Source organism: Rissa tridactyla, chromosome 17 (genome assembly GCF_028500815.1).
Source record: "Rissa tridactyla isolate bRisTri1 chromosome 17, bRisTri1.patW.cur.20221130, whole genome shotgun sequence".
Taxonomy (NCBI): domain Eukaryota; kingdom Metazoa; phylum Chordata; class Aves; order Charadriiformes; family Laridae; genus Rissa; species Rissa tridactyla.
In genome coordinates, this window is record NC_071482.1 from 1,402,283 (window position 1) to 1,536,387 (window position 134,105).

Here is a 134,105-nt window from a genome sequence, read left to right on the forward strand (position 1 = left end):
AGCCGCTGGCAGGACAGGGCACTGGCCCGAGGGGACACTGCCAGGCATGTGCCATGCTCAGTTAAGTCCCTGAGATGGGCCATCCTCGGTGCTAACGCTCAGCCCCTGTGCCGTGCTTTTCACATCTCATTTAATAATGAAACAGCGATGGCAGACACATGATGGACTCCTATTTTCCCTTTCTCAGCAGTGTACCGCTTTGTTCAGAAAAGCCCGCAGAGCTCTTCCTTTCAGGCTGCCTGTAGGAAATGCCCAGGCTGGGCTGAGAGATTAGCTGTGGGTGAGTGGGTGGGCAGTAAAGAAAAGTGGAAGTCACGACGCTGCTACTTTCCTCCTGCTGCGCTAACGCCTCCGAGACGTCACTGAGCCAGCCCCCAGGGGAAAAACAAGCGATCAGCAGCCTGCCAGAGCAGAGCTCGGCAGGCACCCTGCTCACCCAGCCCAGTGCTCGCAGAGGATGCTGAGCCGGCATGGCCCCCTCCGCCGCAGCCCTGGCACTGTGCGTGGCGCTGCTCCTCGCCCAGCGGACGGACGGTGAGTCTCTCCTGCCCCTCACTGTGTTGGCTTTCAGCTCCCCGCTCGCCGTGTCTGAGCCCCATGGCTCCCAGCAGGCTGCTCTGCTCCTCTCTGCACCCGAGATCCCATCACCGGGCTGGGGACGGAGACGGGAGAAGGCAGCGATCGGAGCTGCGGTGGTTTGGGGTTCAGCTCGGACACCTTTGCTGGCCGGTCAGGGCTCAGGCTGCTGGTACCCACTGGCTCCTGCCTGCTTGGAGCAGGACACGGCCAGGGCTCCCTGATCACCACTCAACCTTTCTCCGCTGGTTGGGAACCTAAAGGCTGTGTTAGCCCTCGGGCATCAGTCTTGCTTACCTCCACCAGCGTGGACCGTGGTGCCTCGTGTTGCGGTGAGATGGCCCGGTCAGCGCTCTGCTGACAGCCCTCCTCCCCACGGGTGGCTTTGCGTTTGCTGGCAGAGAGCGGCTGCCGAAGAAACCAGCACAGAATGGGTGGCAGATGTTATCTAGCGATGCTTTGCTGCACGTGACAGTACCGAAATTCAGGCAGGAGGTGTGAAAAAGTCTATTTCTTCCAGACAGCAGATAAGCAAAACAGGAAAGCTGAATCCAAACAGAGCTGCTAGCAAACAGCAGGGGCCATCAGGGATGCAAATACAGCAGGCTTCCAATCCTTTCGTGGGCCAGAAAAGCAGGGAGATCCGCTGGGCTAGGCTGAGCGGGGCTCTCCCCAGAAGCAAGAGGAAGGGAAAGAGGGGGACGAGCAAATGCTGAGACTCGGAAGAGGGACAGGGCTGGGCAAAGCCTTGAGCCAGGGCTGAGCCTACAGCTTTTCGGGTGAGCGGGCAAGCTCCAGGCGAGCCATCGGGGAGGCAATTGCTCCTGTGGGTGGCAGGGGGATGGCACAGGACAGGATGCCCTGCAGCCTCACCTAACGCTGGCCTTCGGCCCCGCAGGTGAGCAGCTGGCGAGCCCCACGCACGTGCGCTTTGCTGCGGAAATGGCACATCACCTGCTGCAGTGGGAGCCAGGACACAACACCTCCAATGATGTCCGCTACGAAGTGCAGCACAAAGTGTGAGTACAGCCATGGGGAGACAGGGGGTTTTGGTCCCTGCCCAAGGTCACCAACAGCGGTGATGAGAGAGTGCCTGGCACCAGTCAGCACCGCTCTCACCCCAGGCGCTTCTCCCTGCAGCTACGGCACAAATTTTTCCTGGACAGACATTCCGAGATGCATGAATATCTCAGAGTGCTCCTGCGACCTCACGTACTACACCCTGGATCCTGCCCGGCGCTACTACGCACGGGTCAGGGCCGTGTCCGGAAACCAGACGTCCCTGTGGCAAAGGACCAACTCTTTCTCCCCACAAGAAGGTAGGTCTGGCGTCTGCCTCCACCCCGCAGCCAGGGGCTTCGAGGATGGCAGAGGTCAGGGTGCCAAGCTGCTGGGGAAGAACTTGGGGACAGACGAGAGCAGGGATGTGTCTTTGTACCTTCCTGCAGGGCGGCCGAGATGGGATGGGACAAGCCTAGGACAGGTGGCACCGGCAGCAAGGGACAGTCACAGCTCAGTCCACTGCTGCAAACAGGAGAAAGTCCTAATGTGCTCTTCCAACCGTCTTGTTTCCAGCCAGCCTGCGCCTGTCAGGCCAGAGCCTCTCTGTGTCGGGCAACACCGTCCACGTGGAGCTGCAGCTGCTCCTCAGGGCGGGGAACCTCACTGTGCGATACGAGGACATTCAGAAGCACGCAAGGCTTTACCGGGTCTACGTCAGGAGGGCACAGGACAATCGAACGGTGAGATGAGTTGCTGGTCTCGTGCTGTCCCCATCTGTCACACGCAGCACTGCCCAAGTTGAAAAGCAAATTTTTTAAAGTACAGCCTCCTGTAAAAGTTGATGTTGAGCTTTCTCACAGCCACAACATCACAGAGAGATTTCTCTGAACTTTTTATTGCGGTAGGTTCCCCAGCTCTTGTCAGGACTTTGGGTCTCGCTGCTGTTAGCTGTATCGCTGAGCGCCCTGGGGACTTCCCCCAGGGGACAGTGGAGGAGGCGGGAGGAAAGCGCGGGGCTGGGGGCTCTCGGGTACCAGCTCATGCTCTGGTCATTGCAGTATGAAGTGGTGCGGACCGTCCCGGAGTTCAACATCAGCAACCTCTTCTGGGACACGGAGTACTGCATCAGCGTGGAGCCCGACGTGGCCAGCCGGTGCATCCATGCCACACGCACCGACGAGCAGTGCATCACCATCGGTGAGAGAGACAGTAAGTGATGGGAGAGCCAGGGAAGGGGGGGACCTTGCGGGACATGGATCCTCCTCAGCCTCCTGGCCCTGGGGGTCCGCACCAGGGCAGCTGCTCTGTGTCCCTGCTGCAGTGCCTTCATGCTATGTGCACTGAGGGCTCTGCCTTTCCTGCCTCACCTGGGCACGTCCTCTCTTGCAGGGAGTGCAGAGCTTGTCCTGGGCATCGTCAGCTCCTCCTTCATCACCATGTCATTCTTGGGCCTCCTGGGGGCTCTGCTGGTGTGCACCTACATAAAGAAACCCATGAGGCCTCCGTCCGTCCTGGTAAGACAGCACCCTTTGTGGTCGGCACGAGGTTGCAGGCTTGGGTAGCCCTTGGGGGAGGCAGGCAACAAGCAGGGACGAGGCACGGCTCACTCCCCTCTTTTCTCTCCTTCCCAGAAGTCATTCATAAAGCAGAGCTCGCTCTGGGTGGAGCAGGAGTCCTCGTCCTCGGGCAGCCAGGACGCAGACCCCGTCCAGCAGCTCTTCCTGTGCCAGAAGGAGCCCCAGCAGGAGAGTGGCCACAACGGCAGCACTGGCACAGCCCAGCTGTCCCCGGAGAAGGGCTGGAAGCTCCCAGCACGGCCCGAGGACCGGCTGTGCCTGCTGGGGCCGGGGAGCAGAGACAGCAGCTGCACCAGCACCGACAGCGGCATTTGCCTGCACAACTCCTCCTCCTTGGAACTGAGCTGCTCCTCGGGCCACGAGCCCCAGGGCTACAAGCAGCAGGTGCCCACCGGCGACGACAGCGGCGTGGGCCTGGAGAGCCCCTGCCCTCGCCCCACATGCTCCTCCGGCAGCGGGAACGTCAGCCCGGCCGAGACCAGGCAGCCCCAGGGAGGGGAGCGCGGGCTCCCCCCTGACACCAGCCAGGACAGCGAGCAAGACGTGGAGTTCCGTGGGTACCTGCAGCAGTCCAAGGGCACGGTGGAGCCGAGGCAGGACTCGGCCAAGGGGATGCTCTTCTCAGGCTGCGCAGGATCCTCACAGGGCCCAGGCAGCGCTGACATTGCGCTGGATGTAGAGTGCGCCGAGCTGGCTGTGGCCAAAGGGTACTTGAAGCAGTCCTCTCCCGAGCATCCCCGTCGCCACGCACAGGACCTTGCTGCATGGGGGGCCCCTCGGGAGCCCACTGCCTGGGACTTCTCCAGCCAGGTGGGGCCCGAAGCCCCCACTCTGCTGAGCTATGGGGCTCCAGGTGCTCCCTTGGCCCCCAAAGCCGTCCCCGAGCTCCTGAAAACTCCCTTCGACCTGAGCATCTTCAACACTGACCTCTGGGGGACGCTGCCCCTCGTCTCCAGCCTCAGCACCGACGAGTGGCTCACGCGTCAAATCAACCCCCTGAGCCTTCTCAACGGGGCCAGCAAGGACAGCCGCCTGTGAGACACCCCCGGGCTGGGGAGCGGGCGCGCGCCAGCCCCCCACGCTGACCCAACTACCTCTTCTAGCCACTGACCACAGGGAGCAGCTACTCCGATAAGCTACCGCCGACCCCCGAATGCATCAACCTGAGCGGTGCCCCGGCCGAGACTCGCCCGAGAAGCACCAGCTTGGCTACCTCTGGGGCTGCTTTGGCTCTGGTACCACCGTGGCCAGCCCCCGGCGTGCCCCGTCCCTTCCCTCCAGCCACCCTCTGGCATAAAGCTAACAGGCACGAGGACGGGCTGTGCTGGGGGGGGCTCATCCCCCCTTCTCTGGCCACCAAGCCCAAGGATACACACCAGGATGTTTCCCAAAGGGTGATCCTGCCTTCTCTACCTTCCCCAGCGGCCCAGCGTGGAGGATACAGCCCCGGGGCTCAGGACCCGTGGAGCCCTGCGCTTCCCCTGCCCACTTCCCCCTCCCACAGGCAGGCACAGGGCTCCTCCAGCTGACGTACGCGCTTCCAACGCCATCCAAACCTTTCACAACACACACCAAAAGCAAAAGGCAGCCTGACGTCAGCCATCCTGCTGCTGGGAGCGTGGAGCTCCTTCACTGGGAGGGAGCAAGGGACTTTCCTGACCCTACAGAGACCCTTCAGCCCCTACGGCAGAGACCCGGGACGCTGGCTACCTCCGACGGGGTGCAGGACGCGTGCCACACAAGCCTAGCACGAGCCAGGGCAGCCCTGCCCACACTATGGTCCATGTTCTGCCACTATTGCATACAGATGTTATTTATTCTATTTAATTTGTAAATACAGAAAGGATGTGGTGTTATTTATTTGGTCCATTCATCTGTACATCCCCTTCTGAGGTCAAGCTGCGCTTTCTGTTTTCAGATGTGGACTTTCCCCTGCAGCAAAGGGCAACTTTGCCTTTGCCTCACATGGGGAAGAGTCTTTCCACACCGCAGCTGGAACAAACAAAAGGAAAAGCAAGCAAGCCAAGTGGGAGCTTCACACTCAGCTGAGGCCCAGGGTGGCTGTCCCAGGCGAGGGTTGTGTTGTAGGAGCCCGCACCGGAGCAGCGGCAGGGAAAAGGGCCTGGGCAGCTTGCGGCGACTTCACAGGGGTGCACTGGGCGTGCTGCGCGTCCCCCCTCCTTCCTGGGGACCAGGCACCGGGGAGGGACAGGAGCGTCTCCCGGGCAGAGTGGAACAAGTCAAAACCAGGGGGCAGGGGAACAGTTTCTGTGCCAGATGGGAACAACTTACCATGCACTACACTTGGCTGCTGCCAGGTCACTGGAGAGTTTTTCCAAAAGTCACTTAGTTTCCAAGAAACTTCACAGGGGATAGTCCCATTAGAACTGTTGATGGAAACCCATCTCGGGCAGTACATTTTTTCGGGTGAAAACATGAATCACTGCAGGCAGGAGAAAGGATGTTGATGTATCGCCGCGTTTCCTCCTGTTACGTCTGACTCGCGCTGAAGCCGCGCTCGCTGCGTCAGGCGGAGGCCCCGGCCGCTGCAGCGATGCCAGCCCCGTGCATCCTCCTGCCTTTCCGTTTTCCACTTCCACCATCCCTTCTGCCGCTGGGTATTTTGGGGGTTGGGGCTTTTTGCTTTCTTTTTTTTTCAGCTTCTTCTGAAAAAAAACTGAGTCATCAAAACAAAGCATGACTTCTTTTTCTTTTTAAATGCTCCTGACGTCAAGCTCTGCGGCCGGATCCCGTGCAGTGCCGGGTGCTGCCAGTTCCGGCTCACTGTGAAAGGCTCCAGCCGGCAGCATCCAGGGGCTGACAGAAATGACGTTTCCCTCCCCTCCGCAAGCAGCCAGGGCTCTCCTTTCAACGAAACTCAGATGAGTTTGCCAGAAACCCATGCACCATGCACTTTGGCTTCGATAGCCGAGAGCACAGACGGTCCCTCCGATTCTCTGAAAATCCCGCATGCTCACATTTTCCTGAACTAAGTCACAGCCTAACGCACGGAGGACGTTCGGCTCCTCTCCTCCTCGCACCGCACCCCGGCTGCCCCAGCAAGGGGCTGCAAACACCTTTCCTGCCCCAGCACCGTCCCGTACAAGTATTTCCAACCCATTTCCAGCAAGGGGGGGCCGCAGAGCCCCCAGCACTGCTCGAACCCTGCAAGGAGCAGCACGGCAAAGGAGAAGGGAGGGGGCTCACTGCCAGCCGTCAGCTCGGGGTGCAGACTGGGGCTCTCCGCTCCGGCCTCACCAGTTTCCCTACACACAGCCGTGCGATCTCCCGAGTTTCTCTTCCTTTTCCAGCTGAGAAAACAGTCTGCAAAGAAACAGTCCCAAGCCCCCACCTGCCGGGGGGGGCCGCAGCAACTTTTCTGGGCTGCTCCTGTGCTCCAGGCACTTCCCTGGCCAGTCGCCGTGCTGAGGTTGGAGGCGGCTGCCACGAGAAAGCCCACGGGGAGTTTCTGAGTTGTTTGCTTGCACTACCAATGCAGAGGACAAATTTCCACATTGGTCCAGATATTTGACCGAGGAGGGAAGTCTGAAGCGGTCTCATTTCCTTATGGCATTTTCCCCTATTGCACAAAATCAGCCATCCAGTCCTGTGGCTCATTGCCATCCTTCTTAGCTGGCTCCCCGTGCTCTCACTGCCCTGTCCACCAACAGCCCGGCCCAAGGTCTCCTGGGCGCAGAGTCGGCCAGTGTCGCTGAGCCATGGGGATCCGTGGGGAAGGCAGCTTTTCTCTCCAGGATCATGTGCTGAGGAAGCCTGGGATAAGGCAGCGTGCTCTTCCTCCAGCTCAAGCAAGGGGAGGCTGAGCCAGAGCACGGGGATGGCAGCCGGCCCTGGGCACCTTCCAGCGCTGCCCGTGGCCAGGGAGGGCCAGCAAGAGAAACGCAGCTGTGGGGAGCAAATGGAGAAGCTCTTTTAAAAAACAGAAACTGCAGTGTTTCAATTTCAGTAGAAATCCAGTGTATTCAGGGGCTGCTTTTTAAAGAAGCAAGAAAAGAGGAATTCCCCCGTGGCCGGTTTTGGTTGCTGTTTCTGTTGCCGCAGGAGGGTGGGCGAGAGGTAGGGTGGGGAAGTGGCGCGGGGGGAGGCAAGGCCCCAGCCCCCAGCCGCTTTCCCCCCAGCCACACACCCAGCCCCAGGACAAGGACAGTGGGGAAGGAAACACAAAACCAGAGCCACGGGGGGAAATAAAACCCGAGCCCAGGGAAAGCCCCTGATGCCCCACAGGCATGGGGAGGACTTTTGCAGGAAAAACCTTGGGACTATCCCAGGGAAAGCTGCGATGAGCAGGGGCTATGAGGAAGCATGGAGCCTCCAGAGCACGGCACCCTTACCCTGCGGCTGTGGGCTCTGCTGGGGGACATCCATGGCCGGGGACCAGCCATCGCCAGGCAGGGAAGGGCAGGGGGATGTCCTACCTGCATGCCAGCCCTGGCGCCCGCCTCACGGCCCCCGGTCATGGAAAGGCACGTAGCCGCTCCCCGCCTCGCTCAGCAAGCCGCTGATGCTGAAAGGTGGCACCAGCTCCACCGCCACCGTCCCCAGCCCGCTGCAGGGACAGCAGAGATGTCAGCGAGCTGCCTGCCCCCCCTCTCCAGCCCCCGATAGCCCGTGGCATGGGGGCTGTCCCCAGACAGCTGGGGCTCCCCAGAGCATCTCTGTCCCGGGCAGGCAGCGCCTGCAAACAGCAGAGCTCAGTGGGTTTGGGACTGGCGAGGGTTTGCGACACCTCGGCCCCACGCAAAGGGAGCCCCCACCTCCCGCCTCGGTCCTCGCATGGTCTCACTCACCAGGTGTGGTAGAGGTTGAAGACGAAGTTGGGCCCTGGGGAGGTGGCAAGGAGAGGTGTCAGAGCCGTGCGGCGCCAGGAATGTGCCTTCAATTTGCTGTGACTGTGTGGCGGCATGGGGATGGGCAGGACGGCCAGCCACGCCAGGACATCACCATGCATCCCCCTCCTCCTGCGTGCCCCCAGCTTGCCCCACAGCCACCCTGCACGTGGGTTTCCCCAGCCCCCGGGGACCAGCAAATATCAGGTGTGCTCCCCACATCCCAGGCCCTGCAGCCCTTTTCCTTTGAGCTCTCCCTGCCCTCCCGCTGCCTGCCCCCCGGCTCTGCCCGTACTCACGGCACCAGCATTGGCCCCTCTGGTACCACCGGACGAAGGTGTAGCCAAAAAGCACCAGGATAAGCAAGGCCAGCCCAACACCCAAGACAATCCCGACCATGTTGATGTGCTCCTGCCCTGTAAAACAGAGGGAGAAAGGCCTCTGCAGACAAACGCCTCCAGGAGGCTGGGCATCCTGGTGGGGAGAGAACTGCTGTGGGGCTGGGACACTTCCCTCCACCCTGTGCTGTCTCTATGGCGTGGGGGGACTGAGCTCCGTGAGGCTGCTGAGTGTTGTGGCATGGACATTTTTGGCTACCCACAAAGGCCCACGCTGGACACTCGTGATCTTGGTCACCAGGTGAGCTGGGGAGTGGGATGTGACCTGGGAAGGGAACAGCTGTAAACAGGAGCCCACAGTCCCCATAAGCAGGATCCCCTGCTACTGCCGCTCCTGGGGCCGAGGAGACACTTGCTGGCTGTCACCTCCCTGCAGCTCTGGTGCATCTTCCCAGCCATGCCCCAGCAGCGCCCAGCCGAGCAGAGAAGGTGCAGGGGAGCAGCAAGGTGCCCTAGCTGTGGCACTGGTGCTGGCTGTCCCAGCGCTGCCTCCCGCAGTGCCGTACCCCCGGCTGTCCCGCTGCCGTCCCTGTGCAGCCGCACAGACCCATTTCTGGACAGGCAGTTCCCTCTAGAGGACGCATTTGTCAGGGCGAGCAGCCTGTCTGCAGGTTGCCTGTTACACAGCGCAAATCCTGCGCCACATACAGCACAGGGCTGCTCATCACACCTCTCTCCAGCTGCTGCCAGGTCCTGCTCTCCCAACCCCCTCCCCCCAAATGTCACCCCAGACCCTTCTTCACTGTCACAGCAGGCTCCAGCATGAGCCCATCGCACATGCAGCACAGCGTCTTGCACACCCCCCTGCACCCCAGCATCCCCACGGGGCCCCCCGACCACTAAGCCGCCCAGTCAGTGTGCCCACACAGGTGTGGTGGCGGTGGGCACAGCTCTAGGGACTGCTGTGCCCAGGAGGGGACAGCAGGGTTTGGCCACTGCCCTGGAGTGTGGCCAGCCCTGCAGCACATCCCTGCCATTGCAGAGGGCCTGGGGCAAGCGCCCGGCACAGGGATGGGGTGCTGTGCCTTGCAGCACCGGGAGCGAGGAGGCAGAGGAAAAGGATGACCTAACAGCAGCTAAATTTAGACAGATGCCGGTGGAATGAGAACATTTCCCCTGTGGTCACGGTGTTTACATAGTGAGCAACCTCCCGGGTCGTCCCGCAACCCGCAGCACTTGCTCTACCTGACAGGAGCCAGCAAACACCCGGGGAGCTGCAGAGCGTCGCGCTGCCAGCTCCCAAGCTGTGCCGCAGATGAGCGGGACCAGCCTGCCCTTCCCTTCTGCTGGGCCCTCACAGCAGGGCTCGGGAGACCAGGAGAAGTGGGAAGCCAAGTCACCCTGCTCCTGCTGGGCCGGGGTGAGGAGGAGCCCCGGGACCCCGTGCCCCGGCGCAGGACGGCGTGGGTGAGGTCAGGGAGTCTGCCGCAGGAGTGACTCACGCAGCAGGAGCTGCGGGACAGGAGCGTGGTGCAATAGCCTCCCTGAATCAGCCGGCTGCCGAAACTGCCCTCTCCCCACGCCTACCGCCGGTGGGAGGATGACGCCCTTATGCCCGTCCCCGTGCTGTGCGTGGGAGGTGCTCCCTGCCCCAACACTCTCAGGAGCCGATTCCTCCATCCCAGTGAGATGCCTCTGAGCATCGCTGCTCGAGGCAGCGCCACACCAAGCCCCGAGCCCCAGCTCCGCAGACAGCAGAGGGGAAGGGAAGGTTACCAAGCCACTACCCATGCTATACAACGTCCCCACCTCTGCCCCTACTCTACCAAAACTGCCACCTACTCACTTGCCCGGGGGTCCATCTCCTGGCGCCCAGTGTCGTGCCACAGGAGCTTCTCACGCTGGCCCAGGCTGGGATTTTCTGCAGCAGAGCCCAGTGCGTGCTGGAGCCCGGCACGTCCTGCCTGTCCCCTCCTCTCCCGGTGACACAGCCGCCTCACCGCCCATGCCACAGCGAGCCCAGGCACCGCTCCTCACCTGCCGGTTCGACTGGTTCCTAGGGGAGAAAGCAGAGGAGCTCCGGCAGACATCGCTCCTCATGCGATGGATGCACATGGCCCATGCCCCAGCCCGGAATGGCTGCTCCCAGCCTGCATGGGCTACATGCAACGCCTGCCCATGCAGGCAGCTCTGCCCTGCTGCTGCTGGCAGGGACAGGCAGCCTGGCACAGGCTGAACTGGTAACACTGGGAGCCTGAGGAGCAGGGAAACCCTGGACACATGGGTGTCCAGCCTGGCAAGGTGCCCCAGTGGCTGTGTCGTCTGACTGCCACCTCCCGGGAAAGAGCAGCAGCCAGGAGGGCGGCAAGGTCCCCCACAGAGCCCAGGCTTGGGCGCTTGAGGGTGCCCACAAAGGTTATGGCCCTGTGCAGGGAGAGGGCACACACAGGGAAGGCAGAACCTCAGGGTGACAGGGCACCCCCCACTTTCTGCCCCCAGTCACAGACACCTCCCAGTGGGATGCACTTACGGCTGTATTGGATCACCTTCTCAAAGCCCCAAGCCTCAGGGTTAGGTGGCAATCACCGCCTGCTTGCAGAAAGAGGGGGAAGCCATGTCTCGTGGCTGCAGGTAGAAGGTAGCAAACAGGGATAACCATTACCAGCTTGGAAACTGGGCAGCCAGGGGCAAAATCCCTCCCCTCCCGGAAGCCTCCTCTTTGTGCACACTTTGCCAGGCACAGCTGTCAACAATGCCTTGCCCCAGCACAAGCGGCCGGGGCAGGAGCCAAGCCCCCGAGCAGCCCTCCCCAGGAGCGAGCATCTCAGCACCAAGACCCAGGGGAGATGCCGGGGACACGCGGGGACGCCGGCTGGGGAAAGGCGGGGTGCAGAAGGGATGATGCACACTGCAGAGCCCGAGGGGCTGGGACCGCTCCTTGCTGGGCAGCGGAGAGAAGAGAGACACGGTGCGTGTCCACGTGGCTCAGGGAGGCTGGTGGCTGCGCAGAGCCCCAGGCCAGCCCTGCCTGGCCCCTGCCTGACCCTAGACGGAGCTGGGGTGCCTGGAAGCCTGCGTCATGGCCAGGGAAGGGTGATGTGCTGGAAACGCAGCCGCACTCCAGGAAGCAAAGCCCCGGAGGCGCACGGAGCTGTGACATAACATCTGCAAACCTCAGCTGCTTCCTCAAAGCCTTCGCTTAACCTCAGAGGAGGAAGAGCTGCTCCTCGCCGTGCCACCTCCCGCCCCGCAGATGCTGCCAGGCTGCTCTCCCTTCCACAGCAGCAGGGTTGGCCGCAGGATGCCCTGGGAAGGCAGCCCATGCCTCGAGGGGGTCTCTGTGGCACAGCACAGGGCTGCAGCTGCGCAGGTGGGGCTGGATCCATGGGACTGAGCTCGCTCCAGAGCCTCTGCTTGATCCCTGCTGGCCCGATAGCACCCAGCTCTTGAACTGCTTTTGCCTTTAAAGCCACGCTTTGTTCCCTGACAAGGGACAGGAACACTGGAGAGAAGATCTCGCTGCACCAGGTGCCCACACAGCCTTTGCTGCCCCAGCCAGGATCCACCGTGGCACACCAGGGACACAAGTTCTCTGCCCCACTCTCTGCTGCTGTGCACAGCCTCTTAAACCGGTTTGCAAGCTGAAAGCTCCCACAATAGCACTGGGCACCCTCCTGCACAATGCGTGCAGCTGGACCTGCCCACCCTCCATCCCACGGTCTCTGGGCATTGCATGGACGCTGTGGGCAGCAGCCAAGGCTGCAGCCTTCCAAGGTGCCCTCACCTCCGGAGGGGGCTGGATCCTCACCAGCAAGTGTGGGGAGGGTGTCCCTTACCTGCAGAGACACATGTGGATGCCAGGATCCCGGAGGGGCTGCGGCAGGGTCGAGCTGGCACAGCGATGGCACGGTTCCCTGGCCAAGGAGCTGCACATCCAGGATGCTCCGCTGTCTCCCCACTGGCACTGTGCACACACCTGGCAGCAGCAGCTCTCCCCAAGCACCGGGAAAACCTGATTACAAGAGGAGGAGAAGGTAATTAGCTGCTCAGCAAATCCCGCACACCCACCGCTTCCAGCGTGAGTCTGCACAAGGCCAGGCTTTCCAGCCCACAGGCTGCCTGACCCAGCCCGCTCCTTGCACCGGCCGCTGCCCAGCTGGAGCAAGTGGCTCCTGCACCCCTAAATGCCCATCCTGCCCAGCAGAGCACGCTGCTCTTAGCTGCGATTATTCCCAGACAGGTAGCCCAGCTCTGCGTCAGAGACATGCAGAGCTCCACAAGTAGCCTCAGCACCTGTCTACAGGCTCAGCACTTTCCCAAAACAGGGCTCAGGGGGCTGAGAGAGCCCCTCTCCCCACCCGCCCCTGCCAGCCCAATCTTGTGAACCCTCAATTAGCTCAATCAACACAGGGCAGCTGCTCTGCAAAGTGACGGGGGTGGGGTGCAGGAGAAGGGCATGGCCATCCCGTACTCACACCGTACTGCCCCACGTGCAGATCCAGCCTCAGCACGGAGCCCAGCGCATCCACATGGATAGTGGGACTCTGTGAATCTCCATAAGAGGCCCAGGAGCATCCCAGTGGGGCAGGAACCAGCAGTCAGCATTGCTGCTGTACCACAGCAGGGGCAAAAGCCGGGGAGAGAGAGGGAGCTTTGTCCCAGAGGGCAGGTAAGGGAGTCTGGAGCGGCCACGCTCAAACCTCTGTCCTGCCCAGCTTGCTGTGACACCTGCTGTTACAGTCACTGGGCAGGGGGTGGGCACCTTGCTCGTGCTGGGGAGCAAGGACTCCATACAGCCTGCCCAGGACATCAGCTACTCCCGCAGAGCCGCACACCAGCATGGCAACCCCAGAGGGAACCTGCCACGGGCACCCGCTCGCTTTCCTCTTAACTTCACTCTGGTGCTGCCAGCCGCGACCCGGGGCTACGCAGGGACACACAGACCGAGTGACCTGAGAGACAGGAGCATATAATGGCCCGGTAACCTCATGCGTAAACTCTTCTCCTTTCCTCCTCCACCTACTAAAATCTCTGTTTAAAAACAAGCCATCGCAACGCGGAAGAGACGGACAAAGAGCGGGACGGCTGTGGTTCCTCTTATCATCAGTAGAGGAGCAGAAAAAATCCTGCCCTGTCAGTCAGTTCACTCCTGATAAGCTATTTTGTGACAGCAGCCCCGCAGGTGAGTCACCCTCTGGTGGCAGATGCTCAAGAGATTATTGCGGGTGATGGTGCTGCTGATAGACTGGTGTTATATTACTATACAAATCATAAATCCTGTTTCACAACTCCCGTTGTGGGTTTTAAGGAGTGCTTGGGCGGTCCTGCCCCAGTGTTAATACAACGCAGGCAGAGCACCACGGGCACAGGGGCGACGGGAGCATCGCCGGCCCGGGCTCCCTGGGCATCGGGGCACCCACAGAGTCCCAGACGGGAGGATATTTGCCGGGTTTCTGCAGGCAGAGGACCACGCCGGAGCCGGATGAACATGGTGAGTTACCGACCGCTTCGCCCACCGCTCAGCCCCCACCCCAGCACCCCACGGCTGCCTGCGCTCACAGCCCAGGCGTGCCAGGATGGCAGACGAGGCAGCCCAGGCTCAAAGGAGCTGCTGCTGCCCGGCCCCAGCCCCCCGCAGCATCCAGGCAGGGAACGATTGCACCCATCTCTCTCAACACACTGCCGCGGCTGTCGGAGACAGCGCTTGGCTATCCCCATGAGCTCTCGCTCCCACATTTCTCTCCGGCTTGCCTTGGCCCTCTCCCAGACTGGGAAGCAGACAAGTACGGCAGTGTGTCTCTCAAGTCTGCTCGCCGAGGGGAATATGCCTTTCTGGAGTATCTTAATTCCCCCCCGAGAAGGAGAAGGGGCTGGCTCTTGGGCAATGCCTGGGCAAGAGCCCAGCCCCCCTGCCCCTCATGCCTTTTGCAAGCAAAGCCAGGGCCGCCAAACCCCAGCCTGGCATGCAGTCCCTCCCTGGGAGGAAAAGGCTTCCTTAACAGCAGGCAGCCTCGTACAGCCCAGCTCCCTGGGCACCGTAAAACCCCCCACCAGCGATACAGCAGGACATCATCTCCTCCGGGGTGGGGAACTCACCCCCCTGCATGGGGGCAACATGCACCCGTGGGTTAAATCCCCCGCAGCCGAGGAGTTAGCGCAGGGTCCAAGCACCCTGCACCCTCTGAAGCTGGGGTTTGCACAGAACATCCCACCTTGCCTCATCCAGGAGCAGCTGGCAGTTACTCAGGGCATCACAGCACCCTTCGGCCACACGCTGCAGAGGGCAGACGGCGGGAGTCCAGGGCACCCCTGGCTACCCCAGCCAGCTCGGATGGCACGGTGCAGAAGTTCGTTGGGAGTCCATGGCTCCCAGGCTGGCATTTGCACAGCTGGAGTGCGGACCGGCCATAGCGACATTAACCTGCTTCCAGAGAATACGGCAAGGCAGCTCAATTAGTTACGGTAGCCTTGAGTTCTCCAGGAAATCATGTGCCTCCACTCCACGCAGGAGCTGGCACGGCTCTTGCCTTGCTTTGAATTTAACCAGTGCAGCTCTTGCTTGTAGCGTGGATTTGAGAGCAAGCAGGCATGGACCAAAGAAAAAAAAAAAAAAAACAGACCGGACAATACCTTCTCTATGTGGGAAGATGGCCAGCACCACAGCAACATCCCTCCCACCTGTGTCCGCACCAGACCTGCACAGGGCTGTCGGAAAGGAGCCCGATACCAGGCAACGTGATGGCACAAGTACGGGCAGCTCTGCCACCGCGGTGCCCCTTGGCCGTGCCGGGGAGCCTGGAGGAGCCATGGCGCCGGGGCCCTGGGACCGTTCCCACAGGGAAACCGTTAGGATCCCATTATCCAGGTCGTGCTCAGCCCAGGCCCATGGTGACACAAGAGGTCAGCATGAGGAAGGACCAGCCCCACGTGCCCTCGGCTGGAGAACAGAGGTGACGTTCAGGAGCAAGCGTTACAAAACGCGCAGGGCTCCTGCAGGCACCACAGATAAGCTGTTCGGGAAGGGCAGCTGAGAGGGGAGGTCCAGGAGACATGCTCCCTTCCCTGTCCCCCTGCTCCTTGCCACCGGGAAGGATGATTTGGACCTGGGACCCCCCACAGGAGCCAGAAAGACCGCGGGGCTGTGCAGAGCCCATCCAGGGGCCGGGCGCTTGCCACGACTTGCCCACGCAAGAGGAGCCCGGCTGTTCGGAGGAAGACCCCTGGCATTTCCTCAAAAGAGCCAGACGGCAGCATGCTGGGGCGCAGCCACATGCCCACAGCCCCGCCAGCACCGGGCAGGACCCCGTTCTCTCCTGCGCAAGTCACTTCTTGTTCCCGAAACTGGCAGCCCAAGACACGCAGCGGGGCCACGATGGGGAGGCAACATGTCCCGGCTGGGCGAGGGGCAGCGACGGCTGAGCTAGCAGTACGTCAAATCCAAGCTATCTTTGCGTGTTAACCCACGAATAGTCGCTTGGCACTTGCCTGTAAAGTCCTGCTGGTAGAGCCTTTGTGCACGGATAAACATGCCCAAACGCAGCGGCCTGGAGAGGGAGGGCTCCGCCATTCCCTCCTGCCAGCCTTGGCCCCTTTACAGCCTTACCACATCCTGCACCCCACCTCACCGCTGCTCTTCAGAGCCCCGGCCGCTGCTCCCACTGGAGACAACGAATACAATCATCTCCAGATGCCCAGAGAAAGGTGTGCTGCTCTCGAAGCTCGGCAGCCAAAGGAACAAAGGCTTCTAAAGCCCAAACTCTCCTGAATCTGTGGGTTTATTACAGAGATTTTAATCTTCTTTACCTCTGTTCAGACCCTGCAAAAAAGCTCGTCTTACCTGTCGCGGTAGAGTCCAGAAGCAAACAGCCAAGGAAAAGAGCTCACTTGGGGCTGCAGGGGGATTCGAGGGAGAAGCAAGTGTGCTGCTTCCCGCAGCCTCGGCAGGGCAGGAGCACGCTTTCAAACCCCAGGCTGCCAGCAAGCAGCTCGGCAGCACGGCACAAGCGTGGCTGCAAGACAGGGCGAGCGAAACGCACGGTGTCCACCTGAAACCCCCCCAAAGGGGCTCTGATCTCTGCCCAGCACCAACCCGCCCACCGAGGACGGCGGCAACAGCTGGCTGCTGCAGCTCACCGGACCTTTCCTACTGTGGGCAGGCATCTCTCGTACCAGAAGCTACTACAGGGAAATAATTCTGAAGAGATCAAGCGGGCTCAGTGCCTTATTCATCCCTCGCCCCAGCGCTGCCTGCCAGCGCGGCTGTGTTTACCGCGTGTCCTAGCAGCGGCACAGCCCTCCCTCCCCGCCCCGAGAGCCCTGGTTCTCCCAGGCTGGGCTGGTTCCTCGGGTGGCTCCGGCAGGCTGTCGGGGAGGACCTGAGCTGTGCCACCCGGCTTCTGACCCCGTCCTGGGCCAGCTGAAGAATATAAACCCCTGTCGTGGCATGTCCGGGTGGCAGAGCCCTGCAGGCATGTGTATTTAGACTCAGGGTTTCTTGGTGCACCAGAACGTGCCTCTTTCATAATGCCTGTGACTTCTTAAGCCTCTGGTGCACAAAAGGCAGTAACTCTATAACATTAATAGCCAGTTACTGGAATTGCGCAGGTGGTGTCCACAGGAACAACAGAGCCGGTGATCCCAGGCTGCAGCAGAGACAAGTGTTGTTGCACCAGGACACGCCACCCCCTGCCGCTGCCGCCTCTGTCCCCAGCAGCTCTAGAGCATCCTCAGCTGTAGGTTGGGGCAATTTCCCCGCTAATCCTCCTGGGGGGCCTCGGGCAAGCCAAAGAGACAGCAGCCTCCCTGCCTGCCCAGGCTTAGCTCATCCTCTGCTTCCCCCGGGCTGCCCTCCCCGGGGTGGCTGATCATGGGAATCGCCATGGCACCGGCTGGCCACGCTGCTACGGACCCTTCCCACCCGCCAACTGCTTTCTGGCTGAATTTTCAGCTCGGTAACTGGTTTTCCCCTCTGGTCCACAGGATTTAGCCTCCGAGCGGCTGAATGGCAGAGGTAACACCCACACGGGAGACGGGGGCACGGGTGCTGCCGGGCTGGGCCTGGCGACACAAGGACACGCTCCTCCGTGTTGCAGGTCCCAGCACGAGACGCAAAGCCTCCACGCTGCTGGAGTCCTTCAAGCGGATCGGCATCCCCGTCCTGGCAGCGGTGCTCAGCCTCGCCTGCCTGGTCGCGGTCGGCTTCCTGGGTACGGCTCCTGCTCTCCTCTCCCCCCTCCTCCTGCCACAGCTCGGCAAACACAGCTCTGGACCCAGGGCTTAGCCGGCACCAGCTCTACCACCCTCTTGCGAGCCCCCAAGCCTGCCCAGCGGCACCAGCTCAGCGCTGAGCTCCCCCTTTCCCTCCAGTCAAGGTTTACCTGGACTACCACTACTTCTTCTGCAAACACCCCCTGAAGCTGGTGCCGCTGCAGCAAGTGTGCGACGGGCAGGTGGACTGTCTGCAGGGCGAGGACGAAGCCAACTGTCCCCAGTGGGTCCCTGAGGGGCCACCACCTGGGGGTGAGTGCGGGACAGCCTGCTCAGGCTGCAGAGGGGCTGGGCTGCTGCAGACAGCCTCCGACCTGCTGAAGTCACCTGCGACAAAGCTGACTTTGTGTGTGTCTCCAGCTCGTGTTTCCAAAGACAGATCCATCCTGCAGGTGCTTAACAGAAACACCGGAGCCTGGTCCTGCGTCTGCCATGACCACTTCAACCCGGTGCTGGCGAAAGCAGCCTGCGAGCAAATGGGCTACTGGAGGTACGTGGCTGCTTTCTCATGCCTCTCTCGCCTGCTTTATTTCTCCCTCTCCCGTAAAAGCTCTTTCCGAGTGGGGCTCTGTTTACTTACGAAGCACTCAGAGATCTGCACTAATGGTTCCAGTCCATCCCCATCACGCAGGGCCACTCTAGGAGCTGGCTGCTCTCTGTGCTGGAAGCCCTGGCAGCTCCCCATGTGAGCACAGAACCGTACCCAGCGTCCCCTGCTCCATCCCCAGCCCACGGACACCCTGCCCTGCGCCCACCCCTCACCTCACCCCCATTATTCACAGTCCCCCAAGCAGCAGGGCTGCCCTGCAGCTCCTAACAGCACTCACCTCACCAGAGCAGCCCCTCCTGGGGCAGGCCCAGAGCTCAGCCCAGCTCCTCACTGCAATGGAGCTCTTCTGAGGAAGGAACTATGGCTCCATGCTCCCCTTTTAAAGCCCCAGGAGAGCAGCAGTTGGCCGGAGGAGTGGATGCGGCACAGCTGTGGGCAGGGCTGGCTCCTTGCAGCTGGGCTGATGCTTCACGACACCCACCTGTGCCCACCTCCCGCTGCTGCCCTGAGCTCACTGCAAGTTTGTAGTGTCGCATGCAGCTAAAGCTGGGTAAAGCCGGGATGTGGGGAAATAGCTTGCTAGCCCTGTGTGTCTGGTATCAGCCCTGGATTAAGGGAGAAATCTTGAGTTAAGTTGAATTAAGTTAGGGGGGCACTAGGGAGAAGATGGGTCCCTGTCCCAGGGAACCCCCTTTTTTTTTTACGGGCTCTTTCTTTTGCTCACTGGCACAGGGTCCACATTCCCTTCTTAAGCTCCTGCTTCCTCCCTACCTGACCAGCTCTTGGCCATGGGCAAACATTTAGGACCCATTTGTAAAACACCAGTCCCTAAAGTTTTAGAACTGGGTTATACCATCTTTGGCTCAGTCTGGGCCAAACCCCCCAAGTTTTCAGGCTCCTGGAGGTGCTTAGACACCAGTGCCTGTCCCAGCACCTGTGCCCCACAGGTAGCATCCCCGGGGCTGTGCACCCCAGGCTGTGCTTCCTGACCCGTGCCCCCCCGTATCTTTCAGCATCCCCACTTTCCAGGAGGTGGAGGTGGGCGCAGGGCAACCCCTGCCTCCCCGCGAGGTCGTGCTGAGCAATGGCAGCCTCCAGATGCCCGAGCCAGGCAGGTGAGTGGTCCAGCGGTGGCCGCCGTGTCCCTCACCCTGCATGGGAGCCTGCCATGCCTGGCCCCCGAGCCAGAGCCTCTCCCCAGCCAAATCCAGCCTTTTTCCTCCTCCTTCCAGGAAATGCCTCTCTGGACTGGCTGTTTCGCTCTTTTGTTCCAGTGAGTATGGTGACACTGCTCGCACCTTGCAGGTGCGCAGGGCCCCGTGCCACCCCAGGTCCTCGCTCCCAGCACGGCCCCGGGTGCTGCGCTGTGGCCGCAAGAGCTGGGCTCTGGCCCAAGCCCTGGCCCTCCCCGGTTCCCACGCTGTTCGCATGAGAAAAATTACTGCTAACCTTCCTGTTAAGGCCGTATAAACCTCCCAGAAATGAAACACCTAAGAGAGGCTTAACCAGCTGCCTGAATGGGTTTACTTTTGCTGATGAATTACCCTGATTAAACTAATCCACCTGGTGGGCTGGAGAAGGCGAGGAATGGCTGAGCCCCAATGGGCAAGCCTGGGGACGATGTGCAAACAGAGGACAAAAGGGGGTGCGCCAGGTGGCCCGCAAGAGGGGTGACGCAGGCAGCGTCGTGGGGGTGAGGCACCTGGGCCACCCTCCCCTCCCTGGGAGGCGCGGGAGCCTCCGTCCCCGCTCACCCCCACGGACGGAGGAGGGCAGAGTGGGTGCTCTTCCTCTCCCCGCCACCACAGCTAACGTCTTGCTTTGCCGCCGGGCAGAGGACTGCGGAGACAGCATCAGGACTCCACGGGTGCTGGGCGGGAGCCCGGCCGCCATCGAGACTTGGCCCTGGCAGGTCAGCTTGCAGTACAGGAAGGAGCACATCTGCGGGGGGAGCATCATCGACCCCCGATGGGTCCTGACGGCAGCCCACTGCTTCAAGTGAGTGGGCGACATCCCCGCTGCGGCATGCCCGCCAGCCAGCACCGATGTGCCAGGCTCGGCTCCTCGAGTCCCCCTGGGTTTAAGCCACATGTTGCTGAAATGTCCCATAACTAACACGTTTGCCCGAGCCTTTGTGCCCCTTGGTCCAGCACGGCTGAGTGATGCCGAGCAGGGCAGGGCGTAGGCAGGGCTTTGCTGCCTGTCTCCGGGGAGAGCGGGGAGCAGTTACAGACACATCTGTGCACAGGAACAACCCCGTCGTTCAGAACTGGCGCGTGAAGGCCGGCTCCGACCTCCTCTCGGGCACCGCCACCCTCGCCGTGGAGAAGGTCTTCCTGGCCGAGGCGACGCCTGCCTCTCCCAAGGACAATGACATCGCCCTGGTGAAGCTGCGCTCCCCCCTGCAGGTCTCAGGTGAGACGTGGCGCACGCCTCCTCAGAGAAAGGGCTGGCCAAGGCAAAGCTTGCCAGGCAGCGAGCAGGGGTGCGGAGGGGGCCACGTGTCACCGAGAGCACAGCGGGCAGCTGGGTGCCCGGCCAGGGCCACCTTCCCCACCAGCCTCCCCAGGCACCTCCTGCGCCTCACCTCTCCCTTCCAGACCGACGCAAGCCCATCTGCCTGCCCTATTTCGATGAGGAGCTGGAGCCAGGCACGTCCCTCTGGGTGATAGGCTGGGGCTACACGCAGGAACACGGTGAGCAGGACAGGTCCCCCCCAGCATCGCTCGCAGGGGGAGACGGGGCCGCTGGGCTCCCTGCCGGCCCGGGGCTGCTGGGGGACCCCTCTGAGCAGCCACGTTTCACACAGGCAAACTGTCGGAGACCCTGCAGCAAGCGGAGGTGAAACTCATAGACAACGAGAGCTGCAACAAGGCCGGCTACCACGGGGAGGTCACCGAGAAGATGCTGTGTGCTGGCCTGCCCCAAGGCGGGGTGGACACCTGCCAGGTGAGGGGTCTGCACCCATCAATGGAATAGCCCCTCTCAGGGAAGAGCTCATCTCCTGGAAGATGCTGGGAGGGCTGGAGCCCCTCTGCTGTGAGGACAGGCTGAGAGAGCTGGGGGGGTTCAGCCCGCAGAAGAGAAGGCTCCGGGGAGACCTTCCAGCCCCTTCCAGGCCCTAAAGGGGCTCCGGGAAAGCTGGGGAGGGACTCTGGAGCAGGGAGGGGAGCTACAGGACGAGGGGGGAACAGTTTTAAACTGAAAGAGGGGAGATTGAGATGAGATCTGAGGCAGAAATTCTTTGCTGTGAGGGTGGTGAGCCCCTGGCCCAGGTCGCCCAGAGAAGCTGTGGCTGCCCCATCCCTGGAGGGGTTCAAGGCCAGGTTGGACGGGGCTTGGAGCAACCTGGGCTGGTGGGAGGTGTCCCTGCCCAGGGCAGGGGGGTGGTCTTTAAGGTCCCTTCCAACCCAAACCATTCTATGATTCTACAAATGGCCACAAGCTGGGGGGCGGGCGGGCGGCTGCTCAGCCCCGGCTCAGACGGCTTGTCCTCTGCAGGGGGACAGCGGCGGACCCCTGCAGTACGCGGGCAGGCACTGGCAGGTGGTGGGCATTGTCAGCTGGGGCCAGGGCTGCGGGACCCCCAGCACACCCGGCGTCTACACCAGCGTCCGTGCTTACCTCAACTGGATCTACGCCGTCCGGAGGGTCAGTGCCATGCTGCCAACAGCACGTCTCTGTCTCGCAGGTTTCGGGGGGCGGTGGGGAAGGGTCAGAGCCCCCTCGGTTGCTCTGCAGAGAGGGGAATCGCAGACCCGTGCAAGAGCTGGGCCAGCTCCTTAAGGACGCAACTGTTTGTCTCCTGATTTTGTCTGCCCTTCAAAGCTTGTCATTGCTTCTCTCCCTCTCTCTCCTTCCAGTCGGAGCTCTGAGACCTGCCGGGACAGTTCCCTCCCCTGTCCCCAAGCCTCCCTCTCCGTCCCTCCACGCTTGGCTCTCTCGGCTCTCGCAGCAGCTGGGAAACGCATCTCAAGCCGCGGAAGGTGAGCGGTGCCTCCCCAGCCCTCGCTGGCCAGCTGGGATTTAGCGTGCCGGAGGCCAGCCCAGGAGGCAAAGGGCAGCTCAGAGTGACGGCCACCAATACCATGAAGGAATCTGACCGGCTCAAGCTCCCTTCCGGAGAGAGATTAATTTATTGCGCTGCACCCACCCTGCTGTGGCAGGAGGGCTCCTGTGGGGCCAAGCTGCTGTTTGCTCGCTACTGTTATACAGAGAGAAATGATGTTTGTGCTGTAGTATATCCCCATTAAAAGAAAGTATTTGTTTTTTCACACAGCCTCTGAAGGCTTTGTCCCTCTTGTTTGGGGGGCTATTTTAGGCAATACCCTGCGCTATATGCCAGGCTGCTTTCCCAGCGCAAGGCAGGGTTTATTTGCGGGCTCTTGTGAACAAGCTGTTCCTGTGCACAAGGAAGAAAGTGGTACGTGGACCACAAGCATCCTGCAAACACTGTCCCTCTGAAGGCAGCACTACAGCCCCGGGCTCGAGATGCTGCTGCTGCTCTTTGCCTCAGCGCAGGGCTCACGACGCAGCGTGTGCGCAGCCGGGGGGCTCACGGTAAGCCTAAACAGACACTCACGGCAACCCACACTGCAGCGAGTTTCTCTAGTAAACATAAACTTTATTTCATTCAAGGCAAAGCTAACTAGACCTCTACAGTGCAAAAAAATGTGCTGTTAAGTCGTCGCACAGCATGTTGCACACATCCTGTGTTTATTTGCAGGTATCTCCTACGTGTATTTATATATGCTTATACACATACGTGTCTGTCGCAGCACGCAGCTCCGGCAGAGCCTTCTCCCCCCGCATGCCCCAGAAAGCCTCTGCAGACCCCCCAAAGCCTTTGTGACAGCAGGGACCTCGCAGGAGGTGGCACGAGCTCCCAAAGCCGGCCCGCTCCCCCAGAGCCCCCTGTGCCACGTACAGCACCCGTGCACATATGTGTATTGAGTTGCAAAAACTGGTTATGTTGACTTTTTCCACCAAGCCAGAGGAGTAATCCATGCATAGTACAGCATTGCATATCCTGTGGTAAGTGGAACCGTGTCCAGATACTGTCTAAAAAAGGCCAACAGGTTAGGACAGCTAAAAATAGTTCTTTAAAAAAATCCCTTCCTCCCCTCACTCTCCTCCAAGGATGGGCTGGGAGGGGTCTCTTGGGGCAACTGGGAGGTCTTACACCTTCCCGCCCAGACTCTCATGCGTGACACTGGTACGTTAACAATACTTTGCATTTACAGAGTGCCTTTCGCCCCGGGATCTCGGTGCACTTTGCAAAGCGATGCAGGGAGCCTCACACCTCCTGTGAGGTAGGTCAGATTTACTGTCCCCATTTTACAGACGGGGAAACTGAAGCACAGAGAAGTCAAGTGATTTGCCTGAGGGTCCCGCGGATCCTCAGAGACGGGACCCGGATCCCAGGGACCCGACTCCCACTTGCCCGTCTAACCAAGGAGACCTGCCTGGGGCCAGGTGGCTGTAGCCGTCTCCCATCCCAGACGCAGGGCCCCGCTCCGGGAGGTGCCCTGAGCCCAGCCGGGGCTCAGCCAGCCTGGGCAAAGGTGCGAGGTGCCCACCACTGTCCCCACAAGCGGGCTGGTGTGGTCTGACCTCTCCCACAACACTCTCCACAGAAGGTGGAGACTTTCCTCCTTTGCCCTGCCCACAAAATCCTCGCCTCCCTCCCGCTCCGGCACCTCTGTCGGGGTGCAAGCCCCCGCAGCCGGGGAAGTCACCGCTCAGCTTCAATTCCCAGTTTCGAGTGGGGATGGGGGAGCTGCCTGTCCTGCAGCTTCACTGACAGACACCCACAAATAAAGGAGAAATAGGGAACAAATCACACTGTAAAGGACATTATCAACTCCAGTTGTAGGATCAGCTCACTGGGACCCTTCGTGTCTCTCATCCTGCAGCCCTCGGGAAGGGGGCTGGGTTGCCCGAGTCCCCGCTTGCCGGTACCCTTCACAAAGGCCCTCTGGCTTTCTGTAGCACCCCTCATCCCAGGACCTCAAAGTGCTTTACAAATATTAGCCAAGGAAGCCTCACAACAACCCCTGTGAGGTAGAGCAGTATTATCATCCCCATTTTACAGATGGGGAAACTGAGGCATGGAGAGGCAGAGCGACTTGCCCGAGGTCGCCCAGAGGGCCAGTGGCAGGCCCGGGAGCGGGCTGGCGCAGCCCCAGCATGGCTCCCCTTGCCAGGGCTCGGCCGTGCTCCCTCCCTGCATCGCGGATGGAGTGCCACAGTTTTCCTTGGGTGAAAGGGAAACGCAATCCGCCTTTTTCCCCACTGGAGTCTCATATAAAAAACATCCGCGTAACGAGTTAAGCCTTGGCGAGTCAGCATCAAAAGCATCGCTGCTCTGAGTGCCGAGCTTTAAAAAGAGGGGAGGAGGAGCAAAAACAAACCCAGGGAGCCCCTCCTGAGAAGGCTGGCGGGGGAAGAAGCCCCCGCTGCCCCCGGGGGGTGGCCCTGCGCAGGGGCAAAGCGAGTGCAAAATGCGGAGCTTCACCCAGTGAAGCCAGCAGTGAGCAGGGACACGGCCAGCCCTGGCCGCTGGTCCCCCCAGCCCTGCCATGGGAGGAACCGAGGGACCTCGGGGCCAGCCTGCCCCACGGGCGCATGGCGCTGGGAAGAGGTGACAGCCCTGACAGCAACGGGCCCTTCACTGGTTTGGTTCTCAAGTGTGCTTCACAGCAGAGCTGAGGGAAAGCCCCGTCACGACAGCCCTGCTTCCTCCCCTCCTCCTGCGCCGGACCCAGGAGAAATGTGGCACGGGCAGGACCTCTATCTCCACGGCAAGTTCCCTGCATCCCTGCTCCGCTCCAGAAACCTCCTGCCGGAGGCTGGCAGCTCCTGCCTGGCCTGCCTCAGCATCGCCACAGCCAGACAAGACGCCCCAAGCTCCTGGCAGCCTTTGCCCCCCCAGGCACGCCGGGACCCCCGCCCGCCCACCACCCCGCATTCCCGGGAGCGCAGCACCCGCACGGCTGCAGAGCAGGGTACCCCCCAGCACCCAGCCCCTTCCCTGCCCGCCCGGCACCCTCTTGCCTTCACTCAGAGTGGAGCAGGCGGCTCCCTCCGTCCCGGCAGCATCCCAGTCCGAGTCCACAAGCAGCTCCCAGTCCCCGTGGCAGCCGAAGTCTTTTCTGAGAAGCAGTGCAGGTTGCAGGCACGTGTGTAATAGAAACATGTCTCAAGCGTTGGCAGTTTGGAAAGAAAAGAAAAGGGAAAGGCTTGTCCCCCTGCCCACCCTCCCCGCTGCCGGGCAGGCCAGGGCTCCGCTGCTTCATGCCTTTGGTGGTGCTTTTTGCTCTGCCTTGGAGCCGGCCAAGCCGTTCTCGGTGTTGTCGTTCCCTGACGAGCTGACGAGACACTCCTTCCTGGGGGAGAGCACACGGCCAGCTGACGGCCCCCAGCCCCCCCCGGCCCCTCTCCCCAAGACCCCGGCCCCGAGCAGCCCTGCCCCACGGCGGCACCCGCCAAAGGGTGCCAGGACCGGCACCCACACTCACTTCCCATCCTGGGTCTTCTTGATGATGAACAGGACAACCCTCTTGATGAGCATGAAGAGGATGAGGAGGCCGATAAGCCCCCCCACAACGCCCACGATGATGAGCGTCACAGTGTTGTCTGTCTCCACCACTGCAGGAGAGAAGGTGCTGAGGGGCCTCGGGAGGGGAGCGGGATGCTCCCGGCTGCATGGCCCCCCGAGAAAAGCAGCGATCCCCCTCCACCAGCCGCTGGCCCGCAGCACAGAGGTGCACGAGGCCAAGCCTTGCCCTTCGGGATGCCAACTACCTCCGAGAAACCAGGACACCCCGTGTATTGCCACAACCACAAGCCAAGGTGGGGTCAGCACGGGTTTCCACCCCCACTGCCCCAGTGCCACTTGTGGGGCACGGCAGCCCTGGCCAGCACTTACTCTTCTGGACCACCGTGAGGAAGATGGTGGCATTGTGCTGCGCGTTCTTCTCCTTGGGGTTCTTGACGTGGCAGGTGTATTTCCCAGCATCGCTGAACTCCACGTTCTTCAGGACAATGGAGATGTTGTTGTCCTTGCCGGTCGTCGAGCCGACGAACTCGACCCGTGGGTTGCGTCCCACGAGGAAGGGCTCCGAGGCTTTGCTCTTTATCTTGCCGTGGTAAATCTGCAGAGGCAGGGATGCGGGACGTGGGGGTCAGCTGGACTCCCGACAGCCCCAGGTGAAGGAAAAGCTCGAGTTCTCCTGCCGGTGCCCTGCCCCACCTCTGCACGCACAGGCACGCACGGCCGAGTGTCCCGGCACAACCCATTAAAGCAGGAATGGCCGTGGAGGGGGACCTGAGGCACGGCCCCCCGGGGAAGCAAGAGATCAATCTGAGTCACCCTGGAGCAAGGTTCCAGGCCACACAAAAGATGGGAGAACCCCAGGGCAGAGAGAGTCCCTTGGCTCAAGGGCCACGCAGGGCTGGCCAGCCTGCGAGGACAGACCTGCTCTAAACCAGCCCCCCTGCTAAGGAATTGAAGAGCAGAACATTCCCAGGAGGACACAAATCTATACACAAACTTTAGTATTTCAGAGCAAGCACAGGAGAATAAATTAACCATATTTTGCCCAAAGTACTTGCACCTGAACAGCCAATTTATGACCAACTTATAAAAAGAAACGAGGCTGTGGGCAGCAGAAAATCCAGAACAGCTTTGTGCCCAGACATGGGCACAGACATGGCAGGGCATTTAAGTCACCGTGTTTGCACAGCCCCATCCCTCCAGAGCTGGAGACAACTCAGAGGGACAGACGTCTTGCAAGAGGAGAGAGGGAACTCCATGAGAACTGCAGTGCTGGTCTGCACTGGGAAAGTACTAAAGGACCTGCCAAGAAAACAGAGGCAAAGCCCAGAGAGCCACCCACCAGCTCTGTTGAGTTGAAATACCACGTGAAGACCAGGTCCTGAAAGCCTATGCAGGTGGTGAAGGTGCAGGGCAGCAGGACGTCGGAGTTATTCAGAGCCATCACAGTGTTGGTCTTCCCCACCGACACCTCCAAGGCAAAGACGATGGCGACGATGTGCAAACCTGGCAGGGAGAGGGGAGGAGAGAGTGAGGACACGGTGCCCACACACAGCCCAGCCTGCTGCAGCCCCTGGTCCTTCCCGGGCATCAGCCACAGTGGGGATCCCCTCCCAGGGGGCACATGGGGGGCTGCAGGACTCAGCCATCGCCTCCCTCCAGGTCCTGCTCCCGGCTCTGCCAGGGACCCAGAGCATCCTCCTCCTCTCCGCAGCCTCAGCACGGGGGCACGAGCCCAGCTCGCCACCCCAGGGATGGGTTTGTTACCCCTCATCCCCTTTGGCACCCCAAGCTGCCATGGCAGGAGCCAACACGCCTGTCCCCAGCGCGGCAGAGACAGGGGACCTGCTCCTGGAGGAACTGCGGGGGCTGGCTGGCACCCACAGAGACAGCGCGGGTTCAAAGGGAACCATGATATCACCACGAACAAAGTATGCAAATGAAAGCCCTCATTTGAATGTTATCCACAAGGCCTTCAGCTAAACCTTAAAGGGGGGGAGGAAAAAAAAAAAAAGAAAAAGCCCAAAGCAAAGCAGAGCTCTCTGTTCTTCAAGCAGGGAGCTCGAGCACTAATTAGCATTGCTGTCCTGGACGCCTGCCACTGCGCCGGCCCCGGCCAAGGGCTCCCGCAGCCGGTGCAGCGGGCTCCGTGCAGCGCCAGCGCGGCCCTCTGGAGCGCCACCCCCTCACGCCTGCCTCGCAGAGAGCTTCACCTCTCGCAGTAGCTGGCAGATGACCTTCAAACTGCAGAACGCCGCTCTCCTGCTCCTCTCCTCCCCATTGGCAGGGAGAAAGGCATCAGGGAGCAGGTACGAGCCCAGCTGCGGGAGCCAAGGGCATGCCTGAAAGCTCCCGGGGTCCCACGCAGGGGACTGGCTCTGCACCGCTGTGCTGGGCCAGCAGCATCCACACCAGCGCTTTCTGGGGGGCACAGGGATGCTTTGGCTCCGGGCCAGGGGAGCAGCCCCACTCCTCATCCCCATCACGCCAGGGCCCCATCCCGCTTGTATGATGTGGTACGGACAAGACGCAATACAACCGGGCAAGGCATCATCCTCCCCTTTCCCAGACCCCAGCTACCAAAGGGACCCAGCCACCCCTACAAAGCTTCCCCTGGGCACTCTGACAACCAAAACACAGGGGGGACAGCTCTTCCCACAGCTACAAGCTGGTCCCCAGCTCCACCGACACCTTAACTTGGATTTACCGCCCTCAGCTTCAGATTCTCCTCTCTCTGCAGCCGCTTCCGATGCTGATTTATTCTTCCACACATGCCTGTGCTAACAACTCCCCAGGCACGTCGCAGCCCCAGCCAAGCCCGAGAGCCGTGCATCCTGGGCTTCGGGCCCTGCTGCAGTGCTGCATTGCAAGCACTGCAGGGAAGGAGTTATTTAACTTCACAAAGAAGCGCTTTTCATTTTGCCTGGGAGCCTTTAGCTAACGTCAGGGAGCGGTTCCCACCAGATGGAGGTCTCCTGCAGTTGTCAGGCTCAAAAACCAGCCCTGGGGATGCCACAGAGGGGACCTCACAGCCAGGAGTGTCCTGGGGGAATCACACTGCTACCTGGAGTAGGACTTAGCAGAGGATGCCTGGCTCTGCAGGTATGCCTGAGCAGGCAGGGTACCGCGAGGGGACAGTTACTTACAGGAAAGACGATTCCTTGCAGCTTGTAACACTTCTAATCCTGTCTGCCACCGTTACAACGTCATGAACATAATCTGAATTGAATGTGTGGGGTTAACGGAGGCTGATCTTGTTCCTGTCATGCTGTGGTCTCAGGAAGACAGAGTGCTATGTTACCACTAAAGCACGCGTTAGGAGGCTGGGAGATTACTGACTGAACCTGCCACACCAGCTGCCACCATTACTTTTCTGTATGCCCAAAGCTGCTGCCCTTCACGCCACCGGAGCCCCAACCTTCAGTGTGCAGGGCAAGGCCCCCTGGGGGCTCCAGGCTGCCTCCCACCCTGGCAGGCATAAGCTTTCCCCAAGGAGACAGGGAAGGGGAACCAGGGAGCAGCCACTCTTGCTGCTGCCAGAGCCTTGGCTGCCTGCTCCTTGCTCTGGCAGAGGGTGAGCGCCTGGGACAAGACCCCCGATGAGGGGTCCCAGAGCCCCTGAGCTAGTGCTGGGTGTGCAAACTGGGAGCCAGCCCCAGTGACAGCAGCGATATCCCTCCAAGCCAGGCCAGGGCCCAGAGCAAGTCTTTCCCCACCACGGGCAGCCCCACTCTTTTCCTGCAGCCCCATCTGGGAACCACTGCCCTAATGGAAAGGGCACACGAGATTCACCTGTAAAGCCACAGGATGCCTCCACCACCTGTGAGAAAGCTTCCCTACAAAAACTTTCATTGCCCATAAAACTCAATGTGACCTCCTGGCACAGACAGCAAGCCGTGCCTGGTGGGCTGGCCAGGCTCCTCTCCACCGAGGTTAGGAGAGAGGAGTGCCCAGGCCAGCCTGAGCCCAGGCACGATGTGGTCTGGGACAGGACACCCAGGCTTTGCCCTTCCTGCAAGCACTGATGGAGGAAGCTGTGCTGTGGCTCCATGGTGCAGGCAGGAGCCCACTGACACTCCCTAGAGAGCACAGCATTCCCGAAACGCACGGACCTGCCCAGAAACTCTCCCCTTCCCACCTGCCCCTCTAGGCTCCCAGCCCACGTGAGTGACCTGTGGGATAAGGTTCCCACTGCCATGCCCTGGACCCCAGACCCCCAGAAGCCTGGTCTCCAGTGCCTCTGAGTCTTTCCTACCACCCCACTGCCAGCCCCGTGCCGAAAGCAGCTTGCACTGCATTGCTCTGAGGAGGCACCTTCAACCAGGGACCAGCACCCAAGCCCTGCAGGGAGTCAGGTACTTACGTGTCTTCTGTGCCTCCAGCTCACTTAAAACAAACTTAAGAACTATGCCCTCCAAAACGCCCCTCGGGAGTTTCCCAACAGCAAGTGCTGCAAAGGCAGCCCTTGGTTTCAGGCTCTTTGTGCCCATGGACGCAAGGACGACCCACAGGAGCAGAAGTGTCGCCGGTGTGTGAGGGCTGACGCAGGTGGCTTGGGACCAGCCCCAAGGGGCTGCAGCGGGGAGGGGGTGGCTGCGAACTCCTTCCTCCACTCTGCAGCTGGGGGACCTTGAGCATCCCCGGACCCAGGTCTGGGCGTCATGCTCCAAGCGGCGGCCCTGCAGTATGGGTTCGTCCCCGTGCTGGGGAGAAGCGCATGCAAATGGTTGTTTTACCAAACGAACTGTAGAAAAGAATGACCTGTCGGCCGGGCGTGCTGGCGGCTGCGTTGAAGCAGTGCATTGCCTCCCTACGGCTATTTCCCCAGTTGGCGTTAGCAGGCAGGTAGCAGCGGTCCCTGCTCGCAGAGCAGCAGAGCAGGGCAAAGCGGGATGCAGCCGCAGTGCTCACGGAAGAAAGCTCTGGCGATGTTAGCCACTGGTGCAGGCAGGGCAGGGGGCTGGCCAGGACTTCGGAGCCCGCTCTCGGACTCGGCTGCGAAGTCACCTTGGACAAGTCACTTATCCTCAGTGCTTCGGGCTCCCCGTCTGCAGAGCAGAGACAATTGCATTAGCGCCCGCGGACGGGAAATCCATCCCGGCAGCAGCGGCCGATCCCTTGCGGTGCAGGCGGGCCAGGTGCAAAGCAGTTGAGCGCGAAGGGAAGGCGGCTTAAGGAGGGTCAGCCCGCCGTGCCACCCCCGCAGCGGGCTGCCGGAGGTGCCGCGGCTCCCCGGGGCGCAGCCCGGGGCAGGGTCCCCGCCGGAGCCCCGGGGGGCGGCCGGACGGCGGCGGTACCCGGGGAGGAGCGGGACCCCGCGGCCCCCCCGGCCCCCCCTTACCCAGCAGCGCTGCCAGCAGGCGCGGCGAGCCCGGGGCCATAGCTGCGGTGCGGAGCGGCGCGGCGCGGTCCGTGCTGGCCCGCAGCGGCCGGGCTCTGGCCGCCCCCGCGGAGGGCGGGCGGGGCCGCGCCGGGCGGGGCCGAGCTGCGCCCTCCTCCGCGCCCCCCCGCCTTCCTCCGCGGCGCGCATCCTCCCGCCGCGTCCTCTGTGCATCGCGGCATGTGCCCCCCGCACTCGGGCTGGTGCCCCCCGCACGCACACGCACACCCCGGCCAGCCCAGCCCGCCGGCCCCCGGGGGTTCCCCTTTTCCTGCCCCCGGGAGGGGTTTGGCCCCGGCATCGCTGCGGTGCCTCCGAGTGGGGTCCGGGGTGGGCTCAGGGCAAGCTCGCTGCGGGGGTGGCCCGGGAACGCGGGGCTGGTGCTGCCCCCGGGCCGGCTTTGGGAAGGCGCAAAGTGCCACTAAGGCTGGTGGCTTCCCCTGCCGCTGCCGGGAAGGCGACAAAACGGCCTGAGGCCGGGGCTCAGCTCTCGTTCGGTGCACCTCATCAGGGTGACACCGCCAGTCTCCTCGCCCTCCGTGTCCCTGTGGCTATCAGAACCGCTCTGGCCCCACGGCAGACACCAGACAGCTCTGCAGCCACAGACGGGGGGCACACAGAGCCAGGGGGAATCCGCCCGGCGCCAAAGAGAACGCTTTGGAAACTTATTTTTCTCACCATGAGCTTGTGCCGGGATAATTGGCTGCACATAATTTCACGTCTCCACAACCTTCTCCTCACCGTCACATCCATTAGACCTAACCTTCGGCAGACCACATCCAAAAAGGGGGTGGTAGGGCCTCTCCTAATGGAGGCCTCCGATGACGCGGTGTGCGAAGATAGAGCTTACCTTTGTTCCCAGGTCCATTAGACAACCAGACCCCTGTGCTGAGCAGCAATTTGCTGGAGGTGACGCACCCTGAGAAGAGGCTTGGCGGGAAGGGGGAGGAGGTGCCGCCGTGCTCGCAGTGCAGGAACAAGCACTTTTCTCCGGGTTGTAGCCCTTTGCTGGCACAAGGCACGTGTCCCGGCAAAGCTCCCCACGGGGGCCAGGCGAGTCTGGACCTCCCTTGCTGCGTACAGCGCTACAGCATGGCTTCCCTAAACGGGATCGCTCCTTTTTGTGTGTGAGAGCAGTTCGCCTGCAGGGATGCTGCCTATGGCCCTGCCTGCATGTCCGGGGTGCCATGGCCCGTCACCTCCAGAGCACTTTGAGAGACTCCTCAGCCCCACTCCAGCCCCCTTTGCAGCTGGCTCTCCTTCCCACCTGGCCGGGAGCATGAAACCGAAGGGAAGAGGGGAAGCAGGAGGCTTCGCAGGACGCAGGGGCATCCCAGGGGACCCTGAAAGGATGCCAGCAGCGCCTGTGGGTTGAGGAATTAGGGCTGCAGAGCTGGCAACCGAGATGGGAAAAGTACAGGCAGAGCGGGCTGGGCAGCACTGGCAGCCGGCGCTGCAGGAGCAGCGTGGAGAGAGTACTGCTGATGCAGCAGAAGGTGTCTTGGCGGGCAGCTGTGATGGATATAGCTGGGTGATGAACACGGCTAGGTGATGGATATAGCTAGGTGACGGATACGGCTTGGTGAGTGGAGCCGCAGGCACTGGCAACCGGGCAAGTGGTGTGCTGAGATAGGAGAAGAAGCGCTGCATCTGCTGGAGCCTTGCTAATTGAGGGGGGCACACCTCCCAGGAGGTACCTTGGTGCAGGGAAAGGCCATCACGTGTGGACTCCTTCCTGGGATGCTCAGGTGTCCGCCAAGTTTGCTGCTGCAAAGGTGGGTGAAGTTGAGAAGGGTTTGGCCAAACTGCCATTGTGAATCCCCCCAGCAGGGCCCTAAATCCTTGTGGAGGCAGGGAGCCTGGGAATAGCAGCGCCACCCAGCTGGGAGGGTCGGGCAGTAAATACAAACGGGCTCCCGTGGGCACTGGCACAGAGCAGGTGTGCTGGGCAGGCGGGTACCTGGCTTCTGCCGTGATGACATGCCCCTGCGGCCACTATCTCCCTGACGAGCATCTCTGCAGAGGCAGGGCTCCGCGTGTCCTGCCGGGGCGAGGCGGCGAGCCTGGCACTGTGCTGCCTGCTCCTGCTGCACCCCCGGGACGAGCCGTGCCCTCCTGGCCAGCGGCACCAGGGCTTTGAGCGGGACGCTGCCTGTCACGGGAGCCTGATGGAGCTGTCACACTTGGCAGCTCTGGCCATTCTCCTTGGCCGACTGATCTGGTGAGACATCTGCCGCTTCCGCCAGCCTGGGAAAGGCTCTGCGCCCCCACAGCCCGGCCTCGGTGAGCCATGTGTGCCATGGCAGGGAAGGGCACTCGCAGCAGCTGGCCGGGGGAGTTTGGCACGATGCTGAGATGTCCGGCATGGGACCCGGCGATACTGCGGCTCAGCGGAAACTTGTTCTGCTGAGTCCAGCAGAAGGCTGCTGTGTCTAGTTTCAGGAAAGGCGAGCACCCTCTGCTCGGACACCGTCACCTCCCCGGGGGGACAGGAAGAGGGCTCTGGGGTCCTGCCAGCTGGCTCGCAGCCTGCGGGGGGGGTCATGGTGGCTGCCAGGTCCCTGTGTACCCTTCATTCCCTCTCACCTTGTGCTGATGGAGCGGGGAGGGTTAAAAAGCCAGGCTGCTCTCCGAGGAGGGCTCCTACTTCCCTCCACGTGGGTACCTCGAAGGGTAGGGCTGAGCAGAGCAGTTGGGCTGCAGCCTCCCAGCTCAATGCAGCAGGCGCTGCACTGGCCCTGCTGCCCTGGAGCATCCTGCCGGGATACAGTCCCAGCCCCGCTCCCACCAGCAACACGCGGACAGCCCCGGCCCCCTCCCACATCTCCCAGAGCCAGGGGACGCTGGGCTCCCGGACCAGGAGCAGGCAGAGCCCTCCTGCTGATGGAGGAGGTGGCGACGCTGGAACACAGCTTCCCATCAGCACTTTATATTTACTGCAAGGTCCTCTGACTGTGACCTTTAAAAGACAAGGTGGCCCAGCTGCCCGGGAGCTGGCAGTGGGCAGGAGGCGCTGGCAGCGATCAGAGGCTCTGCAGGACAGTCCCAGGCTGGGAGCTGAGCGAGAGGTCCCGGGCACACAGACTGCGGGTGAGTGCTTGGCTGCCTTTGTCATTCTCAGCCCTCCCTTGCCTGCAGCTCTCCCTCAGAGCCAGGCTTTCCCCTCTCCCTGCCGCCTTCTCCCTGCGCAGAGCCCTCCTGCCCGCTGCCTCCTCACACCCTCCATCAGCGCCGGCTGCCCTCCGGGGCGGGCAGGTTCCTCGTCCCCTTTCCTTGTCCCTTTAATACAAGCAGGGAAAGAGGAGCAGTGTCCCCAGGCAGCCACTGCAGAGGCATCTGCAAGAAACACTGAGGACACTGTCCTGTGTCCCGGGAGAAAGTTTCTTCCTGACCCGGCACAGCCTGAGGCCACCTCCAGCAGACCCTCCCCAGCCCCAGCTCTCCAGTGCTGCCCTTCACACCCCGCACCTCACCGCCCCAGCCCGTGCCCCTTTCCAGGTCCCCCCTCATTACTTCCTGGGAGCAGGGTGGCCGGGCTGCAGGCAGCATGGCAGGGACAGTGACTCTGGGCTCCCACCGAGGCGCCCCAGCGTCCCCCATGGCTCCAGCTTGGCACCGAGCAGAGGTCTCCCCAGCAGAGGGAAGGCCCCCCGCCACCGCCCGAGCTGCTCTCTTGCTCTTCAACGCCTCTAATCCCACCTGGTCCGAGGAGATTTATGCGGTCTGTAAAAGTGACTGTCCCCAGTTCTGGGGGATCTGTGAAGCCCCAGCGCTAGGGGGGGTCGCAGTCACTGCCCTGGGTCCCTTGCGGTGATGAAAACATACCCTCGTTGTGTCCCGTGGGGCACTCTCCTCCACCATCCCACAGTGCCTGCCTTCCTCATGGGTCTCTTGCCAGCGGCACTCCCAGAGGCATCCCCAAACTGGCAACCCATGGGTCCCCCATGCCTTTTGCCTCAGGCTGTGTTCTCCCCTCCCTTGGGCTGGCTTCCCCCAAAGCTGGGTGGCCCGATGGCCGCATGTCCTCCTCCAAGGAGCCGCGATGGCAAAGCTGTTCCCTGGCAGGGGCCATTGCAGCCTGGTTGGGCTGTGCACCCCAGCACCAGCGGGGGGAGGCAGGCAGGGCGGGCAGGGCAGGCAGGCAGGCAGCGTTAGCCCGGGAAAGAGGTAGTCTGTAGGTGCGGTGTGCTGGCCAGACCTTGCTTGTGTGCGGACTTGGGATGCACAGGCATTCGGCAGCCCCGGTTGAAGGGCAGCTGGGAGAGGCACAGCCGAGGGCGGCTGTCAGAGCTCCCCTCGCCCCTCCGTCTCCACGGTGGGGAAATTGATGGATGTGCCTATTAACTGTGCCCCAGTTGTGCCGCATCGCTCTGGCACGTCTGTGCTGGATCGCTCAGTCAGACAGCAGCTCGGCTACGGGTGTCGATCACCCGGTACGTGCCCTGGGCTCCGCTGCTGAGCCTTCCCTGCCGTGCCCTGAGCAGCCACCACCCCTGGCTCTCGGCAGAGCAGAGGTGGGGAACTCAGCAGGGCGCAGCTCCCCATAGCAGAGCTGCAGCCCCTGCAGTGTGTGCGGAGCACCCCCGAAATCTCGGTGAGAGGAGACTTGGGCAGCGCTGGGCACCCCCCCGCCCCCAGCACCCTTGTCTCTGCCGCAGCTCCCGGGGTCGGAGCTGCGGAGGCGCAGGCCATCCCTCGGCACCCAAAGCAAACCTGCTGCCACAGCGGGACCGAGCCCCAGGCACACTGGAGCCCTCTCGTCCCCCCAGACAGGCGCACAGGCAGAGCAGAGCCGAGGGACCCTGTCCTGCCCCTCTGGCAGCCAGCAGCACAAAAGCATCCAGTGCAAAATTTGTGTTTTGTTGTTCTTTTGTTTGTTTGACCGTACAAAGAGCGATAAAAACATCCTACACTCAGCAGCGTTTGGCAAAACAAACCCATCGGAAGGCGCAAACCCAAAACTATAGTCATGACCGATAACAGCGCCTCCTGTGTGTGTATATATATATTTGTAGAGATTCTCTCTGCTGTGTACAGCTATGTACATACAGATGCATTGGCAAGTTGCAATCCAAGGATAGTGCATGAAAGAAACGAAAGGCAGAAGCAAGACTGGTCAACAGGCAACAGTCAGAGGCCTTTGGCCACGAAGTCGCCAGCTCAGTCCCGCGTGGAGCCGCTCACAGCCCAGCTTCGAGCAGCAGGCAGTCCCGGGGAACCAGCCCTGCAGCCGGCTCCCCGCTGGCACTGTACGGGGAAAGCCATGGGGCAAGGGGGTGCGCAGGGGGCAGGCAGCCTCAGCCCAGCCCTCCCCGGGCAGGAAAGCCCGCGGGAAGGGGGGAAGCCTGGGGGGGCGCAAGACACAGCGCATTCCTGCTTGGAGACGAGCGAGCTGGGGGGAGAGGGCAGGCGGGGCCGGGGCGGAAAGCGATGGGGCAGAGCAGGGAGCGCACGGCCATCCCTTCATCCACGGCACTGGCACAGGGACGCGGCAGTGCCGGGCAGCGGGTGGTGTGGCAAAGGTGTCCCTTCTCCCCTGGCTCGTGGGTGAGAGGGGACCTCCGTCATCACCAGGCCCTGGGCAGCGTCCCCCGGGGCTCTCTGCACTGCCCCTCTCCTGCCCCACGTCCCGCCTGACATGGGAGAAGAAAAGCCTGGGCATGGCGTGGCAGGGGACGCTCCCCTGGGTCATTTTCCCTGTATGACCTGCAAGAGGCCCCAGGGCGAGCTCCCTGCGCTCCAGCCAGCCCAGCTCAGCCGCCAGCTCTGGCGCAGGAGGCAAGGGGCTTGCCCGAGGCCAGGGCAATGAGCCCAAGGCAGGCAGGAGCGCCAGGTCCCAGCCATGGGGCTCGCCGCATCCCCCTGCACCGCGGCGGGCTGGGACCGGCCGGCGTCACCGCTCGCTCACGCCTGCCCTCGCACCCCCCGAGCTGCCTGGGCCGCTGCTCCTAACGCTCTGCAGAGCACGCAGGGCAGCTGCCGGGGCCCGCTGAGGGAGCTGCTGCCAGCAGGGCAGGCGCTGGAGCACGGACGGGGCTGAGGCAGGCGGCAGCCGGCACTGCGGGGCCCACGGCTGGGCTGGCAGTGCATCGCCGTGGCAGTTACGGATTGCGCAGGCTGGAGGAGGGAGTTTTGGCATCATGGGGTTGCTCGGGCATTCCAGAGCTGTCCTGCCTCTGGGCCCACAGTGGTGCCCAGTCCTTCCTAGCAACTGCCCAAAAACTCCCAGCAGCTCTTCATCCCTAGCAGCCGTACCCCGCCGCTCCTCGCCACCTCGGTTTGGCACATGAGCAGAACATTTTCCATTAGAATTACCCTCCCCAAGAAGGAAATGAGCGCAAAAAAGTCAGCCCAGCACTTTGGCTGAGATGCTCAGGCCCAAAAATAGCCCGAGAGGCAGAAGGGTACATCCGTTACACACCAGGAGCCATTAGCGGGTCCAAAAACCACCAGAGCTCAGAGACAGCGTGTGGGCTAATGGTCGTTACCCAGCCATCAGCTTCCGAGCAGGCTGGGACAGTCCCCGAGGAGCACGAGCTTCTTGTCGCAGCACCCTCAGCGCTGGCACACAGGACCGGCAAGGAGGAGATGGGCAGCTACCCGGGATCCCTCGGGGATGGGGACGCCAATGGCCATGCCCTAGGCGCAGCAGGAGTGCCTCGGGGGCGAGATGTGGCCCCGAGGGCAGACAACTGCTGGCCGCTGGCCCCTGCTCTCTTTCTCTAGAGGGACAAGGCGCAGACATCTGGGCGCGGGGCTGCCCGGCCCCCTCTGCCCCGCCTGGCACCCCCTGCTGGGGGACCGCGCTCTTCCCCCCGCCTCCCACACCACCCTGCCCCCAACGCCTCCCCACGCAGTGCTCGACGCCCAGAGCAGGGGACAAGCCGGTCCCAGCTCAGCCTCCAGGGCAGCCTTCATGCGCTTCAGCCCCCTCCCCAGCCCTGCCCGCCGCGGCCGGGCTCCGGGGACCTTCTGTCTGCGCCCTGCTCCAGGCTGGGGTGGGTGTTTAGATGGAAGGAGGGATGCTTTGGGGAGACAGAAATCCTTGCTCTGGGAAGCACATCAAGGGGGTCACACTGTACAGGGGTGAAGAGGGAGGGGCGGGCAGAGGGACGTTACTTGGTGCCCTCATCTGGGTTGCCTTCGCCATCTGTCTTCCCTTCCTCCTCCGTCTTCTGGTCGTCCGTGTTCAGCCTCTGCTGCTTTTTCCGGCGCACACATTTCACCACCATCAGCACCAGGATCACCACGGCCAAGAAGCCGCCTACAGAGGCGCCCACGATGACAGCCACCGTCGAGTCGTGCTTCGGGGGCTCTGGGGAGACAGGGCACAGGCTCAGGGCACGCGGCCCCCAGCTGGGGCAGCCAGCGGGAGCAACGGGGAACAGACAGGGCTCGCTGCCACCGCCGGGGAGCAAACCCCACACACGGAAAGCAGAGCGAATCATAGAACAGAATCATAGAAGGCAGAGCAGAGAGCCAGCCTAGCACCCATGGGTGCCTGACAGCAGAGGGGACCCGTCTACCACTTACCTTTTGTGAGCACCTTCAGGCTGATGCTGGCGTGGCCCCGCTGCCGGTCGGGGGGGTTCAGGACATAGCAATTGTAGGTGCCCTCGTCCTCCAGCTGCACGTTTTTGAGGGTGAAGGACACGTCGTACTTGGTGGGGTTCCCGGTGAACTCCACCCGGTTCCCAAAGCGGTCCAGCTGCTTGTTCATGATCTTCATGCGGAACTGCAGGAACTGGGCAGCCCACGTGGGAGAGGAGGTTAGACAGTGCTTGGCACCCCACATGCTTCCTAGGCAGCCCCCCTCCCTGCAGGTACTGCCCCAGCACCCCCCGCTCAGCTCCACGAGCGGCATGGTCCCCTCCCAGCTCTGGCCACCGCAGTGACAAGGACCAGGGTCTCCTCGCGGTGCCTCTCCCCACTCCGCCCTGCTTCTTTATGCAGTGGGTTGCTAATTTTCTCCGTGGCGGAGGAGGGCAGGATAGCAGGAGCACACACCAGGACAAGGCTCGGGGCCCTGAGGAACGCACATGACTACTTCAAGCTGGTCCCAACCCCGCTCAGCAGACCCCCAGCCCCGGCGAGACTCACCAGCTCCTCAGAGCAGTTGTCGCACTCCTGGTACGTCCAATTGAGGGAGAACTGCTTGTTCTCCACCTTGTAGCAGGAGTTGAAGGTGCAGGAGAGCTTCACGGAGGAGCCGTTCAAGGCATTGATGGTGGCGGGAGCCATGACCTCCATGCCCAACCCCGTGGGCGCTGCCACAAACACAGGGAGCAGAGACACGCATGGGTCAGAAAGGGCTGAGCCGGTCTGCCCATCCCACCCCGCACCCCAGCTGGCTGCGCAGAGCTCACCCCGGGGCCTGGGGCTGCCGCTCGGGCACATCCAACGCTGTGGCCAGCCAGGACCAGGGTTTCCCTGCGCAGAAGTGCCAGGGGGACATGGGGGGAGCAGCCCCAGCCCCGGCACCGTCCCTTGGCCCTGCTCTGCAAGGGCTGAGGGCCCCTCTTTGCTATGCCTTGGTGCTAAATTGTGCTGACTCCAGGCGAGCCCTGCTCCTCGCCTCTTAAACGAGGCTTTCCTGCTGCAGAATCGATACTGCTATGCAAAGGGCTGAACGCAGCATCAGCATGCAGGGCTCCGCGCCACATCCCTGGGGAAATTTATGGCTGCGCTCATCAGATTTCATTCCCAGCAGGACGCACCACAGCGGCCAGGGCTGGGATCTGCCAGGGCCAGCCCCTGAGGGCCGCAGGGGGAGTGCAGGTGCTCCCCCCTTCCCAGTAGTGTTCGCACAAGGATTCTCCAGCTGGGAAGACCGGGTCAAGATCTCAGCAACTCATGCAGCAACAAGGCCAGTCCCTGCCCCCTGGCCTTGCTGCGGCAGAGAAACGGGGGCATTCCTTGGTGCAGGCTCACCTGAGGCACGGGCAGTGACGGGGTGTCTCTGCCCTGCTCCCTCTTCCACTCCTTTCCTGCAGCTCCCCTAGTCCCTGCTGCTCCAGCAGCCCCCGAAACCCAGCACCTGCATCCAGCACCTTCTCCCCAGCCTGCAAAGGGGAGGGTGCACATGCCGAGCCAGGCTCCAGCACAGCCATTTAGCTGCAAACTCTAAGGCTAAGCCCCGAGAAGCAGAGGGACAGAGAGCCCTAGACGGGCTGCTGGGACAAGGCTGTAAAGGGGGGCTGTGGCACCCCGCAGGGCAGGGACAGTGACGCTGCCAGACAGTGCTTTTCCAATCACCTCACCTCTCCCCTCTGGCTGCTGCTCTTTGCTCTCAAATCCTCTTCCCGAGGTGCTCCTGACTCCAGCCCTGTGGCCAAGCTGGGTGCGTGTCAAGGCTGCTCCGCTGGCTAATCCGCTCCGTCTGCAGGCAGGGCAGGAAAGGGGCCAGGCTCTGCAGCCAGGGAAAAGAGCCTTTTCCAAATTGCAGATGCGGCTGCTTCAAGCCACGGGTCTTGCTGCGGGGTGCAAACTGGCAGCATCCCGAAGCCAGCTCTCTGGGGGCAGAGGAGTGCCCTCCAGGTACGGCAGCCGCGGGGAGAACCCTCCATCCAGCCCTGCCACACTGTGCCCTGCATGCCAGCGGTGGGGTGGCATGGCTTTGGGGCACCCCAGGGCTGCACAGAGGGCCGAGGTGCCACCAGGATCCCTCCCAGGCTCTGCAGCAACTGGGCTTTGCCCTGCCACCAGGTATGGCAGGACTGTACGGCGGGCAGAGGGTCCTCGCCGGCAGCCAGCACGCCATAGGCACGTACCACGGGAGCACCTATGTGCGCCAGTCCAAACTCTGTCACTGGCCGGGGGACTCAGCACTGGGGGACAACAGAGGTGGGGAAAGAAATGGCTAAAATCCCTGGGACCCGCTGTCCAGGCTGCGTCCTTTGGCACTGCGCGCACTCCCGACTGCTCTGTCACGCTACACCCTGCACCCCGCGCTCGGGAGGTAAAATTACACGCAGCCTCTAAAGCAAACCTCGCTGGGCTTGTTCTCCTCCATTTCCTAGGCTCTCCCCTAAAGCAAAGGCAGCCCACCAGGAGCTGCAGGAATGTGAACAGCACTTCAAAGAGGAGATGTGTTCCCCTTCCCAATCAATACAGACCCAAACCTGCTGACACACGCTGCTGGCTCCGGGGCAGGCCAGAAACGCAGAGACCACGGTTCCCCCCCACCCCAAGCAGCGCCGCCAGCCCAGAGCCCGCCGCCCCAGCAGCCAGCCACACGCCAGAGGACGGCCACAAGCCACCCGCAGCCCACCAGCCACCGCCTCCCCAGCAAAGCCCCCTCTCCCCACTGCAGCCCATGCCTGGCATGCAAACAGCCTCGCGCTTAGAGGGAACCTCCAGCAAGCGGGATGCACAGCTTTTTTTTTTTTTTTAAGAGAAGATGCAGTTGCAACGTACCCCCCCCCCCCCCGCCATCCTGCCTAAAAGCAGGTCACCCTGGCTGGCGGGTTTCGGCAGGGCGCATCTCGGACCACCTCCGTCCCCGACCCTGCGGCACAGCATCTCCGGCTGGCTCGCTGCATCCCCGGGGACAGGATGGGCTTCTCGGGGCCGGGACATGGGGAGGGGGCTTCTGGCCAGAGAGGGTGTTTCTCCCCAGCCTGGGTGCTCTCCCCTGGCAGCCGTGTGCATGCAAGGGGTCGGGTCGGCACTTACCCAGCGAGAGGAGCAAGCTGAGGCCAGTGAGGAACAAGGTGGGCTGCGGGAGCCAAGCTTCCGGGCTCATTTTGAAGGACTTTTTGTGTATGGAGAGGACCTGGTGTTGGTGTGGATTTTGGTGGTGGTGGTTTGCTTTTTTCGAACGCCCGGGTTATTTGCAGGTGACATATAACATTAGAGCTGCTTTATTCCCACAGCCCAATATGGCTGGCTGGAGCCGAGCTGGGTCGAGAAAACCCATAAATGCTATGGTTGGTGGATTTCTGCAGAGGAAGTGGGAGGGCAGAAAAATTTTCCCTTGAACAGGAGGCGAAGGCTGCTGGCGCTCCTGCTGCGAGGGCTGGTCGTGGGCCGTGTCACCCACCGTCTCCCACAGCGTGCTGAGCCCAGGGCAGCTGAGGAGCAGGTTTCTGCTGGGAGTCCCTTGTCCTTGGAGCCAGCAGCGCCCAGGGCTTCTCTTCCCCCCGGGATGCCCGGAGACGAGGGACTCGGCCAGTGCCCCACAGCTCAGTCCTGACCCTGAGGGCTCCCTAGGCCCCTGCAGCCCCCTGGTTCCAGTGGGGCCATGCAATGTGTCCCCTGTGCCCTGCTGGGGGCTGGCGACCAGCCCTGCTCGCACCATTCACAGCAGCGGTTCCCGTTCTCGAGAGCCCAGCTGGGCCCAGGAACATCCAAGATGCCCTCCTGAAGCCAGGCAGGGAGCAGAGGGGCTGATTTGGCCTGGGACAAGCAGAAGGTCCCATGGAGGCAGCCTGCACAGCGTGCCCCAGTGGAGGCATGGCCTGGGGCAGGCAGTCTGCAGCGGGTAGAAGCACTCCTGGAGCGCCTGCCTGCTCCCATGCTGATGTGAGGGCAGCCCCCTACGCTTCCCGGGGCGCTGGACTCTGCTGGAACCTTCTCCCTTCCCCAGCAGCACGCTATCCCAAGGTACCCTCTCATCTAGCCCTTGGGACAGGGATGCTCTGCCCAGCAGTAACAGGGCTCAAGAAGTTCTTTGGTCCCCTTTGCACCATCGGTCAAGCAAGGGAAATCCAAGCCTGGAATCAGGCTGCAGAGGTGGGTACAGGAAGGAGAAAACATATGACCTCAGAGACCAGAAAGACAGCGACAGCAGCTGCTCAGCCACCTAGTTCTCACGCCCCAGGACGCAGGATGGAGGGGGTTGCTGCAGCAGCATCAGTCGGGAGAAAGGCGAGGGGTGCCCTGGAGCCAGAGCACATCTCAGTTCCTGTGCACCAGAGCCCTGACGAGGAAGGGACAGGGCAATGGGGAGGCAGAAGGGACACAGAGGTGCTCTGCTACCTGCCCAGCTTCAGGCAGGAAAACAAGGCAGCCAGGAGAGAAGGCATCAGAGAAGAGACAGGGTGAACAGAAGAAACCCGCTGAGCCAACAGGCTCGCTACACGCAGAGCAGTTTCCCACCCACGCTGGGCAGGCAGAGCCCACTCTGTTCTGCTGGAACAGGTCCCACACACTGCAAAGGCAGCAGAGGTCACATGTAAACCCCCCTCCAACACCCCAAAACCGGCTCCGGGTGCCGGTTCCCCCTGCAATCCCAGTACTTGGCTTCATCCAGGAAAAGAGAGGAGGGTGTCAACGTGAAACCAAGGAGTGCAGGCGGGCGCAGGCAGCGCCGCAGTCTCCCATCCAGCCCAGCCGGGGGGGGGCGGCTGGTCCCCAGCGCTGCACCTGCGGGTGTCAAACATCTATAGATAGTGCCGGAGAAGGGCCAGAACGCCCCGGAACGCCGGCCCGGAGGCCCGCAGGGGGTTGCTGTATTACCCCCCCCCGGCCAGGGCAGCCAGTCCCAGGTGTAGGGTGGACGCGGAGGTGCCCATCCGCGGAGGGCGGCTGGTGCAGGGGAGACACGTGTGAGCACACGCTGGTGGGGGACCCCACTCCCCGCCACCCCCTGCAGAGCCAGGGCAGCAGGGGGGCTCCGTACGGCCCAGGGAAGCCCCTTCCTGCTGCAAAGGGACCCCCTTCGCGTCCCCTTTGGCTCCACTGCTCCCTGCAGCCAGTGGGGCAGGCGTGGGTGCCACGTTTTTGGCACACTTGGACATCACGCGCTTAAGCAGGAGGTAAAAGGAAGCCAGGAACAGGCTAGACTCCCTGAGTTTTATTATCTTCAGAAGATACCGTTGGCACGGCTGCACGGCTCCCGCTGCATCTCCCCCTTCGTCCCCCCGCCAGGCTCTTCCTTGGAGGTCCTTGTCTCGGGACCTGGAGCTGCATGGACCAGGATGAAAGCTAGAGCATGGAGGCTGTGCCCGCTGTGCCCCCCTCCAGAGACCAGCAGACAAGAGCCAGAGAGACTCATCTCTGTCCCGGCAGGCAGCGGGGTGGGACGTGCCCCAGCAGTGGCTCTGGCACGGAGCACACAGTGAAGTGACACCGCTTCTTAGAGGAAGGGCTGACAGCAGCAGAACGCTGGCCTGCCCGAAGGAGCAAAGATGTCTTGCACACACCTGCTGGCTGAGGGGCTTACATCCCCCAGCATGGCTATTTCTTCCCCTCTGGAGCCCAGGGAAGCCCCTCTGGTCTGCTGTAGGGTTCCTCGCTTTGCCTGTCCCCCTGTCCCATCCATTCTGACGGGATCACCCTCTTGGCCAGCTCCACGTAGACACCGTTCTCCTGGAAGGGAGAGGAACGCTGCAAGGAGGAAAGGACAGGGTGTGAGTCTTGCCGCAGGTATCGGGGCCCATTTGGAGTGGGCAGAAGACAAGGGATGCTGCTCTCTGGCATGGGGAGCAGGGAGTCAAGCCCTGGATGCCATTATCCCGAGGGGGCTGGTGATGTAGGGGTCACACCAGCCCTACAGCTGCGCGCCCTGCCCACCCCTGCCACAGCTCGGGGCAGATGCTCGCCTCCTCACCATGGTTACGTAGGTCTCCTCGGCTTTCTTCTTCTTCCCTGCATCCTGCTCAGCCTTGGGTAGCTCATCTCCAGGGATTGAGGAGTAGAGCGCTTCCTGTGAGAGGGAGATCAGGGTACTTGGAACCGAGCAGTCCCCAAATACACGAGAGCCTTCTTACGCCAGTCACAGGACTAGCACCGAGAGCCACAGCCACGGCTGGCCAGCCAACAGCACCTTGTGCTTGGCCAGCGTGGGATCCCTTCCTTCAGCATCCCAGGCCTATACGCCATACACCTCATGTCAGTGACCCCTGTGTCCAAGGACACACAGCCTTAGCCAGTGACGAGACAGCAACCATCCTGTGTGAGGATGACCCTGGCCCGGCAAGCCCCTCTGCTCCCAGGCATCCGGCTGCTGCAGGAGCATTTGCTCCATCAGCGCCGCCTCTTAACTGCAAGCCAAACGAAGCGGTGGGACCTGGGGCTCATTCCAACCACCGCCCACGCACGCAGCCAGCAGCACAGCAAGGAGCCCACAGCTCTCCCGTGCGCGCCACATCCCTTGCTGGGGATGGCTGGCCACGTGAGGGCACGGCTCGGTGTGCGCACAGGCGGGCACGCTCGGCACCTGCCCTGCAGCCCTGTGTGCCCCATCCCTCCCCATCCCCACGTCTCCTCCCTCTCTCCGGTTCCCGTGGGTTGTGGCAGTGTCCCAGGGCAGGGCAGGGACACCCTCCCCTCCACGCAGCTCAGCGTCAGCTCTCACCTCTGCTTTGTTCTTGCTGCTGTTTCCAGTCCTCTCCAGGGCTGTGTTGGCTGCAGACCTTGAGAGAAGGCAATGGTGGTGTCATCTCCAGCAAGAAGCATCGCCTACTCCTCCTGTCCCTGCCTTCCCTCTCCTGGGACACTGAGATCCCTTTGTATGTGCTGCCAGGCCAGCCCTGCTGCTGGCACACCAGGAGCCCAAGAGGTTCGGGAGCAAAGAGGGGACGGGCCAGGGCAGTGTGACACTAGAGGGCAACAGGAGCCCGTGCCTCACAGCAGGCAGCAATGTCACCCCAGGGAGATGAACCCTCTGGTTCCCGCAGCTCCAGCGCTGCTCGGGACAGGTCAGGCTAGCGCTTGGCCACGGAGAAGGGTGCAGGAAGGCTGCAAGGAGGTGCTTTGCTCAGCCCCATAAGCCCACAGCTAGTGTTGGTACCTCTTCCTGAGGCAGAGTCCAGCCAGGAATGCCAGCACAACAGCCACACAGCAACACCCAACAATCGCAGGCCAAAACCAAGTGTCTCCTGGGGCCGCAGCGTCCTGGGCGTGTGCTGCTCCTCGTCCTGCTGGGGAGACACAAAGGCAGGGGATGGTACACAGAGGGAGCACAGACCTACTGCAGAAGCACCACGGTGGCAGGTCCAAGAGCCTCCCAGAGCCTCTGCACCCCCTCTGCGGGGGACCAAACAGGGCAACAGCAGAGGGGAGCAGTCATAGGGCACGTACCTCTCTGTCCTACAGGGCTGATGTGCAGCACCGTGTGGTTCTTGAAGATGCTGCTGCTCTGGATCAGCCGGATCTCACATACGTACGTGCCACTGTCATTCACCTGTATGTTCTGCAGCTGGATAGAGCCATTCCAGTGGGAGATGTCCCCTCGCCACTGTGCCCGGTCCCGGAAACGGCCCACAGGGATGCTACGGTTGCTGTAGTAATAAAACACCATCTCCTCCTGCCAGGGCAGAGACGGCATCAGGTGAAGGGAGCCCAGAGGAAGGGCACTGCCCTGCATGCCTTCCCTGCTCGAGAGCCATCAGATCCATGCTCTCCCTCTCCCGTGGAGCACCCGCTGCACGCAAGCCCAGCTCGTTCCCACGCTCTCGGAAAGCCCCAGGATGCAGCACCCAGCGCTGTGCTTCCCCTGCGGCGCAGGGCACGGGGAGCGGTGGAGGTGCCCCGCCACCGCACAGGGGAACCTCCCTCCTCTGGTGGCCTGGGCCAGGCGGACGGGCTTCCCTGCAGCCTCCTGAGAGCAGCAAGGCTGCCTCCTCGCCCTCCCCTGCCACCTGCCCCTGCGCCCGGCTCCGCCGCCCACCCGCTGGTCCCAACCCACCTTCTGCGTGCCGGGTCCTGCCGTGCGCAGCCAGTCTACTTTGTCCAAGGTCCAGTCCTTGGCCACCGGGTCTAGGAAGAGGCACTGCAGCAGGACAGAGTCCCCAGCGCTGGCTCGAAGCTGAGGCTCCGTGAACACCCAGCCGGCCGACCCGCTGCATCGCTCTGCCAGGGACAAGGACAGCAGGATGAGTCCAGGGATGATGGCCAGACGCAGGCTGCCTGTCCCCATAGACATCTCCTCTCCAGATAAGCCTGGGGCTAACGGCACTGACCAGTCCAGAGGCCCTGCCCCCTGTGCGGGCAAAGCCTCTCCCCGACCCCTGCTTTTGGCGTGCCTGGGATGCGGGGCAGCACATCCTCCCAGCCGCCAGACCAAGGGCTGCGGCGCTCGCTGAACAAGCCACGCAGAAGGGAAGTGGGGAAGCACAACCCCAGCCCTCCGCGTCTGCGAGCCAAAGGCTGGAGCTCCTGCCGGGTTGGTCCTGTGAGTCACTGGCTGGGAGAACCAGCGCCGCTCTCATCTGTGCCAGGCCAGGGGCAATTCAACCACTTCACATGAATTTCAGTTCCTCTTTCACAACCTGCCCATTTGGCTTCCTTACCCCTTGCTCACAGGCTCCTGACCTGGGCTTGGACCTGTCTGGCCACATAACTAGCACTTAGGGTTTCTAGAGAAGCTGGACAGTGGGAAAAAAAACAAAACAAAAGAGAGGAACATCAAAGAGCACAGAGCTGACATCACCAGCACGAAGCAGCTGCCGACACGGCGGGCTGCAAAGCGTAGGGCAGGAAGGGGAAACAAGGTGGGCAGAAAACGTCCCGAGAGCTCGTCAAGAGAAACCCCGCAGGCCCCAGAGTCTGCACAGGCAACGAGAAGAGCGGCTGAGGCTCTGGCGCTTGTTTGACAAGAACTAGGCGAGCTGATTCAGCAGGGAGCTGCTCAGACAGGTTGGTTTTTCCTGGTGTCTTAGCCACTCTGCTCTGTCTGTCCACAAGCCACCAAGGGCTGGGCCCTGGCAAAGCACCAAGTACTCGTCTGATGCCCTGTAAATAATACATGCAAAGCGCTACAGCTTCCCAAACAGGTTTCTTTTGGTTTTGACCAGCTGTGGAGCTGAAAATGACAAATATTTGCCAGCGGAGAAGACCAAGGGAGCCAGTTGCCTCAAGCAGAGCCAAAATCAATACCTTGGAAACCCTTCCCCAACCCTTTAGACTTGGCAAAGCAGTTCTAGTTTTTTCAAAGGCTTGGAGTCCGGCGGAATAAGTATAGGATTCCATCCAGGGATGCCATTGCAATTTGAAGGCTGTATGTGTGAGCTCCGCAGGAAGGGGAAATGCAGCACCCAGAGAGCAGAGAAGTCACTGGTACCCAGGAGCCCACTTACTGCTGCCAGCTCCGTGCGCCTGCGAAACCCCAAGGAGTTCTCACCGCAGGAGGAGAGGAACGATGGGTCTTTCGGCAAAGGCAGAGGGGAAAGCAGGCAAGGGCAATAAAACCACCAGAATGACTTACAGCTTACCCAGCCATGTCAGCACCAGAGTCAGGCTCAGCAACACCTTCATCTTATTCTAAAAAGAAGAGCAGAGGTGACGCATGCATCAGTTTCCCCTGGGGCAGGAGACCAGCAGCAACCGAACTGAGCCCCAAGGTCAGAAAAAGACTTCCTTCAGTTCTTTGGAGGGGGACACAATCTTTGCTGCCTGGACGTTCGGCCTCTCCAGTTAGCCAGTGTCCCAGCCGGGAGCCTGGAACTCTGTGAAGCACAGAGCTCAGATGCAGCTCTGGTTTGACACTGCTCCGAGCCCTGAAAGGAAGAGAGAGCGAGCGGGTGGGAGGGCTCAGCCCGAAGCACCTCTGCATTTTCCCCCAAGTAATGAATCTTTCCGGTGGTTTGGGGGTCGAGTCTCTAGCGTCTGAACCGAGATGTTCATAGATGCTAACTCTGCTCAGAAAACAATGGGATGTTTTTTTCTACTACATCCTCAGAGAAGTTTGGTCTTAAAAAAACAGACCCCTGACTAGAAATAACCCCCTTGCTCCAGGGTGCTGCACGTGGTGAGAACTTCTGCCGGAACCCTTCAGGGTCTGTTCAGACAGTGCCACATCTGGTCACTGTGTTCGGTATGACCTGCTGCACCATATCTCAGAAGAAAGCTGATGTCTCCTTTCTACCCATTGTAGATGTACCCTGCAGCCTGAGCAGGGCTTGGCTGTCGTCGTCAGGATCACGGCAGCCAGTGTTCACGCGTGGATCACAGCAGAGCAAGAGCCAGTACCCTGCTCGCTGTGTCTCTGCTCCATGGTTCAAAGCCATGCCCGTTCAAAACCGATAAACGTATTTAAGGACAAAAACTTATTGAGAGAAGCCCTCCCACTTGGAGAACCTGACATTACAGGTGAATTTGAGGCTGCCGTTACCAGCACAGGTTTTCCAACACATGCATCTTTGCTGCAGAAAGACAGACAACAAGAGACAAACATCTCTGAAGTCTTGCTGGCTTCTCTCATTTTTCCTCCATTGTGCAAGTCAGAGGATCTCTAGACCAGCTCCAGTAAGGCTTGGAAGGGGAAAAGGTGCCAGATATTTCTCCCCAAGAGACAGCCAGGAATAGCGTTGGAGTAAATGTTTAAGGTAAACATCAGCCGTTATTCCTGCTGCTCTCAGAGATCCACGGTTCCCTTCAGCGCTGCGGAGCACAAAGCTGCAGCGACAGATCTGTGCTCCTGGGAACCCAAGGTTGCTGGGGCAGCACCGGTATCCCCGGCACTCCTTGCAGAACCGATGGTGACAATAACACCAGGTGCAAAGGGCAGCAGGGAGGTGAGAGGGGATGTGCCATACATGCACCCTGGAGTGGCAGGAGCAGCTACTGCGGCTCTGCAGAGCACGGAGAGGAAGCGGGGAAGGCCTCCTCCCTGCCACTGTGCATCTCCTAAGGGAGCTTCCATCTCTCTACGTGACCGGGCATGTTTGCTAATTCCTGTTTCTATCCAAATGCATTTTTTCTCAGCAAAGGAAGCTCAAAACCACCCTGAGACAGGCTCAGACAGGGATTGCGGGCCCAGAATTAGCTGCTGGGGGACTCACGGGTCTGTTCTAGGCTGAGAAACGGTCACCAGGGCTTTTCAGTCTGCCTGCAGTCAGAGATGTAAAACCACCTCTGCCCTTCATTGCCTTCCCCTTTCCACAAACAAAACCCTGAAAAGCAGCAGCGAGCCTTCTGGAATTCTCTCAAATCTGCCTTTCAAAAAAAAAAAAAAAAAAAAAACCACCATGACCCACTTGGGGGCTGGGTTTTTTGGAGGTGGAGGGGAGAGCTGTGCGGTTTGACTGCACTGTTTGCAGCCCTGCCGTGACACGGTTTGCTGTACAACCTGCGCTTGTGCACACGCGACCTACAAACAGCAAAACTCACGCTAAGCTCCAAAGCCCTCAGCTGGTGCAGCAATATCTGAGCGCAGCAGGCCAAAGCATCCGACTTTCCAGCTAAACTGCCAAAAGCTGTAGAACCCAAGCAGAGCTAGCCCCTCCCAGGGCCACTCCCGTGCAGGTCCCAAAATAGAAGCCAGCTTAAAAAACCAAAAAGTCCTCAGCGCACAGAAACCTGTGTATGGACATTACCCTCAGAACTTCAGAACTCTGTTTCTGAGCTACTGAGGCTCTGGTCCTTATTTGCCATCAAATCCTTCCTGGATTCATTACCTTATTTCTCAGAAGAAATTCTGGTCCTGTCTGGGAACGTGCTTTTGCAGGGTCTCCCTCTGCGACACGCACCAGTGAGTGGGTGCTGTGCATGCAGCAGCTGCAGAGAGCACCCACTCACCCAGGCTGTTCTGTAGATTACAGTGCTGACATTTCCAAATCCTGCCACAGGATAATTGCCTTTACTAAATAAATTGGGGGAAAAAAAATACATAGATACCATACTGCCTTCACATTTTCCTACTTTTGCACGTGGTATCTGAATCCTCAGCACTTCTTTGTTCTAGTTTACTTTTCAGGAAAAACAAACAACAAAAAAGTAAATATTAGTGCAAAAAATACTCACCTAGTGTGGCCTGGGGCAGTCAACTTGTCTCTTGCACAAAGGGTTCTTCGGTGACTAATTAGGAGTATCTGAAAGAATCAGTTGTTAAATCATCTTGAGGTTGTACGCGCAAGGCATCTGTTGAACTTACCATTTGTCTTTGGTTTCGAGTCTCTCATTTCAGGTTGAGTTATGGTCACTTTCAACTTGCAAGAGGAAGTCAAGAGCTAGAGCAGTGACAAATGAGCATGCAGAAGGGGCTGTTACAGAGAGGTGAGAAGAACTACAGACGCGTACGCCCGAGAGCAGATGAGGGGTATGCAGCTTCACAAGGAGAAGACAATTCACAGCTACAAGATGTGGCTCACTGTCATGGCAGGCAGGTCTGACCAGTCACTATGTGAGAAGTCGAGAAGGGAGAGACTCTTGGAAAGCCACCCTTTTGCAGCCTGTGCTCCCTCCTGGTTTGTTTTTGGGGATCCACCACTCCTGCAGACTGGATCTTGTCCTGGGGAGGCATCAGCAGCAAGCGCCACCGAGTAACTTTGCTGAGCCTTACTACCGGTGCTGTCAGGGGCCACAGGTTAGCAGGCATCTTACAGGCAAAAGGGCCACCCTCAACATGCTTTTCACAGCATAGCCAGCTGCTCCCTTTTGAAACACATACAAAATACACAGCATGGAGCGCTTTCAGCTGCCCCGCCACCCCCCAGTCACTTTGAAAGCATATTGTCATCCTTCCTCTTCCTCTGGAGTACCGCAGTAATCACTGTTCTCTACGCTAGCTTCAATGGTTTCAATGGTACACAGAGCAACTTCCATACAGCTAGCAAAGGAAGAGAAAGTTAAGTTTCATTCACGCTCAACACCACTCCCAATCTGGAAAGCTACTAGCTTCAAGGTGGCAATTTAGCATCGCACCAGAGAGAGATTTGCTCAGGTTCTAGTGCAATGTTTGCAAAGGAGTCACAGCTGAAGGCAAACATTTTGCAGATAACAAGTCATTCATTTGCACAAAGAACTTGAGTGATGTATGGTATCTGAAAGGGGAACAATAAAACCACTTCCTCTAGGCAGCATATCCCACCAACATCCTTTCTCAGGAAAGTTTTGGTTGGGAGAGACATTGTGTCATCAGGAAGCACAAGCTTTTTAAATATTATTTTACAGTAGACAGGAGCAAAATATACTTCTTTAGCTGGAGACACAGATCTACAGCTAACCTGCTTTGCAGTCAGGAACTTCAACGTACCTGTAACTGGCAGCCATCATAGAGCTGCTAAAGGGGACTTGGTACATGTTCCCTTTGAGTTAAAGCTATTCCCTGAACACCTTTACCCATCATCATCATATAACAATTTCTATAGCTAAGCAACAACTCAGAAAGGCAGTTTTACGAGTTCCACTATATTTAGACATATTTAGCCAAATAAAGAAATCCGCAGCCCAGAATGAAAGCAGTTTATTGGTAATGGCACATTAAAGTCAATGGTAAACTTATAACACACATGTAAAAGGAGGCTATCTGACCATTGGCACATACAGAAAGGCAGCAGAAAACAGCAGCTATTTAGGTATTGAGCAGACCTCAGTACCTAGGTCTTGAGGACTCTCTGCCATCCATTATTGGTGAAAGAGGAAGTACTCTTTCTTACCAGGCAGTAATGATGAATGTTTAGTTGTTTTCCTAAAATCGTACATAGAAGAAGAGAGGAGGAACACGACTGTTCTTCTGAACACGGAACATTCCTTTGGACACTGCTTGAGTCAATGGCTGAGGTAGATGGGGTTGTGTTTCCCCAGATACAGAGCCCCCATTTGCATTTCTGATTTTTAAAAAAGTAGTTCTATATGATTTGTGCTTCACTTCTACAAGTAGAAGGAGATGTACCTAATAATGCAGCTGCTGGACAAATAATAAAAATAAAGGGAAGACAAAACTCAACAATGTAAGGCAACATTACTGTGCAGTTGGTGACTTAAAAATGGAATCAGAAAACAGTAGGAAGAAAATGGTGACCCTGTAATTAAGTGGCAGATTAAACCAAGAAACAGTTAAAAAAGCAGTAGGTTCCTTTCGCTCCAAGACAAAGGATGCCATATACCAACTTAATTAAACTGTTTCAAGTCCTTTGCAAATAAGTTCCAAAAAAAAGCGAGACGAAAACATTGTCAGTGCCCAATGATGATCACCTTAGAGAGTCGAGGTCGCTCTGCAGTGGCCTGTGCTTTAAGCAATTCGAATTCAAGGGCGCAGGAAAAGAGGGACGTCACCAATAATAAAGGAAACAAATTTGCAAGTAAACTAAGGAACATGCATTGCCAGAGTGCTGGTAGGAAACAGGCTGTACAGCTGTAGGCACTGAGGTATCTGTAGGCACTGGAGAAATGAGGTTAAGACATTATTCTTTTTCCCCAATAAATTAGAAAGATTTCAAAAATCAGTATTTTGTTCTTAAATAGAAGTGAGTTATCCCATTGGCATTATTCTTCCAATCTACCAGGATTAGAGCAGGTCCTTCAGTCTGTACTGGTTATCCAGCAGCCTTCATACCTATCTAGCCATGATTTTCAGTGCTGTAATTTTCTTCTTTATCCATAGCTTTGGTCTTTCGTCATCAGTATGGGTCTTCCTCATCCGTGTCCTAAACAGGGAGCATGGAGAGAGAAACTGAGACTGTGTACAAAGACATGAACCAAGTTATGAGTTCAACAAGACTTTGAGTCTGCTAGGCTTCTGACAAGAGCTCAAATGTTTTCCAAAATGCTGCTGTGCTTGAATAAGCCATAGGACTTGTAGTTGTATAAGCACTTGCAGCTAAATCTGTTTGACTTATCACAGATACACAGACGAATTGCCTCTATATAGCCAACACGTGAAGTGTGTTTTAAGAGAAGTAGCAGCTAAAGCTCAAGCAAAAGACAAACCATAAAGTGCAGACAGCCATCTTCTTAAAAAGCATTACCAATCCCTACAGAGGAGGTCCAGGGCAGCACAAGTTGTTGTTTTTCAGCTACAACCAACCACATACTTTCAGCTCTCCATAGTCTATTGTTTTAACCACAGTAATCATTTGATGGCGTCCCCACCATCCAACTCTGCAGATCTCAACTCGAAAGCAACTCAAACGTAACAGCCCTATAAGGGAAATCTCACTAACTCCAGCCATTTTAAGTCCAAACAGATTTTCACTGGCTTTGCAATTTCAATTATTTGGTAACATTAAGAATGAAAAAGTACATTACGGAAACCTCAAAAATGTGGAATCATTAAAGTGAGTGAGACGGGATATTCAGAGACTTGGGAAGCTAAGTATTTCTATATCTGGGAGCAAATTATCAAAAAGATGACAAAATACTCAATGTGAAAGCAGCAGGATTATAGCATTCAAATTTGCCTTCTCTCAGATGAGAAGACATTTTTCAATTTTTAAAATCTCCAACTGTCTGACAGCATTTGTCTCACCAAACCGGGGCTCCCATCCTCTCCCATCTCTCCACCAGCAGGAAAGCAACGGTGGCTCCCTGCTCCCCCGCATGTCTCTTGCGGCAGCCTTTCCACCTCCCATGGCAACTCTCCCTTTTGCATAAAGCATTTTCTGCTTCCTGCACCTCTCAAAACTCTTTTTCCCATACTGCTGCATTGTAACACCTGTGTCTTATGTGAAATTGTAAATATTTCATACGTAACTTGCGTAATCACTTGTCTTTCATTCTGTATCTAATAAAGGGTAGAAACCATCAGTGCACACCTGTCTGAAGGCTCACACGTTTAGCACATTTTAAATCACCGACATTAGAATAGTGAATCAAGGAACACATATTTAAATCCCTCCTTAACGTACTTCCTGACTGTGTATGAAAGACGTAAAGGTGCGTCTGAGGTAAGCTTGCTCTGTAGGACATCAGGAATAAATGAAAACACTCTCAAATTAGACATATTAGTGACCTTACTCTGGAACGTGCCACACTTACGGCCGTGGCTGCCAATGCCAGCCCACAGAACTTAGAGGCACATTTTACAAAACAAGTACAGCAGGTGGCAAGAACATTCAGTAGTTCCAGCACATCGCATCTGATTAACAGAAGCTCACTGACAGGGTAGCAAGTCAACAAGCAGAATTAGAAGACAACCACCACTTCACTAAACAAAACAAACAAAAGGCCAGAAACAAACAAACCACAAGAGTTTAGCAGGATTGTGTTGTGACAAAAACGGTGCAAGCAGGGATATCTCCAAAAAGGAGGTGAGGCTGCACACTACCATCTTGGCAAGAAACATGGTGGATTGAGGTATCACTGCCTCTATTCCCCACCGCAGCACTGCCAAACCCCAAACTGGTTTTGCAGAGCCTTTAAAGAAACTACGCAGCACGGTAGCTAGCACTTAAAATTCTGAATTTTCATCTCAAAACGTCAGCTTTTATTTCAATAAAGTCAAAAGAAAAATCAGTTTGGCGGATCTGAAGACAACTTCCCCTACCAGTAATGCAGTATGACCAGCAGTTCTCACCCCCTGTAACCCTATATGGAAAACACCAAGGAGCATAAGCCTAGCCATTTGGGACACTGCTTTGACATCCAGAGGTGTTATGACAAGCTCTGACTGCTGCTCTTAGCACCTCCTCTGAGCATCAAAGTTCACAAAACCACTTATGAAAACACCAACTTTCACTTACCACACACTTCAGACACCAGTTTCTGAGTTTCCCCAAGCAGTTGTCTGTCTCTGTATGTTCGGGTCTGCAGAAAAAGCAGAGGATTAGGCTGGACTTTTCTCCCAACACACATCCTTATACCTCCTATGGACTGTGAATTCTAGTTCTACCATGCTGAATCAAATGCTTTTCGTCGTGATGAAAAGCCTTTGACGCTGCACAACAAAACCAAAAAGAATAAAGAATGTCAGGTCCCTTATTCTGAAGGCAGACATTTGACTTAAGTGCCATGAAGAATACAACAAGAGTTGCTATTCAGCTAGCAAATCTTACAACACTAATCAGAATGTTGTATTAAAAACCCATTCTGCAATAAATTGTAGTACAGAATTCATTGCAAAAACAGGTGCAGCTCCAGCAGTAGCAGCATTACCTTATTGTTGTCACTACTGAACCTTTCCAGAACAGAATCCTCTCCAGTTCAGAAGGGAATTCAGTCTTCAAGGCTCATTCTGTACCCGCCATCTCTGCTCAGGCCATCACAGGGGAACCAGTTAGCATCGTTCATTTTGTTTTGTTGTTATGGATACTTCATACCAAAATGCAACATAAAGCCCACATAAGCAAAATATGTTGCTGATTTAGGCTGAAATAAATCCGATTGCAGAAGTGAAAGACCATCTAACTGCTTCAGTTCCATGGCCTCACACGAAAAGGGGAATGTACAGCACTTGGTTTACGCTCCAACATGGGGATTTTCCAAAACTTTCTCACCACTGGCCAAATTATGCTTGTGAAGAAGATTTCAGTGCCTGAACTGCAGATGCTGAGAACTATGAAATGAAGAACAGTGGAGAAACTGTCCTTTGGCCTGTCTCAACAGGCCAAAGTAGAAATACAGGCTTTAGGTTCCAGCCAGAACTTACTCATCAGACACTTCGATGGAGGATTTCTTACAGCCAGATTTTTTTTTCTCCTTTAGCGCTCCAAATTTTCTTCCCATCCTTACCAACAGCAGAACGACCACAATGGCAGAAGGGAGAAATACTAAAATGGACAGCAGCGTCGCCGACGTTAGCTGGAAGGAAAGACCTGCAGGAAAGACAAAGAGCAGTAAAATACGGCTTTCTTAAGTCTCTGTGACAAACGTTCATCCAGGACACAGGTTGCTAGCCTTTTCATATAAAGCACAGAGCTGGCAGATTTGAAACAGCTTGTCACTGAATCTGTAGGATTCCCATCACGTATCCAACACACTAGGGTGCTTTATATGCAAAAAACTACAAAGGAAGGCAGGTCACGACATAGTTCTTTCACTGTGTCTAAGCTGCAAATTTGGGGCAGGTCTCACACGCAGGGCAGATGAGGAAACTAAGTATTACTGAGAATCAGTGTTTGTGATGTGACAGTTATTTTTAGACCGGTATTTCCTAAACGTTTAGCTTGTTCTACTGCTGCAATATGTGGAGACCGTAACTCCTGAACATAGGCACACTTTTGATTTCTGTTATCACTACAGCTTCCTCTGTTCCTTCCTCCCTCCAGTCAAGACGAGCTGAGGTAACTCTTGCTGAAATTTTAACATGGAACTCCAGGGAACCCATTTCACACGATGCTCAGACTTCTAAGATCCTGACAAAGCTGCAATGCAGCTGTATCTCATAGATGAGGACATGCCATTGAAATGAGCCTTACCTCTCTCCACAACGATCAGCATTATCTGGGGAATGTTATGGTACACGTCTGGAGGATTCCTCACGCTGCAGATGAACGTCCCATTGTCAGTCATCACTGGGCTTTGGATAGCAATGGAAGCATCACCCTTGGCAACATTGCCAACCCAGGATATCCTGTCTTTGAACTTTCCCACTGTTGTTAGGTATGGAACAGACTGATAATGAAAAATCTAAAAGGAGACAAAGACAATAATCGTGCCAATAAAACACTCATCTAAGAAAGCAAAGTAAACTACTTTTTAGATTGTAAACATAAAGGAATATACGTTAAGACATCAGAAAGAATACTTGTTATACAGGAGATCTTTTCAAGTTCCTATTTGATAATTCTGAGTGGGTCCCATTACATTAGATCTCCAACGCTTTTATCTACCAGCCTCAGCACTCAGATGTCACCATCACCATTCTGACCAACTCCTTCCCTTCTGCAGATACTCAGTTAAGAAGCAGAGCAGGCTGCTTCTCTCATGCAAGACAGAACATTGCAGTTCTTCAGGTTTTGGTTCTTGCACTTTTGCCCTTGCTGTCCTACTAGTAGAGACTTACCAGACCTCACTTCATAGAAGCAGCACCCTTGTTTCAGAGACAAGGACACTCCTAAGAGATCAAACTCTTCAGGCTACAGCATACAATGCAGCACTTGTATCAAAACCCAGAGTTTATATACTTTATCATCATCATGCTATTATACATTTACATAAAATATTTTTGCCTAAAGAACATTAAAGCAATTTCACTTGGGAAAGAAGGCGACAACGAGACTCCCAAACCCCAAAATGATGAAGAAACACAGCAAGGCAAACAGAAAAAAATATTGTAAGATTTTCAGCACGCACAGAGGCCTGGGCAGTCTCCACTAGAAAAAGACTCCCTGCTCCACTTACTGTCTCCATCTGACCACTTGTGACGGGCCGGTATGTCCAGTCTATTGTCAGGCTTTCAGTGATGGGAGAACTGGATTTGAATGAGCATTTTAGCGTTACTTGTTCACCCACAAAAGCTCGCACTTTAGGACTGACTTTAATTTCCACAGAAAGAACATTGCAGACGCCTGATAGAACAAGCACAAAAGACAAGGATTAGATTCTTGTTATCTGTGAGGTGCAGGAGTAATGATATCCCAAAGGTATCGATGCATGTGCAGCTCAACCACAGCCCAAAGACTGAAGCACAGTAGTGACTACCTCCCTCTCAATGAAATTTAAAGAAAAGCAGACAACTTCCTTAACCTATTCTCTGTGGAATTGGAACAAGTGCCAGTTAAAGTATTTATCTGGAAAACACCAACAAGAACCTATAGATATTTAGATGTGGAGAAAAAGAGCCGAGAAATCACATCAGCTAGCTCTCTGATGAGTTGCAAAGTGCCAGCTTTAGACTACTTCAAGGCAGTTCTAGCTCTGCTTGTCTTGCTCCAAAGTTGATACAGCCAGTGACTTGCACAGGCACCAGACCAAGAGTCGCCCTGGAGCAGCAAGTACTCTTACTTCTTATTTTCAACGTACAGAACAACTTCTGCCTCATTCGCCCACTGCGATGCTCCAGCCAGGGATGTGGTCAGCCTGCCCAGCACTTAGCAGGAGCATCCTTCAGTTCCTCCCTTTCACGAATCTCCTGCTCTTGGCTTATGAAGATTTATTGTGTTGACACTCTGCTGACGTTCTGCTCTAGTTGTCACAGCTGCCCCCTGTGCTGTGCAGGCTCACAAGATGCAGGCACAGACTTCTATTCGGATTTCCCAGGTCCTGTGCAAGCTTCTGGCATCACAGCCCTGATCTGCAACTACCGATACAAAATGCAGGGGTCCTGACGCCGCACACCTTTTGCTACCAGCCGAACGCCCAGAAATCCCGACTACAGCAGCTGGACCTCAGCAAAGCAAGCAAAGCTGGGGTGAGGAAACGGAGGCTGCCCACCGTGCCCTGCTGAAGGGGCTTCGTTCGCCCCCCAGCCCACCATCAGCTCTCCCTCCCAGAGACCCGCTCCGCCTGGGACCGCACAGCCCCGGCCGCCCCCCGCCTCCCCACGGACCACGCTCCGCCGCCCCCGGAGCCGCCTCCCGGGCGCCCGGCTGCCGTGCGGGGAACGCAGCCGGGGCCCTGCCCGTCCCACCCCGCCGCCGCGGCGGCCCCCGGAGGCGGGAAGGCCGTCACCAGGAGCGCCCCCGTTACCGAGCAGGAGCAGGAGCAGGATCCCCCGCAGAAGGAAGAAGCCGCCGCCGGCCGCCGCCGCCTCGCCGCACCGCATCCCGGCTGCGCTCAGGGCCGCAACATGGCGGCTCACCTGCGGGCCGGCGCAGGTGAGGGCGGGAGCCGCCCCAAAATGGCCGCCCCCAGTCGCCATGGCGACGCGTCGCCTGGGAGCGGAGGGGCCCGGCGCGGTCACCGGGCTCTGCCCTCTCGGGGAGGAGCGAGCCCCGAGAACCCCGGGCCCTCCGTTTCTGGGTTACCCAATTCTGGCACTTTTCCGAGCAGAAAGGCCCCCTCAGTTGAGGCGACGAGGGCGCAGCAGCACCGCGCCTCGCCCGTGCCGCGGCGCTTGTACAACACCCACACCGCTCTCCACCAGGTGCGTTTATTTATGGTACTCATGGTAGAAAACGAAAACGTACAAACAGCTAATGTGGCCAGCACATTACAGGCTGAGGCATAAAGTCATAAAGATACTCTTTAAACAAACAGGCTGATGTTTTCACAGAATCATACAATAGAATCATACATAGACTGGTTTGGGTTGGAAGAGACTTTAAAGCCCCCCCAGTGCCACCCCCTGCCCTGGGCAGGGACACCTCCCACCAGCCCAGGTTGCTCCAAGCCCCGTCCAACCTGGCCTTGAACCCCTCCAGGGATGGGGCAGCCACAGCTGCTCTGGGCAACCTGGGCCAGGGGCTCACCGCCCTCACAGCAAAGAATTTCTTCCTAATATTTAATCTAAACCTCCTGTCAGCTGGAGAGCCGAGAGGAAAGGAGATCAGCATCGGGATATACCAGCAGAGCAGGAGTGGGAAAAGGAGCTGCCAAAGCACAGCAGAAAGTGGTGTCCTCAGCTACCGCAGTTACAAAGCCTACTGAAGCTGCCAGAGATCGATATCATAAAGAAACCCACTGGTAAACATTATCCCTAGTAAGTAACAGCATCCATTCCCAAACTGTAATACTTCCCATTTAAAGTAGCAAAGAGATTTAAAGTATGTAGTAGCAACTGGCTGCTCCTCTGATGCCTCCCATAGTCAGTCTTCCTTTTAGTGTCATCAAAGAGGATTTTGAGGGAGGAAAAACAGGGCAACACAAACACACCTTGCAATTTTTAAGGTGCAAGAGCCCGTCTGCTCAGACACTTTGAAAATCTCTGTTCAGTCAGCTATCTTGGCATTTTGTTTGAATCTTTTGGCATTTTTTCATCTCCAGAGCAGCCTTCTTCACACTCTACGGCTGCAAAGACAAAGGTAAGTTCCTCATTCATGGGCCAAGTTCCTCCTGGTTTGTTTCAATGAAGGAAATTTATGACTTATGTTAATGTCATTAATGTCATCCTCTTTCCTTGCCAGAATTTCAGGTTGAGCAGGGATACCACACTCGCAGCATGAGACGTCTCTAATTCAGCTTTGTTCTAACATCCAAAATTACAAGCTTTCACCGTCTGCTTTAGAAGTACCTAAGAAGAAAGATTATAAGGAAAACAAAACAGATTCATTACTGAGGATTATTGTTGAAAACAGCAGTAGTAGAGGCCGCTGCTGACCTCAGAAATTGAGAGGGTAAAGATTATGCCGAAATGTTTCAGCAAAGCCAGCAAATCTGGAAACAGTTCCAGTCTTCCTGTAGCAATTTTAAAACAATAAATATTAAATCAAAAAGCAGATTCAAAACTGGTGAAAGGAAATTAATTCATTAATTCCTCTTTATCCACAAAACAGGCACGTCATGGAAAGCAGCAACAATGGCTTTCCTACAAATGACCCTCAACACTAGGGTGGAGAAATCTCTTCTACAGCTAAGAGGGAGTTCTGCCTCCACCACCTGTTCAGTTTTCAGTCGCTTTCTGAAGGCTCCTCAAGAGCCAAGTGTGACTGTGGTCTCAGTTGTTTCTGCTTATGGCTAGTGCGGCCAGTTGACTGTGGATAGAAGTGAAATACCCAAGTAAAACTGTCTTAGAAAGTCTGCATTAACACCAAGACATTAATTAGAGAATAGATACCTGCATTGTATATGCCATCAAAGACCTCTAGTCTTCTAATGGACTATGTTCCTTTTCTTCTCTAATCTTCAGATTCTCCTTTTCTCTATTGTTATAAGGGGGGGACAGGGGGTGGGGTGTGGAGAGAAAAAAAAAGCCCAAATCAGCATCAGAGATCTCGAGCAGTAAAGTCACATTCCAAGTTACACATAACATAGATAATGTATAACAAGAAGTTATATGATAAGATAATAAGCATCCTAAATGCATGGTGACCGCAAGGTGAGGTTCATGGAGGAAAAGAAGAGAGTGATCATCTGCCAGCTACCACCACAACACCTGGGTCCTTCTCCGAGTGCGGAGCCACTGTGAAGGGCAAGAGCAACATGAGGACTCCGGAGCTTGCTCATCCCGGGTCTCTGTTCTGACTGCAAGTAAGCAGCCAATTATTGCTAATTGTGCTGGCAGTTTTGCATTGTAGACACTTAGTGTAAGGTCCAAGCCAATAATTTGGAATAGCTACAAAGATATATTTGGCAAGCTTTCCCGGAAGCCTTTCTCTCTCTCTCCTCTGTCCTTACAGTTCAGTGTCTGCCACCTCGATCCTCTTCTCTTGCACGTTCTTCCGATGGTGTCGACAGATAATCACAACTATCACCACAATGATCATCAAAACACAAGCAGATCCAATAGCCACCGCCAGGAAATGTATTTCTGAGAAATGCACTGCATGGAGAAAAATAGATAAATAAACAAGAGGGACACAGAGAGGGCTCTTGATATAAGGTTGTGAACCTGTATCCCAGCTTTCCTCAGCTCCTTTTTTCTTCATATCCGTTAAGTAACCTCGTGCTTTCTCTTTATAAGCCTTTTCTTCTGTACATTTTCCCAAATGTGGAGGAAGACCTGCCAATGCCTCGACTGGCTAAATTCACGTGACCTCTGGGGGGCGGTTCTTGTCTGCTCACCTTTCTGCACAACTCTGAGTCGCACTTCACCAATTGTGCCACCAACATCTGGTGGGTTCTTCACCTGGCAGGTGAATGTCCCGTTGTCAGTGGGCTGCAAATTCCAGATAACGATGGAAACATCGTTACGCTCAATATTCCCATCCCAGGTGACTCGCTCTTTAAACCGTCCAGTGGGCAGCTTGTAGGGCTCCTTGAAGTAATAAAATACCTACAGGAAAGAGAGAAGCTGTCATTCCCACGTGCTGTGCAGTCTCTGTGGTGGAAGCAGCATGTGGAAGTGGAATGGCACTGGCTGAGGAGGTCTAAGCTGAGGAGAGCTGTGTCAGCGCAGTCACTCTCAGATGAGCTCTGGGGCATTTCAAAATAGACTACCTTTGCTCCAGCAGCCATCTGAGCTCTGTCCTGCTCAGGCCTAAGGCTTCCTTAGGCTGCGTTCAGCTGTCCTTCAGTTATACGGCAGTACTAGTTGAACTGCTTGCACTGCCACATTGGCCAAGGCAAAACATCCTGTAAGTCGTATCAGGTGCAGGATGTCAGCTAAGACATAGGGTTCAGCTGTGATGTGAGCCGGCACAGTTTCATCAGGCCCCGGGTATTTTAACCCTGATTCCCTAAAACTAAACATAAAAATTGTTTCTTTAGCAAAGGTCTGTAAAGAAAACGTCTTGCTCAGAGTAATCGTTATGAGTCGCAGAGAAAAAGCCCAAGATGCACATACTTGTGCAGTTTGGCTGTGCTTGCCCATGCCCACCCCTGGAATTGCTGCAGTCCCTGGGCTTACTCAGTGCTGGGCTTTGGGAGTGGTTTGTTTGGGCAAGCGTGCATCAATGAAACGGAGCGTAAAGGTCTGTCTCACCGGCTCATGAGAGCTCTGGTCCTCAGGCTGGAAGTTCCAGGTCACTGACAGGTGCTGGCTAACAGGGCTGCTGCTGGAAAAGGTGCATTTTAACCGCAGGTTAGTGCCGTTCACAGCATCCACCTCCTTGGAAGTGTGAACTTCCATGGCTGTCGCAAGCCAGAGTGCTACAGGGAAAACAGCAGGCATTAAAGATAAAGAAAACTACTGTCTAGGAGTAAGCTCATCACTGTTCCTTATCTGCATTTAGTCTATGCAGGAGCCTGCCTTATCTACCCCTGTCAATGTTTAACCAGACCATCACAAGCACAATATAATTACTGAGAGAGGTGATCCTGCGTATGCAAAATCCAAGAGATCTCCCGTGCTTCATGGAGCTTGTCCGTTGTTGTGCGAGCTGCACAGAGCTGGTCTCAAGGGAGTTTGCATTCATCTGAACTGCTCGTACGGTGCTTTCTCTCTAGTTTTGTGGCTGCACAGTTATCACTTACGGATCTGAGAACTGGTTGAGAGACCACTGGGAAGGGTTTGCTTATGGGGACAGACTGCGTTGGAGGGAAATGTCTCTCTTCAGGCATAAGCAAACTTAACATCTAGGAGGTGCAATGCGGTGTAAGTGCCACCCCTCCTTAAATATATATTTGCTCCTGCCTGGCACTAAAGATACCACATAACTTTTCACGTGCTTGTCCCGGTCACGTTTTCACAAGTGATTAGACTCTACTGCACTCAATTCCCCAAGCAGATGTCTTCAGAAAAGCGGTTCTGCCCTTTCAAATAGGACTGCTGAACCACAATAAACAATTGCTATTTCCCATGCTAGAACTTTCTTTATAGACTTCGTATTATCAGCCTGAGTGGCACAAGTGCCTGTTAGAAGGTTAATAGCCCAGCTGGACAGCTATTGTCAGATATAGTCAGGCTGAGGAACTCTACAGGAAATCCTCAAGGTAAATCTGTAAGCATTTGTTTGTCAAAGAAACATCCTCTGTTAACCAAACCACCACGGCTGCCACTTTAAAAATAAGTTAGCATCGCTAACTCGATGCTACTCTGCAAGAGAGATAACCAGCAAGAGAGCATCAAGACACAAAAAAAGAAAAGAAAAATAGGAAACCCAAAGAGCTGCTGGTGAAGATGGCTCTCATACCTGAGCCCTAGTTGTCCTCTGGCTTGCCCTACCGTTCCTGAGTCCAATCCCTCTGGCAGACTGGTGCTACCAAAACGGTGGTGCTGTAAATTCTCACCTTTTTCCCCCACAATAGCTGCATTGCTTGCCTGACTGCTTTAGCACTCTCGGTTAGTTTCTGCAAAAGAGCAGTGCTGAGCTAGAAGTTTTGCTGCTGCCGAAAGGAACAGTCCTCCCCGTTCCCGATCGTGCGCTCCCATTAGTTTCCTTTCACGCAATGGCTGAACTAACCCAGCAGAAAGAAAATATTAATAATTTCCTGTCACTTTAGGAAGATGAGTTGTCTCACCCCAGTGTGATTCAAGCAACAACAACAAAAAAAAGCTTATCTGGGGTTGTAAAATATGGCTTCATAACAGAAACAATCAATACATTTCCTGTATTTTAAATAAATTATAACCAAAGACTTCCTTGCCAAGCAATTTCTTTTCTCAAAGGAGAAAATATTTGAAATGCCAAAACACTGAAGGTGTTCACATTTGAAAAACGTTGTTGTCAGAGAGCGCTGTTTCTCATCTAAATATTTGGTATCAAATCTTTGCATTTTATACGCCTTTAAAAGAACAACTGTAGGACATCAGGGTAAAATGCTCTTTTTAAGACAGATTACTGAGCATATCTGTGCGCTGATGCATTTAGGAAAGAAGAACATGGTGGTCTTAGATTCCAGCTATATTGATATAAACCACTTAAAATTCAAGCCAGTTTATTGTTGGTCTGGAATCGTTGCAGTGTAACCGATCTAAACCCAGTGCTGCTTAACGATCTCTGATTGTCCAGTAACAAAGCGAGTGAAAAAAAAACATCTAGGAGTAAAGTCCAAATTCCTGATGGGAGAGGAAAAGATGTGTAACCAGAGCTCAGAACGAGATCAGTGTTCTTCTTCCACTTGAACACACCTAAACCTGTTTGTCGAAGAAACTCAATCACTTCGTGTCACTTGCAGTGAACCCCAGACCGAAAGAATCACAGCAATCGTCCACAACAAGTACCTGAGATTCCTATAAAGTCGCTGCCTTAATGAGGATGTTAATTAAGAGATCAGAAGAGGAAAGTCAAGATGGCAACGGAGGCCAGATGGCACCAGGTTTCCTTACCTTGGAGCTGTACCCCAAGGAAGAGCACAGCACCCAGCCAGCAGGGGCCATGCATCAGGAAGACAAGTCCGTACTCCACAGGTTAAGCAGTATCAGAAAGAGAAATTCGTTTCAGGTTCGCGATGAAAGATGAGTTTCTCAAAGCCTTCCCAGCAGAGTAGAGCAAATTCCTTTCTCGCAGCTTGCCCTGCAAGGCAATGTGAGTCCTGCTGTGAGTCAGAGTGCGCCCTGCCTCTGCACTGAAAGGCAAGGTGCGGCCAGCACAGCTCACTCCTGTGTGTAAAACAGAGACTTTCAAGGTAAGATTAATTTCTTCAGCCTCCCATATTCCTTTGCTCTTTTGTGTTGCAATCATCCCTCCTCCCAGCTTCCACCTGAAACCACTCCCCTCTTGTGGGACGTCATTTTGCTCCTAAGAGAAAATTTGCCTGAAGGTGTTTATAGATACCCTGAAGGAATGAGGGCCATTTGTGTAGCAAAACCCTGCTATCAAAAATAAGCAACCCAAAGAAAACAGTCTGTGGCAGCAGTGTGGGCACACATCCAGAGGATGGAAATATCCTACTGAAACACAGATACCTACAGCAAAATTAAGTGATCATTTTAATGTTAGTTGGTTGCAGCCATCCTGCAGAAAAACTGGGAGACTGCGTTAACTGGTGCTTGTAAAGTTCTTGGAAAAGTCAAAAGACAGCTACATCGGTCGTGAGCGCAGCCCCGTGATAGTCCAGGCACAGCTGAGGAAACCCCACTGTGCTTAACAAGCAGCACAAGGTACTAGAGAAATTCAGCACAACACAAAATATTTTCCTGGTGGCACGTGGCAGTTGTGAGAGCATGAAACTGAGCTGTGCATGCGTGTTGGCACAACAAGGATATTTGCATTCGAAGACTGTAAATCACTTTAACAGCAGAACCTGCTGCTGGCTGTGGCTGTGTTTGGCCCATGGCTTAGTTCCAAAAAATCATCCCAGGTTATGAGCTTTTGTTGTGACTGATGCTAATTGTCCTTGCAGCGGTGCCAAGGCAGGGACGGGAGGACGCCCTTACCTCTGGATGTTTTGAAGGGCTCCCTCCAGCTCAGAGCTGAGGAGCAGAGTGAGGGCACTCTTGCTGCGCAGCAGTGTGGGCTCCAACTGGGATGGTTTAGATTACCTGGGACATGCTGAGGATGTCAGAACTGGCCAGAACAAGGTTTTGGTGGAACGAGAACAGCAACAGGACTCTCAGACTTCCACGTGGACATCTCTCCTCCCATTTGCTGTTGTAACATCCTCTGGGCAGTTGCTGAAGAGAACACTGAATTTATTTTCAACTTTTAAACTTCAGGTTACAAATGTGGCAATGTAAAAAAGCACTGAGGCCATGGGTATCACGAATGGTCCACGGAACAGCACAGAGAATCTTGTCTCTGCTAACACGTCTCTGTGCTAATAGCTCGGAGATACCGTGTATCTCTATTTTCATGGGAATAATCTGGCCCTGTGTTAACCCTTCATCGCTGCTCCTCCCCAGATTTTCACTCAGTTACCATTCCAAAATGTCACCTCCATTTTTTTTCATTGCCACCATGAGAACTTATTAGGCAGGTGTTCTTTTTTTGTTTTGCAAACAGAGGATACTTCCGCCTATTTCAGATTTTGCTTCAACTATCTGTAAGGCAGTGCTCAGCAGTCAGTTTGCTGCCACTTCTCAAGATCGTCTTTCTGCCCAGCAGCAGCTTCTTACCCTCAGGCATCCCATGCAGGGTCCAGTAGGACAAGCGTGTTTCTTGCTGTAACTGCCCTTTGGCTACGCTGGCCATGCAGCAACACTACTGGGTGTCACTCAAGACCACATTTGTGTAATGCACAGGGCTGGGAAGAGGGTCTGCTCCGATCTTTGCTTGCAGAATTTTACTAACCTTCAACATCTTGTTTCAAGGAGCGCTGACTTCAGCTGTTAAGAGAAGACCATATCCCTGGCACCCTTACTAGTAACCTAAATTCTCTGATGTTTTATTTTGAAATAAGTAAAAGATCTAACAGCTAAAGAGGGCACCGCAATAAATGAAATAGGGCCCCCGACATCGTGATTAGCTACATCATTAAATGGTGAGCTCTTGGGAAGGAGCAAGAAGCCAGCTCTGTCCTTCCACACGTCTGGAAAACTGTCCTTTGGGTGGGACACCTGTGTGGCAGCTGTGGAAACATCCTGCGCCCCTGTGGAAGGAGGGAGCCTTGGCTGGCTTTGCAATGTCTGTGCCCTCAAATCCCCACTATACTCACAACCGTGTGAGCAGCTCCGCCACCTCTGTAGGCTTCACGCAGAGGGGAACAGAAAGACGGCGTGTTCCCACCTCGTCCGTGCTGGATTTCCACCCCTGCTGGAAGCAAAGCTTGGAGAAGCCCCTGCCCGGGTCCCAGGGAGGGCGGGAGGGCTGCGCCTGCCCCAGCGGGGAAGGAGCCGGCTCCCCGCGGGAGGCCGCCGGGGTGCCCGCGGAGCAGGGCGGCTGGAAGGGCTCCGAGCCCCCCCTGCTGGAGCCCGGCCGCTGCTGCTCGGGCCGGCAAACCCGTGCGGCGAGAACTCCTCCCCGGGCGCCTTGCAAAGCCTCCCGTGGGCCAGCGGCAGCGGTGTCGGAGCACAGCGCCCGCACGGAAGGATGGCTCAGGCTTTCCGATGGCTCTGCTACACCATGGTCCCTTCTGCTTTTGGCAGCTTGTGAGACTTTCCCCAAAGAAACAGGCTTCCCCCTAGCATTTAACCTTTCATGAGGGCTACTAGACTGGTGAGTAGGCAGACATAAATGTGATTTAAAGAAATGAAGCCGATTTCATTGTAGGTGCAATTCATAACATGCTGCATGAAAACATAGAATTGCTTTTGCAGTCTCATACTGAAACTGAAGAGAAACAGCAACAGAGTCGAGCAAGTTCCCCCCTTAACAGGAGTGTGCGTCGGGAGCAGAGCATCAGTTCAGGTCAGAGGCTTGCAGCAGGACTTGTGGGCTTAGCCACCCCTCTGGCTGTGCTCCTCAACGTCCATATGTGTGCAGAGGCGAGTCTGGGCGAGGAGCTGGCCAACACCACCCTTAAAGAGGCATCAGGAATAAATGGGTTGTGTTAGAGCAAAATAACAAAAGTAGAGTCTGGTTTGCATTCACCAGTGACTAAAAAACCCGGGTTTTACAGCCTGGCACTTACAGGCTCTTTTCTGCTGGCCGTACAGCATCTCTAGGTGCTGAGCTTCTTGTAGCATTTCTGGTTCCTTTGTTTATTCCCTCACTATGCTAAGTTGCTTGCAGTAGTTTGAACTTCAGAAACACTCGCTTTGAAAAGTCGTTAGGAAGGTCCTGATGGCAAATTTAATCCAGGCACGTTTATCTCTCCTGCTGCCTCTAGGGCAGTTACCACAGTTCTGAGCCTTGAACTGGGCTGGTGCAAAGCAGCCACCCCTTGCTGTCAATGACGTTCCGTGAAGACGTTTTGAGCCTCTGCACTTCCTGACATGGGCTTATTTTACTATACGTGTTCCGTGTCTTTCTTGGCTGCTTGCAGGTTTCACTGGAAACGGTGAGTCTCCGCAGCGCTGCTCAGTTCATTGCCATGCACAATTCTGGGAAAAACAACTCTTGGGCCTCTTTCTTGTAAGTGAGAACTTGAAAAGCCAATGCGTTCTTTCTTCCCTCGCAGCCAGCCTCGCCAGTCTGATGTGGTAGAGGAGAGCAAGAGGAGGAGGAAGACAAGGATGAGGTTGGAGCGGTCCTTGCCTCTGCTGGGACTCCTGCTGTGTGTGGGTGAGTACAGCCAGCCAGAAATCCATGGGGACCGGCGGGTGGCTGCCCAGGGGCTGTGGAGGAGGAAGCACAGTGGTGTGGGACTGGTTTTGCAAAGTACCTGCGTGTACACTGCCTGTGGAGCTGCTGCTCTCCAGAGTGAGTGTTCCCTTCAGAGCGCGGGTTGCAGAGACAGGGAAATGGGAATCCAACCCTCTCAGGCAAGAGAAAAGAACCTAAGGTCCCTGCCGAACTTTTGCTTACAAGCTGCGTCACTAAGATAACTGGCCTCCGAACTTCACGCAGCAGGGTTGGAGCTTGATGGACTCCTTTCTGCAGCAGGGTGAACTATAAGGTTCTGTGGGTTTAATTTTGTTTTTACACTTTATTCATGCACTTTTCTTAAACCTTTTTGTGATCACGGGCAAGTAACTTCAGTTCAGATTCACTGTGGTATCATAGGACTGGTAGCAATTTTCGTGCTACCAGTGTGGACTGACCAGCGTTTAGAAAGTTGGTTTAAGATGAAGTGCAGAGTATCTGTAAAGACCATAAAGAAGCTGGTAACTTTGAAAGATTAATAAAATTAAAATAAGACTACAGCTACTCTGCCAATGCACAGCAAATACCAACTGCTATTCTTTAAGATTGAAAACATTTGGTTCAACAATGCCCTGTTCTTTTTTCAAATTTAAATTCGTCTTATATAAATAAAAAAGAATCAGATTTACAATTCTGTTAAAAGTAACTCCTATTGTAAAGCGAGAACTACCTGCGATGAGACAACAGCCCTCAACGCATGAATACAGGTCATTTCTTTACTTACTTACCTTACTTTCTATAAATGTTTCTAAAGCAAATCAGAAATCTGATTCAGACCTCCTAAAAACTGTTCCTATAACCCTCCAGCTCCAGAGACTTCAATGGAGCTACTTGTTTCCTACCAAGAGAGAAAAATCACATAGTTAAACTGCTTTACATCATTAAATCAAGCATCAGGGGCCAATCCTCCAGTGAGTACACTCCTGCAGGGGACAGTGGTTCTTATTGCAGAAACTAGGCGTGATTTTCCGTCAGTCTTTGGTCCATGATAATAAAGGAAAATTCTTGGGCATACAGCCTGCAATAACCCTTTTTCTAAACTGGGGTGGAAAATGATTCAAATTTCCATTACGCGTTACCGTGTTAAAAATGGCTTCCAAAGGAAAAGACTTCATTTCAAACCAACATCCTGTCTCAGCTAACAGAACGCTTCTAATACATTTAGCACAAATACAGGAGCATAAACATCTCCTTCAAGCAGCTGAGTTCAGAAAGGATACTCTTGAAGTAGGAAAGGTGTGTGATATCAGTAACTAAATTGCTTAACGCTTATTTTTCTTTCTTTTGTAGTTGGCACTGCAGCTCAGCAGGGTAAGTATATTTTACCAGAATTCTCAACTATGGAGTATGATAAAAAGATCAACTATGGCTCACAAGCAAGAACTGAAAGTCAAATAGAAATATTTGAATTTTGCAAATATTATAGAATAGTAAAAATTCCCTATTCATTAATTGTTACTGATCTCACAGATTTGACAAATTGGCTGTAACGAACTGTCCCTAATTATTGCTCCTGCTCCCCAGGCAAGGTTGGGCATTTTCCAACAGCAACAAGCAGTAGGATTACAGCAGGTTGATTTGTTAACGCTTGTTATTCTCTCCTTTGCAGAGGATACCAAGGGACAGAAGGGTAAACGTATTTTACCAACATTCTTAACTATTTAGCATGATATAAAGACTAGAGATACCTCAGAGGTGAGGACTAAAAGTCAGATAGAAATATTTGAATTCAAGCAGTATTTTAGGAGAAAAAAAAAAAATCCTGTTCCTTAGTTGCTACTGTCATCACCAATCAGAAAGACAGCTGTAACGAGTTGCCCCTAATTACTGTTAGTGGTCTCCAAGGAGGGCTGGCCATTTGCAGAGAGCAGCAAGTATGTGGATAAACAGAAGGACGAATGGCAGGTAGACAGGCTCTCTGACATAAAGTAGAACACTCTCTGATAGTATTTTGATACTGCTTAGTGTCTCAAAGAATGAATGTAAAAAACTAAAGGAAAATACGCATGCAGAAGACATGTACACAGGGAACTTACATTACACCATAAAATCACAGATTTTGCAGCGCAAACTGTCCCGGTGGGATCAAGAGCGTGCAGGGAAGCCTGCCCAGAAGCCGTTTGTAACACTGGTTTCCCTTCTCCTTGGCCTACCCTCCAATAAAGAATTCCTGGTGGAGATTTCTGGAACCACGGTGACAATCACGTGTCCCTTGACTGAAGGCAGCATAACCTGGAAGCCAACTGGGGTAACAGCAACCAACGATGAGAGGAAGTACATTATAGAGAATCATGACAGCACTCCTGCCAACGTGAGTTGTTCGTCAGGTGATAAGACGTATCACATGTACCTGAATGCCAGAGGTGAGTGAAAAAGCACTCAGTCTATGGGCTACAGATGAAGTCTACGCAGTGACAGACGTTAGGAGCCGAGCCCTGATTTTCAGTGCTGCTGGGCTGGGTGAATGCAATTCTGCTGAGGCCCTTCCCGCTCTGCACAGGCAGTAAATAAGTCCAAGAGCAAATTTTTGGCAAACAAAATCTCCCTGCTTTCTACGGCTTTCCCTTCCGCTGCCCTCAAACCAGGTGCATGTCAATGGTTCCCACTTATAGAGCGTGCAATCTTCTTTTATATGGCTTCTGCCATGCGACAAGGCAAGAGTAATGTCTGTCACAAAAGCATTTCTTACCTTGCAGAGTGGAAACCTCCCATCCGGGGCACACAGCCTGGTTTCTGTGACCCACTAGACGGGGGGCTTATGCTTAGAATCCAGCATAGGCACAGGGGGACAATGATCAAGGAGATGTTCTGCACCCTCCGGCTCCGGCCATGCGAACAGCAGAGGGAAGCCGAGGAGGCTGCACACACCAGCCCCCGCTCTGCGTCTCTCTGCAGACCGAAATGGCGGGGCAGATACAATTACAGGGGCAGCCTGTGCTGTCCCCCTTCCTTTCTGTTTGCTCATTTCTCCTTCCCACCCAGAACTCTCTCGTTTCTGCTAGCACTAAGCTGGACTTTCCATGCTGGAAAGGAAGGGTGCCCGTCTCTGAGCAGCTTCATCTCTCCTCCCCGCAGTGTGCACAAACTGTGAGGAGCTGGACGCCTTGGCAGTGACAGGGATCATCACTGCGGATCTTCTCATCACCTTCGGGGTGCTGATTCTGGTCTATTACTTCAGCAAAGACAGGAAGGGGAGAGCGAGTCCTAGTGCTGGCAGTCGGCCTCGAGGTAAGAGCCATCTCAGGCGTCTCTGCTCTCCATGATGTTAAATGAAGCACTTGTGACAGAGCCACCCCTGTTCCCCAAAAGCCTCCAAGATCTCACCGAACAATGCTCCTGCTTGCCGCATCTGTTGCTCTGGGCCACCGTGTCACGTCAAGGGCTTCCTGCCCATAGGAAACCATTTCACAGGCAGCAGCGTTGAGTCTGTGCTGCAGTAAACTCTCTACGGCAGATGCTCAGCTTGCAAGTATAGCTGCAAACCCGCCCTGGCCCACGCAGCTGCTGGCTCAGGCAATCACAGACCAAGAATTAGGCTCACACACAGAAGATGCGATTAGAAATTGTGGTGTTACTAAAACCATACATTTTAATTTCTGTCTCATGAGACCATGGTTTGGTGACCCAGTCGGTCCAACAGCAGGGCTCATGGTTTATAAATACCAGGGTAAAGCAATGTTATTTGCTGGGTTCACAGAACTGTGATGACATGCTCATACTTGTGCAGCTTGCTGAGGCAGAGGAGGATAGATCTGGTATCCATATTGCGGCCTGGACCTATGCTCATGGGCCCTTCTTGTTCTCAAGTGTTTCTTCACAGCCAGGAAAGCTAGATTCTAAAAGAAAGCAAATTTCCTCCTAAATGATCATAAGGCCTCTTGCCTGCAGCAGTTGGGTCTTTAAAAGCTCTAAGCTCATAGTAAAGTCATGCAAGTTGACCCATAGTATGCGTTACCCTGGGATCATCTCCGTGAAGGTCCCTCGTGCTGCGTTAGATGAATTATCACCAAGGATGACCTACCTCTCTTTGCCCCTGTTGCAGGTCAGAAGGTGCAGCGTCCTCCCCCTGTTCCAAACCCGGACTACGAGGTATGGAGAATCTGCAGGTTTTTTCCATCTCTCTTTGCTGGTTGGGGATGGATAGCCAGAGCTGGAAACCTGTAGCATTTATCCTTTTTGCTCCTTTGAAGAAGCATCCAGTCAACCTCCAAGCTTTCACGGGAGTGGAGGAAAAAGGTGGTTGAGGGTGGACTCCTTCTCTTGGTCCCGACACAAGAAGTCAGGAGCAGAACTGCGGTTTCTCGTGCACGCTACCAGAGCGGCACTACACCACTCTCTTGTGTTTTTCTCTGCCTGCCCTGTGGACCAGGACTCTAGCATTGTTTGAGGGTGTGTTAGTAAGGATTCCCAAACTAACGTCTCTGTTGTTCCCACAGCCCATCCGGAAAGGCCAGCGGGAAGTGTATGCAGGCCTGGAATCCAGGGGCTTCTGAAATTCCCATGGATGACAGGCTGGAAAGCAGCAGCAGAGGGCTAAGCGCTTCTGCCCGTCTCGGCACCGGTTCTGCTGGGGCTCAGGCGTTTTGGGGTAAGCCAGGCGGCTACACAGGACAGGCACCCTGCTGCCATCCGCTGTCCCACCCTGATGTGTTACTTCACCCTTCGATTTGACATTAGGGAAAAGAAACAAATGAGTGCATTGTCAAGAGAAGTTTTCCTTCTCATTAAAGGACTGCAGCCTCACCCATGGCTCCTGGCCTCTTTTTCCCTCACACTTCTCTCTCTGCTCCAGTTGCCTGCCTATTTAAGTGCCTCCCATTTAATTTCCACCCTGACTGCCTCCACTTTCTCCCCGTGCCTCCCTGGGTAGGTAGTGGGCAAAGAGTGGGTCCTTCTCAGAGCGACTGGCCTCTAAGCTTGTCCTGCTCTCACGTTAATAGCCTATCTTGATTTTGCTGCCCAGCATTGTAATGAAAAGAACTGAGGCAGACAGCGTATTAAAAGCAAAATGGTACATTTTCATAAAAAAGCCACTCCTTTGAATTAAAATGTTTCAGTCAAAAAAACCAGTTTTCTTTAAAAAGAAAGAAGCCCTTCTACCAGCGCATGCAGACTGACCTGCCCATCCTCCAGCCCTTTTTCTGTAGGAAATGAGTGGGGCTCTGTACCACTTTGCATCCACCGACCATCACGTTTCAGACCTTCGGCAGAACACTTTCAGAGCGACACATGAGGATTTGGCACCTTCCCAATCCATCTGAAAGTCTCCTGTTAGGAAATTTAAGCGCTTAGGTTAAATCTTTGTTGCTATTAAATAGTGGGGCTCTTAGGTATTTCAGCTAAGATTTGAACCCCCACTTAGTAATGAGTGCAGTCTGACTGAGACAGCGCAACGGGGATTTTCATGTTTCCCAGAGTGGAACCGAGACCCTTTGGCTCAGGCCTGGGAATAGCACTCTGCTCTGAAACAGCTTCTTCACTGCAATTGAAATGAATGCTCTGGGGCCACAGTGATAAAGACCAGGACCTACAAAATCCAAGAGAGCATCAAACCCTTTTGCTAGGCTGTCCTCCTCATTCCAGAGGCTTCATGGAATCCTTTTTTACTGATATTCTATAGTGCAGTCTAGGATAAACACATTTATTTGAGTGTGTTGTACCCTAAGGGGTGTACATTTGCTGGCAGAGTGTCATTTTCCAGAACCATTGCTCTTAGAGATTCTTGTGATTTGTCCTTTGCTGCTGCCCTTTCTCTCCCCGTTTCAGCTCTGTAACTTGAGTTCTGCCTGGGTTCTGTTAGAAAGATGGCGGGCTTCTTTCCTGTTGGTAAAGATCCATTTTAACTTTTGTACATACATTTAAAAACTGTAATATGTTAATAAAATGCAGACAGCACCACCAGATATGCATTGGAAAAGATTTCACCTGTGGTTTTGTCTCTGTTAAATAAGAAAAGGTTTTGTTAAGGGGAGTTCCCAGGTCCGGAGCAGTCCAAGACAGTGAGAGCTTCTATAGGTTTGTGTCGACTCACCTTGAGGCAAGCCTACAAGGTGTTTGGGAGCAGACCGTGCCAGGGCGGAGGGGATGACAACTCCACACATAAAAATACACTGTCGTGCCTAGCAGAGCGGGGCCTGAGAGCAGGGCCGGGGTCAGCAGGAGCTGGGGAGTGGGTCTGGGGACAAGGGAAATAGCTGAGGTCCCATGCGCTCAACTCAACAAATGTTAAATCTGCCTGATTTTAAAAGCTGCAGTTTCCAAAGCAGCAGCAATGGGACAGGTAGTAACTTAAGGAGAAGGGGCCAAGAGATGCTCTGATACCTGGGAACGTTTCTGGTCTAACACTGGCTGCATTAGCCGCATTTCTGTTGCTCTGCAGAGCAACAGCTCTGAAGAAAGGAAACAGCAGCAGTGATGGGGGCCGGGGGTGGTTTAACCCTTGAGTTTCAGCATGGGGAGATGAACACCTAAGAAGTTTCATGCTTCACATTGCTGTGCTTACCCTGCAGGATGTGGTTTTAAAGGCAGTACAGCTGGGTTTGCCATACAAGGTGCTAAACATCTAGGAGGGAGATTGCAAGATACAAAGAGTGCTAACCCTGAGCAGCTCTAAAACCACTCTGGGCCATGTTCTCAGCTTCTGCAAAACATCACTGCTCCCGGGACGCTTGCTCAGCCCAGCCGTACAGCCCATTACCACGAATGGGATGTGAGAAGCCTGGAGCGCTCCAGGTGTACAAAGCCAAAATTTTGCTTCAAACTACACCCCGGTGCTTCTGCCACTGTTTATGGGGCTGCATGTTCGCCCCCGCCAGCGCCATCCCACGCTCTCCTTATCTCAGTGGGATCAGCACTCATCCAGTGACATCTCTCTGCCTCCGTGCTTACCTGCACTATAGAAATAGTGCTTTGACCTCCCAGAGATGATGTGCTGAGGAGCCTCTCACCAACAGACAAGTTGCAAATGTTGCCCCTGCTGTGTCTTTGATTTGCGTAGAGCATACCCACCCACTCTGCTCTGTGTTTCTCCTGCTCTTTGAGTGTGGTTAGCCGCCTTTGCTCACTGCTTTAAGATCTGATGGTGATTAAAGCGCTATGAACTAGACAGTCTGCTGGTCGCTTTTTTTATAAGGTCCTACCTAGATTGCTTTGCAGACCAAAGGCGGGTATTGGCATAGTCCACCTGCAATGGTCCTATCGGGCTCAGCCTTCACTGGAGCAGGTCAGAGCGGAAAAACCGCTGAGACATTATTCTGCTCCTGCGAACAGCAAAATGTTGTCATGTAAAGAGCCGGCGCTGTAGAAAAACAAGTCCTTTTCTCGTTCACCGTCCACAAGGCTGATCACATACTGATTCCTGTAAGGGCACGGGGGGTACACCCACAGCTTTTCACACCCTATGTGTTGTTTGCTGTGCCAGACGCGTCACAGATTGGTGCCCAGTTTTTATTGAGTGTTAACTCTTCCGGTGCTTACTTTATACCACTGAGTCACACAGCCTGGTGCTCTCCAAAGCCCATCACCCGCATTCTTAGAAAAGCAGGAAAACACAACCTACCTACAGGTGTGTGCAACTGGCACACGGAGGGTGTCCTGGTTTCTGAGGTTTCTAACTGCTAGCTGATCCTGTCTGTTATCTGCCTGCTGCTTTGGCCATAGTCAGACAGCATTAGCTGTTTCTGCTCAGAGCTCTTGCCAGGAGGAGCTGGGCTGGTGTGCGGAGAGCCAGTGCTGCTCCATGTCTGGAAGGGTGCTTGAGATGGGAAAGGCTCTGAAAGTTTGCTTGACTACATCCTGCACTCAGCACACTGGGATGGCCAATGAGCCCGAAAGGGGGGTTGCTGGATGTCCCACAAAAGATCCCTGGCCTGGTCACAAAGGTGGACTGCAGAGGCAGAGGAGGGTAAAGTGTGGAGACTGCAATTAGATGCCAAGCCCTGCAGGTGCAGAGGAAAAGTCCTCCCGCCTTTCTTCCTGCCAGTCCCCCAGCTCTGTCCAGGGGACCGAGGCACACAGACACTTCGCAGGGGGGGACACGGACCCTGATGAGTGTCGCTGTGCTCCCGGTGTCCCCGCTCCCCGTTCTGGAAGGGGAGTTAAATGAGACAAAGCCTCTGCTACTACCAGAGGCAGCAACCCTCTCCCTTCACAAGGTCCACCATCCCCAGCTTCAGCAGTGGACTCAGATGTCATTTGGATCGTGGCAGAGAGAGGTGGCACAGCCACGGCCGCCTGCCTGCACTGGCAGAGCAGTGTCCTACCGGGACAGGCAGGAGACTTACGGCTCGGCAGGGATCCAGGCAGTTCGCATCCAGCATGCGCCTTCCCCAGCGACTGCACAGCTCCCCGGGCCTCAACACAACCGACGGAGCACGGAGGCTGTGGGATAGGCTCATCTTTAATGAGAGGGATACAGAAGTACAAGAGGTCATGGAAAGAGTGCTACAAGCAGCCCAACCTGGCAAGAAGCTGGACGGTTCTCTAGGCAAAAACCTGCACTGTCTTCTGCCAGCACGGAGCTTACGGAGGCACTGGCGGTGGCTTTGCTGTAATATCAACTCCTGGTACAGAGGCGCCACAGGCCCCAGCGTCTTCCCACTTCACTTGCGGGCCTTGGCAGGTGTCAGCCGGCTATACTGTCCATCGTCCCGCTCACCAAGGGGCTAGGAGGAAAAAAAAGTTGAGACAAGCTACAGCTGCACCTGTCCAGCCCTGGGAGGGAGGGTACAGGGGAAGCTGGCCCAACCCTCCCTTTGCCATGCTTTTGGAAACCTTTCCCTCCCCACACACAGAGTAAGAGGCAGGGGGCAGCTCCACACAGTGGAGGTGGCTGCGAACGCCCCAGCAGAGAGCCATCTCCAGCACAGCTCAGTACCTTGTGGCGTCACGCGTACCCCTGCAGCTGTGCCGTCACGGCCACGCTGGTCCCACCACACAGCCCCACACCATGCAGAGGTGCCAAAGCCCTCAGGCACACGCGTGCATGCCTGTGCTCACCTGGTAGAGCTGCTCGTTGGCAATCAGGTTCTGCCTGTCCGAAGCTAAATGAAGAAAAAAGGTGATCAAGGATCAGGGGAACCATGAACAATGTGGTCAACGTTTGCAAACAAACCTAAGCGGCTGGCTGCTTGCAGCCCTGCGCCTCTGGGAGACTCAGTGGAAAGACCCTGGCTCAGATGTTCCCATGCCATCAGCTGCTGCCTCTGGGATGAAGTTTTGGTGAACCTTGTGCATTTAATGGCTTCTCCTGGGAAGCCGAGCTAGGGGCAGGAAGGATACATGGAGTGCTCACACGAATCCCCACGCTAGACACGCTGTACGCTGGCTGCTGCCTGCAGCTTGCAGTGACTAGGCTCTGCGGGCAGTGACGGGAATAGCGGGCAGTACCACACACAGCTCCTAAAGATGCCCAGGCACCTCCCATCCCCACCCGCAGGCAGCCAGCGGGGCTCTCCCCTCACCTCGTGACATGCGTCCCTTGTCCTGGCCCGTGATGCAATACACAGCAACGGCCAGGAAGATGGTGGCGACAACATCTGCGACCACGATCCCCGAGATGGTGGGAACATCCACTTCGATGCAGTTCTGGCACACTGGAAGCCCAAAAGGACACAGACGCTGAAAGCAGGATCGTGACCAGGACCCTGCCCCTTGGGTGCCTCTTCCCTGCTGCCAGGGTCAGTCTGAGCCTAAAATGCTCAGCCAGCTCTCCCAGTCCAGGCAGGCTCCAGTCCCAGGAGGAGAGAGACCAAAGATTAAGTCTGGCTTGCTGCGTGACCAGGCGCAAGCTGCCACGTGTCCCCAGCACTCAGGACAGGCCACAGGAGAGCCAGCGAGCGGCTAGCAATGAGGCAGTACAAGTGACAGGTTATGGCACTGAACGCTATAGAGAGCTCTGCCAGGGACACCAGATGTAGGGGACCGCACAGCTTTGCTGTTCCCATGGGCAACCTAGCACAGGAGCTGCCAGGACCTCTGAAAACTGGTGGAACAACCCCAAACTCTGAGAGATCAGTAGTTCCCTCAAAAATTTGCTTGGGTGAAAACTCCAGGCAGTTCTGGCTCTAGAAACCGGGTTTGCAACACTTACTTCGATAGTGCACCTGGAGGGGAGAGCTTTCCTTGCCGCCTGTTTCACAACTATAGGTGCCTCTGGGGTCATCGTAAATTGCACCCAAGTCCAGCTGTGTTGTGTTTCCTACGTTATTCCCGTCTTTCCACCATACAACCTGACTTTGGCTGGTTGTCTCGCACTGCAGGAACACCTTCCCGCTGGCTTCCTTCACAATTACCTTCTGTCCTGTAAAAAAAAGGAGAGCAGAAAGCTTCACAGCTGAGTCCTCAGCCCTCATGGTGGTGCAGAGCTCAGAGATCTTGTTCGTGGACATGGCTGTTGTAGGCATTAGGCTGTCCCCCAAGCAGTGGAAAGGACATGGCAAACAAAAAACTCTGCAAAAAGAAAACTACTCAGTGGAAAAGTACTCCACTGTTCAACTGGTGGTTACATTAATGCAGCTCTGGGTAGTTTAGAGATCCAAATACCCTTACAGTGAAAACTAACTGGAATTGGGCACCTACCTGGCCTCCATTCAGACTGTACGCGCATCACCCCCATCCCAGACACTGATCGCATTGGTATAGAAGCGCAACTGCAGTAAGAGACACTTCAACAGAAAGCATAACGTTTCCACCAGCAGGGACAGAAGCTGAGCCCAAATAGGGGGACAAAATCCCATTGGTTTTTTACCCAACAGTAAAAAACATTTTTAGTGAAGAGCATGCAAAAAACCAGGACAGAATTGCTTCCTTGGCCCAAAGGCACCACCTTCAGAGTCTCTAAATAGAGAGTAATTCCTTATCTGCTGAGCACTAGAGCTGAGTATAGAGTACGGCCTCTCCTGCTCACGTATTTATGCCAGGTACAAAGCCCGTGGCTACTCTGCTCTAACACCATGGTCCAACTTTACACGCCCTGTCATTGCAAGATGAGTTTGAGCCTTCACAGCCAGCCAGGGAGTAACGTACGCGGCTCCAGACTGTCACAGCAACGGTCCAGGGCAGGCACAGTCGTCAGAGCAATCCCATCCTCGTGAACCATTATTGCACTGATTCACTCCCTTCTCCCTGTCGACATTTACAAACCTCACGTCAAGATGCCGCAATAGACAACCCCAGGTAGCCACAGGGACCTGCTTCCCAGCCACCCTCCCACCACCACAGAGACACCTAGGGTATGAGCGATACGGGTGGCAGCCTCCAGGGACCACAGCGAGTGCCTGACGAGCCCCGTGCTGACCTGCTGCAGCCCACAGGATGAGCCCCAGCCCTGCCACCTGCATGGGGTCCCTCGGGTGCACCATGCCGGGGGTCTCCACATACTGCATGGGTCAGCATCGCAGCACCCCACGGCTGATACCCAGGGACTTACCTCGGATGCCCCAGATAGCCACAGCCAGGCTGGCGAGGAGCACCCAGGCGCCCAGGGTCCTTTCCCTCCGCATGGCGTGAAGTAGTGGCAGGTCTTTCCCCTGCTCAGTGAAGAGGACGCAGAGAGAGCTCCTCGCCACAACGCACCACGCACCCCGAGGTCTTTGTCAGGTACCGGATGCCGAGGGCTGGAGCTCCCTCCCTCCCACAGCAGCTGGGGGATGTCTGAGGTGCTCTGCGCCTGCCTCCTCGCCCCAGCCATGACGTCCAGGGAGCGGCAAAGGAAGGCAGGTTGGCCTGAGGTAGCAGGTCCCCCAGTACCTGGGGACGTCCAGTAGTCATATCTCCCCCTACAACCACAGGTCCCCCTACAGCCATAGACCCCTAGCAGTTATTCATCCCCCAGCAGCTATGGAGCCCCCCAGCAGTTTTGTGTCCTCCTACAACCATGGACCGCCAGCAGGCACAGAGTCCCCCAAGAGCCATGGAAGTCCCAAGCAGCCACAGGTCCCGGCACAGCCACGGAGCCCCTCAGCAGCTTCGGCTCCTCCTAAAACCACGGACCCCTTACAGTCATATGTCCCCTAAGCAGCCATAAGGGGTGTCCCCTACAGCCATGGGGTCCCCCAGCAGCCCCAGAACCCCCAAACAGCCCCAGGTCCCACTACAGCCATGCACCCCCAGCAGCCATAGGTCCCACAACAGCCACGGAGCCCCTACAGACAAGAGTCCACCAGCAGCCAGAGAGCCCCCCAGCAGCCACGTGTCCCCCGGCCGCAACGGGAGACGCCCCAAGCAATTCTGTCCCAGCCCGGCCGCCGTAGCGGCGCCGGCGCCGTCCCCGTCCCGTGATGCCGCGCGGCGGCGGGCGACCGCCGGAGCGGCAGCGGGGCTATGGCGGCGCCGGCGGGTTCGCTGGTGGCGGCCGTGCTGGCCCACTCGGGCCGCCTCGACAAGGAGGACCTGGGCACCCGCATCGGGCGGCTCTCCCGCCGCGTAGAGGAGCTGAAGGCAGGGCGGGGAACGGGGCGGGGGGATGGGGACGGACGAGGGGAGCTTCGGGGAGGCAGCAGCCCCGGCGCCGCTGCGGGCCGCCTCGGCCCCGGGCGCCGGTCTCCGGCCCTTCTTTGGGGTTTTCAGTCCGGGCTGGGGGGAAGCCCGTCAGTCCGGTGTGCTGCCCCAGCGGCCGGGTGCGAGCGGGGCGGTCCGGGCCGTGAGAGGGTCTGTGAGCGCCACTCACCCGAGTGACGGTGTCCCCGCGGTGCCTCTGCCTCAGGGAGAAGTCTGCAACATGATTAACAAGAAGTATAACGAGTTCCTGCCCAGCATGCAGAGCGCCGAGGACTTGGTGTCGAAGGTGGACGGGCTGTCCAGCAACATCGACCTGCTGAAAGCGGGGATTGAAAATGAGGTGACAGCGGGCTGTTCTAGATGCCACTCAATTCCATCCCAAACCCGTACCCCCCATCTTGGCGTGTTGCAAGGGGGCTGGGGGAGGAGGACTCCCGATTGAGAACCCTGGATGATATCACCCCTAAACTATGCCTTTAAGGTGACACATGCTGCAGAGGTGTGTGTCACATCAGGGGTGTAGGTAAAGAACTGTCATTTAAGGGATTGGCTTCGTTTGCTCTCTGTTGTACAGTTGGAAAAGTGTGTCACGCGCCTCTCCTTCAGAAAAGGGAGAAGGATCGGCCGTGTATATTTCGGTGTGACACAGTAATGGACCAGCCAAGTGTTGTCCCACAGTGATTTTGGGTAGAGTGGGATCCTAAATCATAGCTGTGCACATTCACTGAAGTCTTTAAGGACAAGGTGAGCAGCTCCTACAGGCTGGATGGCAGACCCACGCTGGTTTTTTGCTGTTTTCATTTTCCAACATCTGGGGTTCTGTAGCGATAATTAAGAATTAATTTTTGGCTTAGAGCAAGCTTTTTTGCATTTTAAATGGCTGCATTAAAGGAACACTGAAGTCCTTTTGAGACTAATTTTCCTTACAGTGCCTTTAAAAAACCTATAATGTATTAAAAGAGAAACCAGCTTATAAGTGTTTCCAATGCTCATAAGGATCTTCCTAGCAAGGAGTAAAATGGACAGAGCCTTTTTCCTCCTCAAGAAATTACTCTAGTAACAGAAATATTTAAGTCTCATATCATTATCACTTTTAAGAGCGAACGTGTCTGATGATAACATTTACTTACTGTAAGCGAACTGAAAAGTTTGTTATTTTAGGTTCAGCAAGATCTAAATGTCGCTGTTGCCGAGTTTACTGAATTGAAGCAGCAACTGGAGCGAGACACGCTGGTTCTGAGTATTCTGAAAAAGCTACAGGAGGTGAGGAGGGGGAGCAGCTTAAAATCACAAGTGGTAATCGTCTTCTCTGCTTCTCTGCTGCTCATTCTATGGCATTATTCTGGTCTTCTCTTTGGAATGACTGTCTGTAGCTCCCCTCTCTCTAGCTGCGTGGTTTAAAAAATTATAGTCTAATAGCAGATATAAAGCGGCATATCTAATTGATTGTTACAGTTTGATACAGCTATTAAAGACTACAATACTGCACTGCTGGAAAAGAAGTATGTTACAGCAGCTCAACAACTGGAAAAGGTAACAATAATTTCTTAAGCGTATAACAATACTGTTCATGTATACTTTCAATAAATTTCACAAGATGCTTTTCATTAGCAGGGGCAACACTTACCCACGTTTTGTGTTTGATCTTCACCAACAGGCACGAAGCAGCCTGAAAATGCTGGAATCCCGCAAGGGCTTTGAGCTGAAGATCCTGAAAGCACTAGGCACAGAGCTCACCGTGCAGACACAGAACATGCTCTATCATCTAGGAGAAGAATGGCAGAAATTAGCTGTATGGAAGCTTCCTCCTTCCAAAGGTACTCGCAATTCTAGCCTGTTTCGCTATGTTTGCTTCGCTATGGGAAATGCCTGGTTTCAAGCACCTACAAGATAGGAAATACAGTAATACTGTTGAATGAAGGTTGGTTTAAGGAGCACTTTCTGCCATTTACATAACCTAATGAGCAGGAGAGGTGACTGGCAGCGTTCTTTGGATATCGCTCCACTCCTGGGAGTACTTAGGTGCTACCAAAAGCAATCTGATGTAGTCAGTAGTTTTTAAAACAGAGTTTTGAAGATTCATCTGCCTCATCTGTGGTATTTCTTAGAAAACGTCAAAGCAGAGAGCAGAACAGCTAATTGCAAGAACTGCCTAAGAGTCTGTATGTTGCTGTCTGCATTGAAACGCCACCTTTTCATTTGGAAAAGAAAAAACCTTTTCCTTTGGATTTGACTTGAAATGGAGAGAAGGCGGCAAGGAAAGCTGTTTTCACTAAAGGTCGTTCAATTGCAAGGCAACCAAAACAAGAATTCTCAGATCTGTTGTATCTCGGAACACGCTGACAGTGAGATGGTTCTTCTTTTCCTGTAGAAGGCAGTAGCCTGGAGTCAGCGATGCATTCAGAATTGCACTTGCGCACAGTGCCATCAAAGGAGGAGGAGATTGCTGGCCCACCTGTTGCCTCTGTGCTGCAGGCATTTGCTGTCCTAGGAGAACTGCATACCAAGCTTAAGATTTTTGGTAAGACAGACCGTGGATCCACATAAACATAGCTATAGTAGCCCAGGTGGATATGAGTTCAGACTTGTTTTAAGATGGATCTCGAGATCCAATTCACTTCAGCAGTACACTGGAAGACTTCTTTCTCTCTTGGCTTGTGTTTCCCACTGAGCATGAGGCAAACACTCTGGTTCCTATTAATAGGAAATTATTTATCCTATTACTTATCCAGAACTATTTATCCTTTCCTGTCAATTTAATGTACTGGTTTCATCTGTAGCTATATAGTTTCATGGTCTGATGTTAAAAGAGTTTTTTTCCAGTTACGGCCTCCTCATGTACCAAGAGCAAGCCTTGACTTCAGGCAGCCTCCTGGCTTCAGCATTCTTGGGTGTTGATAAAATAGATCAGGAAGCATGGCAGATGCTAGGACAGGATTTCGTGCTTCCAGCTGTTTAAGTTATTTTTCACTTTACGTTAAATATGCTGCTCTTTGTTAGGACTCCACATGTTTTACATGAGTGAAATAGTCTTTAGTGAAACCAAACCCAGCGTTTTACTCACTAGAGCAAACTACCTGCCTCTTGCTGTTGGAAAACATCTGTTTTTCGTTTCTCAGGCCAGTTGTTGCTGAAATACATCCTCAAGCCGCTGATTTCATACCCATCTCTTCAGCCATTCACAGAGGAACAGTCAGATGTGTTCATCCTACGTTTTAAGTCCGAAGAGCCTAACTTAGATCATTCTTCTCCTATGGAGGTTTTTTACAAGATCCAGCTTGTTTTTGAAGTTCTCCACAAATATCTGCTGAGTAGGTATTTTCTCCCTTTTGGAATCAGATCTTGTTCATGTAATTGGAGCGGAAGCGTTCTGGAATACCTGGTTGTTAAGCAGTATTGAATTATGTGTAAGGTTTAAGCAGCTTTTAACATTAACTTGTTACACTGTGCTCTTGAACAGCTTAGCACCTTGTCAGACTGGACTTAGCGGTGATCCGACATTCAGAGCTAGGAAAATGAAGGAGGAAATGTTTTTTCTTATGAACTAGTCGCTGCATTTAAGACCTTTACATGCCTCAGGTCTGAGAAGTGGAAGCCAGGATGCAATCCAGGGAGGTCTCTCGCTCAGGCTGGTCACACGCAGGATCTTCCATTGCCTAGAAACTGACCTGGGCTTTGCCAGCATTCCACAAAATAAACATGGCTGGAAAAGTAGGCCCAGTGTACACAGAAATCCAATTGTCTTTTGATCAGGTGGGCTATTGTACGAGCCCAGCACATGGCCTGGATAAGAAGAATACCTTTGTTATAAGATTATGGCACAGTTGATAGATGCTGTTCTAACAGGAAGGACTGAACAAACTGCTGAAGGGTCTGGTCCAGAAAGCAGGTGTATTAAAATCCATTTCTTGTGTTTTGAATTCAGATGTGCCTCTTGTGCAGCCTGCAGAAGATAAAAAGGAGTGCAGAGTTACACTCGCAGAACTGCTAGGCGATATGATATGGGAAGAGTTATCAGACTGCCTCATTCAGAACTGTCTGGTGAATTCAATCCCAACCAATAGCAGCAAACTGGAGCAGTATATAGAGGTAAGCCTCAAAATTCAGATCCGTATAGTGGAAATGCCAGATAGCCAGCTTCGACAAAAACCTGTGTTTTGCTAACCCAGAATTACATATTTCTCTCAGTTAAGCTATGGCTTCTTTTTCCTGTCAGTCTCTAATCCATGGAACTTGGGCCATATTTAGTAGGACCTGGAGACTTTCAGGGTGTGCGACGTAAGGCGCTTTGTGGGAGGTAGAAGATGATGATGTGGCAGTACTGCTTCCCCGGGTGGTTTCCTGAGGTCTGATTGCTCAGTTTGTATTTGTCGTTAATGATCACAGGGGTTTCTTGCATAGGACGTGCATTTCTAGAAACTACATACATGAAACAGAACTTACTGCTAGTGAAGAGTGCTCCTTTTCCTGGAGAGGGGGCTGTTTCAAAGAGAAGCAGTCATAGGATAAACCTGGTTCCTTTGCCCCAGGTAGCCTAGTGTAATGACATTTGATCATCTTGCTCCTCTGTTTTTTTAATTAGGTTGCCAGCACAGTCAGAGGGACAGACCTGCAGTTCAAACACTGCATTATTGTGCGATCATGACTCCCAGCTGAGACAGCTTTTTCCAAAAGATTGCTGAAAAGCCGTTGGATGGTTAGCACCCTCTAAAACCTACGTTCAGCCTTTGCTTTCAGCTGAGTGGAAGAGTTTATACCCAACTTTGATTTTAGGAAACTAAGCTTATGTACAATGTTTGTCTGCTCTTCTCAGGTGATTAAATCCACAGAGGAGTTTGAAAAAGCCTTAAAGAACATGCATTTTTTGAAAGGAGACACGACTGATTTACTGGAATACGCTCGTAATGTCAATTCCCATTTTGCTAACAAGAAATGCCAGGATGTGATTGTGGCAGCCAGAAACCTGATGACCTCAGAAATACACAACACTGTAAAGGTGACTGTTGATGCAATACACTGTTTTTCTACGTAGAAAAATAACTTAGCTGTTGAAGGTTGTTGACTCGTCTAGGACAGTCAAGTCCTTTTTTTGTGGAGCACTGAGTACTCTTGATTGTTTGGGGATCGTGGTAACAGCAGTTTGAAAGCTTTTTTTAATAGACCTTAAGTAGGTTATTCCACTAACGAGATGTTTCTTAAAATACTTGAAGTTTGCTTTTATAGGCTTTTCTGGCTAGTGTCATAAGCATAATTAAAATTGGAGGATTACTTACAGAGTTGCTTCTAGATATCCAACACTATATAGATTGTTTTGTGGTCTGCTGTGTTTTTCATAACCCAGGAGACTTCCAGCAGTCTTAGGGGACTTCTGCAGCCTTGTGTTTATCTTGAGTCTTAAATTTCTGGCATTCAGTGTTTTGTAGTCTTGCACAATCTCCTTCCTGTGGGCTCTGAATTATATTACACCTCTTTTCTGTTTTCCCTTAGATCACACCTGATTCCTGTGTAGCCCTACCAAGGCTTCCTGGTCCTGCAACAGGAGATCACTTAAAAATGGAAAAAGCTTCTAAACTTCTGCATAACGACATGCTGAATTTGGAGAACGAGACTAAACTGAGCCAGTACACTTTTTCTCTGCCCACATGCCGCATCAGTTCTTCAGTGGAGAAACTGATGGAGCTGGCGTATCAGACACTGTTGGAGGCCACAGCCAGCACAGATCAGTGGTAGGAATTATATTCTTTGTACATATATACGTATATCTCTGTATCTCTCTGTCTCTCTCTCAGTGGGTAACTCTTAGGCATCAGATACTTACTGCCTTTAGCAACACCAAGCATCTGTTAGTAGATTAAAAGAACTTTAAAAGAACAGAAGATAGTTCAATATTAGATTCAATCAGTACAGTCATTCTCTGTTCTAGCTGGAGGATGCATCCCTGGGTTTAGGGTAGGCTGGTACAGCAGAAACAGCTGCAGACTGTGTTTCCTGCAATACTTGGGTTAAGCAAGCCGTTTAGACTTACGTTTTCAGAGAATATTCAGGTACGCTTTGTTGTATTGCAGCTATTAAAGCAGTGAAAACATAGTAAGCTCCCTAGTGTGCACGGCATAGTTCACGGCTTCAGTCTTTTAGTTAGGAGAAACATTACCGCAGTGTTTACGTCAATGTTTTATCATGTGTTAGCCGTCAGTTTAGAAAAATCAAAACTATCTCTTTTTTTCAAACCAAACGGTAAGTGCACCCCTTCTGAGGCAAATTCTTGCTTTCTTTGTGCTGGGTGAAAGCAAAGAACTCCAGCCCTGGATCTGGCAGGGCTCTTCAGAGAAAACAGACATTTTGAGGAACCACATACAGTCTGCTTTAAAAACTGGGGACCACAACTGAATGCCCTTTAGCTACCAGGGCAGAGAAAGGGCTGACTATTTACATACACCTGGCAGGGGAAGGAACATTGTCCCCTTTGTTCCTGGGGTTTCACATATCTCCCTTCTGACAGGTGGTCCGAAGCTTATCTTTTCCACACTGAACTTACAAGGTCATCACAGATTTTGTGAGAAGCCTTTGTGAACTTTTCCAGAACGTTACCTTTGTTGACTTCGCTGTAATTGATCCTGATGGTCTCTTCTTTGTGCCAGTACTTCACTACTAATAAAATCTTGTTTTGGAGAAGGGTGAGGATCACTTGTAAACAAGACATTAATTCCACTGACAAACTAACACAAACCTTGTTTTCCTTGTAGCTGCATACAGCTCTTCTACTCTGTGCGGAATATATTCCAGCTGTTCTATGATGTAGTGCCAACATACCACAAGTAAGTGCGTGTGTATTACCTAGGGCCTAGTTTGGAGAGAGAACGGTGCTATTGGAACAGCCCCGCTTGTCCCCAGGTTGTCCACCGCAGCCAGAGATTACAAAGGGCTTCCTCCAGCAGCAAAAAGCTCATGCTTTTAATCTATTATTAAATTGTACCTGCTGCAAAATAGGTGCTGGAGAGTTTCTGAGTCGGCAGTCCTATAACCAAGGAGGTAGCTGCAGTTCTTGTAACAGTTGTGTTTGAATCCAGCCACATAACTTTGACACCAGGACTGATGCAGAGATTTTTCATTATATTTTTCCTGTAAAAGAGAGCAATAAAGATTGGAAGTATATAATTCTGTCAGAGAACACTGGACTATTACTGAAAAGGACTTCTCTCTTATCCTCACCATCGTGCTATAACAAAGCGTCTTCCTCTTTGAAAGTCCCTTGCTAGAAACAATGTGGATATAGCTCATGCTTCAAACACTAAAGCACCATTTCACTAGCTGTGAAACTCTTTTCCTCTAGATTCTCACGTAGATGCGTCTTGTGCGCGTTAAATACTTTTGTTCTGGCTAAATATCTTGATTGGGCGTTGCCCACAGTTAGTTACTTGCAACACGTGTCTGAGGCAGACCGTGAGTTTCTCTAGGGTAGGCATAGCAATTATTTGAACAGAGCCAGGTCTAAGTAAATACGTTTCTTCCTTTTCTCTTCCTCCTTCCTGGAACAGAGAGAACCTTCAGAAGTTACCGCAGCTGGCAGCCATTCACCACAACAACTGCATGTATATTGCTCACCACTTGCTCACCCTGGGACACCAGTTCCGATACCGCCTGACTAACATCCTGTGCGACGGAGCAGCTACTTTTGTAGATCTGGTACCTGGTTTTAGGAGACTTGGTAATCTTACCCTTCAGTATTGAAATATATTGATGGATGACATGATAATTAATCCTGGCGTTTGTTGCCCAATTATTTAATATGTGGCTACTGACTCGAGCAGTGGATTGTATTTAAGAGTTCTGGACAAGTAGCAAGGATGTTTTCTAAGTGGGGAAGTCTGACAGAGCATTACAACTCTGAGCAAGATAGCTGTTTAGGGCTTGACTCTTTGAAACCCCACTCTTCTTGTCCAGCACATAGTTCCAAGAACAGTTCATTATCCAGAGAGATGTTGTGGCACTCAGATATTTGGGGATCTTCTGCTCAGTCCTTTGATATTTTCCTTAGCTTATTCTGTGGAAACAAATTCTGAGGTAAGTTTGTAAGAGGAGCCTGTCATCCATAGCTAATTCTGCTCCTCGTCTCTTTTTCCAAAAGAGCTTACCAAATATGCGACTGGGCCTGGTTAAATTGGTTCTAGGAGACTGTTTAGAGACTAGAAATTCCTTTAAAAATAAAACATAGCAAGTTCACTGTTCAGCACTTACAGTCTCCACATTGGTAGAGCAAATTTAATAATGGCATAATTGCTTCTCTCTGCTTCTTTTTGCTCTTAAAGGGATGGAGTGTTTTCTGGCCCAAATGCGAGTGCAGAAAGGAGAAATCCTGGAGAGGCTGTCAAGCGCCAGGAATTTTTCTAATATGGATGATGAGGAAAACTACTGCGCAGCAAACAAAGCAATAAGGCAGGTAAGCAAGGCAATCAAAGCTAAATATCCCATTGTCTGTAGACGTCCTTGGGAAGGAACAGCATGTAATCTCAGTCCTGAGAACTGTGCAGTGTTCCAACAGAGTGGAACTTTTCAAAAGAACAATTTTCTGGAATGTTTTTTTTTCCCTCCAGGCTGTGTCTTTTTGTAAAATTGAAGCATGCTGAGTTTAGTGCCTCTTGCTCTGAGTTGAAATGAAAAGCTTCTTAATCTTGACCTTTTGTTTATAGTATGTTTATGATGATTTTTATTTTTCAAGGAAAAGACCTGTCACACTTTTAGTAAGCCTTAATGCAAACTGAAAATGTTGTATTTTTTCCACAGGAATGTCTGCCGTGTAGGATAGCAGGATACTTCATTGCCTTTTGCTTCTTTCAAACTGGTTTCTGACTATAGGTAGTTACCTTATCATTTAGTGCCTCTCGACACGTAGATAACACAGAGCTGTTATCTTCCAGGTATTGCATCAGTTGAAAAGACTAGGAAAAGTCTGGCAAGATGTCCTTCCAGTGAACGTATACTGCAAGGCTATGGGGACTTTACTGAACACAGCGCTCTCAGAGATCGTCACTAGGATTGCTGCCCTAGAGGTAACTGCATGAGATGAACATGCCGGGCATGGAGTGGTGTGAACAGCTAACATTTGTGACCTCTAGAAGTTCTTTTTGAGCTCAGGTTTCAGGGTAACAGTTGTCTTTCACAGAAATTATAATTGTGGTCCTCTATATGAGAAATGTTCGATACACCAATAATTCATATCTAATTGAGACATATATACTGTCATAGCCGTTCCGTGACTCTGTAGTGAAGGGGAGAGCCAGGGAGGTGCCTTGGTTTCATCTTAATTTGGATTTAGGTGTGTCACTCCTACTATAAACGTTTCTATGAATCCATCTCTTCTTCTTTGTTCAGGGTACAGGAGTTAAATGGTCTCAAACTCCCATCTATTTCGATATGATTTCAATCTGTGCATCTCTAATCCTATCTAGGCACCAGATGCCAAAATCGCTGTGGCATTTCAAAGCGAGATTCTTACCTGTTCAAATCTCCATTTGACTGCCTGTACTGTGTTTAAGTGATTATCAGATTACCTTGGGTCAAGTACAACTATCCTATTACGTTTCTTAATTAAAACGTGTTTTCACAGCAAATGATAGAAATACGTTAGTGCATCTGTTCTAGTTGTAGTCTACATCCAAAGAGCCTTCCCACTGTGCATTAGGCCCGTAAGTCCTCTTTTCCCATAATGGCCGATTTACAGGACACTTGCTCAGGCCTGCATGAAGGCTTGGCTTTCATCATGGGGCTGGCAATGCCTGAGCAATTCCCTTGTGAACTGTTCAAACCTTCATCACAACGCCCCTGCTTTACAGTGAAACGCTTGCTATTGCCCCAAGATCCTGTTTAGAAACACAGCCATTGTCCTGAGGCAATCGCTGAGAACTTGCTGAAATAGCTGTTCATGAAATAAGTTATATTTGCTTGAGAACGTTAAACATGATCTAAACCGCTGCTTTCATTTCCCTTAGTGCTTGGTGCTCTAAGAACATATCTGACTGCTCCTCTATTACCCATTTGTTCAATTCTAGGATATCTCTGCAGAAGACGCAGACAGGTTGTACTCCCTCTGTAGGACCATGGTGGAGGAAGGACCCCAAGTTTTCATCCCACTACCTGAAGACGACAAAAATAAGAAATACCAAGAGGAAGTTCCAGTCTACGTGCAGAAATGGATGACATTCAAAGAGCTGATGATCATCTTGCAAGCCAACCTCCAAGAAATAGTAGATCAGTAGGTGTCTTCCTTTCTTCCTTTTCAGTTAGTCGTTTGCCCCAGTAACGGGGAGCTGGGAAGCGGTCTGACACCAGCAGGGCACTGCACTCAAGGGATTTCGTTCATGTTCAGATGGAAGGCAATCACCGTTAATAAGGGTCAGATAATTGCTCCTAGGGCTGTTTCTTGGCTGTGTGTTTATAGTCCATTTCAGACTTCCTCATATGTTCAGCTGCCTCCTGCAAAGGAAAAGGCAATGATAAAAAAAAACAAGTTCCATGGAAGAGCCAACACAGAGTGATTGCGCATCCCCCTTGGTTTCTCAAAGTGCAGAAGTATTGCACAGTAGGCAGCCTAGCATTTTGCCTACAGCGTTTGTCGTTAGCTGTGCCTTGCCGCTGCAATCGTTCCATGATCAGCCTCTGCTTTATAGATACCGTTTCTTACTTTTAACTTGCAAGGGGGATTTATCCGAACTATACGTGAGGATTTGCATAATTACTTCTATTACTTTAGTTGGCATGAGTTGTCAGAAGCTGGATATTCCCTGTTCACAGCTGCCTCACATACATCTGAATGGCAAGAAAACATACTGTCCTCAGCAGGCAAACTGAAAAGGCACCAGCCATGGAGAAAGCACAGAGGGAAGGCAGTTCCTCTTCTGTGCCCTGCTCGTTGCTGCTGTTGGAACCGCGTTATAGACACCAAAGGTTCCCAACCTAGGCACAAACCATTCCTTTTTTTTCCTCTGCTGTTGTTTGGGAGGTGAATGGGGATTCTGCAGACAGGCTTTAGGCTTATTTTGGAGAAGGAGGAGGCACAGCTAATGAGTGCAAGAGTCACCTCACAACCTGTTGCTTTTTATGCCTAGCTAAACAATTCTGGACTCAAGGTGCATGCGGCTAATAAGCTGCTAACTGGATTTGTTTTGCCATCAGACTTACTACTGTAACAAGTGCTCAAAAGGCTTGTTTTAACATGACATTTCTGTGCAGTTTGGTTAAATAAAGATCTTTCTCTTCTTTGTAGGTGGGCAGATGGGAAGGGGCCTCTTGCAGCTGAATTCTCCGCAGCTGAAGTGAAGAGTCTGATCCGAGCCTTGTTCCAGAACACAGAAAGGAGAGCAGCAGCACTGGCCAAGATTAAATAACTCTGTGTTCGCTCCTACATGTTGCGTCTTCTGATAAAGCAAGAGCAAACTGAATCTTTCAAATATTTTTTTGGATTTGACCCTTATTTGTTTGTACTGGTATAAAAAAAAAAAAAGCTTAGCATTAGGTAAGTGCTTCCTGGAGGCTTGACTGAGTGGGGAGAAACAGTTCCTAGCTCAATATTTGTAGGGTGAATAGGATGGCTCTATGAGTCTGGGACCAAGAAATCAGAAGTGGATAACACATGAACACTAACTGCTTATGCTCCATCTGCCGGGCAGATGCAGTTTGGGCTTGAAAATTCAATCTCCTGCCATGCTCCCTAGAGGTCTGGCCAGATCCAAGTTTTCTCTCATGGGCTGGTGGGTGTACAGTCCTGGTAAAGACGACATGCTTTTTATGATGTTTGCTAATTTCTGTTCTCTAGGATTTAATCTTCCTGTTAAGCCCAGCATAGAGAAATAAATCAAATCATGTATCCGACACCTCTTTGTGAAAACAGGCACTCTTGTCAGATGGGCCTTTCAGGCAAGGCACAGCATAATGTCATCTCAAGCTTGCTCTCCTAAGGGTCTTACAGAGGGATTTTTATTTCTCAATAGTGAATCTTACCTATGCAGTTTTACATCAGCGGGCACTTAGCCCCTTTGTGTCTTACCTCTTCTGTTCCTGCAAATCATGTGTGAAACCCACAGACTTCAGTAGCTTTTGATATCCTTCTGAGAATGCTGAAGTGCCAAACTTTGCTCTTTCCCACCTCAGGTTTCCCTGAAGAGCAGGCCTCAAGAGTGAAAATTTAGGGGTGGGAAGAAGAAAGATGAGACCCTGTTCTGAGCAAACTGTTTATCAAGTCACAGGGTTTTGCATAAGTAACAAAATTCCTCATGGCTTTATTTCTCATGGAAAATGTCTTAAAATGGACTTAGAATTTTTCAATCTCACTTGCCAGCTGTAGAAACCAGTTCAGCTCCTTCCTTTACTTTTTTGTTGCGTGTGAACTAGGTAGGTCTGGCATCTGTTGTCTTTCTGGTAGTAAATTTGCTGTCCTTTAAGAATAATCATGAAATTGTTTAGATTGGCAAAGACCTTTAAGATCACCAAGTCTAACCGTAAACCCAACACAGCCAAGTCCAGCGCTTAACCACATCCCTCAGCACCACCTCTACATGTCTGAAATACCTCCAGGTATGGCGACTCAACCCCTTCCCTGGGCAGCCTGTTCCAGTGCTTGACAAGGCTTTCAGTGAAGAAGCTTTTCACAATATCCAATCTAAACTTCCCCCAGCACAGCTTAAGGTCGTTTGAGAGAAATGTAAAGGAATATAAAAAGGGAGTGAAGTGTGCACTCGTAGCATTATTTTTTAAGTTACAAAAGGCTATGTTTGAGACTGAGAAATGTACGTTTCTTTTAATTGAAAAACTCACTAAGAACATTCATTAAAACTGCCCAGAGGCCAAGATGTGCCAGTTGCTGCACGCGTGGAACAAGGCATTTCCTACCATGTGGTGCTTGCAACCTGCTTACAAAAGTTTCAGTCACAGAGCTTAATGTTTTAATCTGTTATCTACTGTTGTATTGTTTTCATTTGCAGTTTTGTCTGACTTCTGTTCACATTTCTAAGCACTGGTGCAGAGCCTGAGTCGCAGCTGGCTTTCACGGTGCACCTAAGGCATTGCAGAACTGAGTGGCTGGGCAGTTACACTGAGTCCAGCACATGGGGATGCAGCAAGGGAGAGAGATAGTAAAGCAAAATCTGACTGCCACTTAAACCTTGAGCTTTTCCTTTTCTTCCCCTCCAAGTAATTTCTCTGAGTGGTCCCATAACACTTGTGTCTCATGGGATCCTCTGCCCCTTTACACACAGCAATCAGAAAACCCATGTATTTTGAAAAAAGCCTCCCATGTGGACTGTTCACAGAAGTGTAATTTGCTATTTTCTTTAATAAACTATTTATACTGAGCACATTTTCTAGTGTTGTCTGGGGATTCTGTTAGGGTTATAGTAACACAGTATGAATTAGTCCTGGACCGTTCTCCACTTACTACGTGGAAAGGGCAGTGTTGGTATCTGGCACCTCTTCTCTACTTATTTCTAGTAGATCTAGTAAAAAAAAAAAAAAGCAAAACCAGAATCAGTACCATAAAAGAGGTTGTCCCGGAGGTTCATGCATCAAGGGTGAGCGTAGGATAGTGGAGAAAAGAGTTAAAATAGGATGCTAGCATTGAGATTTGTCTGTGCTACATGCACGGCTGTAGGTCAGGCTGAACATAGACCTTTGTTTGCTCCAGCTTACCTCTGTGATGTGATAAATCCACGGCAGAAGCTGAGCCACATTGGTATAGACCCCGGGGTGGTTGGGTTCAGCACAGCCCTGGCCCCAGCTCACAATGCCTACTAAGCGCCACGTGAATCCATCCTGGCAGACCAGGGGGCCACCGCTGTCACCCTGTGAGACAGAGCAAGGACTGATGAAGCAGCTCTGCCCCACCAGCAGCTGGGATGCGGACCAGGCTGCCTTCTCCCGTATCAGCCATACGAGCAGCTGAAACACGGGTACAACAAGTAGCCTGTGCCTCCCTGCAAAGGTTTCCATGTTCCTTCTGTGAAAATAGGTAAGCCTCAGCCCAACACCGACGCCCGGGGCACTGCGGGCTCCATGCTGCAGCGCAACGGGCCCAGCTCCACCCGTCACAGGCTGTTTGTTACTGGAAGCTATTGCCACAAAACCGAGCATTTGCTGGAGCAGAACAGAGACATAAAACATATCAGTCCTTTCCACGCCTGCTCTGCACACACAGCATACGCCCGTCACTCCAGTACCTGGCACGCATCTATTTTCCCCCGCAGGTAGCCGGCACACAGCATCCTGGCAGTGAGCTCGCCTGCGTACATGCACGAACTATTGCACCTCTTGGTTCCGATCAAGGGAACGAGAGCTTCCTTCAGTGTCTCCGTGACCTGCCCTGGGGAGGGAGAAAGAAGCCAAGGGGCAAACAAGATCTGCAGGGAACTAGAGGGGAAGAGCAGGGCAGCTAGCTGGAGAAGTCAGGAGATGGGAAAATTGGGATTACTTTATGGGATTAAATATGGCTGCTGGCGGGGGCTGTAGAGCTGCTGGAGCAGGGATGGGATGAAGGCAAGAGGCGGCATTTGCAAGATCACAAGTGGCATGGAAGGGGCCGGACAGGGCCAGCGGGAGGAAGGGGAAAGGCTCAGGCCAGTGCTGAGCAGCAGGGACAAGATGGGAGCTTACCCTGGTCTGGTCTGGTATAGCCCCAGCCAGAGACCCAACACGGGGTGCCCTGGAAGAGGTCCTGGTGGGAGGGTGGCAGACACACGGCACGGATGGCACCTGGTAAGAGGTGATTGGGTAAGTGCCAGGCCAGCGGGGACAGCTTAGTGCCAGGCAGGAGCAGGCAGGGAAGGGCTGCAGAGCTGCCAGCCCGCAGAGCCACTCAGCATAGCGCGATGAAGAGAAAGGCTCTCGGGCCAGCTGCTCTGGAGACTTCAGCTCCCACAGCCACCTTCCCAGTAATTCACAGCTCTGGCACAGCCCCAAAAGCACCACACTGCTGTGCATGCTGCCTCCCGGGTGCCGGGCTAGATACCCTTGAAGAGCTGCTCTGAAATGGCAGGCTCAGAAAAGGCTGGGGTTCGGCTGTCTCTTAACTGTGGGCTCAGACAGACAACTCCACAGACAGGAGAAGGACACAACAGCAGCTTACCTGAGAAGTTCAGGGGGACTTGGAGCTTCATCAGAGCAATGTCATAGTCTAGGCTACTGTCATTATAAAGCGGGTGGTAAATTATTTTCTTTACCGATACTCCGGCCTCCTGTTTGATGGAGCCATGGGTGATAATGCCAGCGAAAACCAGCCAGGCAGAGGCTTGAAGCCGCCTGTAACTGAGCAGAAATACAGCATGCCTCCAACTGCAGGGCAACAAGCTCTGGGATAAGAACAGCTACACAGTGGCTCCAAGGGTGGGCGCGGGCGAGCCCGGAGGTACCTGTGCACGCAGTGAGCTGCTGTGATGATCCATTCCCGTGCCAGCACCGAGCCTCCGCAGTGGTGCCGGGAGCCCTGGTACAGGCTGACCTGCCAGGGCCAGCGCCCCGGGGACACCTCCGTCCCCCCGACTACCCGCAGGGCGCCGGGGCGCAGCCCACACTCTGCAAGGCAGCGGGGAGCACGCGTTCAGCGCAGGTCCTGCTGCCAGACCCTCACGCTGGAGGGCGCGGGAAGCACGGGAGAGAAGGAATCACTAGATCCCAAGCAGAGATCTCGGGGACATAGGGAAGGAGAGGGGCACTCACCTGAGCATTTCAGAGACACAACGCGACCTGATTCACAGCTGCTCCTGTGCAGGAATAAGCCTCGGGTCAGAAAACACATGAACAAAAAAATCCCTGGGGCACTATGCAGCCACAGCAGTCCTCAAAGGGGGTGCTTATTGCACAAAATCAGAACAGATTTTGTGTTCTTAAGCCTGAAAAAGCAGCCTCTTTTTTTTGCAGCCCCACCAGCAAACTCTGCTTCCCCCAGGCCTGCCCTTACCTGACCTGCCACATGTCTTCCAGGCTGCCATCCCGGTGGGGTCTCACCTGAATGAACTCCTGTGTGTCATTCACCTTGACGTTTGTCAGGTTCAATCCTTCCTGGTGGATCATTCTGCAGAAGCAACAGTCAGTGTCCCAGGAAGGGCTGGGGACCTTGTCAGGGAGTTGGGCATTTAACCCCGCCACGGGAACAACAGCCCACAGTCCTGCTGCTCTGGCAGCCAGGAATGGACCTCCTTGGCAGGAAGAATTTTCTGCAGCTCTTCCCACGGGTCCCCGTGGTAGCCCAGCACCCACTTTCCACCCACGTTCACCAGGGAGTTGCCCTGACAAGCCTCCCAGCCTTCAGCGCCTGCTTTTCCCAACATCATCCCCCTCGGAAAAGGGCGAGTGGGGGTCCTGTCGGCCACCTCCGCCATGCCCACCTGAGGTACCCGAGCTGCCGGCAGAGCAGGGTGCCCAGGGAGAGGCTCCAGCGCTTGTGGCATGCCAGGAGCCAGCCAGGGTGGCCTTCCACCTGCGCTTCCAGCAAGGAGTTTGCCACATTGATTCTGAAAGACACTAAAACCATTCCATCAAAGAAAACCTGCAAGTTCCCTTCCTCATAGGGATCTGTGCAGGGCCAGCATAGTGGCAGGTCATGCGCATGTAAAGAAAAAAAGCCACAAGCCCCAGAAAAAGCCATTATAAACTATACATGAACCTATTCACATATTTTCAGTGCTTGTGTGGCAGCTCTACTGAGTGATTACATGCAAAGGAGTCCGGCAAGAGTTGCCTTTGCTGTAGGATCACTCCAGGCAATGAAGCCGTAATGCTGGGGAAAGCAGTAGGACTTCAAAGCAAAGCGAAACAGTTGCAAAATGCAGCTGAAAGCAGCTGGTACACAAGGAACATATTTGTTATTAAAGAGCATCTTTTACTACTCTTGCTGGCCTTGGCGGGCACTGTCCTGCTCCCCTCCTCTCCCCACCCTCTGTGGCAGCAAGCAAAGATATAAACCTCTACTGGCAGCTCCACGGACAACAGGGTCTTCCTCTTCACCATCACCACACGCTGGGATCGCCTCCGGCTCCGGCAGCGCAGTGAAGCCCTGGTCTAGCTGAGGCTTCCTCAGGTGTTTCACTTCAGGAAACAGAGAAGAGGGTGGAGGGTCACTGACATGGTCTGGGCAGCATCCAAGGATGCACGATATCGGGAATGGTCCTGCCCTGCCCGTTGGGAGAGGTGATGAGCCTCTCAATGGACACAGCCGCAGCTTGCTGCTGGGACCACAGCACCGGCAGCAGACCCCTGCTGGTCCAGCCACATTCCCCCATCCGAAGCCACAGCTTGCTGACCAAGGAGCTCCCGTGACCATCACCCTCTGCTGCTGGCATTCCAAACTCACTTCCCAGTTTGGTGGCCAGGCTCTGCCCGCAGCAGCAGGGCTGTCCCGGAGCAGACACTGACCTAGGAGCCATGTCCCAGCCGCTGTCCCTCCCAGCAGCACGACGAGCCCAAGCAGCAGGAACAGCCTCCTGACAGCGCAGAGAGTTTTGAGAGATGCATTAGCAGGATCTTTAAGAAAGAGAGAGAGAAAGGAGATTAACAGAATCTCGTCCATCTCTCACAGCACTATCAAGCCCCTGGTGAATGCCCTGGGTCATTATGCACCTCACCCGATCCTTTCCCTGCAATGCCAGAAGGAAGTGAGCTAAGGCCATGGATTCTGAGGAAGGTCAAGACTGAGAGGGGTCCCCTACACCCAAAGCCCAAAACCAGCTTACCCACCATGTTCCAGGGAGACCTGTGTCCTCCTCGCTTCCCTCCTCATCTCTGCTGCTGGGCTCTTGCGGCTTTGCACGGCATCCTTGACGCAAGGTGGGTTGTCAGGAAACTGCTCAGGCAAGGCTGGGCTCTAGGGAAAGGAGCAGAGTAGTAACAAAGGCTGGGTCTGATGGAAGGGGACAAGTTTCAAGCGTAGACCCTGCCGCCCGGGCTGGTGCTGCAGCAGACGGGCAAGGAGAGGAGGCGCTTTCTCACCATGATGGCTGGGAGCTGATCGCCTGGGCTGCTGCCCAGCTACGGGAGACAAGCACACGTGTTTCCTGGGAACCAGCTCAGGTTTCCCTCCGCGCACTCCCGTGCACGCCCACTGCACCACCACCACGCTGAAGGGACCCCTTCTTTTGCAGACACCCCCTCTGCCACTGCCAGGGCCCTTGCAGCAGGTGGGGGTGACCGCTCAGCAGCCCCCAGCTCTGAGGAGCGGGCTGCTCAGGATGGGGAACCCCTGGGGAAACACTCCCATCCCTCCCTGGTGCCAGGTCAGCAGCTGTTGAGCTGCCTCAGCTCACAAACTCGTCTTCCACCTGCTGCCCCCCCCACCCTTTCCCCGCCATTATTTTGCTTAGGTGCCATATGGGAAACACTGAAAAGCAGTGGTGGCCCCCAGGCTGTCCGTACAAGCAGGAGCCCTGCTGGCAGTGAGCCCCAGGGCGCCGATGGCAGGAAAGATGCCAACCAACCACTCTGTGGTAGCCATTACGTTCAGGGAGACAAGACCTTGTGGAACAAAATGTCCTAAATCAGGAAGAGATGAGAAAAGACAGCCTGCAGCTGCTCTTTATCACCTTCACATCTCAAGCCAAGTGCCTGCCAGCTGTGATGTGTAAAGGGTGACTTCCCTGCACACAAGCTGCGTTAGGGACATGCTGGTGGGACCCCATCACTCAGCAGGGGTCCCCACCCCTTGTGCACAGAGACCTCCAGGGAAACAGCCCCGCCTCCGGGTCTGCTGGATTTTCCCTGACGTCTTTTGGCTGTAGCACACAAAGATCAATAAAGGTCAAACAGCAGCTTTCAGTTCGGCTTACAATTTTCCACATTATTTCTTGTTGCTGAAAGCTGCCTGGCAGGTGCCCTTGCAGGAAGGGAAAACTTTTAACCTGTGCCTTGGGTACTGGCTCTCCCGCATCAGGGCACGAGACGCTTTTCTTACCAGCACAGAGCCCTCGCAGCAAAGGCGGATCAGAAATCGCTGGTGCTGCTGCGTCCGCTCTTTTCCCTCAGACCCGACAGATGCTCCACCACAGACATGACACCTGAGGCCGACAAGTGCTGCTCATCCCTGGCTGGCACACTGGACCGGGCAGGGATGGCACCAGGATCACCTTCATCTCATTGCCCAAGAAAATGAGGGGGAAACCAGCAGCTGCTGGCACAGGGCAGGGGAACACACAACTCGCCTGGTGCATAAACCTGCCTCTTGGCTGCCTGGCACCGGGAACCATCCTGGCCATAGCCTGCTCACAACCCTTGCTACTCCCCACTACACAAAACCACCCCAGGCTTGCGGCCAGGTTTGTAAAAGTTGTCAAATTCCCAACACACAAATATGAGCTCAAACGTCATTATGGAAGCCAGACCCAGGCAGCGAGCTGCACAGCCAGAGATGATCACTGCCACCAGAGATTCCTGGTATGGCAGCAGCATCCAGAGTCCCTGGGAAGAGCCCCAGGTCCCCGCTGTGTCACCCAGCCTGTCTGCACAGGCACTTCACCGGCTGTGCCTTTTTTCTGGCTGGCCATACCCCATCCAGAAATACTAAGATAGCCTTCTCCAATTAAGTGAGTTAGAAGACTAATTTCCCCTCCAGGAGAGAGGAGACTGTGTACTGACTTCAGCGTGTCTCAAAAACAAAAGGCAGCTGAAGCAGACTTAAATAGCTGTCTCGTAAAAGAAAGACTTTTCTTATTTACATACTTCTCCATCCCCGAAAGATATAGCTGATGGCTTGTTGCTCAAAATATCAATGAATTTTTAATGCTATTTACTCAAGGAAACTCCTATGAATATTTCATGATAGCCCTGTCTTGCAGGTTCAGGCTGAGTTTTCGTGCTGTCGAACAGCACGGTGCCTGTTGTGCCACAGGTCTAAGCTGTGCCGAGCCGGAGGTGCAGCTCCTGGAGAGCAGGGACCCCAGCACCAGGGGAGACACATGCTGCAATGCTGCTGAAGACCCATGCCAAGATGCCAGCTACAATTCCCTGGGGACGGGCTCCTTTTACAGCCTGGTGCCTTGCAACCACTCAGCTGGCGTGAAAACTGGGCGGTGGTTTTTTGTTTGGTTTGGGTTTGTTTTGCCCCTCCAGGCCCCTTATCTCCTTTCACAATCAGGCCAGAAATCCAGAGGCAGTGGCCAAGGCTGCAGACATGCCCCCATCACAGTCTTGGCTCAGCGCCTGGCCCTTTCCTGTCGCGGCCGAGCTGTACCTGGAGGCGCCGGAGCATCTCCTCAGCCCAGGGAGGACTGTAGATGGTGCTGGAGGACCAGGGAGCACCGGTGGGAAAGGAGGCAAGAGCAGAGGCTGCAGAAACCGGCCTGAGAACCCTCTGCGGGCACCTGCCGCCTTCTGTTCGGGCTCAGAGGAGGGAAGGACTCAGCCGGGGCTCTCGGGGCTGCCAAGCGCCAGCCCGCAGCCACCGCGGGACCAGTTCAGGGCATCTCCCCTCCCAGCAGCCCTTGCCCTGGGGCTGTTGGAAAGCCAGCCGGCCTCCGCAAAACTTAAATGAAGGTGCAGGCTGTGACCCACAGCCAGCGAAACACAAACACCTTCCCTGCAAGCAACAAAACACAATGAGCAAGGATCAGTCTCTGCAGGGAAAATGATAAAAGAGAAATTCCCAGAACATACATCAGTAGCAGCAGTTGAAAAATAAGACACATCAATCAGTCTATACTAACTCGCTACTCTGAGTCACGCTCACTTTTTTTCTTTTAAAACTCATTAAAAGAAGATCAATATTTCTATCAATTCTGCTTGCCTGCAATAAGAAAATAGTGACTAAAACAAGAGCTTTCAAAATTAAACATTGACACAGACATGTAAAAGGTAGGAAGGAGCACAGCACTGTAGCTTTTTTCCTCCTAGTTTTCATCATTTTTCTGTGGTTCTTTAGAAAAATAAGAGAGAAGCTGTAATGATTACAGACATTGACAACCACTGAAATGCCCATGTGCTGCACGAATACCTGACAGGTGGCAGAGGTGCTATGAAGCATAAGATGTTTCCTTTGTCATTTTTCTAATATTCCCATTGAAACAGACTTCCCATGCCCACCCGAGAGCAGCAAGCAGGGCTCAGCTGCAGAACAAGCCAGATGTGGGCTCACGTTGCTGCAACGCCAAAGCTGCTGAAGTCATGGCTGTGCCCAGCAATGCTAAGACCTAGCCTACAGTTTGCCAAATGACATATTTTGAACTTGTGCAATAACAAGCAAAAATTCTCTCCAGTTGTTCAGTCAGTTCTGCTGAGATTGGCAAGAAAAGATCACTCATTGGCACATAAAATTGCATATTGAACACCTGACCCTGATGCATTCCTCTCCAAACTCCGCTTGGAGGCTGCTGGGCATTTCCAGGCTGGGATAGGTATCCAGGCTTGTTCTCAAGCAAGCCACTTGTCAGCAGGCACCCTGCCCACAGGCCTGGCAGCCCGCTTCCCAACAGCGGTCTGCGGTACACTGCAGAGCAGCCGGGGGAAAGGGGCTGCCCAGGTGCTGCAGCTCTCAGGCGCTGCATTGCAGGGACTTGATGGGTATGGATTAAGGCTGCGGCCTGTGGGTTTGTGGCAGCATCACAAACTGCCCTTTTGTGCTGGGCACAGGAGCAATGAACCAAGAACTAGTCTCCTCCCAAAAAGCTTTCACCCTGGGGTGAATTTTAGCCCATATGCCCAATACATTAAGTTTTCAAAGCAGCTGAATTTCACTTAATTTCTTTGTTTTAGCCTATGCTCAGATTGCTCCATCCTTTCCCAAGCAAAAGCTGAGTTCTTCCTTGGGGATTTAGCCAGAGGGACCCTAAGCCTCCAAAACAGTGCTAGAAAAAAAAAAATATCAGTTTCTCTCATCAGGATTTAAAGCATCTCTCTTGTTGATACGGGTTCTGCCCCTTGTCTCAAGAGGTTTTAAAATCCTTCCTGCAGCCCCTGAGCTCTCCCATTCAGACCGTCACAGCTGGACAGCCCCGGTAGGAGAAAAACAGTATTTCAGTTTTAATTAGGGCTGGGAGCTCCCAGCAATATTTGCTGGATTCGATGCCTCAGACCACGTCCAAGCAGAGGGGTCTGTTGCTTACCAGGTGCCAAACAAGCTTGCCTTTTGAAAAACAATATGCAAGCTCCTGTCTTGTGCTCTGAGGGAAACCCGGTGTTTAAGTTCTCACATATGAAGCGCTGAAGTGTGAAGTTGCAGACTGGCAATGCAAAAACCTGGGAGCCTGAAAACTCTCTGTACTTACCCCAGAGGAACTCGGGAGGAGAAGACCCAATAAAAAGCAGCCAAGTAAACGTCGAGCAAGGCAGGATTCATTTGATCTAGGATGAAAGCTCATTCAATCTCATGCTGCTGGACTGCTAAAGCAGAAAGCTCTGCAATAGCTGGGGGCAGGGGGCAGAGGGGGGCAGTAAATGAGAAACAGTCATTTATTTCATCCAGTAGCTGGAGTTCACAGGGCTCCCTGCCTGTTCCATCTGCAGGGCAGAGGCAGCTCATCGCTCTCTGAGCAACTGAGAGGGAGAGCAGAGGGGTGCCCAGCGCAGTGTGAGCTGGTACCCAACGGGAAGAAGGAGCAGCAGCAGGAGGCTGTGCTCCTGCGGATTAACCAAGGAGTGGGAGAAAAATCAGATGTTCTGAGCGACAAGTGCAACAGCCCTGGCACTGGCAACACCACAACGCCCCCATCCAGCTCCCCAGATCACCCCCACCCTGACCCAAACAGGGCTGTGCCCAAAGCTCTCCTGGGCAGACCAAACAAGGCAATGTGGCCACGACCTCAGGACGTCACTTTGTCCCATCCTCTTGCCTTCTCCCGGATCATTTCCTTCCTTACCTCATTTCTTCTCTTTTTCCCTTTAGTCTCCTATCTAATAAAAGTGCTTCTCCATGCGATAAGGCAGACGCTGTAAGCCAGTAATGAGAGAAAAGGCCAAAAGCAGCAGCATAAAACCTGCCTAATCCTGGTAGCAGTCAAATCTCATAATGGATAATGAGTCCTGGATGTCCCAATTGTGATTTCCCAGCAGTGATGCTGTGGTTCCAAAAAAAAAAGTCAATAATAAACCCTCAAACAGCCTTCCAACCCTCACACCCCCAAGTGTTTCCTAACCCCTTTTCCTAACCCCAATCCCCATTTATTCCCATCTCTAGCAGGATTTAGATATCTCTGGAAGGAGGGTAAAGCAGCTTGCCCTAGACCTGTCATTGCAGTTACGGCAGAGTTTAATATCAGACTCGCAAAACATCCCACTCACGTCACTGTAAGAAATAAGACCTGCCAGACCAGATCTGACTAGCCATCCCTCTCACCTTGTATCTTGTCTCCAAGGCCGATATCCCAAACCTCATAATGGGAAATTATTCACTAAGACTCTGTTTAACCCCAGGCAGTGGGAGATGTACTGACATGAAGGCAGATAGTTTATATCCTGTATGCATTTAATGGAACCACACATCTACCCATATTTCATATAAACGTCCAGTCCTATTTGGACATTTCCACAGAGTAAGAAGTTGTTACTCTAAGCTTGACACGTTGTCACTGTATCATTAATTGTAATGATCCATTTCATACCCTCTCCTGCACGCTGACCCCCTGCACACCCGCTTGCCAGCTGAACACTGCCCTGTGCCAGACCCCCTCCACGAACAGCATCCCCACCACGGCGTGCGGTTCCCAGGACGCAAGCAGCCCTCCTCCCAGGGCAGCTCAACACAGATTTACCCGGTGCACCACCCCCTGCGGCATGGAGGCACCCGCCAAGCAGAAACTGGCCCCTGCCCTGTTCCAGCCTTTCTCCCAAAGCAATTTGCTATGTAATCGTTACAGAGCTGAGGGATGGCAATTTCAAGAAAACGAGTTTCTCTGTAGAAGGAATTGAAGAGAGGAACCACTATAATAACCTGATACAATCATTTATTTAAAAAGCAGCTGGCACCACTTGAAGCAAACAGAGACAATTTAGAGGCAATTCTCTGCAGAGACAATACCACCTTCCCCGGCTCCGGGGCACGGGCAGAGGCAGTGCCTTGCACCACTGCGGGAACCGGAGGCCCTTGCTCCAGAGCAGCAAATATCAAGATTTCTAAGGGAAAGGGCGACAACTCACAGGTCCTGTGAGCACACATCGCCACCCTTACACCCTGCCATGTCTTGGGCAACATGAGGTCTCATGACCCATTTCCTTCAGACACCTTGTGCTTCCTGCAGGAGAACAGACATCCTGCTGGATATAAAGCAAAAGGACAGAGACTAATCTAAATTAAAGCCTGGAAGAGTACTATTACAGCACCAAAATGCAATGAGCCAGTCAGTTCTGCAGCCTGTTTTCTCATCTCCTGCTTCAGAGGAGCAAAGAAAAATGTGTCCCTCTCCACTGGATGCTGTAACTATGAGAAGCCACGGGAAACTCTCAGTGCTAACCTTGAGCAAGGCATTTTCATTTTCTGTACCTTCCATTTTATGACTGCCATCCTCACAGGCGATTTGTAAGATGCAGTATTATTTGATACTTATGTTTCTGTGCTTCTTCAGAGGACTAACAGCCAGAAGAGGGCTGGGCCCTGGATTCTCAGTCACCTAATAAACGTAGAATTTAAAGACGTCAGGGATAAAATGGTTTTGTTAGCTGTATCATGTTCCAGTGCAAAGATACCCTGAGGGATTTCTTCTCGGAGATGAGTCAAAGAAGAATGATTGTTAAGGAACAATTAATACTTTGTTCGTTCTTTTCCATTTCCAAACACAGTTCATTTTGTCACTTTGTCGGCTGACTCTTTGCCCTTATGAGTTGCCGAGGACCTACTACATCCCAGGAAGGGAAAAGGTAAAGAGACCTTCAGGAGGCTCAACGGCATTTCTCCCTCAGCTGTAGCTGTACGTCCTGCATTAAATCACAGCCTCAGTGCAGCTCCGGGGATGTCACCCCGTGGGTGGCAGGCAGCATGTGGGACTGCATCTGGGACACGGGACAAACCCTGCGGCATGGCAATTGCCACCCTGTGGGCTCCACGCTGCTGCCTGATGCCTCAGTTGTGAGCTGGGCTCACCTGAACTGGGAAGCTGCTGCTGGTGAGGCTCTGAAGCACAAGGACATGCTGGGCAGAAGGGAGACACGGAGCTTGGCTCTGCTGCCAGGTGATCGGGCTACATCCCATTTGTGCAAATATGCAGGAACCAACAGAATCATAGAATCGCCTAAGTTGGAAGGGACCTTTCAGATCATCTAGTCCAACCAGCAACCTAACACTGACAAAAACCATCACTAAACCGTATTGCTAAGCATCCAGTGCCAGAGGCTGAACCAGTCTGGTATCACTTCCACTCTGGTTTTGGCCAATTCTTGCACGACGAACTTGATTTGGCAGCTTGAGGAGCAGTACAGGATTGGGGTGACAGTCCTGTCAGTAGGAGCCCTGTCCTTGAGGCCACAGCCAGAGGAGCCTGTGCTCAGTTTGGCTCAGCAAGGCACATCAGGGCCACTTTCTTACACAGGGAAGAGGCCCAGCATCACAACAGTTTCCATCTGCAAGCTGTAACAATTAACCACTAAAGATGACACGGAGAGAGGACCAGAAAGAGCCCGGGCAGAGACAAGCTGTGACCCAGGCTGGCCTCACGTCCCAGCCAGCGGCTGCAGCCAGGCCCAGACGGGCAGCCTGCCACGCGCGCTGTTAAATACGGCACCCGCTTGCTCTCTCCTGGCGGTGCAGATGAAGTCACCAGCTGATGTAACGGTGGCTGAAGGGCGGCCGGGTCTCACCCGCTGCCGCACAGCATTACCATCTTGTTTCACAGGGAGAAGTGAACCTGATCTATCCAACTCCTTCCCCCATTTAAAAAAAACCTACACAAAAATAACAAAAAACCAAACAAAAAAACCCAACAGAAGACACCCCAACTCTGAAGTTTTCAGCAATTTCTTAGACTTTGATGGCCTAAGGTACACCAGGGGAAAATGCAAGTAATCCTCACATTCTGCTCGGCCAAGGTTTGCAGTAGACAACTGCAGAGGAAACCCAGATGCGTGCAAGTCCCGTACAGAGCAGCTATCTGACAGCAGTCAGGGACACTACAGTAGGATTAGAGTTCAGCTAATAAACCCTTTCGTAAGATGGCACTAAGAGCCATGAGGGAGCAGGATGGTGTTGTGCAGGTGGACATGTGCTATTATCCTACAAGACAAGAGCTAAACAATCAGGCATACTTATCTGGATCATAAAAATATCCTTAAACGTACTGTCTGCAGGTACTAGGATTGTGCATACTTTTCTTTTCTTCCCCCTTTTCCTGTGCATGCTGTCATTTAGGTTCTTGGGATCCTGCAGAACCAGCCTGAACCATGCGACCCTGCCTGCACCGTGTGCCTTTTGCTGCAGGATTTGGGAATGCCCAGAACACCCTTTCTGCTAAGTGCTTTGCAGCATCGTGCTGTTTATTTGCACTGAGAGGAGGTAAGGCTTACAATGGATTGCAGACCTGCCTGGCTTAGGGATAGAAAAATGGATACCTGAGTGACAAAATGTTCTTGACCCACCTTGCTCATGCCCTGGTCAACACAGGACCGACTTTCAGAAACTTTTGACTGAAAAGCACCTTCTGTGTGCTCAGGTGCAGCCCTGCCTTATCTCTGCTAATCAGTATATTATCCTCCTCATGCCTTTGTCAAATACCATCTTTAAATTGTTAGATTTCTGACTCCCAGGAGTTCAAGTTAGCAAGCTGCAGCAGAGCCTTAGAGTTTTGGTGGTTCATAGTTCATAACATCCTAATTTTCTTCTCACGTACGCTTTATACTGGAGTGTATTTGTGTTAGCAGAGCTTTTTCCTTCAAGGAGTTTTTCCTCTCTATGGAGTTTGTTCTTCTGTTTCTTCTAAGTGCATTTATAATCTGCAATCATTTCTCCTCTCAGCCTTTATTTTACACAGCTAAACAAGCTACACCAGGCTTAGGAGAGACTATTCTACCTCCGCCTTTTCTATTCCAGGTCTCCAGTATGAATGACCCATTATTCCAACGGGGTTTCAAGGCAATTAACATCTTCTGCCTCTCCTGGGACACGCTTGCTTCATACAACTTTTCACAGCCCATTGTACTTCTGTGCTTGCCCACTGAGAGCCCCCACCTACTGCAAACATTACTCACTAAATACATGAACTTTTCTCCAACCAAAATTATCTGCTGAATTCGATCAGGATTTGTAAACAGCTTAATTTCCTCCCAAAGCTCAATTGTTTGGGGAGGGAGGGAGGGAGTATTTACTATTTGTTTAAATCCCTTACCCTGGCTGTATTTTCCCCACTGTTGCTCTACCAGTGGAAGAGATGCCCTTCACAGACTTGGAGTGTGCAGGAATCTAATCGATCACATCTCTGGACTCTGACACCATATGGTAAACCGGCTTTGAAAACTCTCCTTTTGGACCAGATTTTTCAATGCAATTATGCAACTACTAATTGCATTCCTTCAGAGTCCAGCACGTTGATCTTTCCACACTGATTCTCCAGTGTGAATTTTTACCCTTCTATTTCCACAGCAAGATCATCCCGATCAGACAGGTCATGAAATATTATCAACTTTAAAGAAGCAAATCTCACAGTAGCTGCATGCCTACATTTCCAGTTTCTTCCATGTCATTAGTCAACACTTTACTCTTCTCAGACATACTAAATTCCACCCTTCAATGCTTAAAGATGGACTAAAGCGCTAGACAGTACCAGCAGCAAGAAAGGCCATCCACAGTGGCCTCTCGAATGTCACTGAATAGGGAAGACCCCGACACCCACCCGCACACCGGAGGGGTCGGCAGGCACTGCGGGTTGCTATAAAGCTCGAGCAACGGACAGACTGACTGCGACAACACTTGCTGAACCCAATACGAAAGTCAAAGTGCTGGATTTTAAGTATACCACCCCGAGAGTGTATTTAACTGCCTACAGAAGCAAAGCTGAAGGATTGACTCAAAATGTGTTTTGAATAACGAACAAAAGAGGCAACAAACTTGCTCTGTGTTTGTGGGCTTTGGAACTAGGGGAAAATTACAGGCATAGAGGGTCTCTGGCTCAGCGGCGTTAGACATCTCTATGGGCTGCTGCTTTTGTTGGTGGCCAAGCGCAGATGAGAGGCGCAAACACTCAGTGACTTAGTTCACAGCTGCCCACTCTCTCAAGCGGAGGATGCCCACTGTGCCAATTGCATTGCACGTTTGTGGGCTGCAACTGGCTAAACATCTTTCCCAGCATAAGAGGAGCTGCAGTTCAGTTTCATCAGGCTAAAGTTCCCTTTGCCAGTTAACTGGATTTTAATTAACACAACTCATTGCTTCCCCAGTCAACAGCAATCAAAACTGTAGAAGGTGTAAGGGACAGACTGTAAATTCCCTGAGGAGGGGCAGAAGGCCCTCCAAGCCTTCAATGGAATGCCTCAAACACTCACAAGGAAATAAATAATGCAGGCCTGGCCTTCAAAGAACTGATAAGGCTCACACTTCTGGCGCCTGAAAGTGTGGGAGACCTGTCTTGTGAAGACAGGATAGTTCTGCCACTCGTGTGGTGAGCTTGCTAGTTCTCAGTTCTCGAGGCCGTTGTGTCCCACAAGTGACCTTTGCTTCATTCTCCGCAAAATGCATATGAAAGCGCACACCCTGCATATGCTAGTGAAGATTATAGAGATCATGCTAAACATGTATGACTATGGCACTCGTCTCTCCACCCAAATCATGCTGCACATCACCTGGGAGAAGGGAGAAACCTGAGACGAGGCTGTCCTCAGCAAGGGGAGTGGACCCTGCTAATTCAGCAAACAGAAAAGGGGAAAATAAGTGCCCCTAGGGGGGAACAAAGAAGAAACAAAAGAAGAAGATTGTGCCTGGGAAGATTCTTCCCAAGAAAGAAGACTGGGCCTGGGAAGATTCCCTGAAAAAGACGCTGGAACCAGGGCCGGCAATCTCTTTATCTCTGTCTTTTCCTTTCTCTGTCCCTCAGTTTCTCTTTTCTCTTAGAATTGTTAAGTAACAGTTAGCATTGTTAAGTAACAACCTTAAGTACCGCTTGCCATAATTTGTCCTGTTAATGCTATAATGTTAGGTAAGACAATGCACACCTCACCACTTGCCATAATTTGTTATATACCTAACCAATTATCATGGACTTGTTAAGACCTATACTAACCATTTTGGGAAGTTAATAAGTGTTCGTATATGGACCTTGAGATTTCTCACCTTAGTCCGCACCATTGAGAATTTACGAATCTGAAGTCACTTACCCTCCCTCTTCACTGGGAGCGGGACGTGACAGAAGGCAATACCAATAAGCAGATTTTAGTCTCCCCAAAGCAATCCCATCCTGAACGACTCTTCTCATTCTCCCTTTCCTTAGTTTTTTTTGCTCTGCAAAGCCCACAACAGTTATGTGCTGGCAGCGACTCCTCCGCTGACAGTCCTGTTCCCATACTGTGCTCATACATATACATATCTTACAGACAGACACATTTTGCAATTTCCACAACCTACATGCTTCCTCCCTGCAGGGAACTCCGCAGCCTGAACAAATTCAGCAGCACAGCATCCGCCTGACCTGCACAGCCCTCAGCCTTATGGCTGGGAGTCTTCCACCCCATTAGCTTCTCCTCTCCCCAAGGGCCATGGGAGAGGCAAGGGTCAGCAAGATCTTAATCAGCTGTCAGAGCCTGCAGTTCCAGCAGATGCTTTTCCTGACCTCTGCCCCTGCCCTCCTGCCTTCCTTCTGTCCTACAGAGGCCAAGCTGGGGATATTTCTCCCCAGATTTTGTCCCAGCTGTTGAACAGTCCACATTTGTAAAACAGGTGCTTCTGATTTCCTCTAAAAGTAGCTCTCCAACATGGGCTTGTTTGGAACATCAGTCTTTTTAAGGAAGACATTGCCCACCTGTGGGCAGCAGAGCTCTCAAAAGCCAGGATGTACCCACCTCACCCTCCTCTCCCTCTGCAGCATCCACAAAAGCTAATGCTCGTAGCTGCATCCACAGGACACCACCTTATCTGCAGCTGCCCAAAATCACTCTCTGCTCTGCTCTTCAGCTCCCAGAGGGGTCACTGAACTCTGTGTCGGGGACAGCAGGATTTTCCATTTCTGGTTCTTTCTAAAGACCCGGGAGAGAAGCATTGCATTTACAGAACCTTTTTGCATCGTGTTCTTCCCCAGGGATACAACCTTGGCAGGGCTTTGGATCTATAAGGTGTAAAATGTACTTGCAATCAAAGTCCTGCCAGAAAGCTATCCACCTGCAAAGATGGATAGGTCTCCTGCTTCTCATTAAAGCCTGCTAAACACCTAAACACCCGATAAAATTAACTCCGTGCACTCAAGGGGAGCTTTCACTTTTTCTGTCATTGTTCAGCCCAACAGCTTCTCACTCGGCAAGAAAAAGGTATACCTGGTAGCAGGTGGATATTCCTGCCAGCCTCGTCTCACAAGATATTCGAGTTAGAGGCTACTAAAACTGATTTCCTCCTTAGAAAAAGAAAAAAAGCTTCCCCCAGCCATCAGCATCATCCCTCCACAGCAGAGGGACACGAAGTTGTGGCCAGTGCTGTTAACCAAGAACATCTGCCCTGAAGCTCACTCATACAGTCTATTTAGCCCACATTATGGATCCTAATTATACATTTTAATTAAATGTAATTACAGTCCCTACTTATGTAAACAAACATGCTGACTGTAATCACGAATTTATAAAAAGCTGTTATGAAGCATAGATTCAGTTACAGAGAAAACCACTTCCAATAGCTTCTACCCAGGTCCAATCCAATCTGTCAAGCCAGAACATACAAGTTGCTAAGAATCAGTCCAAGTGCCACTGTGGGAAGCAGCAAGGATTAGGACAGAACGACAGTAAGGACAGGTCTAACCATGCTCTCTGTTCTTCTGGCAGCACCACAGGGTCTGCAACCCTGGGCTGAACCCATGAGCATTACCAAGGGTGACAGAAAACCCGGCAACACTTTGGGGTGACAGAACAAATCATGTGCATTTGCTTGTGAAAGCAGCAAATTCTCTGGGACAAATTAAATCTCTGCCCCAGAGAGCAGAGAGAGAGAGGCATTTTTACACATACAGGCACAAAAATTAGCCCCCCCTTATGCCAGCGTTTACCAATATTGTGGCCAGCAGCAACGCTCCAAGGCATGATATTTAGGGGAGTAAAATTTCAAAGTAGCCTTTCCTTCACTCTTCTTCTTTCTTTCCTCCCATAAATTCATATGAGGTAGTTACTAAGCACTTTGCCCTGAAGCAGTGGCCTTGATTAATCCCGCAAAGGATCACCTAACACTCAACCCCAAAATCTCTCTTGTCATTTTCTTCCCGCATGCAAACAGTTTCGGCAAACGCAGCCTTCCCCAGGGCAAGCTTTCTCCAGCTCAGGAATTAACACATTTGCAGAACAGTGGGTGCCAAACAGGAAAGGAAAAAAAAAATCAGGGGTTCACTTTTGAACTGCTACAGTACCTAATTATTAAATTAGATGCATATCACCCCAATTTACTCTCCTGAAACAAGACACTCAGCTGTTTTCCAGAAGAAAAATACTCTTCAGAAGTCAGTGCTCTCATAAGTGCAAAACTTGAAAGAAACAAGGACATTTCTCTACATTACAAAACATCCTTGGCACTGCCTATTTCCATGTGCCTTCGCAGTTCCTATTGCCATCTTTCTTTTGCTTGTCAGACATTTTCCATCTTGATAGCTTCTGGATGCGGAGATCCCTCTGAATTGCCCATTTCTGTGCTCCTAAACACTCATTTTGCAGCAAGGAATATTGCTGGATATTTCGCCTGCACTCATAGTCACAACGTGGTTTACATACCTATGAGAGATGGGGATTTTTCTTTCACTCCACAGTTAAGGGAAAGGGAAATTGTATCACACAGCTTTGTTTAATGCAGTTTTAAGACCCTTATCCCAAGTTTTTGGTTTCATCTACTCAAAGGCTGGTGTCATTTTATAATCTGCCTTTTCTATTATCACAGGCACCAGAAAACAAAATACTAATGACAGAATTGGACACATGCAGTAATCCCCAGTCATCTCCTACACTTGCCAAAGTGTAGATATATAACAAGGGAGGAGCATTAAGGATTCTGCCTGCAAAGCATCCAGGAAACAGGAACAGAATGAGCCTTCAGAGGTAAAAACCCCATATAACTCTAGAAAAGGATGAGGAGCTGAACTCTGTCAGCTGGAAACTGTTCACACAACAAATTGGTCTGGAGTTGAAATGTGTAACTCCCAGATGTGACTAATTGCTCATCTCCCATCTATCTTAGGCATATGGCTGATTGCAGCTGAGCCCCTTTATTCCATGCTAAAAAAGAGTTTGTGCTATTAAGCAATACATCTAAGCAAGATGGGAACAGTAAAGATGCAAATGGCAAACGTTAGCAATAAACCACAGCCCTGGATAAACAACAAGCAACTTTCCTCTTCCCTCCCTGACTCCCCTGGTAACAAACAGTCATCACTGTCAGCAGAGTCTCAGGGGAGAAAAAGCCCCATTCAGTCTGCATCTTGGCTTTATCACCACGAGCCACCGTTTATCTTCTCAAACATATTTTACCATCCCCACAACACTAAGCCGCAGTCCAGACAATAACACACCCTCAGCACTTCTCCCAGCAAAGTATAGTTATTGTTGTGGCATAAGTGTCACAAGTGTAGAAAAACAGGCTATTATTTCCATCCTATTTCCAATGCAGCTAATTAAGCATGTTTGTTTCACCAGGCATAGTTTGATAACAAAGCTTTGCAAATAGACCAAAGTTAGAGCTATATTAGTAATTAGATTGTAAGCATTTAACGGGTTATCAGCAAATGCCTCCTCTGTGGTGAGGCTCTTGTGCTGCTTCCCTTCCTCCTCAGCCCAGAGGTGCAACTGGCAGGGAAAGCCGGTGTGCACGGAGGGGGGCAGTGGGGAAATAAATCACAGGAAAACGTTACCCTAAGTGACCTCGTTGAGGGTGTTTCCAGCCAAGTTAAGAGCTGAAGTCCTATGTCACAGGGAGGAGGGAGCTACGCAGCATTTCCACCAGCAAATACATGCTCACGTGCTCCAGGCTTGGTGAGGGCTTGCTCACGCAAACCGCTCCATTGGCACCCTGGGGCAGCGGATTGACTGCTGGTGGACAGTCAGAGTCTTACTGAGAGCATTAACTCCTGTAGTGATGCCACTGGATGTGGAAAAGGCGCCCACCCCTTTTGCAAAGCCTAAAGCACAGACAGCAACTCTCCCGGAGCCCGAGCTACCGGCCAGGGCAGGGCTGTTCAGCATAAGTAACAGTTAATTCTTAAGTAAATGCATCAATGTCAAGTGAAAAATATTTCCCAACATTTCCAAGTTCACCCATTTTCTGAGTTCGGTCAAGATTAGAGTTCTGCTTCAAGAAGCCATTTGAGATCCAGTTAATCAAGACTACATCGGGCTGACAGGAAGAACAAGTCTTGTGCTTTAAACACTACGCAAGTGACGGTATTCAGTAGGAGCAGGAAAATGCCCAGGGCTTATTGGGGGGGCTATGACACATTATTCTCTAGTCTTTCCTCACAACACTTTCTGAGGTGGAAAGGGAATGCATCACCTCATAAAACGTTAATATTGCCGCACTGGGTATTTGACATTTCCCACAAACATTAGTAATGGCGCCACAATTACAATAAAAAAACCTCTGACAGATTTTAATATTAATAAATAATTCTTATATAATTACTCAAGAAGTAGGGAGCTAAGGAGCAAACCCAACTACCCCCGTGAGCATCAACCATTTCCCTCTTCTCTTTTCCTGTTTGTTTGACATAACAAAGGAGCAACGACGCCAAACGGGAGCCCTCAGGCACTACCGAGGGACGGCGAGGCCGTGCAAGCCTTTGCGGCAGAGGGCAGCTCTTGTGCGGTGCCAGCAGGGTGCTTGACAGAGCTGCCATCTGTGACTCGCCTTTAGGCACTGCGACGGGCAAAGATACACGTACATTTTAGTAAGTCTCAACGATGGAGATGCTTCTTTTTTTGAGGCAAAGAACATTTTAAAATTGGCTCACAAGGTGCCACGCTAACACACAGGTACTAACCGGGTTAAGTTTCTGTCTGGAGCGCTACCAGTCTCCGCCTTACAGCTCGCCCTGCTACGGGGGCGTCAGCCTCCGGGCCCGGCACCGGGCACCCCTTCTTGTGCCTGGCATCGCCTCCCCGCGCCCCGTCCCACTGCCCCGCAAGGTCCCAGGCCGGCGGGGACCGGGAAGCCGGGCTGAGCCCCGGGCTGACAGCGAACACTCGGCTCTCCCAGCTGTTCAGGCGGTGTGACTCAGTAAAACTCACTTAAGCATTATGCCGCACTGGCAGCGCCTAATTAAATGCTAATGAACCAGAGGGCAGCGTGCTCAAAAGCCAACACTGTCAGTCACAGAACGGGAACTTTTTTTGCCCGCTGTAAACAACACCCAGCGGCCTAAGCGCAACGTCTTTCTTCGTACAATATTTATCGGCTATATCGTTCTTCACCAGAGCTGCCTTCCAGCTACAGCAAGTACGAAGCTGCACGAGGGTATTAAGCACTTTGACTCCTCCAGCAACACAGCCGGTGCTTGTTCTGCAGAGGACACCGACTGCACAAGAGAAGGGTCACGACCAAACTCCTGTTATACAGCAAGCATTAGTCCTGTATTGAATTCACTCGCTAAAGACACTCAGTTTTAAAAAGCAGCTTACCAATAAATCACACCTAACAGAACACAGGAACAAATTTGCTGTTATTTCAGCCTGAGGATTGTTTTTCTTACTGAATCCCTGGTATTACAAAGAGATGGTTTGCACATGCAAGAAAACATCATTTTTCCCAATGCCAGGGAAAATTTTGCTTTTGTCATCTGTGAGATTATGAGTCAGCCCCACGTTCGCAGGCGAGGAAGAAAAAAAAAAAACACAGTTCTTTATCTGCACTTCCAAACGCTTTTGGGAGCTGCTCTTTTCTGTGGCAAAGTGCAGCACAGAGGCAGCTCCCAGATGAACCTCAGACACCCCTGTCCCTTTGCCACCCAAGTCCTCGTGCTACCACGACGCAAGTGCTCCAGGATCAGATCTGACTCTGCACTCAGTAAGGCTTCAGTGCCACAGTTGAGGGCTGCCTTTACTCGGTAAACAGATTTGTCTCCTTCCTTTACACTCTAGCAAGATTGTCAATCTTTGTGAAATGAAAGGGAGGCAACAAACAAAGACTTTTGACACTTTTTTCCACAGACCAGAGCTGATTACTGTCCCAAGCACCCCGGGGAAAGGGGTAGCAGCTGGTGTTACAGGAATGCTATTATTTTTACCCTTTGACAAAAGACATTTCCATGAGGCCAGAAACCACAGCACGTACAACTACATATTTCTGCAAAGTCAGTTTTACCTCCTGACAGGGAACTATTTGTCTGCCAATAAGATGCCCGATGCTTTTTTTCCCCTTTTAGCATTGATTAAAGCTTTCAAGCACCTTCTCTCCACCGCGGAGGCTGACCCCTAGCCCCAGGAAAACACAGCTCCTGGTGGCTCTGAGCAGCACAAACCCTGCTGGGCTCCCTTCGAGGAGCCACAGCCTTTGGCCATAGGACAGGAGGAACTTGAAGGCAGGAGCAGTCAGAAAGTACCAGAGGGGTGGCAGAGAGGCCGCCCCACCCCCAGTGCTGAGGACCAGCAGGAGGGACTCGTCCCCCCGCCCAGACCCTGTACCTCTCAGCAGGGCCCTGTGCCTACCTCGGCCCTTCAAAACAGTACCGCCACAGCACCCACCTCTGCTCTCAGCTCAGCCCACGCCTGAAAGACAAGAGAAGGACCCCTTCCCTCTCTGCCCCTCTTTTACAGGGCCCTGGTGCAGCCCCTGCCCCAGCTGAGGGCAATGAGCATCCCATCAGTGCTGCCACCTGCCCCACCAGCAGGTGTTTGAAATCTGCTCTCTCCTGCCTGCCTCCCCTTCAGATGTCAAATTTGCTGCATTCTGTCCTGCCAGTAACAGACAGATCCCCCAGGCAAGGTGGCAGGGCTCTGGGGAGCATTCACCCCTTCGCCTTGCAAAGACCGCAAAAGCCTTTGACACCCACTGTGCAAGGAGAGGGGCTGCAGGATGCTGTCTTTAGCCCACTAGTGCCGGTGCCTGCTGACATCTCCGCAGGAACGTTATTACGTTTTTGGAGTGTATTTATGTCCTAAGAAAAGATCAGGTCCCCGGCCCTGACGTCCAGTGCATGGCTCTGAACCTGCAAAATGTCCTGCCACTGGCTTCTGCAAGCCTTTTCCTGATAGCGGTCTTATTACTTCCTGCTGGCGATTTCAAAGGTGTTAATCTAATGAGCCATTAGAGACAACTAAAAAATAGGAGAAAGAAATTGACTTAGCACTTCTTTCCAAAAAATACTGTAACTGGAGAATTTTAAGTAGAGCGAACCAGAGCAATTTTAATAATATTAAGCTGAAATTGACAGCAAAATGAGTGAATACAAAAAAGCAACAAAAACCCAAATATATATAAACCATAAGGCATTGTGAAAAGAATATGATTAAGCTTTCAAAGTTATACATTCAAAATTTAGACAGTGCTGCGAATGAGGTCTTTTTCTTCTCTGGTTAAGAAATACCCTACCATATAATCACATAACAAAGACTATGTAATAATTCATACAAAGGGAGCTGCTGCTGGCAAGCTTCATGTGGTTTTCTTTTACCCTCCCATGCCCAGCTCTGCAGCACTAGTGACACGCCTGCCCCTTCGGCATGATCTGCACACTGTTGTGACCACGTGTCACCACACACACACTTTATATGTCCTAAAAAGAAGTCATCAGACTGAAAGTAATCAGAATGGCACTGTTGCCCCTTCCGTCTCAGTTGAGGGAAGAGAGACATCCATTTACTAGAACATTTTATCAGGGTCGGATAAGCAGCGGGTCCTCGGTTGCAGAGGCTCATTTACACCTGGGGAAATGCAGGAGGGCACAGGGAAAAGCTGAGGGCTCTGTGCAGAAGCTCCAGAAAGTTGGTGGAGGGATCCCAGGCAGATGCATCACCCATGAGGGGAGCCGCTGTCAAAGAGCATCCCTATTTTCTGAACGGTGAATGAAATGAGGTGCCTGATGCTGCTGTACTCTCATTCCCAACCACAGAAGGAGCAAATTCCTTCCATGGTCCAAGTGGTTCATCTTACATCTGCCAAATAGTAAATTAATTGCTGCTCAGCAGGGAAACCAGACTCCTAAATCTTGAAACAAAGTCCAAATCATATGAGCCAACGTCTGCGTGTCTTGGCCGCTCTTTCTCAGCCTCAGGTAGAAATCACAGGTTTTACTGTAAAAATAAACGTGAAAATTCCCACGTACATTTCCTGCCTTCATTTTCATTGTTAAAGCAGTGAAAACAACAGCCAGGACACACGACTGTCAGCTACTGATTCAATATTTTAGCAGCTTGCTAAAAAGGTCAGAGATACTCCCCAGAAGAGCAGCTGGCTGATGGTCAGGCGTGGACCAGCAGCTCCCAAAAGGGAATCGATCTGCACTGCCACTCCTCGCCCAGGGTCAGCGCTGCCCTCCTGGCTGTCCCCTCCTAACTCACTTCAAAGATGATGATGGAGCAAAAAGAAGGAAGGGGCTGTGACAAATAGCCATGTTTTGCACAGCGAGTGCTGAATAATAAAGCAGGGTTGGTCACTAAGAGGGCTTTTCAACCCCTCTGCTCGATGTTTCCACTTTAGAGGTCACAGTGATTCTCAGCCCTCACTAAATGTGTCTGGCGAAGGAAAGGCTATTGATGCTCCCATTAGAAAGGGCTAGTAGGTCAGCACATGTCTAGAAGCAGAGGCTGGACGGAGCTGTAGGGTCCGAGGGGTCAGGAGGGTTTGGCTTGACTCAAGGCGTGAAATGCAACGTGCCCCCGCTGGTGCCTTCTCCGTTCCTGTGTGTGTGCTACAGAGCAGCAGCAGGGCACGCAGTGCGTGAAGAAAGGTCTGTCTGGCACAACTGCTCGCTTTCGCTTTTCAAAGGCAGACAGAAAACCAGACCACGTCTTCAGAGCATCATTGAATCAGAAAGAGCTTTTTAGCCTCTCATTTTAGGGCAAATCGAGCAATTTGTCACGTGTAAACGTAGCCTGCAGTGGCTGGTTGATACCAGCTCCCTCACCAGTTATTAAGTTCCATTTGTAAAACAGCTGTATTGATCACAGCAGATAATTACTTGTTAATAATGGCATTCCTGATAAATTGCTCCTACCATGAAATTTACTGCAGTGGCTTTGACACTTCTCTATTGGTGAGATTTGCACTGTTTGATAAATTGCTGCTTCATGTTTGAAAGCGTAACAGTTTGCCATGGGGCCTTTTTTTTTCTTTTCTTTTTTTTTTTTTTTAAGGATGGTGGAGGGAAAAAAACCAGTGAGTTTGGAGGGATATTTTCAATCAAACCATGATCATAGATATTAAGCCAGAATTCAGCTCTAACCATTCAGATGATGGTTCAGGAGAGAGAAAAGCAAAGCAGGGACGTGGGTTTTCTCCCACCAGCTCTTGGCACTCTGTGCCATCAGCCTGTTGCTCTTTGAGGCAGCCACCAGAGCTCAGGGGGCTGCAGCTACATGGGGTCATGTGCCTGCAGCCTCCCTTGTGCTTCCAGCCTTCCCGCCAGGCTCCTGCCTTAAAAGTGTCACCCTGTCCCTTGGTCCAGGCATCCTCCCACTGCTCTGTATACGAGGGATGCTCTTTTGGGTACATTGCACTGAGAGACTGCATAACACAGGGTGGCAAGAGAGAGAAACTGAGATGTACGCCAGGTAAATAAATAAGGATATGATTACTACAGTGCTTGTTTTTCACTGTGTCACATTAATAACAACACCACCACCAACACCACAATATTTCCAGATACCAGGGGGATTAAACATCAAACTAATATTTAGCATGGTTAGGATTAAGCAGAAATAACAGCTTTATGATTAGAGTCGGAAACTGCTGCTAATAATGACTGATTACGCTCCTGCAGAGGAAGAATTATAAGTACTTAAGGTCAAATAACCTACCAAAAATTTTTAGCAGCATAAAGCAGAAATGTACTGAGAAGACCAATAAATTGTCTGCTGTAATGGGGCTGAATGTTTAGTGGACAGAGAAGTCAGGGGAGGGAGGATGTGACAGTGTTTCCAATAGATGAAACAACAGTTGCTTGTCTCTATGCCCACAGCTACCAAAGCTTCAGGGAAAAGTTAAACTTATGAGCAAAAAGGGAAAAAAAAATCCTTCTCAAGTTCCTGCTGCGCAGCGGCACAAGGCAGACTCTCCTCTCTGCATGGGACTTTTATCCCTTATACGCAGAGACCTTGCTTATTGGAAATTATTTTAACTGTAACTTGGCAAAGTCTTGCCTTTCTGCCAGTTTCCAGCTCATTAGGTTTGTCTTTATGAAGTTTGCCACCTCCTCTGGGCTCCTCTCAGCAGTCTACTTTTCTATGTGTTTATTTTCTCCAAAACGGCGATCGCTTGGCAAAATGCAACAAGGCAGAGGCAGCAAATCTGTTCTGTTGTGTAAAGCTGGAAGTGAAAGAGAGAGGATCCTGGGGGGAATCCCCACCGGCCGCTTGCTGCAAGGTTAGAGACACGCAGCAACCCTCAGTGCCTGCAAAACACCAAGGGTGTTCGTGATGTTCTCCAGGGGCGCATTTTCTCTCCCACCTGGCAGCTCACCCAGGGCTTGGCCAGTAAATCTTATAGGTGAGAGACCTGCAGGGAAGAACACAACCCCTCAGGAACCAGGACTACCTCTTACGATACTTGTGTACCGTGACCAGCAGGACGGTGTGGCCAGGACAGCAATGCCTGGTGCGCCATAACACAGCTAAATAAATGAAAAAAGAATTGTCCGCCCTCCTTTCATGCTGAGACTGCCTTCTCTGTGTCGTAAGAAAAGCCTTTAGTGGGAAGAACCCCTGTTTCATTAGAGCTGGAAATGGCGAAGGGACACAGTTATGGGCTGGGAGCCATTACAAGCAAAGACAAAGAGAATTAGTGGTGTCTCCTGTGACAGCCAGGAGAGATCGACCGTCCTCCACACACCGCCTGAGACTTTTTGTATGGCAGAAAAACATTGTTTATTCCTGCTTATTGCTGTACTCGTGTGCATCCCTTCTTGGCTCATCTCTTCCCTGTCTTTCAGACTGTCTCAAAACGTTGGCAGTATCTGCCAAAACAGGGCTCTTGCTCAACAAGGCGTTCTTATGCTGCCATTATGCAATTATGTGCATCTTACTATTTGGTTTCCACTTCCATATGACCTGTAGCAGCCAGATCCATTCAACAAGATAGGAAGCCTGAAATTCTATTAGTCAGAGACAAATACATTGCCAGATTCACACAGTAAGCGCTACACTTACAGGAGAGTACTAATTCAATTCCATATGCAAATATACCTGCTGAAAACACAATGTACCACTGTGTATGCAAATCCAACCAATAGGTACTCGGATTACTCACATAAAAGAAAATAAATGCAGGATCCTAAGTGCAACATTTCTTTGCGTTTGAAATTCATGGTCTTGTTAACGCAGCAAACATGACTTTCTCTAAGTGTCTGTATTAGGAACGTACGGTTCTCCCAAAGGTGCCCTCATGTAGTAGAACACAGCGATATGAAGTGCATTCATGTAATTATTGTACCTAAACACATCTGCTGAAGAAAAATCAAATAAATCTGCAATGCCCATATACCACATCCTCTCCACCTCCCCTGCCACGTAACTACCATTTAAAAACTTTCTTGCTATACACTCAGGGCAACACTGAGCTCAAGCACCTCACAAAACCCAGATAACTCCTCCTGAGGAGGAGGAGTGCGTGTTGCACACTCCAGGGATTCAGTGCCTGCAGCTGTGATTGCCTGGATCTCAGCAGAGATGCTTTCCCTGACCCGGGATGTCGAGAGGCAGCCCTCCTCAGGAATGGTATTCTTCACTGGGTGGTGTTATCCCTGAACTTCGGTCTCCTGGGGGTGGAACTGGGCTGGGGAGACGCAGTCTCATGGGTCTCTGCTTTAATGACCTGAGCTGCAACAACCACCTAGTCGAGTTGCTTTGGAAGACAGGCAAGCAGCCATTTGACTGACTCAGTGGCTGTTCCTTGTCTGAGACACCTTCCAGGCACCACAGCCAGTGTCCGCAGAATTCACCCACTTTGGCAGTCCATTTCAGACAGCCCAGTTCTGCCTCAAATATAAACTAAAGAGTGTGTGGGGTGGGAAGTGTCAATAGGCTTCTATAAACACCGTGGATTTTTTTGGTAGCAGTAGAGAGGTGATGTCTGCAAAATACAGCATTTTTACGCAGCAGTTGCCCTCCAAGAGCTGGTTTTATTTGCTCAGAAGCTGACAAGGAGAAGGAACAGCAGGCAGGAGGAGGGCAGCTGAGCATGTCCCGGGCGTCCTTTGCAGGCTGCTGGGCGCTGCAGACATCAGGAGGCACATAGACCCTAAACACAGCCGATGGGATTGACGTGGGCTTTGCCTTGAAATGTCAGATGCCCAGGTCCATTTCTACAAAAAGCTTTGCACGTCTTTGCATTTGCCTCAGGAGAAACCACAAGCCAAAGGCATTTCTGTTGAGGCCAGAGGAAGGACTTGAAAAGCTCTCTGTGCACAGTGTGTCAGCTACAGGTAAGAATACTGTGCTGCAGCTGGAGCAAGCTCATCTCCCGGTTTGGCTCTCCCGCACAGGAAGGTGCCTGGGTATGGGCACAAACATCATTCCCTGGATGTAAGAGGAATCTGCTGTCTGAGCAGCAGCCGCGTTCCTGGTGCCGTTGGATTCTGTAGGGACAGGCATGGCAGTGCTTGCTATCCAGAAAGAGACTGTCAGGGCTGTAACAAGCACTGGACCATTTCATACACTTCAAGACAACCTTTCAAACAGCATGCTCTGAGGAGCGTTGCAATACATCTACCTTCTGTCACGCTGTCTCAGTCTTGCCTTTTTTATTTCACAGCCAGAGCGGTAGCTGAGGCTTGGCTGCGGTGTGGGGAAGACACAATGCCCAGCTTCTCGTTGGTCCAGACGTATGATGGGTACATCACATCCCATTTCACTCAGTATCTGAAGCTCGGTTCACCGTTGCCTTGAGCCACGCCGCTCTGAGTGGGGAGGAAAGTAGAATGCTTTGGCCTTTCACTCTTTTTCGCAGATGTTCGTTTTTGTGATTTCTGTGGATAAATGGGGGATTCCAGCCTTGCACACCCAGAAAAGTGAAACTGAGGCAGAGAGAGATTTGTAAGAGTCCTGACTCTAAGATGTCTCCTGGAAGCCAGTGTGTTGATGCCCCTCTGTGACCCCAGTGAGGGCTGGATGGTGCTTACGGATGAGGGGCCGGAGGGTCAGTCTGGCAGCAGGCAGTCCCGCCGATGTACTTCCAGGCTGCCGGATTTGACATTCCTCCTTTTTATTGCTGCATCTTCTTTCATTTCCCCTTATCTGGGAAGAATTTCAGATAAACACTGCTTGACATTTTAAAGTATGAAGTTTTTTGTTCCCTGTAATTACTCCAAATCTCCAAGAAAGCCTCAGGCAACTCTCAGCCTGGATTTCTCTTGCCAGCTGGAGTCTCTGCCTTTTCGTCAGGGATGGAGGATGTATGTGCTCATCGCCTCTCCCCAGGATTTGATTTCAAGTGAGGGCTGAAATGCTCTTCCAGGGAAGTATCCACTGCTGATGGGGAAGATAAGCAAATGGACGAAACAGGAGGCAGGAGAGAGTTCCAGGGGGCAAAATATTACCAGATAGGGTGTTTCGGTGGCCAGATTTAAATAAATCTTTGTGAAATCTTCTTCCCAGGATGCATCACTGGTTCACACCCTCCACAGCGTAGAAGGGCAGAGGGGTACGGAGAGCTGCAGTGGGTGGTATTTTATAAGAGGTGTATAAGAGATGGCTGATATTATGGGCATACGGTGCATGTATGCCTGCAGTCATCAGACTGAGCTAAGCAAGGCTGGCCTGTGCTCCCGTCTGGGCCCACAGTAAACGTTTAGCACTCTCTGGAGTGGATACACGGGCCAGCATGGCCAGAAGATTCTGGGCAATGCACAAAAGATGGAAGTAGTCAATTTAACGGAAGAGTCCTTTAAGAGTGCCAGCCCCAGGCACGAGACACAGCTCAGGAGACTGTGTGTGGCAGGAAGTTTGTCAAACGCTGGCTACATGCTAGTGACTAATTGATTCAGTTGCAGGATTAATAACGGAAGGGAAGCTGAAAGTAATTCCTGACTGCATCTTCTCCTTGCCCCTCCATCTGTCTCTAAGCAAACATCAATAAGATATTTTGTGTGATATATCAGGCTCTAAAATTAAGATAAGAACAATGAAAATCAGAAAGAAATCAACATAAACTTGCTAACAGAGAGAATGAGTGGCCCGTGGCAAAAGGGGAAAATTAAGGGCTTCTGGTATTGCACCGAGTAAAGCCCCAATATTTGAAAACCACGCACTGCTGGCAGCAGTGAAGTTTATGGCTTTGCTCTGCTGTCTGATGCCCCAGCTGGACATCAATTAGGCCAATACTAGTTCTAAGCACTCATAGAACGGTATTAAGCTGCAAAAAGAAATTTTGATCTGCAACAGCCTGGAAGAGGGTGTGCTGGATGGTATTGTGGTACCAAGGTGATGAGAAAAGCTTGACATTAGGCTGTCAAGACTGAGGAGAAGGAAAATCCATTTCCTCATTTGCTGGTCACTTGCAGGTCTGGGATTACCTAGTTTTCCTGTAAGACTCTGTGCAAGTACATTTCGTTTTATCGATTGCTTGCTAACTTTGATTTATTTAGTGTACTCAAGACTGTCTGGCCAATGACTTTGGCTCTTCTGGTTCCAGCTGGCTGCTGCCTGCTGGAGCACTGGACCCTTCAGATCTGTTCCTATCTCCCAGCTCTCCTTCCTGACCCATCCCACTTTGATTTGAGCTCCTTTTTCTCATTTTCATCCTGTCTCGGGTAAGCAACGGAAAATGAGTTGTGCAGCTTGCATGGGGAGGGCTGGAATTGATGGGCTCTGCCTGCAAGACTATTTACTACAGTATCATATTTAACCTGACATGCAACCAGACTGTGGCAGCTGGGAGCTGTGATTCATGGCTGACACGAGGCCTCCAGTAGCACATAAGCAGGGACTCATGCCTCTTCCACTTCGCTAATCAAATGAAAATAGAAATTAAGTCTTCAATTAATCTTCCCTTCCCCCCTGAGACTTGCCTGTGGTGCTGAACAGACCCACGTCAATTTGCCAGGAGCCAACAGGGAGAGGGAAGCAGGCTGGGAAGAGGCAGCTCACATATTTTGCCAAAATATCAACAATAAGCCAGAGAGAAAAGTCCAGGTTGTGGTTTAGGCTGTGACTAAAAAGTTAATTTTCAGATGCTCGCTGTAACGTCACTAGCTATGGGGAGACATTTCATAAGAATGACGTTCAGGAAAATCTCTAGCGCATTCACAAAAGTAAATGTGTGACCTCAAAATTAAACGCTTGCTTACAGCTTGGCCAGATCGAGCCCAGCACCAGCCCAGGTGTGGAGAAAGGAAGCTCAGTGCTGGCCGAGAGAGCACCGAGGGCTGCCCAGAACAGTCAGAGAGGTTGGCAAAAAGACAAACGCTACTGCCAGGGTAGATGTGTGTAAAAATGGTGCCTTACCACCCTCATCTCAAACTGTGGAAATGTGAAGTAAACCTCCTCTACCTACAGATAGCTTCACAGTCCAGGCCACTAAACTGGATTTAGTCAGAGACAGAATAATAGATTTATTCTGAGAAAATCAATCAGAGGACAGTTCGTTTGCTTTGATGGTTGGCAGATATTTTAACGCGTGCCTAGGAAGGGCAATGTATCTGTGTGTGACGGGACTTTGGGATTGGAAAATTGAATATAAAACCTTACGACAAGGTAGACTGGGATAGTGACTGGAGCGAGAAAGGCCAGTGAATCTGTATTTAAAGTTAGAGGTGTGACAAAATAGCTCACAGCCTAAGCAAGGGGATTAGCTAGATGGAAGATGATTCCTGAAAGATAACAACTCCCTTTAGGCTTGAGACTAGGCTTTGTGCAAAAAGAGCTTCGGTTTTGGACGGAGGCAGCTCTTAGCAACTCTTTCCCTCCCAAAAGGCAGCATTCAAATGCAGCTGGCTGAAGAGTTCTCCGTTCTGCCTACACACACAGATAAACGTGGTCTGGCAATTAAAGTCCAGATTTTAAAATATAAATGAGTTTGCATTTGACTGCTGTGCACCAGTTGCACAGAGCAAATCCTGCATATGCATGCCTCTGCCTCCAAACCATCCCAACCCACATGAAGCACAGGCCGATCCTCTTCATTTGGATCCAGAGACACGTCTCCTGATTTCTGGTCAACATCCTGATATTCCTTTGTTTGCGTACTTTGCGACAGCTAAAAATAACCATTCTCAGTCCTGCATCTAACAAGTCGTCTGACAGCAGCAGAACTAGCAGAGCATGTTTTCATGTTACCTTCTTTGTCTGACTTTGAGATCGATGGGAAAGGACACAGTCTTCTTTCATTCACACTAGTTTGCTCTCATCCTCCCTTTAGAGGGAAATGTTTCTGAAAATGGTAACTCTGCTACAAGTTCAGCAAGAGGTTTTTGCAAAGCAAAGTTCAATAGATGTAAACATTTCCTCTTGATGACAAATATGTGGTAAAATACAAATACGTACAATTGCATAACACTGGGCTCACTTACCAAGCTAATTTTCTTTCATAGGCTACTGAGGCAGCTGCGGGTGGAAGTTATTCAAGGCAGCCATGGGAAATCAGGCCCCAGACCGATTGGCTTCATGTGGGAGGATTACAGTTATGCTTCTCATCATTATTTATATAGTTGGCTTCATTTCTTTATGGGCATCTTGGCACTTTTTTTTAATGTAAGTGTTTGTACCGAGACCTGAAAGTACCAATTAAGTCATTAAGTCATTTGCCACACTAAATCTCACAGGGGTGGAGACAGACATGCCTTGCTCTGTTATTTTTGCTTGGCTGCTCTCTGCAAATGAACCCCACCATTGTGCATGTGCATGTCTGTACATTACATCAATGCTCAGTGGCTATAAAGGATGAGGACAGCTACAATGTGCCTTTGCAGACTTGCATAAAACAAACGAGAACACGAGTTAAAGCCTTGACGTGACATAAAAATGTTATGCAGATTCAGCCAGGAAAAAGGAAACAAACTCACAGGTAAGCAAACCACCTCAGCTGAAAGTAAAAACGACCTCACTCTGTGTAAAGCTTTCTAAGAAGAGCTGAGCACTACTATAGACTGATCTATACTACACTCAGCTACTTTGGAAACGTTGCTGCTCTCGCAGTGGCAGTAACATTCCCATTGCCATACTCAAGTGTTGAAAATCTCTCTGCCTCAAGGGCTATCCCTGGATAAAATAACACCCTGCAAGGTTTTCTAAGGTTTTGGAGTTCCCTTATTTCATACAAACCTTAGAGATCATTTTGAAACATTTCTGAGCCATTGAGTCAATACAATGGCCGCCACTAACACGCTTACACTCTCGTCTTGGTACAGCGACAGAATCTGCCCGCTGTGGTGAAATGATTGTTCTTGTATCCAGATCTTTTCAAAGAGCACCTGAGAAGACTTTTGAGTGTGAGTGTCACCCCTAAATAAATCTTAGTGAGGATCTTCACTTTGTGAGGTATTTGGTCTTTTGTTTGCGCATAGGTATTAAATAGTCTTGAACAGCTACACATCACTCAAGAAATGTCCAGCAGAAAATTCAGATGCTGTTCCATTCACTTACTATTTTGGGGGGTTGGAGGAGAAAAAGACTTGTTTTTTTCTTGCAGCCTGCAGGCTTAAATCCTAATCCTTGTTCTTCCAAGAGCCACAGAGCTCACAGCAAGCAGATTTCGTCCTTCGTCCTCAAAACCTAGGAAAAGAGTTATTACTGGCAAGGTGTCTGAAGTGTCTGACAACGCCTGGAGAGATTTGGGAAAGTTTTATTATGGCATGACACAGAGAACCCTTCTTCTGGGATGGGAACATAATGTGAGCACAGAACAAGGTGGATCAGTGGACTGAGAGTCAGTATGGGCAGTTCCAGAAAGACCTCTAAAAAATCCCCATACCTTATTTTAATAACACAAAAAATAGTTATAATTTCTGTCATTTGAATTTCAAATCCAACAGAAAGATCTACCCGATGCTTCTATTTTAAAATGTGATTCTTTCTTCTCCTTTCTTTTCATCTCCTTTTCAGAGCCAAACATCGTGTTTCATCTCCAAGCGCTGAGATTAAAAAAAGCCAAAACAATTAGTGGGGAGCTGATGAAGGTGACAGGGTCATAATTAGTGCTGTTCCTCTACAGCATGTGTTTATCATGCTAACAGAACAAGTCGCTCACAGGGTTAGAGTCATGAGCTGCAGGAGCACACATGCCTTTTGCAGCTGTAACACTGCTGGGTTTGTTCTGCAGAGAATAGAAGCACAAATAAAATATTTTAAAGGTGGGATATCACGTTATCTCGGTAAGCAAACAGGAATGGTTTGGCTACTGTCAGCGTCTCTGTTGTGCCTCACACTGTATGTAGCTCCGCAATTGCCTCTCTCTGGCATTTTGAGGGTGATCCATGTTAGGACAGGAGCGGTCCTGTGCTAATTCAATTCAGACTATGATATTTTGAAAGAAAATGGGTTTGTGTTATAGCACCAGTGACGCTGTTGTACACAGCAGTATCTGGCACCTGCATGATGAGCACAGGGGGCAGGAGATGCTGGAGGCAAATCCTTGCCCGGCACCCCAAAATAGCCTCTTTGGCGTACAAAAGACAGACGAACTTGACCAGATACTTGAGACCCGGGCTGAGAGCAGGCAAAACTCAGCTTCCAGCTCTGTGCACAGCTGTTCCATCATTTACATTCCAGGTGCAATGCATACATTTATTTCTACTGCAGGGCAGCAGAGCAGACTCCTGTCCTTTTCCCAGCACTGTTCTGTGCTCAGCGTTACCCACAGCCTCAGTCAGACTGGAGGCTGCTCCCCACGACTCCTGGGATGCAGTCCTGAAGCTTCTTGTGATGGTCTTTGTTGTCCAGAAGGATGCTTCTCACCAAGCGGAGAAGAAAGAAACTTGCCCAAAAACACCACTGCTGAAACTGCCCAGCTGGTTTTTGAATGTTTACTGAAGGACCAGAAAATAGGTCTTGGGAGAGCTGCTAGTGGAAATTTGTCTAATTAGATACTTAGTGAACTTTTCAAGAAATCTTTGTAAGTAGCTTCTTTTCACCCCTTCCCACTCAAGCCCTGATCAAGTATGGCTCAGCTACTAGGTGCTAGCAGTATTTTGCAAGGACTTGATTAAGCTGCTTAAAAATATTTTATCTTCCTGTATTCACAGATGAAAGTGAGTAGCAATCACCCGGGGAGGACTTCCCTGCGAGAATCCCTTGCTAATTATGTCTTCTTAAGTGATTAGTTCCCTTGCCATCCTGCTGTAGAATTTTACATTTTTCCCTGGTGTTGGAAAACCAATTGGAAAAAAGAAACAATCAGCAACTATTCTTTGACTATATGCAATCACGTTGAGGACGAGTGCAGCAAGTGGGAAATAGGAACTGCTAAAGCTGTGGAATGAACATTACATGATATGTCCAGACCCGTGCCATTTCTTACCCTGAAAACTGATCAAAAATCGTATGCTTTAGAAGGGATAACAACCTCTCTGCTTCAAGACACAGCAGTGTTCCACCGGCGGGGAAGGAAAAACTATCCCTGGTTAAATTGTCCCTGAATTGCAGAAGCTTTTGCACTTTCCTTTGACGTGACTAGACCTGTAGGAAGATATTCATATGTAAGCTTTTGTGGAGAAATCTGCTAATATTCCTGCTTTATTGCTGCATCAGTTGGCCAGACCAACAAGTCAAGTGTGAGCCTGCAGCAGGCTGCAGTGCCGTATTCCACTGATAAAAGCAAGAGCTATTTACTAAATAGCAGTTCCCTTGCTAAGTCCTTGCTTTCACTGCGGTTTGGCACGTGTCTGCAGAAAAGTGCCCTGAGCAGTCCGTAATGACTTTAAATCATACAAACTACGCATGCCCTGCTGCAGGATGGCTTCACATTTCTGCAATTATAGCTAGAACTAGTGACGTTACCGGTTTAACAATCTGATGTTTCTTCATTGATGGCCTGCTCAGTATGCTGGGCAGAGGTGGACTGCTGCAGGGTTAATAGAAGTCCCTAGTTTAGAATCCTAATCTGGGCGGAAAGTACCTTTCTAATTAAGCTCATTAACACCTGCTATCAATATATAGCCTATTATTGAGATTTCTTTTTATAATATATGGGCGAGTCTTAATGCAAGGGAAACCTGGAAAAGGGAAGTAGGGCACCTCATCTCCCAACAAATAATGGCAGCGCTAAAGCAATTTTCTTTCATCTATGATACTTATCCAGCTGTTACCATAGCATCTCAATGCCTTGCAGCCGTGCCTATCATCTGCACAGCATGCATTTACAGCAGGAACAAAGGATCGTTATTGTTACTTCATCAATGCAGAGCCAAGGTACAGCAGGACTAAGTGACAGGGCAGAGAGCACAGGAAAAAACCTGTGTCAGAGCAGGGCATCAAACCAACTTGACCCAAATCACAGGTTAATGCAGGCTCCTTCTTCCATGGCAATTCACGAAGCTGTGGGATTCACGAATGCATTGCTGGCCCCTTATTAAACCAAGAAGCAGCTGAAGCAGTAACGGCTAGGACCCCCGTTTCAGAAACAACCTCTGATGCCTGATGCCTGCCTAGGGACTACCTGAACCTACATCTGAAGTGCTGAACACCTGCAGCTCATATTCACCTGTTGAGGGTTACCCGGGAACAGAGACAGGTCTCCCGACTCCAGCTGCTCCATCTGTAGGAGCAGGACTGACTGATTCCCCAGCACAGCTTTTTCAGGGAAGCTATGGCAGCTTCAGTCCTCGCGTTTTATGACCTTGCAGCTCCTTTTCCATGAGCTCAAGTGAGGCAGGGCAATATTCTCCCTGGTCACTTGCCTGTCTTTTTGTTCCTCTCTTCTGCCTTCAAAAGTGACTATTAACGCCAACAAGGAAAACAATACCTGAGCATTTTGGGATGCAGAGGAGAGACTATCTTGTACTGACCTTCTGTTAAAGAAAAGCTAGAATCAGATGATTCTGTAGTTGAGATGCAGGGCACACACAGACTCTACGTAGTGAGTCACAGATGGAAGGATACTGTTTGTACATACCGTGTCACGGTATTTCAGATCTGCTTAAATCCTGGACGGGAATGGGCATTCAGGTAACAGCCTGCCGGCTGTTTAGGTAATGTAATCTTCAGTTTACGTGTTTGCCAGAGTTCATTTATTTGTTCTCTTTACCTGCCTTCACACAGAATAACCAGTCTCCCAGGTGGGTATGCTTCTTGGAAATCGTATTGCAATCAGTATAAGCTAATTTGCTCACCGATTCTAGGATCAATACTGCTTTCTGACAGCCACAGGCCAGGGACAGAGAAGCAAAGCAGAGCAGAGACAGAATAAAGCAAGGGGAGGGTTTTGGTCTTGTTAAGTAAGTGAACTGGATAGGCAGTCCAAGAGGTTACAACAGACGGGGAGAAATGCTTGGAGAGATCCTGGGTGCTGCAAAATTACTTGACAGAATCTCCTGGTTCCCTCACTACACCTCAGCAGCCAGACAATACCTGTGACAATGAACCGTACCGATCATGAACAAACTGAGCACCAGGGAAGCTTTAATAGAGAAATAGGAATAAAAACAAGGTAGCAGCTTCCCTTGGGTATGGAAGATGAGTTCCTTACAAAGACAGATATTTTCTGCACTATTTACAGACTTGCACAACAGCAGTACCCGGGCTCCCAGCTGAAACTGAAGCCTCATTTTACAGGGATCTGCACAGACACATAACAGAAAACATCCTCGTTTCCTGGAGAGTCTGCGGTCTAGAGCACCACCTAAGCAGTGATTCAGTGGGATTATTCCTGCCTAGGTCGCTGTAGGATCAGGCCTGTGGTGAAGAGCAGAGACATTATTGTCATTGTCCTGTTTTAACATTGGGAAGTCAAAACTTTGAAGAGACACTGCTTTTCCCAAGACCACATGTGAAGTTAGCATCAGAGCTGAGAATGGATTTCAAATCAGCTCAGATCTGTTCTCTAATCAGAAGCACCGACTTCTTGATAATGAATGGTATGAAACCACCTACCAAAGACCTCTGTGGCATGAATATCTCTATCACCTAATGTAGCTGTAAGCAGAGTTGTCTTGTTTATTGGTTCGATAAAAAGCAGCCTATTATCCCATTTATCTGCTGATTAAATGTAAATTATATGAGATGCACACTACAGAATATCTCTGTGCAATTAGCAGTTAAATCCCTCTCTTTTTTTAATAACATAAGTATTCTGATTGCAGCAGTGATACATTCTGCAGACTCAATGGTTAAGCTTGAAATGAATGCAAAATAAAAGGGAAAAAATGTGCAGATAATCTCCAAGCACCAATTTGCCTATTAAAACTGATTTACTAACTCACGAAACAACCCTTTGCTAGTAACGGAGGGGGAAGAAGTTAGTAAATGGAGACGGTTGGAACATTCTTGAGAAAATGTTTTTTCCTACATATGCTGTTTTTACAGTTTAACTGTGAGTTTCAACAAAACTCAAGGGAGAGAATAAAAGGAAAGCGTGGTCTCAAGGATGTTGGCCTCAAACGCAGGAGACCCAAAGTCAACTCCCGTCTCTTGGGCAGAATCCTGCAAGCTCCAACCTAACTAATCTGGCATGCAGCATTGACCTTTACTGGCTTTTATTTAACAGGAGAGAGAGTCTCCTAAGGGATGGAAGCTTGGGCTCACCACAGCAGGTGATCTCTCTGTAAACAGAGGCGAGTCTCTTACTGAACTTTGCAGAGATTCTCAGTGGAGGGACAAATGCGCATGTTAGGGATGAGCAGCCAAGCCCCGTAACCCCTTCCTGCATGCCCTGAAAACACAGCTTCAACCCTAGCGTGTCTTTCAAATGCAGACGGATCTTTGTGAGAAGACTTTCTTAGCAGCCCTACCCAGGAACAGTCAAACCCAGCACCTTGCCATGTTACCTGCCGCTCTGGGAACACTTCCAAGGAGAAGCTTCCAACAGCCCTGTCACTTCGAGGTTTGTATAAAGGATCCATTGGCACCCAGGAGCCTGTCACTCATTCTTCAAAGCATGAATGGAGATGCAAGGGTGAAAAGCTC

The 134,105-nt window shown here is 52.7% G+C and overlaps 12 protein-coding genes across 25 annotated transcripts; 4 read left to right on the forward strand and 8 right to left on the reverse strand.

Moving 5' to 3' along the window:
* The first annotated feature begins 418 nt into the window (after positions 1-418).
* IL10RA (interleukin 10 receptor subunit alpha) lies at positions 419-4,939 on the forward strand. 2 transcript variants are annotated; one of them, XM_054222949.1, is made up of 7 exons: positions 419-534; positions 1,475-1,595; positions 1,717-1,895; positions 2,152-2,318; positions 2,637-2,775; positions 2,968-3,092; positions 3,210-4,939. In XM_054222949.1, exons 1-7 carry the CDS (start codon positions 471-473, stop codon positions 4,191-4,193), a joined length of 1,779 nt encoding a protein of 592 aa, XP_054078924.1. In that variant the 5' UTR covers positions 419-470; the 3' UTR covers positions 4,194-4,939. The 2 variants fall into 2 exon arrangements, with proteins under 2 accessions (XP_054078924.1, XP_054078923.1); XM_054222948.1 differs by having other exon boundaries at positions 2,637-2,787; positions 3,210-4,936.
* A 13-nt stretch (positions 4,940-4,952) lies between these two features.
* Positions 4,953-16,566, reverse strand: SMIM35 (small integral membrane protein 35). 2 transcript variants are annotated; one of them, XM_054222970.1, is made up of 8 exons: positions 16,178-16,566; positions 12,177-12,352; positions 10,871-10,965; positions 10,187-10,396; positions 8,302-8,418; positions 7,964-7,997; positions 7,592-7,722; positions 4,953-7,061 (listed from the first exon to the last, which is right to left on the reverse strand). In XM_054222970.1, the coding sequence occupies exons 4-7, from the start codon at positions 10,200-10,202 to the stop codon at positions 7,617-7,619; spliced, it is 273 nt and encodes a 90-aa protein (XP_054078945.1). In that variant the 5' UTR covers positions 10,203-10,396; positions 10,871-10,965; positions 12,177-12,352; positions 16,178-16,566; the 3' UTR covers positions 4,953-7,061; positions 7,592-7,616. The 2 variants fall into 2 exon arrangements, with proteins under 2 accessions (XP_054078945.1, XP_054078944.1); XM_054222969.1 differs by lacking the exons at positions 7,592-7,722; positions 10,871-10,965; positions 12,177-12,352; positions 16,178-16,566 and having other exon boundaries at positions 10,183-10,348.
* Positions 13,722-22,032, forward strand: TMPRSS4 (transmembrane serine protease 4). The gene is made up of 13 exons (XM_054223272.1): positions 13,722-13,831; positions 17,320-17,350; positions 17,433-17,546; positions 17,707-17,859; positions 17,968-18,097; positions 19,171-19,272; positions 19,390-19,430; positions 19,993-20,155; positions 20,406-20,572; positions 20,758-20,853; positions 20,967-21,106; positions 21,659-21,871; positions 22,021-22,032. Exons 1-13 carry the CDS (start codon positions 13,823-13,825, stop codon positions 22,030-22,032), a joined length of 1,371 nt encoding a protein of 456 aa, XP_054079247.1. The 5' UTR covers positions 13,722-13,822.
* A 3,119-nt stretch (positions 22,033-25,151) lies between these two features.
* SCN4B (sodium voltage-gated channel beta subunit 4) lies at positions 25,152-31,170 on the reverse strand. 2 transcript variants are annotated; one of them, XM_054222961.1, is made up of 5 exons: positions 31,057-31,170; positions 27,058-27,221; positions 26,088-26,313; positions 25,678-25,807; positions 25,152-25,545 (listed from the first exon to the last, which is right to left on the reverse strand). In XM_054222961.1, the coding sequence occupies exons 1-5, from the start codon at positions 31,094-31,096 to the stop codon at positions 25,452-25,454; spliced, it is 654 nt and encodes a 217-aa protein (XP_054078936.1). In that variant the 5' UTR covers positions 31,097-31,170; the 3' UTR covers positions 25,152-25,451. The 2 variants fall into 2 exon arrangements, with proteins under 2 accessions (XP_054078936.1, XP_054078937.1); XM_054222962.1 differs by lacking the exon at positions 31,057-31,170 and adding an exon at positions 28,862-28,939.
* A 4,912-nt stretch (positions 31,171-36,082) lies between these two features.
* Positions 36,083-41,976, reverse strand: SCN2B (sodium voltage-gated channel beta subunit 2). The gene is made up of 4 exons (XM_054222963.1): positions 41,770-41,976; positions 39,196-39,362; positions 38,629-38,839; positions 36,083-38,410 (listed from the first exon to the last, which is right to left on the reverse strand). The coding sequence occupies exons 1-4, from the start codon at positions 41,837-41,839 to the stop codon at positions 38,211-38,213; spliced, it is 648 nt and encodes a 215-aa protein (XP_054078938.1). The 5' UTR covers positions 41,840-41,976; the 3' UTR covers positions 36,083-38,210.
* Positions 41,977-43,880: 1,904 nt separating this feature from the next.
* On the reverse strand, positions 43,881-51,446 carry JAML (junction adhesion molecule like). 9 transcript variants are annotated; one of them, XM_054222950.1, is made up of 10 exons: positions 50,782-51,444; positions 50,436-50,597; positions 48,252-48,300; positions 46,727-46,890; positions 46,120-46,345; positions 45,830-45,959; positions 45,395-45,452; positions 44,648-44,743; positions 44,241-44,424; positions 43,881-44,001 (listed from the first exon to the last, which is right to left on the reverse strand). In XM_054222950.1, exons 2-9 carry the CDS (start codon positions 50,526-50,528, stop codon positions 44,275-44,277), a joined length of 966 nt encoding a protein of 321 aa, XP_054078925.1. In that variant the 5' UTR covers positions 50,529-50,597; positions 50,782-51,444; the 3' UTR covers positions 43,881-44,001; positions 44,241-44,274. The 9 variants fall into 9 exon arrangements, with proteins under 9 accessions (XP_054078925.1, XP_054078927.1, XP_054078926.1 ...); XM_054222952.1 differs by having other exon boundaries at positions 43,910-44,424; positions 45,830-45,956; positions 50,782-51,446; XM_054222951.1 differs by having other exon boundaries at positions 43,911-44,424; positions 50,436-50,620; positions 50,782-51,445.
* Positions 51,447-52,222: 776 nt separating this feature from the next.
* On the reverse strand, positions 52,223-58,687 carry MPZL3 (myelin protein zero like 3). The gene is made up of 6 exons (XM_054222960.1): positions 58,660-58,687; positions 58,039-58,205; positions 57,114-57,324; positions 56,345-56,510; positions 55,440-55,503; positions 52,223-53,405 (listed from the first exon to the last, which is right to left on the reverse strand). The coding sequence occupies exons 1-6, from the start codon at positions 58,676-58,678 to the stop codon at positions 53,379-53,381; spliced, it is 654 nt and encodes a 217-aa protein (XP_054078935.1). The 5' UTR covers positions 58,679-58,687; the 3' UTR covers positions 52,223-53,378.
* On the reverse strand, positions 58,145-65,793 carry MPZL2 (myelin protein zero like 2). 2 transcript variants are annotated; one of them, XR_008469627.1, is made up of 7 exons: positions 65,444-65,793; positions 63,158-63,324; positions 62,299-62,509; positions 61,912-62,056; positions 61,352-61,436; positions 60,451-60,808; positions 58,145-58,205 (listed from the first exon to the last, which is right to left on the reverse strand). XR_008469627.1 is itself a non-coding variant. In XM_054222967.1 (6 exons), the coding sequence occupies exons 1-5, from the start codon at positions 65,496-65,498 to the stop codon at positions 61,379-61,381; spliced, it is 636 nt and encodes a 211-aa protein (XP_054078942.1). In that variant the 5' UTR covers positions 65,499-65,793; the 3' UTR covers positions 59,731-60,808; positions 61,352-61,378. The 2 variants fall into 2 exon arrangements, 1 of the variants encoding a protein (XP_054078942.1); XM_054222967.1 differs by lacking the exon at positions 58,145-58,205 and having other exon boundaries at positions 59,731-60,808.
* A 2,321-nt stretch (positions 65,794-68,114) lies between these two features.
* Positions 68,115-74,042, forward strand: LOC128918573 (T-cell surface glycoprotein CD3 epsilon chain). Of its 2 annotated transcripts, none has more exons than XM_054222966.1 (7): positions 68,115-68,210; positions 69,115-69,218; positions 70,590-70,610; positions 71,465-71,662; positions 72,375-72,527; positions 73,342-73,388; positions 73,736-74,042. In XM_054222966.1, the coding sequence occupies exons 2-7, from the start codon at positions 69,170-69,172 to the stop codon at positions 73,790-73,792; spliced, it is 525 nt and encodes a 174-aa protein (XP_054078941.1). In that variant the 5' UTR covers positions 68,115-68,210; positions 69,115-69,169; the 3' UTR covers positions 73,793-74,042. The 2 variants fall into 2 exon arrangements, with proteins under 2 accessions (XP_054078941.1, XP_054078940.1); XM_054222965.1 differs by lacking the exon at positions 68,115-68,210 and adding an exon at positions 68,868-68,994.
* A 3,621-nt stretch (positions 74,043-77,663) lies between these two features.
* LOC128918575 (T-cell surface glycoprotein CD3 gamma chain-like) lies at positions 77,664-81,117 on the reverse strand. Its single transcript, XM_054222968.1, has 5 exons — positions 80,728-81,117; positions 79,390-79,599; positions 78,761-78,892; positions 78,297-78,340; positions 77,664-77,962 (listed from the first exon to the last, which is right to left on the reverse strand). The coding sequence occupies exons 1-5, from the start codon at positions 80,798-80,800 to the stop codon at positions 77,900-77,902; spliced, it is 522 nt and encodes a 173-aa protein (XP_054078943.1). The 5' UTR covers positions 80,801-81,117; the 3' UTR covers positions 77,664-77,899.
* A 452-nt stretch (positions 81,118-81,569) lies between these two features.
* ZW10 (zw10 kinetochore protein) lies at positions 81,570-95,140 on the forward strand. The gene is made up of 16 exons (XM_054222944.1): positions 81,570-81,737; positions 82,003-82,137; positions 82,959-83,060; positions 83,253-83,330; positions 83,455-83,614; positions 84,169-84,318; positions 84,917-85,108; positions 85,723-85,886; positions 86,611-86,793; positions 87,285-87,523; positions 88,541-88,612; positions 89,333-89,502; positions 90,104-90,234; positions 90,713-90,844; positions 91,844-92,046; positions 93,058-95,140. Exons 1-16 carry the CDS (start codon positions 81,621-81,623, stop codon positions 93,176-93,178), a joined length of 2,349 nt encoding a protein of 782 aa, XP_054078919.1. The 5' UTR covers positions 81,570-81,620; the 3' UTR covers positions 93,179-95,140.
* A 132-nt stretch (positions 95,141-95,272) lies between these two features.
* On the reverse strand, positions 95,273-105,132 carry TMPRSS5 (transmembrane serine protease 5). Its single transcript, XM_054223273.1, has 13 exons — positions 105,094-105,132; positions 99,513-99,639; positions 99,188-99,299; positions 98,742-98,950; positions 98,165-98,300; positions 97,738-97,851; positions 97,497-97,540; positions 97,190-97,352; positions 96,907-97,085; positions 96,435-96,533; positions 96,002-96,144; positions 95,475-95,627; positions 95,273-95,281 (listed from the first exon to the last, which is right to left on the reverse strand). The coding sequence occupies exons 1-13, from the start codon at positions 105,130-105,132 to the stop codon at positions 95,273-95,275; spliced, it is 1,527 nt and encodes a 508-aa protein (XP_054079248.1).
* Between the last annotated feature and the right edge of the window lie 28,973 nt (positions 105,133-134,105).

What these genes read in the sequence shown, in the direction of transcription:
- MPZL2 (XM_054222967.1), bottom strand. Translation starts at nt 65,498, where the DNA reads ATGCATGGCCCCTGCTGGCTGGGTGCTGTGCTCTTCCTTGGGGTACAG. An exon ending in ACCAGAGCTCTCATGAGCCG is followed by an intron (nt 62,510 to 63,157) that starts GTGAGACAGACC and finishes TCTTTCCTGTAG; the next exon opens with GTATTTTATTACTTCAAGGA. An exon ending in GAGGTGGCAGACACTGAACT is followed by an intron (nt 61,437 to 61,911) that starts GTAAGGACAGAG and finishes TTATAACAATAG; the next exon opens with AGAAAAGGAGAATCTGAAGA.
- MPZL3 (XM_054222960.1), bottom strand. An exon ending in CAAGTGGTCAGATGGAGACA is followed by an intron (nt 57,325 to 58,038) that starts GTAAGTGGAGCA and finishes GTCTCCTTTTAG; the next exon opens with ATTTTTCATTATCAGTCTGT. An exon ending in ACTGGTGTCTGAAGTGTGTG is followed by an intron (nt 53,406 to 55,439) that starts GTAAGTGAAAGT and finishes CTCCCTGTTTAG; the next exon opens with GACACGGATGAGGAAGACCC.
- TMPRSS4 (XM_054223272.1), top strand. An exon ending in GGTCGCGGTCGGCTTCCTGG is followed by an intron (nt 17,547 to 17,706) that starts GTACGGCTCCTG and finishes CTTTCCCTCCAG; the next exon opens with TCAAGGTTTACCTGGACTAC. An exon ending in ACGGCAGCCCACTGCTTCAA is followed by an intron (nt 20,156 to 20,405) that starts GTGAGTGGGCGA and finishes ATCTGTGCACAG; the next exon opens with GAACAACCCCGTCGTTCAGA.
- SMIM35 (XM_054222969.1), bottom strand. Translation starts at nt 10,202, where the DNA reads ATGGACCCCCGGGCAAGTGA. An exon ending in GAGGGGCCAATGCTGGTGCC is followed by an intron (nt 7,998 to 8,301) that starts GTGAGTACGGGC and finishes CCACCTCCCCAG; the next exon opens with GGCCCAACTTCGTCTTCAAC. An exon ending in TTCAACCTCTACCACACCTG is followed by an intron (nt 7,062 to 7,963) that starts GTGAGTGAGACC and finishes TGCTCCCCACAG; the next exon opens with CTGCGTTTCTCTTGCTGGCC.
- LOC128918573 (XM_054222965.1), top strand. Translation starts at nt 68,930, where the DNA reads ATGGGCTTATTTTACTATACGTGTTCCGTGTCTTTCTTGGCTGCTTGC. An exon ending in CATGTACCTGAATGCCAGAG is followed by an intron (nt 71,663 to 72,374) that starts GTGAGTGAAAAA and finishes TCCTCCCCGCAG; the next exon opens with TGTGCACAAACTGTGAGGAG. An exon ending in TGCTGGCAGTCGGCCTCGAG is followed by an intron (nt 72,528 to 73,341) that starts GTAAGAGCCATC and finishes CCCCTGTTGCAG; the next exon opens with GTCAGAAGGTGCAGCGTCCT.
- SCN4B (XM_054222961.1), bottom strand. Translation starts at nt 31,096, where the DNA reads ATGGCCCCGGGCTCGCCGCGCCTGCTGGCAGCGCTGCTGG. An exon ending in CCTGCTGGCAGCGCTGCTGG is followed by an intron (nt 27,222 to 31,056) that starts GTAAGGGGGGGC and finishes TCTCCCTGCCAG; the next exon opens with GTTTGCACATCGTCGCCATC. An exon ending in AAGAAGACCCAGGATGGGAA is followed by an intron (nt 25,546 to 25,677) that starts GTGAGTGTGGGT and finishes GCTCTCCCCCAG; the next exon opens with GAAGGAGTGTCTCGTCAGCT.
- LOC128918575 (XM_054222968.1), bottom strand. Translation starts at nt 80,800, where the DNA reads ATGCGGAGGGAAAGGACCCTGGGCGCCTGGGTGCTCCTCGCCAGCCTG. An exon ending in CCTCCAGGTGCACTATCGAA is followed by an intron (nt 78,893 to 79,389) that starts GTAAGTGTTGCA and finishes TTGGGCTTCCAG; the next exon opens with TGTGCCAGAACTGCATCGAA. An exon ending in CCAACGAGCAGCTCTACCAG is followed by an intron (nt 77,963 to 78,296) that starts GTGAGCACAGGC and finishes TTTTCCTCCTAG; the next exon opens with CCCCTTGGTGAGCGGGACGA.
- JAML (XM_054222950.1), bottom strand. Translation starts at nt 50,528, where the DNA reads ATGCACAGCACCCACTCACTGGTGCGTGTCGCAGAGGGAGACCCTGCA. An exon ending in CAGGACCCGGCACGCAGAAG is followed by an intron (nt 46,346 to 46,726) that starts GTGGGTTGGGAC and finishes CTGCCCTGGCAG; the next exon opens with GAGGAGATGGTGTTTTATTA. An exon ending in AGGAGACCTACGTAACCATG is followed by an intron (nt 44,425 to 44,647) that starts GTGAGGAGGCGA and finishes TCCTCCTTGCAG; the next exon opens with CGTTCCTCTCCCTTCCAGGA.
- ZW10 (XM_054222944.1), top strand. Translation starts at nt 81,621, where the DNA reads ATGGCGGCGCCGGCGGGTTCGCTGGTGGCGGCCGTGCTGGCCCACTCG. An exon ending in CAGCTCAACAACTGGAAAAG is followed by an intron (nt 83,331 to 83,454) that starts GTAACAATAATT and finishes CTTCACCAACAG; the next exon opens with GCACGAAGCAGCCTGAAAAT. An exon ending in CTAGGATTGCTGCCCTAGAG is followed by an intron (nt 90,845 to 91,843) that starts GTAACTGCATGA and finishes GTTCAATTCTAG; the next exon opens with GATATCTCTGCAGAAGACGC.
- IL10RA (XM_054222948.1), top strand. Translation starts at nt 471, where the DNA reads ATGGCCCCCTCCGCCGCAGCCCTGGCACTGTGCGTGGCGCTGCTCCTC. An exon ending in GGGCACAGGACAATCGAACG is followed by an intron (nt 2,319 to 2,636) that starts GTGAGATGAGTT and finishes TGGTCATTGCAG; the next exon opens with TATGAAGTGGTGCGGACCGT. An exon ending in CACCATCGGTGAGAGAGACA is followed by an intron (nt 2,788 to 2,967) that starts GTAAGTGATGGG and finishes CCTCTCTTGCAG; the next exon opens with GGAGTGCAGAGCTTGTCCTG.
- TMPRSS5 (XM_054223273.1), bottom strand. Translation starts at nt 105,132, where the DNA reads ATGAGGTTTGGGATATCGGCCTTGGAGACAAGATACAAG. An exon ending in GCAGCTCACTGCGTGCACAG is followed by an intron (nt 97,086 to 97,189) that starts GTACCTCCGGGC and finishes ATTTCTGCTCAG; the next exon opens with TTACAGGCGGCTTCAAGCCT. An exon ending in AGTCCCCCTGAACTTCTCAG is followed by an intron (nt 96,534 to 96,906) that starts GTAAGCTGCTGT and finishes ACCTCTTACCAG; the next exon opens with GTGCCATCCGTGCCGTGTGT.
- SCN2B (XM_054222963.1), bottom strand. Translation starts at nt 41,839, where the DNA reads ATGAGCCCGGAAGCTTGGCTCCCGCAGCCCACCTTGTTCCTCACTGGC. An exon ending in CAGCTTGCTCCTCTCGCTGG is followed by an intron (nt 39,363 to 41,769) that starts GTAAGTGCCGAC and finishes TGTTTGTGGCAG; the next exon opens with CGCCCACGGGGTTGGGCATG. An exon ending in CCTGAAGGTGCTCACAAAAG is followed by an intron (nt 38,411 to 38,628) that starts GTAAGTGGTAGA and finishes CTGTCTCCCCAG; the next exon opens with AGCCCCCGAAGCACGACTCG.